Source organism: Cryptomeria japonica, chromosome 8 (assembly GCF_030272615.1).
Source record: "Cryptomeria japonica chromosome 8, Sugi_1.0, whole genome shotgun sequence".
In the NCBI taxonomy this organism is placed as follows: Eukaryota; Viridiplantae; Streptophyta; class Pinopsida; order Cupressales; family Cupressaceae; genus Cryptomeria; species Cryptomeria japonica.
This window is the reverse complement of record NC_081412.1, coordinates 465832011-465976189: the sequence shown is the minus strand read 5'-3', so window position 1 is coordinate 465976189 and position 144179 is coordinate 465832011. Positions and strand designations below refer to the sequence as shown.

The 144179-nt window shown below is 36.0% G+C and overlaps 2 protein-coding genes across 2 annotated transcripts; both read left to right on the top strand.

Moving 5' to 3' along the window:
* Positions 1 to 32188: 32188 nt before the first annotated feature.
* On the top strand, positions 32189 to 129348 carry LOC131034967 (uncharacterized). Its single transcript, XM_057966587.2, has 8 exons — positions 32189 to 32400; positions 68548 to 68655; positions 68759 to 68836; positions 68949 to 69021; positions 115668 to 115807; positions 115924 to 115954; positions 128191 to 128420; positions 128735 to 129348. The coding sequence occupies exons 1-8, from the start codon at positions 32308 to 32310 to the stop codon at positions 128780 to 128782; spliced, it is 801 nt and encodes a 266-aa protein (XP_057822570.1). The 5' UTR covers positions 32189 to 32307; the 3' UTR covers positions 128783 to 129348.
* Positions 129349 to 141000: 11652 nt separating this feature from the next.
* LOC131034970 (uncharacterized) lies at positions 141001 to 142156 on the top strand. Its single transcript, XM_057966590.1, has one exon. It carries the CDS (start codon positions 141411 to 141413, stop codon positions 141837 to 141839), a length of 429 nt encoding a protein of 142 aa, XP_057822573.1. The 5' UTR covers positions 141001 to 141410; the 3' UTR covers positions 141840 to 142156.
* Positions 142157 to 144179: the final 2023 nt, after the last annotated feature.

The following is a 144179-nucleotide window of genomic DNA, read 5'->3' as shown; positions in this document are numbered from 1 at the left end:
TTCACTTTGGTGCAAGTTAAAAAGAATTCAACATTTCCTTTGATGCAAATAAAAGGAATCACATTTTTATTTTGCAAAGGATAAAAGGAACTACAAACAAACCTTTCATTTCTTGCTACAAAGGGATAAAAAGAACATCTCACATTTTCATTTTGCAAGCTAAAAAGAACAAGTCATCTTTCCATTCTTGCAAAAAGTTTCTTGTAGAGTTTTTACAAAGGTTCAAGTCATTGCAATTTTTTGTTTAAATCGAACAATCACACTTTGCTATATTGGTTGAAAAGAACACCATGTTTTGTTGGAGCAACATCTCCAAGTAGCAAATTAGATCACATTGCAATGAAGGGATAAAAAGAACAAACTTGTCTACCCCGCTTGTAAGTGATAGTTATATGCTCTCCCCTTAATTGGGTGATTAAAAAGTTAGACTCACTCTTTGTTTTCTTTTCTTTATTGCAATTAGGATACAACCTTTAGCAAGCCCTCCCTCCCGAGAATCCCATAAGGTCGGTGAGAGGGGAACGACCTAAATGGGGAATGGCTAACGCCAAGTATTCCAACCCACTATAATCAAATATGGATTGTGATGAAAATCACATCCAACGACAGTGTGTATTGATAGCCTTCCCCCAGTATCATTGCGATACGTAAAGCCTTTGTTCTAAAGGTTGGGAAGCCACTTGAGAGAGTTTATATTTGACACGCTGAATGGAGCTTTTATTATAAACCTTAAGCATAGAATCCAAACTAAGTCAATTATCCAAATATTTATAATATCATAGTGCAAGGGTGGGGAAGAATATGCCCCCAAGACACTCACCATACATCTCCCAAGAAAATGATCCAATTGAGAAGCAATTCTCTTTGGTTAAATTTCTGGCAAAAGGTAAAAAAATAGGCGCACCTTAGGGTGTGACAAGTATGTTTGAGCTTAGGGAGTATCATGATGTGGGCTATGATATTATGAATGACCTTTTTGACCTTAGGGGAGTCTGATTGATTTGAATTTCGATTGTTTCAAAAACCTATGAAAAACAAAGGGGATTTGAAAAGATCCTAAAACCATACACATCTCATTGGATTCAATTCAAAAGTTCCCAAGAAAATAAATGTTTATATGCTTGTGGACTTGACATATCTTCTTGTCAAATAAATCAAATGTTTGAAACATGTTACACCCCAACAACAATCTAAACAAACAAAACAAACATTCTTGAAAAAGCCATCAATGCTTCATATTTAGAAATCTCTCAAATACAACAAAAAATCAATTTATCGAAAAACCAAGAAGAAGCAAAGTGAAAAGAAAATCCAAAAGAGAAGAAGCTTCTTATACAAAAACCGTAAACTTTTGTTAAATCATCGCACCTTCCTCCAACTCTATCACGATTTTTATCATAGTTTCACCTATTATTTTGAACTAGAACCCCTCACGTCACAAGCTTTCTTTCAAAGGAGGGCTTTATCATATCATCATAATCACGATCAATGCATTCCTCCATCGTATATTCCACAACCAACAATCACCTATTAGAGTATCTAAGGTTCCATATTTTTTGTTCCACATTTTCATGTCATTCTTCTACTCAAATCATTTCAAACATCAAACTCATAAGTCATTTCCTCTTCCACATTATCTTAAAGCCTTTATTCCCCATTTTCCACTCAAAACATTCCAAATCAATCATCAACACTCATAGTCACTTAGTAGAAGTTCCAATGTTTACACTCATTCCAAAACATCAAAAATCCATTCAACTCTCAAACACCAAAAAGGTTGTGTCCTTAGTTTTTTTGAATTTTTCTCATCACACCAACAACAAATGCCCTCTAGTGTGTCTCTACATCTAGGATGAATCATCCTAAGGGACATTACTAAGCATCTAGATAGGTTAAAACTAGTTCATGAGTCTATCCTCTCATAACTAGGTAGATTGTGCTTGTAACAACACAAACCTTGCTACACCTCATCTCACAATTGTTGAAAACCAAGGAAGCAATCTTAAAAGGACTTTGTTAACATTCAACCCTTAGTGAAAGAGATCACTCATCCACCAAACATCTCAACTCAAATAATCATCAGTATCAAATATTGGAAGATCAACCACCCACTTTTCATTCATTTAATTTCAAAATACAAAATTCAACATGGTTGAGACAAGGTCTCAAAGTCAAAGACGCAAGCAAATTGAAATACATCATGAATAAAAAGGAATAAGAGGATGTTAACCCCTTCCATCATGAAGAATATGTAGGGGAGAAATTTTGGATACTCCCACACAAGAGGAAATTGAATGAGCAACACATGACCCCGGATTTAACAAACTCTTTGACGAGATTCTCAGGGGGAACATTGATGCTCATTTCTTAAGACTTGCTCAAGAAGGAGGAAAACTCCATATAGACTTTCACGTATCACAACTAAGGGACATAACTTAACAAGCCCAACACAGACATCAACAAGAGAGAAACAAGAGGAGGTCAAGGAATACCCACCATTACGATGATAACTGGTATCACCAAGGTAATATTCCCCCTCCTCGCATGGAAATGGATATGTTAAGACAACGAATACAAGACCTACCCCAACAATTAAATTCGGGGAGGGCACAAAAGAGATATTCCATTGAAGATGCATGTCCCTATCCATTTGATAGGAACATGGTCATGCCTCCTTTCCCATGCAATTTGACAAGTACAAAGGAAATGGAGATTGAAGGGACCATGTGACTGAATTTTACTTCACTTTCTTAGAGGTGACGTATGACAAAATGTACTTAATGCACCTTTTCCCCCAAAGTCTAGGAGGATCAGCTATGCAATGGTTTTCACGCTTACCTAGTGGAATCTATGGAATTCGTCACTCATCATGCGCACGACATAGAACTTGATGTATCCATGGTTGATCTATGCAACACTAAACAAACAAATGGGGAGTTATTGTCTACATTCTTGCAAATATGGAAACACCTGTCTAGCAGATGTTCCTTCCCTATTCATGAGGAACAATTAGTGAAAATATTCATTTAAAACTTAAACGAAGAGATGGAATTTTACTTAGAATTCAGATGTTCAAATTCTTTTTAAAGACGTAATAACCCAAGGACTCAAAATACAGAAGCCCTTATCAAGAAGGGACTTGTCAAAATCTATAAAGAAAACAAGGAAGGTCTACAACTAGCGTATAATAGTGACAAACCCAAGTTTTGGTCCAAGAACAAAAACATTGTTAACGATGGTATTGTAGACGCAGGGACTACCAAGATCGCTCACCCAATAGTTAAAATTGCAGGGCAAGTGGATAACCGTAACAACCACATTACCAATCAGAGTAATCCCTAAAACAATCAAGGCAATCAAGCTCCCAACACACAACATGAGGCACCTAAGAATAGGCACTCTACCTACAAACCAAATCAGACATATGATGAATACTAAGAGGGGGGGGTGAATTAGTATACCAAAAAATACTGAACTCAAACACTTAAACAGTTTAGCAGATAACCAGTATGACAGATTTACAAATAAACCGGTTAAGATAAATGCAAACCAAATAGCAAACAAATCATTCACCCACAAGAGCACAATCATCGTAACACAAGAAGTTTTGATGTGGAAACCCAAATGGGAAAAACCACGGTGAGCAGAAACTCACAAGTAACTATCTGCAAAATAGAAACCAAACCAGTTAAGGCCATACAATGTTCTTCACTAGAACAGATCCTGTTACGAATCTAGATTTCTGTTAGGAGATAAGTCCTATTAAAGACTACCTTGTGAGAGGATTTCAGATTCACAGTTGTGAACCACCTTGTTAGAGGATTTACAAAGGCTTTGTTAGGCCTACCCAGTTAAGTGTTTCAGACTTGTCGAAGATGTGAGTAATCAACAAGTGAGTGATCTAGATACTAGCACATTATGCTTGGTTAGATCAATGATAGCTCATTGTTAATGCATTTCAACATTACTTCAGTCTTCAGTATCTCCACACTCTTCTCTTTTGTGATCACACATACAAAACCTCATCAACAACTAAAAACCCTAGACATGATGTCCTTATGAAGGAGTCTGATTTCATGTTAGTCCAATAGGATTACATTACAAGTTCCTAGGTTCAGTGCATCTAGACACATTTGGTAACATGACACAAAATCACCGCCAAAGTGTCGATGGATGATAACCCATCACAAAAATACTAGTTGGTTAATCATCACAGAGTAACACCGGTTCATACATTTTACTGATTGTCGGTTGTCAAAAATGAAGACTGGAAAAATGTTAACTACCGCTTTGTTCCTTCGTACCGCTTGAGATCCTTGAACAGCTTGAGGTCTTCATACCGCTTTGGATCTTCAGTCAGTTTGTGACCGGTAAACATCTTCTGCAAAACACCAATAGTCTAAAGACTATAATACATAATATCGGTTGGAACAAATATCGGTTGAGCATAACTCATACATAAAGAAAGTGATCTGAAAACAAGTGTGTGTCCATCAATGACAATCACAACATCATCAAAATGCCAGCAATCTCCCCCCTTTGGCATCAATGGCAACACTTAGGAAAATTTTGACATCTAAGTGTTTTTACAACAGAACTATGCCATAATCAAAATTACTCCCACTAAGCATATACACTATCCCTTTTGCAGAAATTACAATGTATACTACTCCCTTAAAGAAATAACATGAAAGTATACATAATATGCACCAAAATTTTAGATACTACTCCCCCTTTGCCAACAATGACAAAGTACTGCAAAATAACCCCTGTTTCTCATTAATATTAAAATGGAGTAAATGTTTATGATAATAAGGAATGAAACTTGTCAAAACCCGATTTAAAATCTTGCAAAAAAGTCTTCATGTCTAATGACCATGACTCAAGTAATGAGGCAGCAACCTCACTTTCTGTCTGCATTTGAGATACATGTTCTCCTATGGCATCAATGTACTCATCTCTTGAGTTACCGTTAGGGCTTCCAGATTGAGAAAGCACTTCTGAAGAATTTGCAATCTGGGAAATAAGACCAGTTGAAGCTCCTGCAAATCTCTTGACCGGTTGCTAATTTCTAACTCTATCCGGGCAGACTGAAGCTAATATCGGTGAACTATTTACCCATATGTAGTGAAAGAATCATATGGCGTCTTGAAGTTGCTTATGTATGTATGTAGCTCCGATTGGAGTTTATATTTTTGTGTAAGCACATCATCACAAAATAGACGAGGTTGGCTAATTTTGCTCATCAGTAATTTGCCCTCATCCATAGCATCTCTTATATCCTTCTGTTGTTTCTAAAGTTGAGACCGAAGCTCATTCAGTGTCTTGACCAAGGCAGTGTTGAATGCCTTTTCATGCTTCTTCTTAGCATTTGCTTCAGCAACATCTTTCAGACATTGAACCTGGTCCTCTACAACAATACATTGAAGTTTTAGTTTGGCTAGAGAGGAATCGATATTAGGGAGGTTAGTACCTGGAATCAAACTGGTGAGAGTGTCAATCGCAGTTTGAATAACATCCTGTTCCATTTTCCTCCTCAAAGTTTCCAATATTTCTTGTGCAAGCTTTATGCTTTGCAACAGCTCCGATTCATCTGCAGAATGGAGGTCGATAGGGCTGGTGATGTCAACCAGTTTGGCTTGACCACCGGTTGCCTTTGGAGTCTACGCCTGTTTGGATTTTTTTGTTGCCTTCTTTTCTTCAACTCTTTTCTTTTCCTCTTCTTTCTCCCTTTTCTCCTCTTCGTGTTTTTTCTTCTCTTCCTCCTTCTTTCTTTCTTCTTCTTTTTGCTTCTCCTCTTCTCATTTCCTCTTCTCCTCTTCTCGTTTCCTCTTCTCCTCTTCTTTCTGCTTCTTCTCTTCTTGTTTCCTCTTTTCCTCTTCTTTCCACTTCTCCTCTTCTTGTTTTCTCTTCTCCTCTTCTTGCTTCCTCTTCTCCTCTTCTTTCTTTTTCTCCTCTTCTTTCTCTTCTTTCTCCTTATCAGTCTTTTCTTTGTCCAAGTTTTTCCTTTGCTGTTTTTTCCTTATCAGCCTTTTCCTTCTCTGTGTCTAGAGTGACATCTTCACCATCTAACGCGTCCACATCAATAATGTCAACTTGTTCTGTAGTTGGTTCTCCTTTGCCATCAAATGCCTCATTCGGTTTTTCGGTTTCCGTTTCCTGTTCAGCTTCTCTATTTGCTTGAGCAACTTGATGCATTTTCACAGCGGCTTTCATATGTAAGTGTGTGTCTTTCACCACTTCAGAGGCTTTGCCTTCCAGTAGCAAGAGTCTTCTTCTTCTTATGAAGAAGAGACCTTTGTACCAGTCCATTATTTCAAACAATTCAGAGTTTGAAGCAACAGGGAAGTATTCTGCAAAAATCTTTTCTCTGATCTCCTGTTCTCTCTCGATAGCAATGCACCATTTATTATCTAAAGAATTGTATAAAGAATCAGGTGCCTCAGATCTAATTTTTTATGGTGAACGGTCATAAACACATAAATAATTAATGATTTCCCGCTCTACTTCTTCTTTCTCACTATCGACAAAATCATCAAAATACTCCTTCAAATCACCAAGCAATTTTCTTTTAATATTCTTAATAGTCCTCTGACAATCTGTCATTGGCTTATAAGAAGAGATGTCAATATTTACCAGTGCCGACGATGCAGGTGCATTACCAGTAGTTTTTGCTTTCTTCCTTATTTGCTTGGTCTTCTTAGGCTGCACTTCTGGTTCTGTATCCTCAGACTCTGGTGAGTTGCTTTTTATCTTCCACTTCCTTGCAAAAACTTTAGCAGTAGCAACTTCAAGTTTATTTCTGGCAGGTGACCGCTTGGTCACTTTAGGAAATGTTGAGGTAACTGGTGCCGATATTGTTGGCACTGCCTTTCCCTTTTTCTCTTTAGGATTTTCAACCAGTGTTATCCTCTCTAAGTAGGTGTCGGTTCAATTTTCCTTCACATCTAGAGGTGAGGATAGCAAGGTAGAGGTATACCCGTCTAACATGTCATACATCACCTCATATCCTATAGGTTCTACTTCTTCCTGTCTTGGCTCTACTGCTTCCATTATGCACTCATCTACTTTGATGGTAAAGCAAATGTCCTCTTCATATTTCTTAACAATGTCTGTAGATATCGTCATCCTCTGGCTCATCTTATGCTTGAATTCATCGAAGTATTTATTCAAGACTTTAGGATATCCGATTCCCACTGCTTGGAGACTTTCCCTAATTTGTTTGGTGACCGGTTGGTCAGCAGACCATTGAATATCATCGACTCCCGGGAAATAGCCTTGAAAGTAGAAAAATAGACCTACCAAAAGTTGTCCAAATTTGAATCTTAAGGCACTGTCTTGTTTGATGGACTTCAAGTTTAATAGAAGTTACTTATGCAAACAGGTGCATAGATCAAATGAGGTGTCCTCCTTTATCATTATGTGGGAGACATTCATCACAGTAGCAGGGATAGAGTTTATTGTGCTAGCATAAATACTTTGTACCCAATCACCATGCAAGCATACTTGACCAAATCATCTTTGATGGGATTGACAGTCATTCCCCGTTGGTCGCTTAGAGAACTGACGAGCTTAGTCATTTCAGTCTTGATGACTTTCCTAAGGGCTGGCACCTCACCAATGTTGCAGAAACCGGTGACTACATGAATTGCTTCTGGTGTTATGTCATGCATCCTCTCGAGATACATTTTGTCGCCATGTACTCTGCTCAGGATGATGCGGATGTGTTCTTCAGTGAACTCTTCAAGAAAATAGACAATGTTATGTAGTTTCTTCCTTTCTAGGATGTTGTATTTCTGTTTGATTTTCTTGTCATCCCCACAGGGCAGACCTAGCTAGGAGTGAATCGCTAGGGATCCTAGGTCTCCCAATTTACAGTCAATGTACCCTGAAATATCTTCTTCAATAATGACTCCGACAGGTATTTGGGACAAGGCATTTTATTTCATTTTCCTTTGAATAAATTTAGCTCAGTCCATAGGTACACTAGAGTTGGAGTGCGATGTAAAAGCCATGATTAACAATAATTTCCAGAAATACATTCGCAAATTCAAAATTTAGGGTTTTCCAATGCAACTCACGACACACCACTTTGGCTACTCGGTTACTGCTTAGTGTTCTTCACCGATAGATTGAAAATATCTCCAGATTCTTCTTCAAGATTTGAATTCTCTCTGAATCGCAAGTCGAATTGCTTTTATCGCTCTACTCTTGAAAATTTCTTCACTCATAAATTGATAAGTGAAAATGACTTTGTAAAATTCTTTTTAAATAAATTCTTCACCTACCATGATAAATGCTCCACCGCTAGGGTACAAACCCTAATTTTGCCTTTTACCACTTCAAAATCTTCTGTCGATTAACAGGTAACGTATACCGGTTTAAGGTCTTTACCAATATAAACCAAGGGTTCAAATATTTCACTGATATGCTCTCCCTAAGCTTTTCTAAAGCTCAATTTGTCGGTTCAGAGGCTTCCACACTAGGTGCAGAAACCGATTCATCTTGTGACACTTCTTCAGGTTTCTTTTTCCATGTTTTATTCATTCTTGCTTGAACGGTTTCAACATCAATCTTCCCTTCTAGAGTGATCAGTATATAATCTGATAGGTTCTTTCTCATTTTGCAGGTTCTGGCAGGGTATCCCAGTTTGTTGCAATGATAACATGTCATTCCAGGTGTTCTCCATGGTCCATTGTTCATTCTACCATTCTTTCGTCTGCATGTTGTAGCAGTGTGACCGCCACCATGATAGATCAAACAGATTTCTCTCCAATCGGTTGCCGCTTGATAGCCACCGTCACCTGACTGATGGTCATAAGCATTGTACCGGTTTGGATTTTGGTTCACAATGGGTTTCAGTATAACCCCTTGAGTCCTTGGAGGGTGTCTCCTAGTGTTGTGCACAACAAACCTACATTCAAATGCTCTATGACCAAACTTGTTGCATGCATAACAATTCCATTTAATCTATTGGATCTAGGATTACTGTTTAGAAAATAAGGAAAATTATTGTAGGCCTTATTTCTACACACATTAGTAGTATGTCCTTCCTTGATATAATTAAAGCAAATAGGTTTAAACTTTTGCTTACCTTTATCCTTTGATGTTGGTTGCTTCTTTGATGCTACATCTTTTGTTCTAGAGGTCTCACCTTCCTCATAACCGGAAAAACCAAGTCCAGTGGTATTCTTTACTGGTTTTGCTAATTCAAGCTTTTGCTCTAGCTTAACAGTACTCTGATTGAATTTGGCAAGTATTTCCTTTGACTCAGTGAGTTCCTTGGAAATAATAGCATTGGATTCCTTCAAGGTTGCATTCTCAGAAATATCTATGTTTAGTTCACCTTGCATTTCTTCTTTTTCCACTTTACTCTCTTAGAGATGAGCAGTAAGGGCACTGATTTCTTGCTTCAGCTTGGAGATCTCATGATCTTTGTCTTTTACCATATCTTCAGCTTTCCTTCAGTTCTCAAGCTCTTGACACATTCTAATAGTCAGTCCTTCCAGTTCCCTTCTCAGGTTGGCATTGCATGGATTCATTTTTTTAACTTCTTCAACTAGGGCATCCATGTCTGCTTCATCAGAAGAACTATTTTCAGTAAGCTCCATTAGTTTCTCAGCATGTTCTCTTCTTTTTGCCAGAGAGGCTTTATACTTGACTTTTAGTTCATCATAGGCTTTCTCAGTCTGAGTGAGATGATGAGTAAGTTCCCTCACAGTGTATTCCCCCATATCTCCTTCCAAGTGGTTAGACTTATAGAAAGTTTGGCTCTGATACCAATTGATGAATACTAAGAGGGGGGGGGGGTGAATTAGTATACCAAAAAATACTGAAATCAAACACTTAAATAGTTTAGCAGATAACCAGTATGACATATTTACAAACAAATCGATTAAGATAAATGCAAACCAAATAGAAAACAAAGCATTCACCCACATGAGCACAATCACCACAACACAAGAAGTTTTGATGTGGAAACCCAAATGGGAAAAACCACAGTGAGCAGAAACTCACAGGTAACCATCTGTAGAATAAAAATCAGACCGGTTAAGGTCATACAATGTTCTTCACCAGAACAGATCCTGTTAGGAATCTAGATCTCTGTTAGGAGATAAGTCCTGTTAAAGACTACCTTGTGAGAGGATTTCAGATTCACAGTTGTGAACCACCTTGTTATAGGATTTACAAAGGCTTTGCTAGGCCTACCTGGTCAAGGGTTTCAGACTTGTTGAAGATGTGAGTAATCAACAAGTGAGTGATCTAGATACTAGCACAATATGCTTGGTTAGATCCATGATAGCTCATTGTTAATGCATTTCAACATTATTTCAGTCTTTAATATCTCCACACTCCTACTCTTCACACAGACCTAATCTTCTCTTATGTGATCACACATACAAAACCTTATCAACAACTAAAAACCCTAGACATGATGTGCTTATAAAGGAGTCTGATTTCATGTCGGTCCAATAGGATTACATTACAAGTTCCTATGTTTAGTGTATCTAGACACATTTGGTAACACGACATAAAATCACTGCCAAAGTGTCGGTGGATGATAACTCATCACAGAAATACCGGTTGGTAACTCATCACAGAGTAATATTGGTTCATACATTTTACCGATTGTCGGTTGTCAAAAATGAAGACTGGAAAAATGTTAACTACCGCTTTGTTCCTTCATACCGCTTGAGGTCTTCATACCGCTTTGGATCTTCAGTTAGTTTGTGACCGGTAAACATCTTCTGCAAAAAACCAATAGTTTAAAGACTATAATACATAATACCGATTGGAACAAATTCCGGTTGAGCATAACTCGTACATAAAGAAAGTGATCTCAAAACAAGTGTGTGTCCATCAATGACAATCACAACATTATCAAAATGCCATCAACATATACACCCATGAGAGAATCTCTTGAAAAGATATTATGACAACTTTTATCTTTTGATCTCATCACATTGCCTAAAACATCAAATTAGGAACCACAAGTTAAACCTCCATGGTGGAGGCATAATGAGTATTGTGAGTTTCACAAAGGAAGAGGGTACAAAACAAAAAAATTGCCATCATTTAAAAGACATCATTTAAGACCTCGTTGATCAAGGTGACATAGAAGTCGACGACCACACTGCAAAAACTTCCAATATAGATCATACCATGTTCAAAAAACCACTCCCATCATATGAGAAAGGAGGTCCCTCCCATCAATAGAAGACCCAAGATAACACTGCGAACTATACATGTGCACCATATAACTATATCATCAATAATATTTATGATGTTGATGAACAAGTTGAATCCATTACAATCAAAGGCAAATATCCCACGTGTAACGTTGTTACTTGTTGTAGCAATATTATTGTACAAGGACCACCATCAAAAATGACATATGTGCCCAAACAATATAATCTTGTGGACCAATCGGATAAGATGCCAACACTCATTTCCATACTAGAGATTTTGCGCCCATCGCCATCCAATAAAACCATCTTGGACCAAGCTCTTCGAGAAGCATCAGTTCCATCCAACCTAAACACATATCAATTTTAAGCCATGGTTGGAAATATCAAACCATCACCATGTCTCACTTTTGTTGAGAATGACAAATAATACTGACAATTCTTCTAGAGGGAATCTTGGGCGTGCGGTAGTTGAAGGTATTGGAAGGCATAGATTGGGAAATGTGATATTCATCTTTTCTCTCTAAAAGGGGCATCAAGCTAATAATTTTATGGATGTTTTTTTTTTTCTCTTTGTGTTTGAAAGAGGATATGCTCTTGTATGATGCAAGATTATTTGTGAATTTGATTCTCAAATTGTTATGGATATGTTGAATAAGTAGAGGTTAAAGGATGTTAATTCGCATCTAGTTATGATGGGCAAATAGATTCTTAGTCTGAGGGAATATTTGGATTTAATTTATTTTCATGACGTTCCTTGGGAGTGAAATAAGGCAACTAAATGTTTGACTAAATGGGCTTCTAAGCATCTAGATAGATGAAATATCGAGGAATGGATCAATTTCCCCTGAACTATTCTCAATCTTTTGATAAGATAGTTATGGATGACTGATTGGTTAGTCATTGCCATTTCATGGTCACTTTTGGTCGGTATTTATTGTTTCTCTCTCTTTGTTGGGTCGGTTGACCCTCATTGTTGTTTTGGTCTTTTTGATTTAATGAAAATTTACCCCTTTAAAAAAAAATGTCATAGAAAAGACAAATGGATAACCTACTCAAATATTTCTGGAATTTATATTGGATGGGGTCTCAAGGAAACTCAATCTTTTGTGTGTTACATGATTTTTCTATATCATTCATTGAAGGTGGATCCCTCTTATTAGGTCATAAAACTAACAACAAGGTTGACTGGGATGCTGTGATTGTTTTTATTTCTATATTCTTTGCAAATGGTTGTCGAAATGTATTGTAGAAGATGACACTATGAATATTATTAATGATTTGAAGAAGAAAAAATCCGTATGGAATTCCTAAGGATCCCTTAAGGTATAAATGCATGTTGGATTACTCGCTTAAAATGTTTTTAGGCACTAAATTTTTTTTCTCCTCATTCTTTTCAAGAATTCCTTAGGTGAAGAGGGTATTCTTGATAACAACTCCCCTACTTCCCACACAATGATTTTAATTGAATTCTTAGAATACATTACTGAGCGTTATCCTTTTGAATATGAACATATCAAGGGTAGGATTTAACTTTTGTTGTTGCTCCAAATGACACCTTCATAGAGGACAATGAGTTTGTAGGTATAGCTACTAAGTGGAAAGCCATGGTTTCAATGTGATAATGAATAACAACTATGAAGACAACAATTTAATATTTATCCTTGGATATGGAGACTCATACTAACTTATGTTAGGATATTCATGTGATGATTAAGCATTTATTATTGTATTGGTAGAAATAGATGTTGGGGGTCTAAAATACCTTTAGATTATTGTATCTAGAATAAGGAAAACTGGTATAGGCCATATGGTTTTTGTATTTGGTTTCTTTAAGATTTATATTTGTTCTTCACTCTTTCTTTACACTTGCTACATCCCTTCAAGAGAAATTCACGTAAGTTGTTGTTTGCTTATTTTATGCTTGCTTTTATCATTTTCCTATCATGTTTTTACTTGCTACACCCCTTCAAAGATATTTTATGTAAGATATATCTATTTACTATGATTTTTCTTTTATAGATATGATACAAGAAACTTTATAATATCTCTTTGGGAGCATTGGCTTTCATAGTTATTTTATGATTAAAATGTGATTGAATTTTAACAAAAGATGATCTTGGATGAATGTGATCCATATGAAATTATATATGTCTTCTAATATGTGACCCACCATATCAAAAGGATGAGTCTTTCAAAATGCAGAGATATAGGATTTAGTGCCTAGATTGGAGTGAAGGTTGATCCATGTAGGATTGCAAGCATGAATGAGATGTTTGTAGAGTATTTTAAATAGGAATATAATTTAAAAGCACATTTTTCTTATTAACATGATCTAGTGATATTTCTAAGAGTGATCAACCATCATGTATATCTCCCTTTAAAAAGAATTCAAATCAATGCTAAAAAAGAAAGAACAAAATTAGGTACAAAAGGAATAAAAATAAAAAACTCTAGGAATCTTCAAAACCATCAAGGTAATAAGAATTGGTAGAGAGGATCAAATATTCATAATAATAATAGACACCATGGAGGCAACTAGAACTTCTTGCTTTATCTATAAGGATCTGATCTTTAATTTATAGATTTTTTTAAAATGATAAATAATAAAAAGCCTAATATTGATGCAAGAACATCCAGGGTGTAAGAGGAATCTTGCATCACCCAAAAATATTATTTAATTTTTCAATAAGGGTTAAAAATGGTAGGCTTCCTAATTTTAGTAAGTTCTCGGTTTTGCACAAAAATATTACATAGACCTTTTGAATGGTGAAATGAAGCCAATGGTGAAATAATCATCCCAATATCTTATGGCAGTTGAAAGATGCTCATATTTTTGGAAAATTTCTCTAATACAACTTCAAATGCAGTTTTGAAGGTCTTAGAGGCCTTAGATGAACTTGAAAGTTGACCACTCTATCAATGTAGATATCCTCATAAGCTTTTCAATGATATATGATGATTGAAGATTGTATGACTTGTTTGAAAGTTATGGATCCTAGAAGTTTGACTTCCAAAAATCCAATAAATTTTTTATTTATTGGGACAGTGGTTGGCCAAACTTTTGGCACCAAAAAATGAGGGATTTCACTTTCCACGACATTATAGCGTGATTATACATTCTAGACAAAGAAGGTGAGCATGGGTTACATAACACACTTCCAACAGTTCAAATGGTTGCTCTAGCTTGTATATTGTTGTAATGAGAAAGCCCATGTGCCTGTGGCATGATATTTTTTGAATGGTGTAATTTCATTTCATTGGGATAATAGAAATCAAGTGTTTCCTTTCTTACATCTTCTATATATTTCTCTATTGTTGTGTATTTGGGTTTATAAGTAGGGTACCCTTCAATAAGTGGTATCACATAAGAAGTTATTGACAGTGTAAACAGATTGTTGAAGGTGAGGCAGTTTGCACCAAGACAATGGTTGTGAATCAATGCAAAAGTGAGAAAATGCCTCCACGAAGAAATCACGGTGGAAGAAATATTGTTGTGACAGAAGAGGGTTTTACAACTCTCTAGAGACAAGTTCAGGCATTGCCAAAGGAGTTGCATAGGGGAGTTGATATTAGGGAAAGAGATGAAAGTGAGGATGAATCTAAAGGAGAAAGTCAATTCGGAGAAAAACAAGAAGCGACTAGAGATCTTTATAAGGTTAGGTTTTTAGTGTTGTTTCCAAGATTGGGAAAAGACCAAAGATTGAAGTTTCAACCTTTTTTGGAAATCTTAATTCAGAAGAGTTAGTCTCTTGGATCAATGATATGGAAGAGTATTTTGATTGTGAAGAAGTAGAATATCCTAAGAAGGTTAATTTTTTAAAGACCGAGCTAAAAGGTCATGCCAATATTTAGTGGAAAGAAGTTCAGTTAGAATGAAATAAAAGAGGGGAGTAGAAAATAACAAGATTATGAAGAGAAAATTGAAGATACAATTCATTCTTTGCTATCATGAGCTTGATTTGCTAAAAAATATGTAAGGGTTGAAGTAAGTGGGAAAATCTATCAAGGAATATATAAAAGATTTTTTTGCAAGTCTTGATTAGAACAGGTCATTCTAAGGCCACCGAGGAGAAAGTTGATTGTTACATAAATGGGTGGAAGTCGGGTATTCAAGAAGAATTGATTTTGGTAATAATGTATACCATTGAAGACACGTATCAATTTTCTTTGAAGGTATAACGGAAGTCGAACAGGAGATTTGGGAGCAAGAAAAAATGGAAGAGGTCATGGTGGAAGGACTGGTGGGCAAAGTGAAGATCAAAAGAAGAATGAAGAATCTAGTAGAATTCAATCAAAGGGGAAATTATTTCTACCATCCACATAATCAAAATAATGGAGATAAAAAAGGAAGAGGAGCAAGAAGAGGAGGATTTCATGGAACATGTTTCCTAGTGATTTTTTTAAAATAGTTTATTTGGGAATTTGAAATTGGTGAATCGTAGAATAGAATGGGTTGGCCCATTTGTCCAATTTTTATGATTTTTTAGCCCTACAGAAATGAATTTGTCATCAAATTTTTTGATCAGTCATACATATTTAATGTTTTTCACCAACAACATCTAAACATTTAAAAAAAATATTAGATGTTCTATATGTTGGAGGACTCATTTCGCCAATGACACAATCATGTAGGAGGACCCATTTCACCAATTGAGTTATAACTGAATGTTAATCTTAGATCCATAATAACCTTATCAATTAAAACATATGATTTAATTAGTAGGGGGATTCACCCAATTATACTCTACCGTGTAAAAATCTTGCCTAAATTCACCAAAATTTAATATCCAATTTTAAAATACCACAAAGTTTTTGCCAAATATGGATTCATATAAATACAATCGAAAGTCAATTTTTTTATATATATCTTGTTTGGTTCTAAGAAATCATTTCAAATCATTGACAAGTTGTAGCTACAAGCATTGATGTATAATGGGCTCTTTGAAAACCTATCAATAAGTGAAAAATTGTTTATAGTGTTAAAAGATTATTTATCTCTTAGTCTTTGCCAACAACAATTCATTGTTACAAATTATTTAGTAGGGAGACGTTCAATGCCCAAAGAATCAGGGTCTAGGGATCTATATTCTTATATTTTATCACAATGATTTTTAAGACATTTTTTGTAGCTTCTATTTTGTGAGAAATGTCAAGCAACAAGATTGTTGAAATTGTTGAAAGGAGTCAATAAAAATATAGAAATAGAAATATAATGTCATACTTTCACAATGTTCATAGTCCATTAGATAGAGGTACAACATCAGTAATTACACCATGTATTAATGGAGAACGACATACCTTTGGGAAATATTAAAATGAGTTAATTGACTTGGATGCCAATGCTACATATTATGTTCCGATGGATACCCAAGGTAGCAGTAGCCATAATAAGTGAATTAAGTTGGACAAGAATGTCATGCATGATGTTGTCGACAATGTCTCAGATAATGTTGCTAATAATGTTGTAGATGATTTTAATGTCATAATGAAAGTGTACAATTTGTAGTTGGAGACTTAATAGGGACAAGAAGATGCAGATAAAAATGAACACAATAGAAAAACATATCAGTAAAGTGTATGAAAAAATCATTATAAATGGAAAGGAAAAATTAACGATTAGATGGTTTTTAAAGGAAGAATGTTTTCATGTTAAGCATGAAGATACATATAAACAACATATGCAAATAGAGGATAATATTTGTGAACAAAGAGGTTCAATTGGAGCTCAATTTAAGCATATCATGACATAAACATACAAGGCCAAAATTGTTCAGTTGAGTGTTGTTTTTCACATTTTGAATAAACATTGTCCTATGTTAGACTACCCTGACTATAGTAGTTTATTAAAATTTGTGATTTTTCCTAGATATCCTCAAACACATTGGTTAATAAATAGTGGATGCGAATGGGCATGTTGTCTTATATACAAGAAAAAATAAAAGAGTCACATTCTCTTTAGATGAAGATACAGTGGTAGATAATACTTCTTGGATATGTGTGATTTTGTATATTGTACATAAAAATATCCACCAACATCATCTACTTTGTGTTTTTTAAATGAATGAGAGTTCCACAAAGCAAATTTATTTGAACTAGTTAAGAAATCTTTAAATGAAATTAGCGGTATGGATGACTTAACAATTTCCAAAAAGTTGGTGTATGTTGGAGTTGATGGAGCTACAATGATGCAAGTTCATAGGAACAATATTTACATAAATTTACAAACTACTATTTTACCATATATGAGTGGCACTACATGACCCACTAACTAAACTTAACATTTAAAATTGGCAACAGGTTTGATTCAATTGCTAAAATTGAAAATCTAGTTCGTGAGCTCTACTCATACTTTTACCAAAGTCCCAAACAATTTGCAAAATTTCAAAATTTTGTCAAAGAAACAATTGATGGAAACAAGCTACTTAAGGATGTTCATACTGAATGGATCTCCTTTTGTATACCAGTGCAATGACTTTTCTCGTAATATAAATCCTTGATTGGACCAATGTACAAATAATGGACTGAAAACTTTTCAATTTGGATGTGACTATTTTTACTAGCATTATCAGGAAAATTTCTAGACTTTAGATAGTTATAGATGTGGGAAAACCATTCTCCCGAGTCTATATGAGCACACAAAAGACTATCAAGATTAAGATTGTTAGAGATAACAAGAGAATAGACAATGTGTACCACAAAGTGATATTTATCTTCACTATAGTCAAGGTGTGTAAGGGAGGTTGCACTCACCATTTCATCCATATTATAATTTTCTATCTTGGATGTGCTATCAATAGTATAAGAAGAGAAACAATTAAGGAGAATCAAATCCAAATTCCTATGCTTAGCATTATATGCTCCCATTTGATTCATAATGAGCTCAGAGTCACTGTGAATGCGTATATGTGTAACTTTAGAAGAAAGTGAAACACATAGACCAACAAAAAGGGCTTCATACTTATCGATGCTATTTTTTAAATTAAATTAAAGTCAAAAGGAGAGAGGAACTGGTTTTCCTTTAGGCGAGATCAAAATCACATATGCTCTGAAACTAGTTTAACATCTTGACCCTTCAAAGTACATTTCCCATATAGGTTCATGATTGATTCTAAAGGAATTCTCATCAGAAAATGAATCCAAAGTAGGGAATGACATAGGTGAAGGAACTTCCACCAATTGATCAGTGACAATTTGACCTTTAACTGATATATTAATGACAACTTAAAGATCAAACTTCGAAAGAAATATCATACACTTCGCCAATCTTCTAAAAAGATAAACCCTAAAGAAAAGATGTTTAAGGAGATCATTCTTAATGATCACTTGAGTTTTCACATGAAGAAGATAGTGCCTCAACTTCTGTGTTGCAAAGGCAAGAGCAATACACTAATTTTCCATTGCAGAGTATCAAGTTTCATAATCAACAAGAATATGACTAATATAATAGATTGGCCTTATTGAACCAATACGGTTACCAAAGCATTAGATGAGGCTAAGATATAAAGTAAAAATGGTATATCTTGCATAGATGACGTTAAGATAGAAGGATTGGCCAAGTATCTCTAGATAGAATCGAAATATTTTTAACACTTGTCATCCCATTTGAAGCGCACATGTTTCTTGAAAAGATGTATAAATAGAAGGGTACGATCAACCAATTGGGATACATATCTATAATTTCTTGAATCTTCCTTTGTAAACTATGAAGTTATTATATGTTCTTAGGTGGATGCATGTTAATGATTGCATCGATATTATTTGTATCGACATCAATTCCATGATGAGAGACAATAAATCCTAAAAGTCAGTGTCCACATTGAAGACGCACTTAAGAGGATTCAATCCCGTCTTATAGAGTTGAAGCCTTTCGAAGATAAGATAAATATTCTCAACATGATCTTGATGAGTTGTATATTTCACCATGATTTCAACGACATCATCTTCTGGGAGCTTATGAATAAATTCATGAAAGATGAGAGTCATTGCATGTTGATAGGTTTCTCTAGCATTCTTCAAGCCAAACAACATGACTACATACCAGAAGGTACCCAGAGGGGTCACAAAGGTTGTCTTATACTAATCTTCTAGATTAATGAGGATTGGATTGTAACCTAAGAAGCCATTTGTAAAGGAGAGTAAGGTATGGCCTATGATCGAATCAACAATCATATCAATATTAAGAACTAGAAAACAGTCTTTAAGAGAAGCCTTAAAATCATGAAAATCTATGCAAATGCAAATACAACCATAAGGTTTAATAACAACAATATTCAATATCCAAGTTGAATAGTCAATATGACAGATAAAGCCAAGTTTCAAAATCTTTTCTATCTCAATCTTGACTAATAAAGCCACCCTAGGATTCATCTTATGAATCTCTTTCTTAATAGGCTTGGCATCAAGACATAGAACAATATTGTGATCCACTACAGACTCATCAATATTATGCATATCTTCATATGACCAAACAAATATATCAATGTAATGATATAAGAGGTTAAAGTGTAATTCTTATTCTTTTGAGGAAAGACATTTTCCAATCTTAAATACTTTCTCGAAAGATTTAGGATCCATGATGACATCAATAGTATCCTCCTTAAGGAGAGTACTACAATCTTTGAGATGAGGTAAAAATGTGTTTTCACCATAATAAGATAGAGAATCCTCCTCATTGGTACTCATAACGAATTCACAAAAATATGCTTGAATATTCAAAAAATATGGGAACCAATGTTTGCAGTGATAAGAGGGAAAATCATAATAAACAACCAAGAATTCCTCTAGAGCTTCTTTTGAAGAGAAAACATCTAAGGGAAATTCACTATAATTTGCATTGGTATCAATATGCTCAAGATGAACAAGCTCAAGAGATAGAGGCTCGACAAAGATCATGTTGACATTCAACCATGGATTTGTCATCCAAGATGTGCGATATTTGAGTCGATTATTGTGGTACCGAAGTTCAAGCTCCAAAGGAACTTGAATACCTTTCTCATTGAGTCCACAACCCCTGCCTCCATAGAAATATTTAGAAATTATATCACACCCCAACCTATGGATATAATGTCACTCTCTCTATGGGTTGGGGGATTGGTATAGAAGAGATGATCAACATGATAAGTATCACTTAGATTTATAGATGCACAATAATCATTCTTAGTTGGGGCAAATGAGATTTTGGGAATATTTAGGTGGACAAGGTCTACTCCGTATTCACCAATGTGGGATTCAATTAAATCAAAATTCACCCAATCATCACCTAAATATGCATTTAATTTAGAAGGAGATGAACTAGAAACTAACTAAATGGGGGTAGGCGTGGGAATTTTTTCTTTAGGAGAATCGACCTTTGGGGCTTCTTCTTTGGGAGGATCCCATTTCTTAGGTGATTCTTCTTTAGAGACAAATTTATCTTGAGCTTCCTTTTGAGGGGAGGCCACATAGGCAAATGTTGACGTGTTAGAAGATAATGATGGAATATAGTTTTGGAAGGAAGGTGACACTGAAGACTAACCAACTACTACCATTTGATGTAAGTGCATACCATTAGGGTTAGCCTTGATTGTAACCACCTAATTATTAGCAACTTGAACTTAACTGAACCATGAAGAGTAGATGAAACTGCTCCTAAAGCATATAACCAAGGCCTATCTAATCACATACACTAGGGTTAAAATAGCAATTGGTCCAATCTTTAAAAGAAAAATAATGGTGCTCAAAGTAGTTTTACTAGTGTTATAAGAGCCACAAATAAATAAAAGAGATGCAACGAGAGAGTTCACAACCACCTTGATCTCAGGTAACAAGTCTAGACTACAAACATTGAGTCTTGAGGTAGTATCAATAAGAGTATATCTAATACCAACACCATTAACATGAATAATTATCATTAACAGATCTAATGAATTCCTTGCTTCTAGAGGTACGAGTTCGTATAAATAAGATGTAGCATTTTGTGTATATACACAAATATTATCTATGAATGCATTCACACTTGCAAACCTAGTGGAAGAAAGGCAACAAATTCTTCTGGAGTAGTCTAAAGAAAATTCCATAGTGAAATCTTAGTAGGAGTAACACAAAGTTTCTCAATAAGATCATAGTCGCTGAGTTGCTTGACTATGATTAAATGCAAATAGATAATAAATGCATTTAAAGATTAAAAATTTGAGATTGTATTGCAATACAATAGATACAAGAGATAATAGAGATAGGCGAGTGTTACGCAACATGACCTCTCTCTCTCTCTCTCTCGATTGTAGCATTATCATGCTCAACAAAAGACTTGGTTGCTATGAGATTGTATGTAGATTTCAATAGAGTTTCATTACAAGTGTGAGAGCAAGAGATCCATGAGCATAAGTGTTGCAAAATGAATGAGAAATATGGGTTTTATTTCTTAGAATGACCAAGAGCAGCCATTTCAAATGCATCCAAGTGAAGAGACACACGGCAAAAGAGGCTTGACATATAATATACTCATTTTAATATGTGATCCTTTTAGGACGTTTGCACATTGCACTACTATTCAACCAAATTAATCCAAAAAATGGATTAGGGGCTGCTAACGCTTCACCTTTGAAACCTATGATGTTAGAATTATGAGATTTTGATAATGAATTTTCATTATAAATGCACTGGGCACAATGCAAAAGTGTCATAAATGCACCATATGCAATTTGTGACACTACACTAAGCTAACATAGAAAAATGACATACAATTAACTAATGAGGATGTTAGGAAAATAGGATTAGAAATTACAAAAAATAGTACATTATATATTCTTTGCAAAATTAAAATATCAAGGACTTAAATATGTTATTTAACAAGAATAATATTTTATATGTTACACATGACCCCATTCTTTTGAGTAATGACAAGCCACCAATCTCCTCAAACCTTAGAAAAGCATATTTATTTTCATTTATTTCCTTTAAAAACTAATTTTCATGTTATTTAAGAAGGAAACTAGGGTTTAACATCTTTTTTTTTAATAATTTAGGGTTTGGTGAACATAAGGGAATATGTCATGTGGATTATTGTTTGTGACATAAGGTTTGGAGTTTAACTAGGCTTCATATGCAGGGTTTATAGTGTCTAGGGTTTGTATTTAGCTTATATTTTTGGTTTACATTTTAAGGTATAAGAGGATTTTTGAATTTATATTTCGTACTTAGTTCAAGGGACTTTGGGTCTACCTATAACTTAGGGTTTAAGGCTTGAAATACAAGTTACCTAGTTCCAAGTTTTAATTTGGTATTACCCAACAATTAGTGTTTCAATACTTGGGGTATAGGATAAAATCTAGGTTTTTAACTATAATATATTAGATATAAGATTTAAAATGTTGATGGTAAATAGAAACATGATCAGTATTTAGGATTTGGTGTTAGGGGTTTATGGTTCGAGACCTAAGATTTAGAATTTTGGATTAAGGGTATACAACTCTAAGGGTTTAAGTAACTTACAAAGTAGATTTTGGAAGTTAAGGTGCAATTATAACACCTAAATTTTATATTAGGGTTTGGAGTATAAATATTCTATGGTTTATGATGCGGGGTTTGGAGTTTACATAGGTCTAGTATATGTGATTTAGGATGTCTAGAGTTGTAATTTTAGTTTATTTTGGGTTTAAGAACAATGTGATCGGGGTTTTAGGGTTCAATTTGTATTATCCATGGGTTTAATAATGTTTGAAGATTTTATTTTAAGATGTAGGATTTGGGGTTGTAGGTATAGTTAGGTTTAGGTTTGAAAGGTTAGAAGGTTTGGAATGTACAAAGTTTGTTGTTGATGGTTTAGGGTTTGTTGTATACATATAAATACATGCATGTATATTAGGTTTTGTATTATTTATGTTTAGTGTTTGGTGTTTAGAGTTTAGGTTTTGATATTTATAATACACACAAACACATTTACATATAAATAAACACACGTTTACACACACATGTTGGGATTAGGTTTCATACACATTGGATGTCTTAATATTTAATTTAGTATTATCGGTGTAGTCCCATAGAAAATATGTCCAACTTGTGGTGTCACTCCATGCCATATGTTAGTCATATTATTAAATGCATGCAAGCCAAAAAAAAATGGAGTTATCAAGTAGATCATGTAAATTGATCAAATCATGATTTGTACCAATGGCACATCATAAATCATTTTTGTAATGGAGGACTATGTTTATAATGAAGCACCCAGGTTTGGTGGGTCAAATATTATTTACAAATTACAAATTGTAGGTGGTATATTTAAACATCATGGAAGAGAGTGTTGGAATTTGTACCATGCATTTTGAGTGTTATGTTTGTCCATGACTTTCGCTCATAGTTTCTAAAAACTATTTGTGTTTTCTTGATTGGACTTATATTATGGACTAGATGATTGGGATGAAGACAATATCACTTGTTTTTGTTGGAAGGATAATGTTGAAAGTTCTTTAAATAACATAATTGGTGCTTATACATAGAGGTGGATACTCTAAAGAGTGTATCATGATTATCAAATTATACAAAATCTCCTTTGTTAGTTATTATTCTAGAAAGGGTTTTCCAATAGTATATAATTATGTGTTTCACATGTTGCACTCACTATAATTGTGAATTTTGATAAAATCATATATTTTCTATTTGACACTATTAGGGTTAGTTGTGTAGGTAGTTATCCCAAGATCGAAATGCTTAGAATATAATCATAAAAGGAGAAGAATATCAATATGAAAGACTAACAATAATATATAAAAAGAATGCAATGTACGGACAAGAGAGATTTTGTTCATACAAGAGTAAGAGGTGGGCACAGGGTGTCACACTTTTCATTATGTGGGATGCTCAAAATCAACATGTTTTAATTTGTCAATTATAGGTTAAAAACAACAAAAAATTTAAGGATGATACAAACTAATGAGTTTTGGCATTATCAGTAAAAAACAATAAAAAAATTGAGAATGATACAAACTAATGAGTTGTGGCATTATCAGTTAGGAATAAAGGTGAAAACCATACATAGAATTTTGAAAATCTTAAATTGAACCCTTGTGAAGATGAAAAATCATTCATCCAAAAGAGCTTCATTATATAAGACCATTAATGAAGGTTATGCCAAAAAAATTAACCATATAATAAAATCAACAAACTTCATAGAATCAACACGTAACATTGGAATTACGTGGAGAAAAGCTTTACAAGAAAAATATCCACAAGAAAGAGGCCAAGGTTGTATTAATCTTCAAATACCTGAGATATATATGACATTCCAGTAGCTTTTCTACATACTCCTAAACATCACACACATACACCATCCAAGAACCTTAATATATAGAGTTTTAGAGAAGCCTTATAGGCCCAAAATAGGTGCCCAAATTTGCATCTTGGATTCCCCACACCTTTTTCCATCGGTTTTCCCTCCTTGCAATATGTAAAAACATTCTAATTTCCTCCTTTAATTCTCTTTCGTAGGTGCCGAACTTGGGACGTTCACCAACTATATTTGTATCTATATTATTTTATGTTTTATCACCCCCATTCTAGATTCGCATGAGGGAATTTAAAAAAGGAACAATTAAACGACATTTACCCCTTAACCCCTTCCTTGTGAATGGATCTACGACATACAATTGGGACACTAATGCAATGAGGCGAGATTTACAAGCATGCTCATGATGACATCTTATTGTAACATTTTCTATATAGATTTAGTTTATTTTTAAAAATAAATCTTTCTATCATTTTTTATTTTAATTTTTCTATTGTTTTTTATTGAGTTACATTATTCTATAACACAACTTTTAGTATGTATAAAATAATTATCCTTTAATCACTATCTAATATCTAGTGCGTGAATATTTTTTTTGTAATTTTATCTATTATTGATTTGTGAATTTGTATTAATAAAAACTAGATAGATTTTACATAATACGTTGATTTCAGCATATATTAAAATCAAAATTTTCATATTCATTGAAATGAGGACATCCATATGGAATATAATGCATTTCTTGAGATATTTTTAAAAATGTCTACTACTTTTTCCAAAGTATTAAACAAAGGTAATTGATTTTTTATAACGGAACTAAATTCATTATATAAATTTAAAAAATTATCACATAATACATATTATAATTTTTATAAATTTAATATTAAAGGTTGCATACTTATAAGATTGAATCTCTAAATGACTTCATTTGATTTCCTAAAAGACCAAGCAATTTTTTTCACGATTTTTATATTTACAAAGGAGACTTCATCAAGTTTCTAATCTAAGACTAGGGGCTCTAAGCAAAGAGGTTTGATCTAACCCCCTTTAATAATGCACTTTAGATGGAACCCATCTACGATAAGAACACATTATTTTATAAAAAAATCAAGATGTCTCACAAGTGGGACATGCTATTGTTTAATCAAATCATATATAAAATAAACCACCAAGAGAAGCAAATGTACAACCACTGATATTAGGAAATTGGATCAAATCTGTAGACAACTTCACTAAATTAGAAAAAACATGAATGCCCTAAGTAAACTTAACTATTGAGTAGAAAAATATCATCCATTTTTTCATTTAATTTTTAAGGCATGTGTATTTACATGCTTTGTATTATTAGTTATGCTTTATTAATTTTCAACTAACACATCCATAACTTATATTAAAATATGTTGAGAAAACAAGTACCTTTGTCTTTGTAAATTATCAATGACCTAGCTTGATGACACAGTGAAGGGTTCATATAAGATTATTTAGAAAGCATAACCTTATTGATGTTGTTAGAGGACCTAAGGATGTAGACCAATCTAAACCAATACAATTTGTAATAAAACTTTTACTAGTAAAATTTGAATAGGATTTGATTTGTATCTAAAAAAAATTCAAATTGAATATTAGTATTATACATTTACAATATATACATAAAGTAGTCTAAAATTAGGATGTGAAAGTGCAAGTATGCAACATTATCTCTTAGAAGAATATAATGCATATGATTGTCTATTAGTAATGAAATTAAATCAATGAGACAACATGGAATATAACTCATAATTCACAATCAATTCATTTGAGTCAAAAATTTAGGCAGAAGAAAGGATTTTGAAAGTGAATATTGAAATAAAGAATTATGTTGGGGATTCTTAAATATTTTGGTTCATTTTTTTATAAATAGAGATATATCTTTGGTCTTTACAATGAATAAAATCACACAAGAGAACCATGTTTCTCACTCAAATGATAATAAAACTTGTCACAAATTTCACAATGCAATAGATATATAAATATAAAAGGTCTTCCAATTCATTGTTGTAAATTCTATAAATACAATGAAATATGGAATTTAAATATTTGACCCTATGAACTCAATTTATTTAGGCAACACCATGGATGTCTCTTTGATCGAATTTATTAATTAATTTAAACAGTTAGAATACTAAATTATCTAATAATTTTCGTTAAGCATACATCTAGAATGTTGCATATTCAAATGATGAGAAGATGCCTACATTTAGTAACTAAAAAAATACATAAGGAAGTGTGCTAGTAGCCATCCACCCTAACTTCACACACCTTAATATCCAAAGATCTACATAGGATTTTGATGAATTTTTGGGGTTTTCTTTGTTTGTGACTTAAGAGTGGTCAAAATCATCAAAACCCTATGCTAGTAGCTACCCACAACCTCTTGCATTCAAATTTTGGGTAGCTAGGATGAATGAAAGATTTTAATGACGTCCACGAGACTGATCAGTCTATGGGACCGATGATAGTATTCTTAATTAATCTTCAGATTCTTTTCCCTGTCCAATCTTCTACTATTGATTTTGACTAGGAGGCTAGCAGTCTGATTAATTCTATCTTCTTCAAATAACCGATGCATGTTGTCAACCTTTAATCCATTTTCATACTGAGTGCAGATGTCCTCATAAGTCGCACACTCCATGATGAAGTGCCATTCTGTTTCTGCAACCCCTTTATTGCAGAATATGCAAGTTCTTTCCTCCCATGTTTCTTTAGGTATCTTCCACCTATTGGTCTCACATCTAAGGTGGTGTGACCCAATTCTTAGTTATGCAATTAGCATCTGCGCTTTACCTTTAATAACCCCTAAATATGTTTTTTCACCGTGGTCCTTTGTTGGATTAAACTCTTTGATGTAGTATGTTTTTTTCCGCCCAACGTGCTTTGTCCACATGGTAATACAAAATTATTCAATAACATAACTTTTATTTCACGATTGGTGTTAGGACACTCATGCAAATCAATGTTCCACTTGTTCATCCAATTGTTGTTCTGCTTCATCCAGATTTTCTTCCTTCGATTTAGCAACTCTTCAATAACCATTTTAGGCCAGCGATGCTTATCCATGTTCTCATCTTTCTTTAAATAACATATCAATCGGGTTATAGCCGAGGCTTCCAAAGGAAAAGTACCTGCTTCAACTAACAAAATTTCATACGGGATCATGCTTTTAACTTTGAGATTGCTTGTTATTAAATTCTTCTGGATTCTTTCTAGTTGCCTCCAATTGCAGTTTGACATGCTGCTACCCCATACTTCACAACCATAGAGAAAAAACGATGTGACTACAAGACCAAAAAGGGTTTTCTTGGTTTTCCAATCCCAAAGTTTTTCTTTTCTGCACCTATTTTGAAGTAAGTATGAGGCTTCCCAACCTCCTTGTATCCTTTTTATCCTACAAGTCTCTCAACTGAGCTTGTAGTGAAAGTCGATCCTAAGGTACTTGTATTCTCTCACTATTTCCAATGGGCTGCCTTCAAAAAGAAAGGTAACTTGTTTCTCTTTTCTTTTTAATGAGAAAATCATGATTTTGGTCTTGGATATGTTCACTTGCATCCCAACCTTCTGACAAAAGTCTTCTAAAGCTTTGAAATGTTCTCTTAACCCATGAACCATTTTTGAAATTAGGATAAGATCATCAGCATACAATAGGAGTCTCACCACATAACCTGCCAACTGAACACCCTCACCCTCTGGCTTGCTTAACCAAGCTTCTAACTTGTCAATGTATAGCCCAAAAAGTGTGGGAGATAGAGGACAACCCTATTTAACTCCAATATCGCTGCCAAAACACTCTAACATGCCTTCGCTTATTCTGATTTAAGCTCTAACCTTCTCATATAATCTATGAATTGCAGCTCTATACCCATCCAGTATGTCTAGCTCTTCCATTCAGTGCCATAGTTTATCTCTGGGTACCGTGTCAAAAGCTTTCTTAAAGTCCACAAAACAACAATAAGCTTCCTCACCTTAAGTGTTCTAGATATTTTGTATCAAGTGTCAAAGAGTGATGCAATGATCAATGTTAGAATGTCCTGCCCTGAAACCTTCTTGCCCTTTAGCTCTTTTACCTTCCTTCTCTGCCCAACTGCTAATCCTACATTCTAACATGCTCCCAAAGAGCTTTCCAAAGATAGGATTGACCATAATTGTGCGATAGTTAGAAGGGTTATTGATATCCCCATTTTTAAAGAGAGGGATGAGCACACTAGTTGTCCATTCCCTAGGAAACCTTTTCGAATGATGTTATTGAAAATTCTCTTGATATGAGGGGAAATAATCTTGCTTCCCCATTTTAAGAATTCAACTTGTAACCCATCTATGTCTTGTGCTTTACCACTTGCTAAACTCTTTATGCCTTGGTGAATATCTTTTGTTGTGAAAAGTTTCATTGAAGTGTTAACAACAGGTGGATAGTTTTTCTCAAGAGTGCATTCATAAAGGATCTTGGCATATTCCAACCATTGTGTATTTGTAATGCTATTTTCAGTCTTCTTTTTCTTTTGCTGCAACTCCTTCCAAAAACCCTTGGGATTATGCCTTGCAAGATAAATTAGTTCCTTCCTTCTTTCATGAACATATTTTTCCTTTTTTGATTGCATCAATTTTAAATATTTTTCTTGCGCTCTTTGTCCATTCCACCCTCTTTTAGTGATCTCTTGGTTGCCTTGCAGTCTTCATCATACCACGGATTTGCCGAAAAAGTGTTTGCAACCCTCGTCTTAGATTAAGATCTTTTGCATGACTTTAGAGCCTTGTGAATTAATCCAGGATCAACTAGCTGCTATGAATGTGGGCTCCTATCTTATTGGTCGCCTTAACCTTTCTGATATACTTCAGATTGTGTAATTGTTGCTTAAGATCAACACTAAAGATTTCTTTATTCTTTTGATTTATAAGGATTTTTCCGTTGGAAGGGCCCATCTTTTGCATGCGGTGAACCTGCCCATTGTGTTGACTGCATCGAGAAATGCCTAGTTCAACAAGACGAGGTGAATGATATGATTTCAGCTCAAATGGGCAGTCCCCAATATCAAACTTCAACAATCTAGAAATAAAACTCTATGAGCAAATCACATAGTCTACAACACTTTGGCCATTATAAGTATTGCATGTGATGTCCCCCAATCTCGGCCAATCTTTCATGCCATTACAAATGACCAAGTAAAATAAACTACAAAGGCCAAGTAATTTTGCCCCAAACTGAGACACGCTGCCCTTACCATCTCGAGAGGTTCTTTCCCAATGTTGATCTCTACCTTCTTCTAGTCAAAGAGGATTGTTTTCCCCTCTTTCTTTATTGCCCAATTGAAGGGACTGATTATTAGTTGTCCTTGCATTAAAGTCTCCCATTAGCACTATGTCACCAAATGAACTGAAAATAGAGATATCTTTTATTAGTGATGCATAAGGGTCTTCATTGTCTAAGTTCCTCTTCTTATTAAAATCTGAGTTTTTTGGAGCAAAGTAGCAAGCGACCAATCTGAAAGTCACCCCATTCTCTGTTATTTGTAGCCATATGTATTGTTTATTAGTGTTTTTTTTTTTTCCACTTTTACAATTCCTTGTCACTTCTCATCTATTAGAATTGTAACTCCGCCATGACCTTTACCTGTTTCATTCCCTTTGTTCCAAACCAAAACTTTCTTAAATCCTTCAAAATCTGGAACTTTGCAACCATCATGTTCATGTGTTTATGTGAGAATGATAACATCTTTTCCTTTTGCTATGGGCCCCAACCCAGGTCATCTCCTACACATATATCCTCTGCAATTCCAACTTACGACATGTAAGTAATCCTATGGGGCCCCTAATCCCTATTTCTTGTTTGAAAAATGCTTAGAGATTTGGGCTTTCCCATTCTTCAACCATGTCCACTTTCCCTCATTTCTTGTTGTCTTTACTTTCTCCCATTCAATCCTTTGTTCTTCTTGTTGATCGAAGGTCAAATCATCATCTAAATAAATGTATGTGCCTCTGAGCAAACCTCTGTTTTTTAAAATCATGTTCTTATCCTCTAAATTTCTTAAGGTGACTCTTACATGTCTGTCTCTACCTCCATCTATCTTCTTTCCAATCCTATTTGCTTGTTGGATATACCCCGAGCACTATAGTTTGTCTTTAAGGAAGTCTCTAGTGAGAATATCGGTTCTCTCTTTCTCACCAAACTCCCTTAAATCCTTAATTATAATGTTTGCAGCCTTGCTTTGCTTATCTTTTTCTTCCCTTAGTTGTCTTTTGACTTGGTTTTCAATGATTCCTCTCTGCTCGCTTGCTGGCCCCCTTACCACTTGTGACCATGACTTGGTCTCTTCTATTTGTTCTCTTAGCTGATTTTCTTTTGACTCCAAGTCTGCCAATGTCGATTGGATCACCTTTATTTGCATTACATTTTCTCCTTCTTATATTGTTGGCTTCTTGTTTTCAGTTGAACTAACTTGTGTTTTAGAGTGTTCAAATCCTGCTGACCCCTCTCCATGTTAATATGAAGATTTAGAATTTGTTCTTTTAGTATTTTATTTTCTTTTTCCAACTTGCAATTGGATTTTATCACCATTTTTGCTTTGTTGTTTTCAAATCTCCCCCTGGATTCCAATATTTCGAGTATGTTCTTCAATCTCATGAGTTCTTCTACATACAAATTTGATGACCATATAAGAGGTGTGGATGTGGGGCTATAAAGTTCTTGTGTCACTTTTCCGGTGCCCTTCTTGCTTGTCATGAGCTCTTCTATTTTGTCCACAATCCCCTCTATCTGGTCCACATTTGACTCGAGATCCTCTGTGTCCTCTATCAGCTTCTCTTTTCCTTTATACTCAACTTGGTCAATTAATTCTCCCTTTTGAAACAACTTATTAGCTATCTCTTCGTTACTGGAATTTAACTTTGGTAAAATCACAGTGATTTTTTTTTTGTCTTAGCTGTTGAGTCTGTCTGCGCCTTAAGATCCCCTTATATTGTTTTGCATTTACGAAAATCAGCGTTTCTTCAGTGTTTGTATACTTTGATGCATTTGTTTGAAGGGATCTTATTAACAAAGATCTCCAGAATTCTGTTAAACTATCTTGACTTAGAAGGTTTGACAATACTTTCAGTTGTAAATGAGACTCATTTGTCATTTTGTTGTTCATTATATATTCCATTATTCCCAAATGTTTTAGAAAAATGTTTTAGAAAAATGTTTGTATTTGTCCACTGTGAACCTTATGTACTGCAATCCTGCCCTACCAGATCTAATCCCTGTGATCCTATTGCCTCTATGCCTGTCAGATCCAAATTTCCCTTCATTTTGCCTTGTTTTATTTTCATGTTGTAAAATATTGTGTGGGTTTGGAGTTTTATGCAGGTTTAACCATTTTTGCCTCCATTCGTCAAAGAACAACAAAATGTTGAATGCAAGAGGTTGTGCACACAAAAGTGAAAAAGTAGTCATTTTGAGGTGATATCTAGTACATATTTTCTATTTCCCTCTAATAAATATTTTGACTATTATTTATGCACAAATGTGGGGAAATGTGCAATATGATATTAAGAAAGTTGTACAACTTCTTTAATAGAATTGAGTATACAATTTTTTAATGAACTTTTAATTAATATGTACTGGAAAAACAAATGTGCACCATGAGTACCTATTGTATGATTTTTTTAAAATGAAGCTGGATATACAAATCAATACCTATTGTATGATTTTTTTAAATTGATTTGTTTTTTTTATTATGTTTTTTTTTTCAAAATTGATTTGTTCAACTTTCCTACTGATATAGAGTTCAAAACAGTTCCATAAATGGCGGGCATTCAAATCCATCGACGGAGGGTTTAAGCCGAGCCAAAATGGCGGCAGAAGACGATACATCCATGTGTGTCAAAAATGAGAATGTGGCGACTACGTCTGAGGAGGTGCCACCGCACTTGGATTTTCTCTCGGTATGCATTCTATGAGATTCTTTTATAGACTGCAATTGTTTCTTCAACTTCCGCAAATTCGCGTTCTCTGTGTCAGCTCTAGTTATAAATTATCTAACTCCATTTGGTTCGGGAATCCCATTTCGAGTGAAGAGTGACATGAACTTGATTTTCTTTTTTGATTAACTGCTATGCCCCGATAGTCAGAAGCTCAGAAGCGTTAATATGAAACCTTGAAAATCCTCGATGGCTTTGAATTGAATTCACTTACTAAATGAAGATAATGAGGTTAAAGATTGCGTTTGGAAAGGGGAGGGAAATACATACATAAGGGCTCTCATATTTGCAGGCAATAAGCATTGTGTAAGTAATTTGTGTTTGATAGGTAATTTCAGTTTAGTGCTAACAAATGTTTATTAATCCCTCAGTCTTTGGTCATCCGACAATTCCTACAATTTTGATTATGTTAAGTGCTTTCATAGAAATAACAGTGAATAGTGCCCTTCCGTGATAAATACTAAATTCGAATATTAATTGCAAGGCACGCTAGAAGCTCCACAAAGAACTTACAATCTATGTCATGAACTATCGTACCTAGGATACCTGCAGTTCTTAACAAGATAAAATATGAGAAGACAATAATACTTGGGAAACACTCTTATTTGCTCATAAGTGATAACCTGTAGAACATCAGTAATATTGGACACAATATTTTCATGACCAATGGAAACCGTCTTCAAGCTGTGTCCTAAAGCAGGCATCATTTGACAATCTTCACAACGGGGCATGATTTGTCCGAGACTCGAAAAAAAATGTTTCCACTGACCAGCATTAAAATCAATAAACAATCTACTAATCAATCAATTAGTTTCAGTACAAAGAGTTTTTTATTTTATTTTTTCTATTAATTATAAAGGAGTCACAAAACAGACCAACCGATCAGTTTCTTATAACAATACAAAACTGGATTATATCCGATAGTCTTAGTGCTAAGCCTGTCAATGCATATCAATGACTGTCCTATACGGCAACTACCACAACATTACAAAATTATAGCAAAATTACATCAACTACTCAACATGGGGTAAAAAAACTCAGATCAGCAAGCTGTCCACTGTATCATCAAACCAAGCTGTCCAGCCAAGTGATCCCTCCATCCCTCTCTGAACTTTCCCCCAATTATTGGGAATCACTACAATCTCTGCCACAGGGACATTTGCTGCTGCTCTAACAGGTATTCCTGGAGCTGCTGCCGCAATCTGTACCTCATCAACATGTGCCTTTGCCTCACTTTTCCTCCTTTCTTCTAGATCAGCCAAGAAATTGGAAAGACCAATCTCAAAGGGGGTCCTTTCCACAGTTTGTCTAGTCCAAGAGAACCCATGAGAGACCTCTCAGGTGATAGCCGTGCCATCCTGCAACAGTTTTTCAAATTTGTCCTTTGACAGCCTCAAAGTGACTGTGACCTGCCAAACAACTTCATGGGTTATGAGTCTCCTTAGAGACTCAGTAAGCAATCTTTCCCTGCTACTAAAAACATCATTATTTCTAAACTTCCAAATTAACCAAAGAATTTCAACAGAGAGAACAGACCAAAAGACATTAGTATCCATCTTGAGTTTTGACACATGTCCAACTACAACCTCCCAGCTACTAACAATCAAGTTGACAGAAATGCCAAAAATATTCCAGACGCCTTTAGCAAAGAGACAATTAGAAAAGATGTGTTTCACCGTCTTTGGCAGTCTACAAACAGAGCAAATATTGGGATCTCCATCAGGTTTAAGGATAGGCAACTTATGTAACAGAAGGCACCACAAAAGCATCTCTTTTTAGGTTCCACTGGTCTGCTCCACAAGCTAACAAGAATTTTCTGCCACACAGAGGGGTCAAGAGATACATTCCAGCAGGAATTAAGGTGAGCAAGAATATCTTCAGAGTCAGCAAGCTGTCTATAGATGGTTTTAGTTTTCACACAGGGAAGGGCAGAGCCATCGGGCCATTTAAACATGGTGAATCTATCAGCAGAGTTATCACAAGTTCTAGGGAGGGAGAGAGAGGCACATGCCTCCCTAAGCACAATATATGCCCTCCAATGTGATTGAGGGACATCAAATTTTGCACAAATGTCATTCGATGTGATAAGGTAGCCCTCATTCAAAATATCCATGAATCTAACAATGCCTTTGGCGGCCCAGCTTCTGGCCGAACAACCTTGAAGTAAAGCCAGAGGCTTTCCATGATGCTAAAGGTTCCACCAAATTGACCTTTCACCACAGATCTTATTATCCTTAGTAAAAATGTTGTTGTGAGAGATCAAATGTCTAATAGTTTCTCATGCTTTCCAAATTGATCTAATGACAACAGACCCAATTGGCTTGACTGGGAAACGACTAGCTATCAAATCACTAAATGGTAAGGCCTTCCAAGATGGACTTTGCTTTGTGTTGAGACATGGACCGGCTAGGACTTGAACCTAGGACCTTCCATACGCTGCTGGAGTGCTCTACCACTGAGCTATTGGCCCCTCTTGGACCAGTCCATCGTCGGTCCTGGTGTGTGGCTTATTTCCAACACCAACACCTCTCGTGTGCTTGGGGCTCCTAGCCTAGACCTGGCTCTGATACCATGTTGAGACATGGACCAGCTAGGACTCAAACCTAGGACCTTCCATACGCTGCTGGAGTGCTCTACCACTGAGCTATTGGCCCCTCTTGGACAAGTCCATCATCAGTCCGGGTGTGGCTTATTTCCAACACCAACATTTTGGGACAGACATTGATATGTTCTGCCTTATAAGCACCTTCCATGGTTCATCCCTTGAAGGGCCTTAGAGATCTATTTAATTGCAAGTGATATACCCTGTAGCCTCAAATCTTTTAAGCCAATGCCTGCTTTTTCTTTGCTCATAGTGCACCACCCCCATTTCACTGCATGCTTCTTCTTGTTACCCTTCCCGTCAGACCATAAAAATTCCCTTATCTGCTTTTGAATATAATTAAACTGATAATTACTAAAGAGCCAAGAAGAGGTGCAATAAATATTGTAAGAGGATAAAATCTTTTGACTTACCTGTATTCTCCCTGCCAAAGTTAGGTACTGTCTGTTCCACTTCCTTAATTTCTTATCAACCTTCTCTCTAACCCAATTCCACATCTCTTTAAGATTTGGGTTTATAGCAAAAGGTATGTCTAAGTAACGTACTTGATGATCAGGTCCCCCCCACATTAAGGGGTGCTTACTAAACCACTGAGGGGGTTGGTTTTCCCATCCAAGCATAACGGATTTAGGCAAGGAGATTCTGCTCCTTGATGCCTCACAAAAGATGGCCATTTTCCTCATCAGGGTAGAGAAGTTGTCTTCCTTCAGCTCTACCAAAATGGCTGTATTATTTGTGAACTGAACATTGGAGAGCTCTTCCTGATTAGGCAGTGAAATACCTTTAACCCTAGGAGAAAGGAGGTTATCCCTCAGAAGGTAATACAATGCATCCGCTGCAATAACAAAGATGGAGGGCGCCAGTGGACATCCTTGCCGAATTGACTTGGTAAGGTCAAAACTTTCAGACTTGCATCCATTGACTTCCACTTATGCCTTAGCATCCTCCATCAGTGTCTTCACCATTTTACAGTTTTGATCAGGGAAGCCTAAACTTTCCATCATCATAAAAATGAAGCTCCACTTTATTCTGTCATAGGCTTTCTCAAAGTCTATCAATAGCATAGATGTTTCTTGCTTAGATTCCTTGGCCCAGCTCATTGCCTCCCAACATGTAAGCAAATTCTCTAGTATGTATCTTCCTTTCACAAAGCCCCTTTGGGTGGGATTCACAACCTTAGGAAGGATACCCTCCAACCTCCTAGCCAACAGTTTAGCTAAAATCTTATAAGAGACATTTAGAAGCATAATAGGCCTCTAGTTCTTAATGAGAGTTCTATCCCCTTCTTTAGGAATCAGTTTAATAAGATCACTATTGATCTCACCACCTAGAGATCCCTTTTCAACAGCCTCTGTATATAATACCATCAGGTCTTCACCAATCCATTCCATATTCTTCTTGTAAAATTCCACTGGCATTCCATCCGGACCTGGTGCTTTATCATTACTTAGAGCATGAATAGCTTTTCTAACGTCTTCTACGGTAATTTCCTCACTGAGCCTTTCAACATTCTCCCTGCTGATTCTTTTAGGAATGATGTTTCTAATCTTATCTCTTGCTCTCTTTTTTCCTTTCTTATCATCTTCAGATGTGAACAACTTGCTATAGAACTGCATAAAAGCTTTCTGTATATCTGTCTGGTCAGTGATGTTCCTATTTTCTTCCCAGATACTATCAATTTTCTCTTTTGCTTCCTTGCTTTTAAGAATCTGGAAAAAAAACTTGGAGCCCTTATCACCATGTTCTAGCCAGTTCATTCTGGCTCTTGTCTTGAGGCCTTGAATTCTAATATTTTGAATCTTCCTTAGAGCCTCTTTGACCTGGGTAAGGGCTTCTTTGGCATTTGGGTTAGAGGGGTCATTCTGAATACATTCTTTTGCTCTTATAAGCTTACTATGCATTTCCGCCTCCTCCCTCCTTAGATCCTTGGCCTTTTTTCCCCATTGTCTGAAAGAGCACCCTTCAGCTATTCACATTCTGAATCCACCTATCTCTGGCACTGTGTAATTCCGAATTTCATTTATTAAACTGTCTAATGATACATACTACTTGGGAAACATCTTCATCCATCAACAATCTAGAATTCATGGCAAAAGCCTCCCTATGTCTTATAGGGGTCATAGAGGAATCATGGAAAGAGACCATAGTTTGTATGGGGTGATGGTTTGAAAGGGTGCAAGGGATAACCTTCAACCAACCCCCCTTGCTATTCTTCATGAATTGCAAGACATCTGTGTTCGCACAAAACCTATCAAGTCTGCTATAAATCCTTTTCTGACCTTGTTGATAGTTGCACCTTATAAACCAAGCATCATTAACCTCACTCTTATTTCCAGCCATTGGATCAAACAATCTCAACTTATTAATCATTCTACTCCAAAACAGTTTTTCCTCCTCCTTCCACTCAAATTTCTTGCCACCAACTTTATTTGAGGGGCTCTCTATCATATTGAAGTCACCCCCAATCACCTAAGGAATCTCTTCCAACTGAGCCATCTAGTTCCATAACTCAATCCTATCCTTGTGATCATTAGATGCATGTATTGAACAAATACCAATCTCCTTATCTTTATACTTCAAAATCACCCAAACTGCTTTGTTGCAGGGCGAGCAACCTGTTGTGACGTATTCACACATCGCCCCATTGTAAATGGGGACCCCTACTTTTTGCTTTTTAGGGTTTGCTTTTTAGGTCTTTTAGGTTCTTGTCTATTAGCCTTTGCACTTTGAGAGTTGTGAGAGGGATCATTAAGATAGCAGGCTCTGCTTGAGCTAGGGTGAGTCAGTAGATGGTCCAGGTTAGGGTTTCTTTAAGGCCTTCCTTAGGTCAAGTTTTGCTCTTATTTCTAGGTGTGGCTAGCCTGAGTTTGAGGAAGTCAGTGAAGCTTTGTGAGTGAGTATCATCTTTGGGGGTTTTAGATTGATCCAGTAGGTGAAAGATGAGGTCCTAGGCATAATTTGATGTGAAGTTGACCTATCTATCCTTTGGAGACGCCTTGGACAAGTCTAGACCTGAGGATTTGATGAAAAGGTTAAGAAATTTGAGCAAATCATGAATTTCGCTCCTGACCCTTCCAAAGGGTCCAGAGCGAAATTTCACAAAGGACCTGAGATTTCACCTAAGTCATAGGGTGGTTGAGCAAATTTGCAAAGATATGAAAGGAAATGCATCAAAGGGTTGAGTCTAGGGCGAAGTCAAGTCAAATTCAAGGTAAATTGAGCCAAGAATAGGAATTTCGCTCCTGACCCTTCCAAAGGGTCCAGAGTGAATCCCTCTATAGGGCACTCTACATTGACCAAAACTATGAACTAATCCATGTCTTAGGTATTATTGAAGGCAATTCACTTGTTTGGATGAAGAAATGTGAAAATAAAGTCAGGATTTGAGCCAAAGGGTGAATTTCGCTCCTGACCCTTCCAAAGGGTCTAGAGCAAAATTCATATAAGACCCTATTTTTTCACAAAATCTTGAAGAGAATGCCAATTTGAACTGGATGATGATGGAAGGAGGCCTAACAAGTTGTATCCAAGCCAAGGAAAGGAGAAAGGAAGTGAGAAATGACCCTAAAATGAAAATTTCGCTCCTGAACCTTCCAAAGGGTCAAGAGCGAAATTCACATTTCCTCTATTTTGCTCCTTGTTATGACCAAATTTGTTCACTTCTAAGGCGTGTTGGAAGGGCTTTGATGCATGTTTGTCTTTGAAAAGTGAATTGAGGCGATGGAATAGTGAAAATCAACCCAAGATAGGAACTTCGCTCTCGACCCTTCCAAAGGGTCCAGAGCGAAATCCTCATTTTGACCCTCTATTTTAACTTAAGCATTGAAAAGACCTTGTTTTGAGCTAAGTGGATGGCAAATGGACTTGATTGTGGTGAGGAGAGGTGAGTTTGATCAAATTTGAAGGTAAATTGAATGGAAGAAGTGAGAAATCAACCAAGAATAGGAATTTCACTACTGATCCTTCCAAAGGGTCCAGAGCGAAATCCTTTCAAACTTCTTTTTTTCACCTTGTTTGAGCAGGGCAGAAGGCTAGTTGTGAGATCATCATGGGAGGAGGTTTGAAGATTAAGTCTAGGATTGTGAAATGTTGAAAGAGATGGTCTAATTGAGCAAAATAAAAAAAATTGCCCCTGACCCTTCCAAAGGGTCCAGAGCAAAATTCTTATAGGGCCTGTCCCTGGGGAGGATCCTAAGTGAATTCCATTTTGATGCCTTCTTGTTAATGGTTTAAGGTAAAAAATGCTATGATCGGGATAAATATATCATGTGTACTTAATCACCTTTTGGTTTGTTTTGCAGATGCAAGAAAATCAGGCCAGGACAAGGACGACCTCTTCAAGTCTCATCATCAACAAGGACACTTCAAAGGCATGGAGGAGGACTCAAGGTGCGTCTAAAGCATTGGAAGACTTCAAGTGTTCGAGGAGTTGTAAGCTAGCCTCAAGACCTCATTCTACCACATAAAGAAACCACATGATGACATAGAAGAATGACCTTACCAACACTTCAAGGTGAGGTATACTACCGGAGAAGGAAGACTTGACAGTAAGGAAGCCTCATCAAGCACATGGGAGTAAAGGAGGTACATCATTCATCACATCAAGGACAAAGGAGGATCAACCAAGACACAGACGTTAGACAAGGTGGCATCCCAGTCATCATTCCTCCACCGAGATTGGTCCACCTCAGCATGTCCAGATTCAATGTACCTAATTCATCGGGAACGACACAAACTTCGGTGTACCTACTCCCGCTTCTTATTGGTCCACACTCATTTAATGTAATTTTTTCATTGGTTGAGGTGTTTATTATAACAAACCCTAATCAGGGTTTTCATCTTGTACTCCTAGTCATTGATTCTAAGTCAATCAGAGCCGTCAATTTGTAAAGGGCTCTCTATATAAAGCCCTGGCTCTTCTTTTGTAAAAGTTAATAGTTAGGAGTTAGCAAAAGAGAGATAGTCAATAATTAGTAGCTCAATAGTAGATAGCATTTTAGAGTAGAGTAGAAAGAGAAGGCAAAGATTGTTGCCAAGAGATTGTTGCAAAAGACATGTAAACTTCATTGAAGGAATGGTGAATTCTATGTGTCGATTCTACAATTTGCATGGTCTCTATACTTCTCAAGTTTAATTTCATGTTATTAGATGAATGGAAGAAATTTGTATGATCAATGGTGAAATTTGTATATCCATACTACTAGCGGTTTGTTGATTGCAAACTTGCCTTGCGTAGTCAACTGGAATCATTCAACTTAAGCTTAACTTCAATTATCGCTTCTTCATTGATATGCATCAACCTGACGGTGTCTATGCTTGTAGCGGTGATCTGAACATCATAAAGCTATCCTTAGAAGATCGCACTAACCTTGTGGAGATGATCATAGCATGTTAAAGCAAGACCTAGTTAGAGTTTCATCAAAGGTCATCCATTGCTCCTACATTCTTAGTGTTAGAACTAGATTCCTCCCAACCTTTATACTTTTTTCCCTTATTTAAAAATCAAGGATCAGTAAAGACCCACGTTCCAGTGATATCCAAAGTAAATTAGACGTTAGGTCATCAAATGTAAGTCCCCTTGTGATTCTAGCAAAATATCATACCGCAAGAGCTTATCCACACGTAGAGACCCTACATATCAGGACCTTGGAGTTGCTCCGATTGATCCTTCGACGAGATCTTCAGCAGTCGGGGAAGCTTTGTTCAAGAGAGGATAAGATACCTTGGTATTTTATTCTGTGTTTGGTCGTGTACAAAAGACACATCAACACAACCCCATCTAGATACATGTTTACTCCATTTATTGCTAATCAAAATGGCAGCTCCTCCCTTGCCACAAGTATGTTTAGTGTTAAAGTACTTTGCATCCCTCCGGATACATCTCAAATTAATGTCTAGTGAAAATTGGACCGTCTTTATCTCTTGTAGAAGGAGAATGTCCACATTCTTATACAATCTTAAGAATCTCTTCACAACATATTTTCTGTTTGGGGATTCCAATCCCCTAACATTCCAAGAGACGCAATTCAAATCCATGATTGATTATGGTTCAGTATCCATTGGTGCCCTGAATGTTTTGTAACATTTGGGCAATGTACCTTTAGATACCCTTCTTTCTGCCATGCTAGCAATAGACCCACTGGGTCTTCCTCTCTTTTTCTTAAATTCAAACATTTGTTCTACCCCGAATGGAGTAGAATTATCTTTCTTAGTCCCGTTTTTCTTTTTAGGGCCAACCTTTAGAATTCTTGGCACCATACTTCTTCATGACTTCCTCAATTAAACCTACATCAAAAGTTCCTTTGAAAGGCACAATAGCTCAGCAGACCCCCTTACATTCTTCTGGACACCAATTTTCAATACCATCCCTCTTGTGGTCATCGCTATCCTTATGATCTCCTCTTATAGGGACAAGGTCATAGCCCTGGCTAGAAAGGCTTGAGCCCTTAATAATCTCCTGAATGTGGGTAGGAGAGGGGGGAGTATCAGAAATATCAACTATATTGCAATCATGCTGAGTCTTAATCAACTAAGGAGTACTGTTAATCTTGTTTAGGCTCTCCTTTGACTCATTGTTTAGAGCACTAGGAACCTGCTCTAATTTCCTAGACTTTAACTTAGTCATCCCCCCTCCACTAGACATATCCAGGCTAGTAATGGGGTCAGAGGTTTCCCTATCCAAAATCTTGATCTCATCCTTGATAGGGGAGGTCATATTGACTTGTTTCTCAATCGAATTGGCATTGTCAATCCCTTCATTATTAATATTAAGCGTAGAGCTTATTTGAGTTTCAATTCTTTTCTGGGTATCAGAAATTCTTTTGAATTTTTCAAGAATAATTTGCTATGCATTTAAAATCCTGTGCTTAGGAAAACGGGTCTGGGCCTTAGGCTCCTGCAAATTGGCTTCCAAGACAAAAAGAGGGATGGAGGTTTTAGGGCGATTGGCCTTCTTAACAGCATCATGGAGGTTGTCAAGGTCTTCAATGATGGAAGCCTTAAGGCCACTATCAAAGGTCTTAGGGCTAGACATGACAGGCAATCTTTTAGTAGAGGCGGTGGAAGGTTTAGGATTAGGTTTAGAGGGAGGGACAAGTCCAGGGTTTTATGTAGGTCTAGAGAACCAGAATTGGAAATGCCCTTGCTATGAGGGTTAGGTTTATCAGAGGGTCTAGTTTTCGTGGGAGGCTTAGCAAACTTACTGTTAGATTTGAAGAGGGGGCATTGCTTCCTTATATGTCCCTCTTTTCTGCAAAGAAAACAAGCATTTATGCCACCCAAGAATTCAATAGGGCAGACAACTGAATCCTCATCAAGTTCAATTTTTAGTTCTTTCGGCAAATCAAGCCTAGGTTTAATAGAAACCAGTAATCTTGCATCCTTGTGTGGCGTAAGGGTTGGGGATTCATCCATCCTCAATACATTGCCAATAGGTTACGGGGTCTTAGGGACCCATTTCCACAAAATTGGAGGTATATTTCGAATAGTAATCCATCTAGGGCACGAAAGTGCTAAGATTTCTTCATTATTGGCCTTTGGTGTCCATCCAATGGCCCTAAAGCAGCCATTATTGATGGACCAAATTTCTTTTTTTACAACTTCTTTCTGGCTCTTAGCATCTTTAAAAAAAAATGATAAAAAGGCCTCATTGGATCATTCGACATAATGAAAATTGAAACCCTAGTTTCTTTTAGGCCCAATATGGAAAGCTAATGTACTGAGGGGGGAGTGAATCAGTACTCCAAAACTTTTCTTGAATAATAACTTTACTATTATGCATAAACATAATAGTGTAGTAACATAAAATAAAGTTAAAACAAATAGATAACATTCATACATGATTCACTCCATAACACATATATTTTGGTTACGCAAAAACTCTTGGTTAGAGAGAAAAACTGCGGTGGGGATGGCACCCACAACTTCACTACTGCAATAATAAAGAGTGCTTGGTTAGAGCTACATTTTAGCTATTTCTGATAGCTTACCCTGTTAGGAGTAACAAGATCTGTTAGATCTACCTTGCTAAAGGATTTTACAACATTTATTCTGAATGCTGCATCCGGTTAGAGGCTTTACAATTTATAGACTTGATTAGAGTCTTTTACCCTGTTAAAGGTTTCTCTTTCAACTTCACAATATTACAATAAAATCATTACAAATATCTGCAACTTTACATCTGAAATGTTATAGCAGATTCTATGTGTTCATAATAGATTACCTTGCTTATAACATACCTTGGTAACCCATACAAGAACTCGGTAAACCCTTTTGTTTACTCTGTTCTTCGACTGTTCTCTGAAAACCTTCTCAGTGACCTCTGTGTCTCTGTAACAGTCTTCTTACACACATATATACACCCTTAACTCATGCTGTATAAATAGATCTCTTAAGACGGTGATCTAATTCATTGCTTCGATCTTACAAACATGATTCCTCGAATGAATAACTATACAAAATATTTCATTGGTTAGATTGATCTCAAAATCATACACAATCTTCTGGTGCAATTTCCAATGTAATAACGGTTAGATGTGCCTCGATCTTGTAACACGTTTTCATATGCATGTCCAGGTTCAATGTATCTGGTAACACGTTTCACTCGGTGTATATCAACTCGGTGTGTCATCTTTGCTGCTCAGTAGTCATAAAAAGATACTCGGTAGACGGCTCGGTGTATACTGCGTTCTGTGACTTCTTTCCTCTGTAACCGACTAGACTGTGCATACCGACTTCTCTATGTGTACCGACTGCATGATTCGGTAGTGTTAACCGACTAGAGTATATAGTATGACTTTGAATATAAAAACTAATGGCAATTTGATAAGTAGTAATAATCTCCCCTTTTGACATTAGTTGAGATGTTTGACAAAAACTACTTTCAAAGTCATAACTCAAAAATCTATATACTTTGCAAAATGACTATATTTGATAGTATATACAATAGTCAATGAAATAGTATATTCAGATATACTCCCCTTATCATTATACTGTACATAACTCTGATTTTTGCATGCTCGGTTCTGTGCTTGTGTGCTCTGCTTACTGTTCTTGGATACTCTGCATACTCTGCTTGGTATACTCCCCCTGTATACAATACTCCGAATACTATATCAAAACTGTATCACTAAAAGTCTAAAATTGTATCACTCCCTCAATATATTATATTACTCCCCTTATATAGTATCACTCCCCCTTTTTGACAAACATCAAAAACTTATTTTCCATCTGGGGGCGGTAACTGATCAAAAATAGATTTATACTTTTTCCTGGCGTCGGTGAGTGCAACAGAGAGTGCATCCTTTAAACTTTCCATTAAAGAAGTTTGTGCTTGAATATCAACCAATAGGGATATTAAGCCATCAAGAGTGCTTCCCTCTTGTGTAGTAGATAGGCGTGTAGCTCGGTTAATCTGTTCTTGAATTGATGAAAGATGAGGAAGGAATAATGTTTGGAGTGTCATTATGTCCATCCTGATCTTATGTTCTTCATTTTTTAGTTCCAGTTGTTGAGCCATGAGCTGTTGAAGCTTGGTATAAAAATTTTGAACTGAATTGGGCTCAGGGGTCAACTTATTTGAGAGATCGGTGATCTCTTTCTCAATTGCATCAGTTTTATTCTTGATATCTTTAATGAATATAGAAAATGTACAAAGTTTCTGAAATAAATAAAGAATATGCTTGAGTTGTGGGGACAACTTAGCAATGAATTTGACAAGTTTGACTTTCCCAATAGCTAGAGCTTTTTGTACCTCTTCTATCATTTTTGTAGTAAGCTCCTTGTCTTTTATCTTGCTCAAGTACTCGGATGCATCAACTCCGGATGTTTCTATTTGATTAAGGAGTTCATCCAGTTGAATGTGGATGGCTGCATTGGTTGACACTGTAGCTGTAGGTAGCATATCGGATAGCAGTGTCTTCACCTTTTGAAGTACTTTATTCTTCTTTTGTATGGCCATCTGTTTTTCTTGATCGGCTTTTGCTTTGCATAGTTCACCAAAATCAATGAGTGCTTGCCCCTTTAATTTTGATATATCCACATTGGGCAACACTATTGGTTTAGATAAATCAACTTTGTAACTATGCTTTTTCACCTTCTCTTTACCTTTGGTTGGTTGGACCAAGACAATAGCTTGAGAGGCTTGCTGACCCTCGGTAGGTTGCTCGGTAGAGGCAACACTTTGGTCGGTTCCTGTAGTTGCTGTGGTGTCTTTCGGTCTCTCGGTACTGGGTGTCTCAGCTGCTACATTTTCGGTGGTTGACGGTGCTTTAGAGGTCTTTTCTTGAGTAGTCTCTGCTCCTGTTGTAGACTTGTGACCTTCGGTGCCTTGTGCTGTATCCTGAGGAGCTTCAGTAGAGACAGGTTGAGTGATCGGTGGATAAGGCTGAACTTGTTCTAAAACGGATTCACTAGATACAAGTTTTGCATATGTAGTGCCTTCTATCATCTCCTGCTCCTGTTCCTTTGTATCCATGACATCTTCATCAATTTGAAGAGTGTCAGCAGGGTCTTGCTCGGTAGCGTCAGGACCGTGCTCGGTGACATCAGGATCGTGCTCGGTGACATCAACGATTTCAACTTTAGATTGTTCACCGACATCTTTAGTTTTGAAGATTTCCTGCCATTTTGCTTTTGTCTCATTTTCTACGTCAATATATAGCCCATTCATCAGTTTTAAGGCTCTCTGTTTGACAAGAAATTTTGAATTGTAGGTTGTCAAATCTTCCTTTATTTCTACTACAGACATATCAGGAAATAGATGGACTAGACTTCTTTCTCTGATTTGTTTCTCTGAGTCCATTGCATATTTCCACCTGTTATCAATATGCAAGTAAAGTTAATTTGGAAGTGACTTTACTAGTTCCAATGGAGCTAGCCGAAACTTTAGAAGTGTACAGATGACAGCTTCTTCAATTTGTCTCTTCTCATCATTATTTCTTGTTTCATACTTGACATATCTAAAAGAACCAAATCCACCATATTCTTTTAGATTGGCATAGAAGTTTTCAACACTATGTATATTTACCTTCTTGCTTTTGACAATTTGGAATTTGTTGGCATCTTCAGATTCTGTATCACTAGACTCTTTTGCCAGAATGAGTCTCCGAGTAGATTTCTTGTATGTCTTGGTTACCTTGGGAGCAGTAACACTCTTTTGTTTCTTACTCGGTGATGCAGCTGATGCTCTTGTATTAGGTCTCTTTGTTGGAGGAGTCGGTAGGGCCTTTGAAATGTCCTATTTCTTTCTTTTCAATACTTTACCCTTAGGCAGTTTGGTGCTCAATGTTATTGCTGCCTCTTGAGCTTCTGATTCCTCTTCGGTGATGGCAAGAGTGCCTTTGACAGGTGTGGAGGAAGATTCTTCTCCGAATTTCTCTATTAAAACCTTTATCATCTTTGTTGCTTTTCTTGTAGCCTTGGGTACTACAATGCTCATTTTTACTTTTCCCTTCACCTCTTCATAGGTTCCATACCTCAGCTCGGTAGCATGGCTTGGTAATGTAAGATATGCATCAATTTGCTGTTGTGTGATATCAAAGTCAATCTCGTAACCCATAGGTGGCAAAGATTGAGTTCTTGGTTCCACAACATTCACATAACAGTAATCAGTATCTACCTCAAAGCATATATCATCTTTATATTTCTCCACTAGCTGGGGTGGAATCCGGTACTTGTTGTGCATTTTCTCCTGAAATTTGCTGAAATAATCATCCATTATATCATTGAAATTATCACCTAGCATCTTGATAAAGTCATTAATCTGATGGGTGATTGGTCGGTGTAGCTCCCAAACTACTTTACCGACTGATGGAAAGAATTTCTCAAAGTAGAAAAACATGCATACAAGAAGTGAACCAAACTTTAGTGTATTTGCCGAGTTGTTCTTCTTCGGCTTCCTTATTGTGTTCAGGTTCTCAAACAGGTTCTTCAGTAATACTTCACATAAGTCAATCTTCATTCCCTTTTTCACAATTTTATAAGCTATGTCAACTGTGGCACAAGGTACACTATTTTCCCTTGCAGATTGGAAGAAACAGTAACCGATTCCTCTAATGGCAAACTTAAGTTCTGCATCAGTGACATATTTCAGTTTTAATCGTCTGTAATCTGATTCAACTCCAGTTAAACTGATTAATTCCTTCTGTGATATCATCTTTTGAGCTCGCGCATGATCATAGATAGGATAACCGGTGATCACATGAATGATTTCCTTGGTGATTTTGAATGGTTGCTCTTCTAGCCACATGAAATCATCATGAACTCTGCTCAAAACAAACTTGACCCATTGGGGCTTGAACACACAAGGGTAGGTTAGGGCTTCAGTCAATCCTTTGATTCTGATGTGTTCATACTTGCTATTCAATTTACCATCTGTGCACAATTCATCATAGGTATCTCTTATCTCAACATGACCGAGTTCTTCAACACTGCATTTGGTGAAGAATCTAACATCTGCAACTAACAAGACTTGATTCGGGATGAGTGAAAAGGCGGTTTTGTCATCTGGTCCAGAGGCGACTTTAGGAGTCAAAGTGTATTTCAGTGAGGGCTTCTCTACATTCTTGATAGTAATGGGATCTTGGATCTTGGGCGCCATTGTAGATTTCAGGTAAAAAACTTAGCAAACTATCCTTAGGGTTTGACGGTTTACAAACAGCAGATGCTTCACACTCAGCAGATAATAACAATTTGATAAGATTGGTAAACCAGCTTAACAATGCGATGAGATTTGATGTAAATACCTTGAAATTCGCTTTGAATGAGGTTTGATCGCCTTGATTCGCTCTGCTCTGCTCTTTCGAAAACTTGGTAAGTGTAAATGACCGCGAAAATGCTTTTAAGTACAAAAAATACCTTATCGGGCTCCGTGCGGGTTAGGTAAAAAATATTAAATGCACTCGGTTCACCTTTTAACCAATTTACTCTCTCTTTTTGTTTTAACTGAGTAACCAAATTTCCTTCATTTACCAACTTGACAAGCTTCCTGTATTCACCGACTTGACGAATTTCAAACTTACTAATGCATCTTAACTATGCAGATTTTGAACTTTGTACATAATAGAATAGGAACTATTATGATTTTAACCTTCAGAGAATGCAGTCCCTTCATACCTTTGTTGATTAATTTGGAATAGGTGCACCTAACTCGGTAGGTAAGGTGCTTTCTTTATTTGACACAATTTCCTTCTTTTTCCAAATCATCTTTAATTTTTCTTTTATTTCTTCAGTGTTTACTCTAGGTTGATCTCTGCAATCTACAGCTAAATGTCCAACTTTGTGACAATGAAAACATGCCATACCAGGATTTCTCCATGATTTTCGGTTGTTCATTCCAAACCTTATAAAACAGTTGGCACTTATATGTCCATATCTTCCACAACATTCACACCATATCCTTGTGTTGTAATCCCATGGTACTGCTGCATATTGTCTATAAGGATCTGTGTGAGTTCGGTAACCTCTAGTGTTTGCTCGGTGTGCAGACCACATGTAGTTCTTTTGCTTAAGCCAACACTTCTCAGTACTATGTCCATATCTATTGCAGTTTCTACAAAACCCTTTGTATTTTGCCTTCTGATAGTTGTTAACAGACTTTGTCCTACATTGATTAGATGTGTGACCATATTTATTGCAATTGTAACAATAATCATTGGACTTAGTGATATTCCGTTGCTTACCTTTTCTGATTTGGCATATGTTGGCAGTATGACCTTGATTTCCACGGTAGTAGCAAATAGGCTTCTTTCTTTTGATGTTATTCCTGTTTCTAGCTTGCTTTGATGATTCTCCTCTCTCGGTAGTATGAATTCCTTTCTTGGTATAGTCTTTTCCTTTGTAACCGAGTCCTGCATCTCTGTTGGGTCTTCTTGTATTCAGTTGCTCATCCAACATCTTTGATGCTTCATAACTCTTCTTCAGTGTTTCTTTGGATTTCTTCTCTGTTTCAAGTTCATCAGTCAACCTTGATACTTCAAGTTTCAATGCTTGATTTTCATCATTCTTCAGAATTGCTTCATGATGTGCATAACCTAGTTGATCTGTCATATTTTGTTGAATCCCAGTCAACCTTATGATTTCATCATTTTTATCAGATACTAAGACTTCAAGTTGTTGTTTCTCTCTTTCTAGATCTCTTGCTTTATCCTTAGCTGTCCTTAATGCATCTAGATTTTCAGTCATTTGTGTGCTGAAATGTTCATGTTCTCTTTTCATTGCTTTTAGTTGATCAACCAATGCCTTGTTCTTTTCTTTCAATACCCCAATCATTTCTTCAGTCTCTTCAGATATATTGTTCTTAGATGATGTCTCAATTTGTTCCACTAACTCTTGAGAATCCTGCAAGTCATCAGATAATCTTCCTCTAAATTTCAGAGATTTTTGCATTTGCCTTTGCATGTCTGCAATCACTTGATTAGCATGATCCAGCTCTTCTTGCAGATACACAATCCTCCGAGATTGTTTGTAGCCTTCCATTGATAAGATCTTTCTCTTTAGGTAGTTAAACCCTTTTCCAAGATTCGAGCTCTGATACCAATTGTTAGGCCCAATATGGAAAGCTAATGTATTGAGAGGGGAGGGGTGAATTAGTACTCCAAAACTTTTCTTGAATAATAACTTTACTGTTATGCATATAAATAGAATAGTGCAGTAACATAAAATAAAGTTAAAACAAATAGATAACACTCATACATGATTCACTCCATAACACATATTTTGGTTACGTAGAAACTCTTGGTTAGAGAGAAAAACTGCGGTGGGGATGGCACCCACAACTTCACTACTGCAATAATAAAGAGTGCTCGGTTAGAGCTACATTTTAGCTATTTCTGATAGCTTACCTTGTTAGGAGCAACAAGATCTGTTAGATCTACCTTGCTAAAGGATTTTACAACATTTATTCTGAATGCTGCACCTGGTTAGAGGCTTTACAATTTATAGACTTGATTAGAGTCGTTTACCCTGTTAAAGGTTTCTCTTTCAACTTCACAATATTACAATAAAATCATTACAAATATCTGCAACTTTACATCTGAAATGTTATAGCAGATTCTATGTGTTCAGAATAGATTACCTTGCTTATAGCATACCTTGGTAACCCATATAGTAACTCGGTAAACCCTTCTGTTTACTTTGTTCTTCGATTGTTCTCTGAAAACCTTCTCAGTGACCTCTATGTCTCTGTAACAGTCTTCTTACACACATATATACACCCTTAACTCATGCTGTATAAATAGATCTCTTAAGACGGTGATCTAATTCATTGCTTCGATCTTACAAACATGATTCCTCGAATGAATAACTATACAAAATATTTCATTGGTTAGATTGATCTCAAAATCATACACAATCTTCTGGTGCAATTTCCAATGTAATACCGGTTAGATGTGCCTCGATCTTGTAACACGTTTTCATATGCATGTCCAGGTTCAATGTATCTGGTAACACGTTTCACTCGGTGTATATCAACTCGGTGTGTCATCTTTGCTGCTCGGTAGTCATAAAAAGATACTCGGTAGACGGCTCGGTGTATACTGCATTCTGTGACTGCTTTCCTCTGTAACTGACTAGACTGTGCATACCGACTTCTCTATTTGTACCGACTGCATGATTCGGTAGTGTTAACCGACTAGAGTATATAGTATGACTTTGAATATAAAAACTAATGGCAATTTGATAAGTGGTAACAGTTTCTTGAACCAAATGTTTTGCAACCAATTGTTCATAGAGCTATGAGATGGTAGTTTACTAGCATCAAGTACCACAAGGAAGATAGCTACATCCCTAAGTCTTTCTTTCTTAGTGTTTATCGCTAAGGTCATTTCAAAGTTAGGTCTAATGATGAAAGTAGCATCAGAGAAAGGCTTACTACTTCTTTCTCCATTTTTTGAGGATCCCTCGACAGTCAAGATTTGAGAAGATACGAATCTCGCTCCCTCCAGCAGGCACCAAGCGTCCACCACGATTTCCTTGAAGGACTTTCCACTCTTCTCGACAGAGGTGGGCTTAGTAATAACATTATTTCTTGGGGAAACATCTCCCATATAAAGTGCAAAGGTCTCCAGCAACAACAAAAGGCTCACATTCAATGCGACCTTGTGCATAGGATGGGAGGCCACCTTCGCTCGGGTCGAGTGATTGCTCGCTCGTGTGGAGTCGGCCTTCGCACAGGTAGCAAGGCAAAGTTGCAGAGCCAAATCGGTCTAACTTCTTAATAGTACAAAGAGTTTCCAATCTTGGATGAGTCACAATATTTGTGTTGGGTCCATCTTGGACAAGAAGGTTATGATACCAGAGCTCAGTCCATCTTGGGTAAGGAGGTGAGATATTAGTGCTCCGATCATCTGGAACAAGGATGTTCATTTTGAGCAAGGAAAAGTATTGTAATGCCTCATTTAATTACATGGAATATGCCGAATTTAGATCCCATGTGACGACAAGGAATCACAAGAGCAACTCATCTATTTAATATTAGATCATTTAGCAGAATAGATTTATATCATTAATAGCACTCAACTTAACATAAGTAGTTCAACATTTGATGCATTCTAACAAAGTGCACCATGTCAGATTCAGTCAGATATTCAATATTCAATATATCTGCAAGTTTTGAAAGAATTTGGACAATATTTATTGAGATCCAACACTAAAAAGAAGGCACCCATAAGCACAATTTAATTTAAGTATCTGTCAACTTTCATTTGGTACAATATGCACATATAAAGAAAATACCGGTCCTCAAGACCAAGGTGATCCTAATCTACAAAGACATCACACCATGACGCAGTACACAAGCAACTCAATCTATTGATACCCTTAAAATGATCCAAGGTTGATTTTTTTTTTGCTTATATAGAAGCATACTTATTCACTATATCACGTCCTAATTTAGCAGCCAACTCAAAGACATAATTGGACCACTTGACATCTGATAAGACAGCAATGAACCACATTCTATCTCATGAGATAGGGAATAATTTTACTCCATATTAAAATTGTGTCAATGAATGTCAACACGACACTAATGTAGGAATGATTCATGTGATTACATGGATGCCAAACAGGAAATGTTCCAAATTTTCTCCCTTATAATGACTATTTGGGAGGACTCCTAATTTAAATTGGAGTTCATGAGATTTAATGTTGTGAAGTGCTTTGGTCAAATGTCTGCCACTCGCCTCTCTGAACTAATCCTTTGATAAAGTAATGCTATATCTCTACGTGCTTAGTCATGGCATGGAAAATAGATTCCCAATCATCTAGATTCTTATTATCAGAAAACAAAAGGTGTGGGACTAAATTTTGCCTTTCAAATTGTCAATTTAATTTCTGAACTATATTGCCTTGCATACTATTGTCACCGCTACCTTATTTTCTGACTCCGTTGAAGATAATGAATTTGCAGTTTGTTTCATACTGCACCAAGCAAGTACTGCTGACACCATCTTATTCAGCTGATATACTTTTTCTCATGGGCTTTCAAACACCAAAAAATGCCAGAAAAGTTGTCTCACAAGAAAATATCTTTCAGTTGATAGACTTTTTCCCGTAGGCTTTCAAACTCCAAAAAATGCCATAAAGTTGTCTCACAAGAAAATATTTTTCGGTCACCAGAAATGTCTAACTTCATGGAAAAACTTCTCTTCTTAGTATGGCAAAGCACTTTCAATAGGCATACATCCATGTTCCGTATTGGTGAACCCGCTCCCCCTTTTAATAGTGCAGGTGCTAGCTACATAATTTTAAGTTGACTTTCTAATTGTCAGCACAACCTACTTGAGTCCATATGCAGAGTGGCCTGGAAAAAATCTAACGCCATGTTCTCTAGACTGTTAGTGCATACTGTATACTCCCTTGGAGGCCCTATATGGGCCATATAGGCTATATTGTAGTGTCTCCATTTTGAAATAGGAATTAATAGTAAATAATAATAGACATAAAATAATAAAAATATAATTAAATTTAATTAAGTTAATGAATGGTCAAAGCCATGGAATGAAGAGTTGTGACTCTCTCAAACATGAGATACAAGAGAGAGGAGATCATTTGAAAAGGGATAAGGAGGAGGAATGAAATGAATGAAGCATGGGAATCAAGGAAGTATTAATGGAGGAAGAAAGGAATGAGGAAGTAGATAAGGTTGTGTCTCTTTCAAAGGGCAATAGTTATGAAGGGTTGTACTATTTTTGTAACATGCATTCACTACGCAACTTTAAATAACAACTTTTCAATGAAGTTGAAATAAAACTTGCAACATCTTTCATCTTTTAAAATGCAACAGTGAAACTGAAATCATAAATCTTCTTTTTGAAACAGAGAATTGGAAACTAGGAAGATGTAATCTAGTGCATGTGAAAAACTTCTTCAAATTAACATTTCAAATAAAAGAGTTAAGAAGGGTTTAGAGTTTACAGTTTTCTTGAAATTCATTCTTAGCTTAATTAGCTTTTCCATTGTTTTGGAAGAGGGAAAGTATTTTCAGGGCACTTTTCCGCCTAACCATGGACTTACTAGGCCTCTGTGCCGTTTCCAACTGGAAAGGCCTGACCCTTCACAAGGAGATAACAAGAAGTTGAACTCATACTATCTGAGATTGGTGTTTAACCCAACGCAAACCCTAGTCGGTCGCACACCATAGGCTACTCCTAACTAGTATGACTTCTGATTGGGTTGTAAATCTGGATTAATGAATTGACTAATGGTTACAGTAAGTGGCATCATCTTGGCCAAAGGTTTAAATGTAACTGTATTCATGCTAATGCATGAAGTCAATTTCAACACCCCACTCGGCTGCAACTTGAACTCTTGGGTCTTAATCTTTTGCCAGGAAGATCTAACTCAAGGAAGACCACTTATCTTACAACTTGGTAACCAATTACAACACACTTATGATGCAAGAATTAAGCACAAATAGTAGTTCTCTATTTATTCACACTGGGTGTATTATCTGCCTCTACTTGAGGTTTGAAAGCCTGATTTCTTGATTTAATTTAAAGTATACAGCTTGCTGATTAAAAAGAAAAGGGTGTAACTCTCCTGGTTAATCACCTCATTCTTCTAATTATGTATTAATATCTAAGCATGAAGGAAAGTAGATAGGCAACATTACCATAATTTTCATGTCCGAGATACGCTGTAACTAGCCCCAAGTACAGACGTGCTATCTTTGCTCAAAATTATATATATATATATATATATATATATATATAATTCCACCTCTACCGAGCACGATATAGTCACTGTTGCCTAAGAAGTCTTCTTCATGCTAAGTATATATTTATTCACATATATTTTGTTATAATCATAGAGAACATTTAAGAATCAAACTCCATCTTTTTTCAGGTTAGCCGTTTGTCATGCATTTTAATTTGAGCTTTCTCAAGCTTTTCCTTAATTTGATTGAAAGAACAATTATAACATAATAAGATATCGTCTTTGTAATTTGAGGCCCTTGGCATTTCAAGTGTAGAACTATGTTCTCAAGTTCTTTTACTTCGAACTTTCTTAGATTTTTGAATACATTTTGAGTTATTCATTTAACTAAATTGTTTTCTTTGAAAAGTCACTACAAATCAATGTAGCCCAATACTGGCAGGGTACGGTTTCAGATTATTTTCCTTGTGTTTGCTTAAAGAAGCTACGGTGGCTGTTTAGTCACAAAACATTCCCATTCTTAACTATTATGAGATTCTTTTAAGCGTCATCTTCAACAGTAAAATAATTCTAGCTTAACTCAAGAAGCATAAGTTTTTTCCCTTCAAAATTAAGTAGCAAAGAAAAGAATTACACATAGCCATCCCAAAATGTATTAAATATGACCTGGTTAAGTAATGAAGGTATGAATTTGATGTGCCTTCCTTTGTAAAATTTCCAAACTACGATTCCCTTTCTAAGCTTTTATGAGTAGCTGTGCAGAAGCGCTGCCTGCCAAGGAGTTCTAGCTCACGTTGCAAACACCCATGAGAAATCTCCTTAATGAGAAAGTTCGAGAGTATTTTTCTTTTTTTTCAGAGCAACACTATTTCTTCCAAACGTGATAACCCTTATGGTTTCAAAAAGACTTCTTTAATCTCCCGTAAAATGAAAAATGGTTTTGCCAAATTTCCCTAAATTTCTTGGGAAGCTGTTGATGTGTTTTTTAGGCACTTCAAACATAGATTAAAATACCAAGGTATCTTATCCTCTCTTGAATAATGTCTCTCAAATGCTATGCTTCGCGATCAAATGAGAGAACTCCAAGGTTTCTACTATCAGGTCTTGACTTGTGGATAAGCTCAATGGTTGATGTGATTCTTGGTAATCCAAGGGGACTTAATTTGAATACTTGAATGCTGAACATTTGGATGTTACTGGAACTTAGATTCTAACTACTTGCTTGGATAATAAAAGGACAAAAGAGATAGAGTTTAAGAAGTATATACTTATTCCTAAGAATTTGAGAACAATGAACAACCTTTGGTGAAACTCAACTAAGCCTTGCTTTGACATGAAAAGCAACAACTCTGCAAAGCTTAATGCGATCTTCTAAGGAAAGCAGGTGATATTCAAATCACTATCAACAACAAGGATACCATCAAGGTGATGCATATCAAGGTACGAATAGCAATTGAAGTTAAGCTCATTTAAGGATTCCTGTTGACCACACAAGGCAAACTTACAATCAGCAAATTGCTAGTGGTATGGATAAATGAATTTCACCATTAATCATTCACAATTCCTATCATTTATCTAATCGACATGAAAGCAAATGAATTGAGAAGAAGAGACCAGGGCAACTTGTTGAAATGACACATTAATTCACCATAGCTTCAATGAAATCATATTCTCTTTATAACAAGATTTTGGCAACAATCTTTGCCTTCTCCTAATCGAACTTCTACTTCCTAATTTTCTGGCTACTATCTATCTTCTATTACTCTACTATTGTTAACTTGCTATTGACTTCTTACAATTGAGAAAACTGAGCCTTATATAGATAGCTCTTTACAATGAATGGCTTGGATTGATTCTCAATCAATGGCCGAGATCACATGATAGAAAACCCTAAGTAGGGTTTGTCAAAACAATTCCCTTTGAACAATGAGAAAATTACATTCAGGTTCAATATTGAATGTGAGCCAATGAAATATGAGGGTAGGTAGCTCAACGTTTGTGCCTTCGTAGGATGAGTCAAGTGCATTGCATCTGGACATGCTGACGTGGAGCCTCTTGATTGGTTGAGTGATGACTAGGATGACACCTCAATTTGCACTTGTAGATTTGTATCATCATCATGAATGAGTATTGAGTAATATCTCTTGATACTCAACATTATTCAATTTTCTCAATGTGACGATGATGATCGATCTTCCCTTATTCATGATCTACTCGATGAATGATATGCCCAGTTGGGGTTAACTCCTCAATGTACTGACTTCGATTCTTGGATTCCCGAAGGGAATTCAAGATTGTAAAATATTTCTTCGTCAATTAAGCTGTCTCCTTCATGCTCTTGACTTTGATCTCTACTTTGCATGACTTGAGCTTGATCTTGATGTTGACTTGTCCTTGATTCCTTGCTTAATCACCTGCAAAGAAAACAAAAAGGTGTCAAATTCATAGAATACATATTAACTTCACTTACCTTCCACTTTTATATGTCTAATTTTGTGCTTGTTATAGGTCTGATGCAATGTGAATTCTCACACAATTCTACCCTTATCTGCCTTCAAAATAGATAAAAGCTGCCTTCAATCTTGATCTTAAAACCTTCTTTTGATCAAAATCGCCCTCTTTAAGGGTATTTTGATCAAATGCAATGATTAAAATAGCTATCAAATCGCTGCCGTGTCTCAGATCAAATTTGGAAATTGCTTGATGAATGATGTTTTGAAATGAAATGAATCATCTCCCTTATATAGACGTTGGATGCTAAGGGTTGTGTCCTTCCATTTTATCTCCCTTGGCCAACTTGTTTTGATCAGATAAAATGTTTCATCTCCTCTTTCTGGGTGCCAATCATTACATTAGCCAACTTGTCTTTTGAACTTGCCTTTATTGGTCAGGGATTTCATGTTCGTTTGTAGTGGCGGCCAAATATGATTCGTTTGCACTAAGTTAACTTTGGTGGAAATTTGAGGCTCGTTTGTACTAGACAATCTTGGTGGAAATTTGAGGTTCGTTTGTATAAGACAATCTTGGCGAAGTTTTGAGGTTTGTTTGTATTAGACAATCTTGGCGGAGATTTGAGGTTTGTTTGTATTAGACAATCTTGGCGGAGATTTGAGGTTCGTTTGTAGTAAGCTTGCCTTGGCGGACTTTTGGGGTCCATTTGCACTTTGAAACTTGGGTGGAGATTTATCATTCATTTGCCCTTTGAGGTTTGCAATTTTATTTGTTTGATGAGTTCATCATTATGAACTTGTTTAAGGCAATCGGACTTTGCCTTTTCATTTGTAGTTCGATGTTTGCAATTTCAATTGTATCACAATTTTGTCTTTGTGAAATTCATCAACCCAGTCGGTCATATATCCCTTTCATTTGTAGCACATGACCTTGATCGGCATTTTACTTTTCATTTGTAGTTGACAAACTTGATCGGCATTTTTACCTCCATTTGTAGCAGCAAACTTGAGCAGCTTTTTTGTCTCCATTTGTAGTAGCAAACTTGAGTGGCTTTTTCTTATTCATTTGTATAAACAAATCTGCCTCTCACCATTCATTTGTATTGCATCAAGTCGGTCCTTTTTCTCTCTTTTGCACTTATGTTCAAATTGGCCTTTGAATCCTCAATTGCATTTAATGAATTGTTTGATCAACTTTGGACTGCCTCATCTTATTAAGCCCAATCAGCCTTAATGGCTTCATTTGTAGCAAGTGATAGAATTGTTCAACTTTTGGTCTCCTTTTTGCACTAAGGAAAAATCGGCTGTAGATGTTTCTTATGTATGAGTTGATCAGATCTGATCAAACTTTGATTGTTTTGTTGCAAGTAACTAAATCAGCCTTTTTAGGCTCATTTGCACAAGTTAATTTCGTTGAAAAACTTTTCTTGCATCAAGAATCGGTGATTAGAGCTTCATTTGCAGCAGATGATTGATCAATCAAATATTGCGTGCCTCTCCTTACCAAAACAAATCGGTCTTAAGGGCTTGGTTTGTACACAACACAATTTGATGAACAACCTACTTATCTTCTCTAGCACCAATTCTCTCATTGCCAATTGGTATTTTTGCTCTCACTTGTACTATTTTCACCTTGTCAAATCCAAACTTGAAGTGGCGGCTTTTGGAAGATCATTTGCACAAAGTTGTTTGGTGGAATGAAAATACAGGCCTAATTAGTTGACTATTTTAAACTTCCCGATCCAATTAAGTTCAAGCATAGAAACTCATCTATTTAATTTCTCTAGACTTTCATTAGAAACCTTCAATCTTCCTCAACTTGATACAAAGGAGCTCTCAACTCATTAACCTTCATTCTGGACAGACCACATGCCACTTCAATGCTTGTGACTCAATTCAAATTTCTTGGTATCACTTCTTGTAATGGCCTCAACCGTCAAGTGAGATTCTAGTCTCTTTGATGTTTCAATTAGTGATAAAATTCCAATTGCTGCATTGTGTTCCAAAGAGAAAGCAAAAGAACGGTGTAGGAATTTCTATAGAAGCAAAAACTAGAAAACCCCTATAAATGTTAGGGGACCTTTGACAACAGTGATAAATAGCTATGTCATATCCCTGCCCTAGCTGGCCGACCCATCAGTTTTTAAAAGTGTTTTTAAACACTAATGAACTTGTTTAATATTAACCCATGCCTTCTTTTGGGTGCCAACTTGAAATAATTTAATATTATTTTAAAATTATTTTTCTGTTGGCCGACCTAGGTTCTTTTTTGGTGCCAATTCTGAATAAACAGGTATAAATACAAGTCTGCTGGCTGGGCGAATTTATGAATGAGATTGGCGAATTTTTCGAATTGTTTATGCAGGATGCGCCTCTCTAGTGTGAAGAGGTTGGACAAAAACCTGATTCCTTCAAGTATTTTCCTACTTATGTATTCTAATATCCTAAGACATGATCCATTTTGTTAAGCACACAGTTATATTGAGAAAGGGGGCAGGGGGTTGGAGGGTGGGCGGGGAGGGTGAATCAGTATAACAATCACTTTTCCAAATTTAAGCTTTATTAATCAAATATAGCAACAACTTAAATGCAATGAACAAAAGGACACAATATATATGTGGAAATCCTAAATAGGGAGAAAACCACAGCAATAAAATTGCTTTATATGAACAATAGTTTCTTTACAACTTGTAGAGGCACCAACCCCTCATTCAATTTGCGAGCACCAACTCACTAGAGGCACCAACCCCTCATTCAGTTAAAGGCACCAACCCCTAATTCAATTTTGATCACAAGAGTTACAACTCCTTTATCAATCTGAAATACTTTTCACATAAATCTGCTATATGCCTGATTTCCAATCTGCTACAATGTCTTACAATGTCTTCCTCAAATCTGTCACAAAATGAGCATGACAATCTCTTTTAAGATCTGCACCTCTTCAACTCTGCTGTGAAATGATAATAATTTCTTCACAAGATTCTTTTCACCATTTGCTGTAATGAAGCTTCTTGTACCACCTTTGAGTCTGATATAAATCAGACAAAAATCTACTCTCCGTGTATGCAGCTTTTTCTTCTATATTCTTCAACAAACCCTTATCTCCTCTATTTTCAATCTCTATATATGTATCTTTCTAAGACATGCATTTCCTTTATCAAAGACACGCCTCTTCAATAAATAGACACATCAATCATAAATTGCAACTCTTTATAATATATATACATGTTTTGGTTTAACAACCAAATTACACCACTTTATTAATTGTGTCTTTACACTCATATTAATTGCCCCTTTTGAAGAATAATCACTAATCAAAATCACACCTCTTGATAAATCACTTGCTTGGATGATCAGTTTCTAACAATGATTAGTTTGGTGTCAATCAACTTTAAGTGAATCGGCTTGCACATAATGAATTGTATCTTTATTGAGTTTGCTTCTAATATCAAACTTCTCAGCCAGCATATTAGTTTGTTTGTATATTGATTGTGTCTTTATAATCTTGTCGGCCATTATATTAATTTGACTATTCAGATATGAGGATTGGCTTTTTAAGGCTTTGTTCTTGTTCAGAACAGATTGCCACCTTCTGATTATGAGTCACTCGAACGTGGATGAAGTCGTCCATATTTTCCCAGCATCAAACATTATCTGGATCACTGTCTAAGCCATGCTCAGATTGCGGCATTCATATGTCTTATGCATCAAACATTATCTTGTTCGAAGTCGTTATCAGATTGCTGCATTCATATGTCTTATGCATCGAACATCTTGTTCCAAGTCGTTCTCAGATTGCTGCATTTGTCTTATTCCTTAACTGCTGTCTTCCTTTATCAGCAAACTCTGTCGATCAGTAACCTAGTTGATTAGCATTGTAATGTGTTTTGTGTAATCTGATTGGTATAGTAATGTATTCCACGTTGACTGACATCAATGACAAATTTCAACACATTTTCCCTGCACAAATTTAATATGGTGATCAGTATTCCCTGGGTGTTGCAAACTATTATGATTTTTTGATTTACTGTGAGGGATTTAGTGAGCAACAAGGACGAATTCCAAATCTACTGATGGACAGACCCAGTAACCTAATGCGGCCATCTGAATGAGTTGTTATTGTAAGCGTTGCATTATTCATCAATAAAAAGGGAAGATCAAGTGCATAGTAATAGGGTTTGCTTTCACTCGCTGGTAACCACTATCAGTTTGGAGCCTGCAGAGAACATTGTGAGATGCTGTTATAGGTACTCAGATTTGAGTTTTGTAGAAGTCATAGGAGTACCAAAGACCCAAAATCTAAGTGGCGATATGAATACTTATCAATAGCTAGTTGCCAATAAATAAGTTGTCACCTATGATAAACTGTGTGTATTCATGTTCAGACTATTATCAATTCTGAATAGTTTGCAATAAAGGCGGGTTCTATGATCTGTGGTTTTCATTTTGTTTTGTGTGTAGTTGAGATGGCTGTCAACTAGTTGCTATATATCTGATTGTGGTGTGCAGATTTCGTTCTTAGATTCATTTCACAATATTTAATCAGAAATTCTAAAAGCCCTAGGCTCATCTCAGTGGTATCAAAGCCATTGTCTCCTGCTTACTTGTGAGTGTGTGATGCAGATTCATGAGCTTGAGTGGCAAAGAAATAAGGTATCAGCGAAGGGAGAAGAAGAAAGAGGCTGCCATGGGTGGCAGAGATGAAAGTAACTCACTAGAATTTCTCAAGGAAAGCAAGGAGTTGCAGACAACTGTGAGAGATTCTATGGGTGAGATGGTCCAACTCCTAAGAGGCTTGGATCAGTAGCTGAGTGCTGGTAGGTCTAATCAGAATGTTATCGAAGGAAGTAACTCCGGTATTGACAAGGTTTTGATTGACCCAAACCCAAGGACTTTTAGAGCCAATATTTTGGAAAGAGAAGAGGCAGTACCAGTGGAATAAGAGCAACCTACTCGAGGAGATGAAATGACAAGATATTATGATAAAATATTAAACTCTAAGTGCTGCTATACATCTTGACATGTCTTTTGCAGAGTATTATGAGATGAAAACAAGGAGTGGGCATAGGAGGAGAATGTATGAGGAGCAACCTCTAAAGGATATCTGATATACAAAACTGCTTGGGAAAGATTACAATACCTACCTTTGATGGATCAGGAAGTTGCTTAGCAACAGCATGGTTTCAGAAATTGGACACATACTTCTTGAATACAATGTTTGAAGAAGAGGCAATCAAGTTCGCCAACTTGCATCTAGAGGGGGTAGCTCATGAGTGGTGGTATCATGGCATGGTGACCCAAGGGCATGATTCAATCACTACCTTAGAGGAGTTAAGCCATATGTTGGTGGAAAGGTTCGATAGGAAGGATCCGATTCACTTCAGGGAGCTAGTATAGTTGAGATAAGAGGGCACTGTAAAGTGTAGAGCACTGTGGCAAAATTCCAGAGGCTATTAGTGATGGTCCCAGATGTGATGGAGAGGATGCTCATAGTGCTGGAATATTGTCATTGATGTCAAAGGACAGCGGGGCAGAATGAAAAGGACAGCAGGGTGCCCAAATTAAAAGGATTTTTTTGTATCAAATAAATATATGAAACATGTGTCAGCCCTCCCTTTTGGGCCGACCCATTTATGGGAACACAAAAGATGCATTTAATATTATACTAATGAGGGATGACCCCTTGATGAGGTGCACCCTAAGTTAAGGTGCTTTTCTAATTAAATAAAAATTATTTTCCCTGGCCGGCCTTCCTAGTTTTGGGTGTCCATTTTGGTTAAAATAAATAAAATATTAAATATTTATCATCTGCTGCTGGCCGACCTGTTTGAGGGGGTGCATCTCTTGGTTGAAAAGGTGCTTGATGGTGTATAATTAAGAGATCTATTGGAGATTATTTCATCAAGTTTTTCATTGAATAGCTTTCCCGTTTCAAAATCAGATCTAGAGCAGAAAAAGGTGCAGATTTATGAGTAAAAATCAGACATTAAAAGAACAGATTTACTAGTAAAAATCAGACATACTTGGAGTAGATATAGAGCAGATTTATGTGAAGATTTATGGGCACTTATTGAGGATCATATTGCAGATCTGAGTGGATATATTTCTGCAAATTTGGGAGCAGAGTTTAAGGTAGGTTTTGGTGGAGTTGTGAGCAAATTGTTGAAGGTGATTTAGGGCAGGTCCTAGAAGAGGTCACAAACAAACTATTAAATTGCATTTCGAAGGTTGGTGCCTTCTATTTTGAGAAGATCGGGAGGTAGGTGCCTCTCATTCAAAGAGATTGGTGTATCTTGATGAGTTGGTGCTCAGTGGAGGTGATTGGCGTCTTTTGCGGGTTGGTGCTTACTAAGCTGTAAGAAGATTCAAATATAAGCAATATTTTTTTGTAGTTTTCTCCCGCAAGGGTTTCCACGTAAATTGCGTGTGCATCTTGTGTTCTCTATTGTTAGATCTTACTATTGATTATTTCTCTATGATTGCTAAAGTTTTAATAAGTGAAAAGCTGTATTATATTGGTTCACCACCCTCTCAGTATAAGCGTGTGTGTGTTTCTTCACATAGTTCTTTTTGTAGAGGGCCTATTTGAACCACTCAAGGGTCTGGTAGGGCATTTGATCCGAATTCCTTGCAGGAGGCCATCAAGGGAGCTGTAAACTTGGAGGACTTCGTGGCCAAAAATATATTTTACTCCAAGAATGCCCCACCTATTGAGTATAGGAATCCTCCTTAGAACAATTTCCCTCAAGGCATCCCCTCCAAAACCAAACAAGGTTGAGGAGTCCAAAAGTGAACTTCAAAGGTAAAAATTATGCTTAACTTATAGAGAGCCATGGTAACCAAGTCATAGGTGTTTGGGTAAAGGACAAATACATTACGTAGAGGTACTTTCCAATGAAGATTTTAAGGTAGAAGAGTCTGAATCTGAGATTGTTGCAAATGAGTTTGAACATGAGGACCAAGGAGGAGAGCATCCAAGTGGCACACTTGCAGCACTTTTAGGGCACCTAGATATGACGCTTTCCGTGTTAGAGGAGTTTTGCAAGTGCAGAGGGTGACAATTCTGATTGGGGCACAATATTTTCATTGATGAAAATTAGTGGCTAAGATGAGTTTCAAGACAAAAGACTTTGAAGGGTTCAATGTTGTAGTGGCAAATGGGAGTACCATTCCATGCAACCAAAGGATTCAACAATTAGAGTTAACTATAGGAGGGCACAAGATGTGAGATGATTTCTATGTCATTGGCATTAGCAAAATGGAGTTGGTGTTGGGAGTGCAATGGTTGCACTCACTTGGCAAATATACATAGAGTTGTCAAATTGTGGAGTTGAACTTCAAATCTAATGGGAAAGAGGTAGTTCTTTGTGGCCTTTCCAATGGGGTCCTATGATGGTTTTAGCCAAAAGGATGGAGAATTTGTTTCAGAGAGATCAAATGGCTTGGGTAGTAGAATGCCTAATTATAGATATAGGTGCCTCTGGGATGATGGGTCCTACCATGTTGACATTCGATCCATCTTGGATAAACATAGAAAGGTTTTTGGTGAAATCACTCTTGGTTTATCACTAGATAGGGGCTTTAAGCATGTGATTGAGCTTGAGAAACAAGCAAAATCTGTCATAACTACACCTTATCGGCATTTGAGAAGGTACAAGGAAGAGATTGATACGATAATTAAGGAGCTACTAGACATGGAGCACATACGACCTAGTTCTAGCCCATTTGATTCGTTTGTAGTGTTGGTGAAGACAAAAGATGGTACCATGAGGATGTGCATCGATTATAGAGCCCTCAATATAAAGACAATCAAGAATTGCTACCCCATACCTAGGATCAGTGAGTTGATAGATGAGCTTCATGGTGTGGTGTATTTCTCCAAGATTGACTTATGATTGATGTACCATTAGATAAGGGTTTGAAATGAGGATGTGCACAAAATAGCCTTCAAATGTCACTATGGGCACTATGAGTTCTTGGTCAATCCATTTGGATTGATCAATGTACCTACCACTTTTCAGTCATGTATAAATCTGGTATTCATTTTAAAATAGAGAAAATTTGTGCTAGTGTTCTTTGATGACCAGCACGACATGGGAAGATTATTTGGAGCACATAGATGAGGTGCTTGGCATACTTGAGTAGCATTCGTTCTACGCTAAAGCACCCAAATGTGAGTTTGGTTTGACTAGAATATGATATTTGGGGCAATGCCCAAGGGGTTAGCATGGATGAGGAGAAGACCAAGACAATCCAAGATTGGCCAAGACCAAGGAATATATCACATTTGAGGGGACTTTTGGGCTACCGTAGAAGGTTTGTGAAAGGGTTTCACAGCTTGTAGCTCCATTGACAGATTTGACAAAGAAAGGCGCCTTATCTTAGAGCCCTGCAACATAGAGAGATTTTGACAAGCAAGGTCATGCCTGATTTTAGCTATTCCAAATTTCTCACTTCCTTTTGTTCTAGAGTGTGATGCTTTAGGAGAGGGATTTGGAGCAGTTTTGATGCAAAATAGGCACCACATAGCATTTTTGAGTAGGAAACTCAAGGAGACAAAGAAGAGCTTCTCTATTTATGACAAGGAGATGTTGGCCATCATGCATGCACTAGCCAAATTCAGGCAATACTTGGTTTGTGGGAAGTTTGTGGTCAAAACAGATTATAATAGATGATTTTGATATTGAGTATGTTAAGGTAAAGAACTATGTGGTGGCTAATGCATTCTTTAGGAAACTTTATATTTGCTCTCTGATATATTTGCTGATTGGAAGGCTTCCATAATAGCTGAGTATGCTAAGAACACAATTGCTAATGACATTTTGGATGGAAGGTTCAAGGTAGTTGATGGGCTCATCCTCTGCAAATATCGGATGTATGGTGTACCAGAATTAAAGGTGAAGGAAAGAATTTTGAGGCCATGTCATGACATACCCCTTGTTGGTCATCGATACTACTACAAGACATACATGTAAGGGATCATTTTTCATGAAAGGGGCTTAAAACTGATATGTTGAAGCATGTTAGGGAGTGTATGGTGTGCCAACAAAACAAAACAGATCATGTATTTCTAGGTGGTTTGTTGCAGCTCTTGCTCATTCCAAATCGGAAATGGGAGAGCATCTTCACGGATTTCATTATGGGCCTTCCAAAGGTGCAAAGTAGGGATTGTATCTACGTGGTTGTTGATAGGCTCACTAAATATGCTCATTTCCATGCTATTTCTTTAGAGTACAAGGCTCCACAATTTGTTGATCTGTTCTTTAGAGAAATTTTTAGACTTATGGGCTACCAAAGAACATTGTAAGTGACAAGGACAACGAGTTTATCAGCTTGTTTTGGTGAGAGCTCTTTCGAGTAACGAGCACGAAATCGACCCCTAGCACTAGTTATCATCCTCAAATCGATGGGAATTGGAAATTGTGAACAAATGGAGGAACTATGCTACAGGACAACAAACAACGTGGGTCAAATGGATGCACCTTGGGGAGTATTGCTACAACTCTACTCGCCACATGTCTATAGGTATGACTCCCTGCAAGGCAGTCTATGGTTGTTATGCTGTTTCATTCATGGATTTGATTCAGCGAAGCTTAGACATTGTGAAGGTGCTCAAGGAGAACCTACAACAGTCCCAAAACCAGCAAAAGATGTATCTTAATTGCCACTGAATTGAGAGGGTTTTTGAGGTGAGAGATATGACATTCTTTAAGTTATAGCTCTATAGGTAATTTACCCTTGAGAGAAGTGGTGCTGAGAAGTTGAAGCCAATGATTTTATGGATCCTAGAAGATCATAAAGAGGAATGTGAGGTTGCATATAAGCTAGAGCTTCCAGTTAACAACAGAATTCCTTTTATTTTCCATGTAACATGCTTGAAGAAGGCTCTTGGACAACAGGTCACATCATCATCTGAGCTTCCATCGCTTGATGATGAAGGGAAATTGATTTTGGAACCCAAAGCTATCATTGATGTGAGAGAAAAGAAGTTGAAAAACAAAACCATTTGGGTGTATTTGGTGAAATAGAAGAACCTTCCTCTTGAGGATGCTACCTGTGAAGGAGTGGAGATTTTTGAACACTTGAGCTTGAAGTTGCTTGAGGGCTAGCAACTTGTGGAAGGGAGGATTGTCATATCCTTGCCCTTGTTGGGCTGACCCATCAGTTTCTAAAAAGTGTTTTTAAATACTAATGAACGTGTATAATATTAATGTTTTTATTTTGGGCCAACCCAAACCTTCTTTTGAGCGCCAACTTGGAATAATTTGATATTAATTTTAAAATAATACTTTTTTGTTGGCTTGCTTGGGTTGTTCTTTTTTGATGCCAACTCTAAATAAATAGGTATAAATAGGAGTGTTGGTTGGGCAAATTTATGCATGATTTTGGCAAATGTTTCCAAGTGTGGCGCTTGCAAGACGAAACCCTTGTCAAGTGTTAAGAGGTTGGAGGAAAACCTAATCCCTTCAAGTATTTTCCTACTTATGCATTCTGATTTCCCAAGTGATGATCTATTTTCCTTGTGCAGATTTAATATGGTGATAGCTATTCCCTTGGCGCTGCAAATTGTTCCGATTTTCTGATTTTCTGTGAGGGATCCAGTGAGCAACAAGGATGAATACCAGTTCTGCTAATTGAGGACATAACCAATCACCTAATGCGCCTACGTGAAGGAGTTGTTATTTTGAGTGCTACATTATTCACCAATAGAAAGGGAAGATCCAGTGCATAGCGATAGGGTTTTCTTTCACTAGTCGTAACCACTACTAGATTGGAGCCTGCAGAGACATTGCGATGTTACAGGTACTCAGATCTGAGTTTCCTAGAAGTCATAGGATCGTGAAAGAGACCCCTTGCACCAGGCAACCTGAGATCTATTGGGTGATATATTGAGGGTTTCTCACCTCAATCCATGATCTGAAGACTGTAGCGGAGGCGACTCATAACATATTGGGTAATAGCAATCAGAGATCTCAGATCTCTTCCTCTGGTCGTGACATTCCAAGGATCCTGGCCTACTCAGGTCAAGGGATATCTCACACTCATTATATTGTTGTTACCAACAATAAACTCTGTGTATTCATGCTCAGATAATTATCAATCTTGAATAGATATCAATAGCTGTTGCCAATGAATGAGCTGTCATCTACAGTAAACTCTGTGTATTCATGTTAAGACTATATCAATCTTGAACAGTTTGCAAATAAAGGTGGTTTCAATATTGAGACGGCTGTCAACTACCTGCTATATATATGACTGCTGTGCAGATTTTGTTCTTAGATTCATTTTACCAGACCTAATTAAAAATTCTAAAACCCCAAGGCTTATCTCAAACTAATGGCTTAAGAACACATTAAGAAGTATATATTGACGGAAGCTTTAAAACCTAGTCATCAAATTGGTCTACATTCCTCTAGATTTCAGTTCTTGCATTCATATTGTTTATTATCTGTTCTTTGTTCTTTCCTATCTTGTATTGCAATCTACATAGGAATAATAAATGAGTATGGTGAAGTTTGGCATGTGCTATCAATTTTTTTTGTAAGGGAGATTTTGTCATGATTTTGGTTATTTCTATTGGGCTTTTTTGTGTCTGGCTATGTTAAAATATATTTACTACAAAATATGGCAAAGCATTAAACATGTGTTTGATTAAAATGTAGTGTTTGATTAAATGGAAGACCATTATTGTATTTTGTGTCTGTTTGACATTTGATTTCCACATCTTGTTTAGCTGTAATAAGAGTAAGGGAATATTGTGCTGGGGTTTTTATACTTTCCCTTTATGTATTTTGATAAAGGTCTACTTTCCTTCCTTACACTTTGTAGACATTCCTAATTTTCTATGTTTTTGAGCTTATTCTGTTGAGTAAGCATATACTGTTCTAATGTAATGTTCAACTCCAGCCAGATTTTGATCCATTGGAAGCACTTCAAACTGAGGGACTTCAGCCTCCTAATGCTCGAGTACGACCTCTGGACAATCTAAATAGGTGTCGTCACATTTTGCCACAGGTCTGGTTGATTTTGTAACATAATTTACTTTTTTCATCCATAAAAGCTCTCAAAATTCTAAGCTCGTATTACACAAGCTGAGAAATTAGTGGTTGATTTACAGGAGGTTCCAGAATCAGTAGTTAATATATCTCCCAAGAGCAGATCAGCAGAATCAATTGAAGCTCAGGAACGAGCTAAGGTAGGTTAATGGTGCTGCCATGTGAAGACACTTTTCATGATTACCACATCTATTTATACATAAGGCATGCTTTGATGCCAATTAAATTTCATGTGTGTGATTTGCTACTCAGGCTCGAACTTCCCTTCTCCTTGAAAAAGCAGCAGAAAAGGCTCGCCAAGTTAAGATCTTTGACATGCTTGCAGGTGCATAACATTTTCTTTTCCTTTTTCATGTAAGAATCTTCACCATGGAAATTGACAACTGTAAACCACAGTGCTCAAATTCTATATTTCCATGTTTTGAGTCAGCTTGACTGTGTCTCATGCTAACATTTTTCTTTATTTATTAATGGTGATTTACTTCCCCTTGAGCTTATTCTTGTGAATGACCATGTATCTTATTTGTACTTGCTTAATTTGCATATGAACTTAATTTGCATACGAACTTAAATAGCTTTCTTGAGAATTGCATACTGGTGTTATCCTAGATGGCATTACTGAATAAGGCCATCTACCTGCTGACTATAGAGTCATTCTATTCTAAGAATGTACAATTTGTCTAACTGCCCAGTGATGTAGTTTTCCTTGGTTGGAACACAATTATAGAATTTCAATCTCCTATGTGACAGAAAAACACAGTTGCTTTCGTATGAAAGCGTAAACCCATATTTTAAAGTTCAGACACACTCTATTGATTATTAAGTCATTTTATAAATGGTTAGCTCATTCTTAGGAATGTTCTATTTTGTTTTACCGAAATAAGGCAATTGAGCTCCCTAACTTTTGATGATCTTGTTTTTCATGTGTTTCATTAATTACTAAGATTTGACATGGACATCAAAATTCAAAATTATGACTAGTGCAGATTCTTTACATTCTATGCAGTGAATTTGAATATAAAAACACACAAGTACCGGTATAGATTGGACCTGGGTAAATTTCTGTTAGTATATCTTATCATTTACAAATGTATAAAGTTAAACATAAATGATGTCTACATATACAATAGATAATATCTACCAAGTGAATAGTAAATGGATATTCACAGATGGATGAATATGCACAGAGGTAAGGACACAATCTCATCAGTGCATCCAATGATAATTGAGATGGTAAGGGAATAATGTAGTGACTATGGTTTCTATGTAAACTCCTAAGTTTCACATGTATTTTGTAAATTGTGCAAACACTGCAAGTGATAGTGAAGTGTTTGTGTGGAGCATTTGGATTTATATCATTTTGGATATAGTTAAGTATTTGATCATTTATATTTCATTTTCCAATTGTAGCTGATCAGAGCTACATCATAACTAATCAAATACTTGTATATATTGATTTGTGTATCTCCTTTAAAGTCCATTAGAAGTTCTGGCTTGCCTTGCTCATTCATATTCATTTTTTTGATATAGATAAAGAGTGTTATCAGGAAAAAGGATTGAGTCCCACAATTACATCAAGAGACTTTAGCACAATTACAATATTTGCAATCAAGAAATAAAATTACCTAACTAAAAAGCAGGCTTAAATAAAGTATGCATGCAATTTTTCAATTTTTGCAATGCATGCCATTTACATAGTTGCTTTAAGATTTTCCAATCTTTTTAATGTCTATGCATACTTTTTAATATGCATTCCAGTAACTCCTTGCATGGATGATGCTTTTCTGTGAATACAAACACTTTCCCAGCATTTTGCAGAAAATCAACTTGATTGCATTCTTCAAATGTAGGCTTGCATTTTTTGCTATTTCCATGGACTTATTCAAATAGAGGTTGAGAAATATTTGCTGTGTTGGTCATAGTCCCCTTCTGTATTCTAACACACATGCTGCCTCTCCCTCTTTTTTCTTTCCAGTGTCTGCATATTTCTTTGTGCTAGTAGCATTATTCTGCTAGCTTTTTCTACGTTTCACTTTGATTAGATTCCTCGTTCTCCATTATTTGATCCTAACTGACTTTTTGATTACTGTGTTTTCCTTCCTCTTGATGTTGCCTTTTCTTGATCACATCCCTTTCATGCCCTATAGCTTCCTGTAGTTAATTTTATAAATCATCTTGGAGCCAAACCCAGCAATCACTGCCTTTTTCTCATCCATGATCCCTTCTTCATTGTATTTGGGTTTTTGGATCAGATTCATCTGTCTCTCTCTTTTGCTTCCTTCTCTTTTCCTCCGTTATTGGCTAGATTAGCTTTCCTTGATGTTTTCTTCCTTTTTTCTTCCTCAATTTTTTTTTTTTAGGTTCTACAAATCTCACATTGTCCACATGGAGATCTTCCTTCATATTTTGAGTGTCTAGGAATTGTACTTGCGAACATTTTTGTATTAGATGATCATACTCATGACTACCTTGACATTTAAAGCGTACACAACCTTGACATTTAATGAGTACACACTTTTAATCAAATGTTTGTAATTAAAGTAGTTCTCTTCTTTAAAGTGATGCTTTTAGTAAGTAGATTTGTCAGGTCCAATTCCACATAGATCCTTGCATAATTTGTGAATCCTTTACCATGACGTGGTTTGGATGTATCAATAGCCTTATTAATTGCATTGGCAATGTATTCATCAATATGATTTGACAAGAATTCTCAGGGCAAAGCATACCTTCTAATTGATACATAACCTGTAACTAGAAAAAACAATAAGCCTTAACTCTAAATCTAAAGGGAGAGCCCATCAAGGCCCTCCAATCTAAAAACTAATAATATGCTAGTCCATCTTCTTTTATTCATGCCAAAAGTGGAAGAAAGGAAGGGGAAATCCCTTGCAGATTCTGAAAAATGTCATTTAACATAAAAAGAAATAATAAAAAAAGGTGCATGAGTTATCGTCCTTGTGTCCTTGAAGGATCAATTTGGGCTTGGTGGTGGGTGCTGCCCCTTAACCCCACCCTATATTGTGATTGCCTCTAGACCCCACAAATTTCCTGCCTCTCATTGCCAACCAGGGTTGCTCTCCCCAGACACCCACAAGGGTTTTAAAAAACAAAAATAAAAAAATGTTTACAGCTGTACCGTATTAAATTTTGAGCAGTTGAATTCCCTTTATCATTTGGTTTGCCAAGTCAATTTCAATTTTCAATTTCAAGTAATGTGAGTATGGTTACAGTCAAATGATTTATAAATTAGATATAATGATGTTAGTGAAGATGCTTTGATTTTTGACATACACACATTGACATTGCAACCTGTTTGGACCTCTTTTTCAAGCACTAGTATCTAGTGAATCGCTTACCTGTGAACACATTGGAGCTCCTAACTGATGATACAAAATGGTCCATTCAAAAGTTGGATGGCTTTGGTATATCTACTTTTATCTATTTGATGAATAATGCTACAGCATAGTACTCTTTAATGATTTATTAATGATGAATGGCAACAAGTTTTATCATATTTGAAAACAGCAAGGGCAGAAACAGTGTTTGGAGTTTTCTCAGATTGTTTACAACATGTTTAACATTGAGACATTGGATAATGCAAAATATGACCCTACATGGTTAACATTGAGACATTGGACAATGCAAAATATGACTCTACATTGTTGACATTGGACAATTCAAAATATGATCCTACAAAATCTAAATAGTTGAGTCTTGGTTAATGATACAAATTCAACTCAAGCTAGGGTGAAGACCATAGTTACAAGACTCGGACTCGGCTTGGACTCGGCCAGCTGATTTTTGACTTGGACTTGGACTCGGCGCTTAGACTCGGTGAAGACTCGACAAAGACTCGACAAATTGAAAAACCCAAGAAATTCAATTTTTTTGAGGATTTAAAACCTGTTTTATGCATCCTTTAATAAATAAATATTAAAGACACAATAATCTCATTAAATAGAAGCACATACACAAGTTTACATTGATCACATAAGTATAAATGCAAATTTTAGGCTTGCGTTGAAAGAAATAAGTAAACTAAATAACACATTAGAAATAGAAATAGTGTCAAATGTCTTCAAAATTCATGGAATATGAAATCCATGTCATCAAAAGTTCAAAACATATATCAAATTCAACATAAAAGCTAGAGCCTAGAAGTCTAAGGCTTAGAGGAGCTACTATCAGTGATCACTGATCACTCGACCCTGCAATTGTCCTACGTGGGCACCTAAGATAGGTCCTGGAACGTTCTGTAGCCATGATCTTTGCCTGTGTTTGAGGCTCAAGCTCAGGCTCAGTGCCATCCACATCCTCATCCACATCATCCTCGGTCTCAGGGTCCTCCAATGGGTCTCCTCGTGCTCTAGCCTCCTCCTCTGCCATCGCTACTGCCTCTGCCTCGCGATCCACTTGATCAACTCATTCTAAGTCTTCATCACTGAAGACAGGATCATCAAGCCCAGTGTTCCACTCTGCTTGTGGATCAACCTCCTCTAAAGTGATAGGAGATGTGTTAGTGCCCAAGGTCTGTCTGTGATGGAGGCGAAGGTTGTAACGAACAAACACAAGATCATTCAACTTTTGCACTGCCAACCTATTGTGCTTTTTGGAGTGAATATGCTTGAACGTGCTCCAATTGTGCTCACATTCTGAAGCACTACATGGCTGGCTCAAGATACGAACTGCAATCTTCTGTAGATTTGGCATCTTATTACCAAACATCTCCCACCATGCATCTGAAACGAAAAATAACAAAAATCATTTCTATTCTATAACTTTGAGTTTATGATAATGGTAATAGAATCATAAAATTAGATAGAAAAGTTTAAGATTTAAATTTTAAACTATGCCTTGATTAGATTTTTACCTGGCATCATTTGTGTTTGGTTTTGCTTTCATATGTCTCGTGAGAAGTCTCCTTGTGCATTCCTAAACATCTCTATCTCATAGATTACGTGTGCTCCAATTGATGAATCAAGTGACATTCGCTCTACAACTTCGTAGAGCCCACTCAACACCCCGTCATCAGCCTTGAAATCCAGACGAAATTGGAATGCCGGATTGGTAGTAGGCAACTGCATGTATAGGCCTATGAAGCAGATTGTGCCATCGTCGATCAATGATGTCCCATATGGGACCATACTTAGCCTGATTCCCTGAATAAATGGATCTAATGGCCTCCTTCACCCTGTCCATGCCCTCATAAATGTAGCCCATCGCGGGCTTCTCTCCATCAGCAACTCGTAGGAGAACAACAAGAGGCTCTATGAACTGTGATTAGAAGTTGAAAGTTGGAACATTAAGTTTTAAGTTTTAAGTGTTACATAAACAAGTGTGAATAAATTATAAAAATAAGGAAATGAAATGGAAATGGGAACAAAAATGCAAAATATAATAGTTAATTACCTGCACAATCTCCTTGGTCGGCTGCCAAACGCTGTGCTCTTCAAAAACCCGATTAGCCATCTCAATCCCTGCAGTGGTCTTTGCATATGATGATGCCGTCCACTCCTTACTTACAAACATGCGTTTCAATCCGGCCTTGGACTGAAGCAAGGATTGCAACGTGATAAAATTTGTTGCAAATCTGGTAATTCCTAGACAAGACAACTCTTTCTTATTTGTGAAATTTCTCATAAAGTTGAGGATCCAGGCATGATTATATATGTATTTACAAATATTCCTTCCTGTCTCTACACATGTTTTAATCCATGGAATTTTACCAAGATCCTCCAAAATGAGGTCAATGCAATGAGCAGCACAAGGGGTCCAAAACATGGGGTGCCTCTCCATAAGAAGTTTACTTACAACAACATAATTTGCTACATTATCCGTCACTATTTGCATCACATTCTCCTCACCCACATCCTCCAACATTTCCTCCAACACCCCATAGAGATAATCAACATTTTTTGTATTCTCTGAAGCATCAATTGACTTCAAGAACATTGTGCTACCTAAGAAAGAAAAAAAAAGAGATTTAGTAAAATAAAAATTAAAAAACTTAGTCACTAAATCAATGATAAATATACTTTACAAAATACAAAGTACAATTACCTGTTAAGGAGACAAGAAAATTCAACAGTGTTCTATTTCTTCTGTCGGTCCAACCATCAGTGATGATGGTGCAACCCTTCCTCCTCCATATGCTCGGCAGTTTTGGCTTTAACATCAACCACCTTTTGATTCAAAATAGGGCCTTTTATTTCTTCATCATTAGGGGCTTTGATCCCTTGACCACAACCAGTAATGGCATCTACCATAATTTGCCAATATGGAGACATAAAACAAATTAAATAAATGGAATAAGTATTTACTAATAACTATTAAGTTTTACTTGTAACTTAAAAAATTAAAACAATCAATGTGGCATACTCTTAAATTCTCAATTTCTTAAAAGCAAAAAAATTAAGACATAGAAATCAAAATACTAATGAATACCTCGCTGCAAGAAATGGAACGTTGTTGTGGAACCAAAAGTCTCCAATTGCCATTTTTGTAGCATCATGCTTCTCCTCATTCCAACCCATGCTCTCAAGCGATGGTTGGGCACCTGGAGTCATGCGTGGAACAATAAGTGAGTTTAATGTGGATTTATTTTATGAATGCGAGACCCAATGCTCACAGTCGTGCTACCACTACTTCCAGATCCAGCAAATGGAGGCCGAGGATTTGAAGAAGCCTCTCCACCAATGGTTGCTATTTCTTCCATTTGCTTCCTTTTTAATTATTTTTTCTCTTCAAATTCCTCTAATTGACCTTGCACTTCACATATAGCCTCAGGGGGTGCTTTTTTGCATGGTTTTGCATCATGGCATTCTATTTGTGCAATGTGATATTTCAGCTGGTTAATACCTCCCCCATTATATTTTGTTTTGCAATAAATATATGTTACTCCTCATTTTTTTGAACTAGGGATGCCTTGTTTCCAAGCGTTATCCTTTCTAATTGGGGCTGCCTTTGGGGCACCACTTCCACTAGGTTGAGATATTATGTTGCAATATATTATAAATGAAAATAATCAGCATAATGTCTCTTATTCTAAATAAGTTAAAACTTAAAAAAAAATAATAGAAAGAAAAAACAAAACTACGGTTTCAACTTTCATATTTTTTCCATCAATATAAAATAAAACAAAATCAAAACAAATGCACAAAAAAAATGGAAATAGGAAAGTAAGAAAATAAAAAAATAACAAAAAAATGTAACTTAACTCTTTAAATTTGCTAGAAACCTCTTCCAAATTCTTCTTTAACACCTTTAAATGCTTGAATGCAAACTACTAACTTGCACAAACAATCAACAATTGCAATCTTCTCTTCAATCTATTGCTGGTATGCTCTTCAATGCCTCTATTTTTTTGTTCAAAACCCTCTTTTTCTCTCCTCCTCACGTTTGCAAACAAGAAAAATGACTTTTTAGGGTAAGAGAGGAAATATATTGACCTTTTATTTCACTTTAAACAATGAGCTTTTCAATATTTTTTTTGTTTTCTTACATGTGCTGTCGCGGCAGAGTCTGGGGCTCAGGAAACGCCAAGTCTGTCAAGTCTGCCAGACTCGCAAATCTGCACAGACCCGGCCAGAGTCCAGGGTCGGCTGGCCTCGGCAGACCTGGCCCACCTCGGGACTCGTTGGAGTCTGGGCCAGACTCTGCGAGTCCTGTAACTATGGTGAAGACATTAAAGATTCTCAAATTCTTTTGATTTTTATTATTTTCTTGACGCCTACTCCCCCAAAACTTTTCGTGATTATGGTTTTGGTATCAGTGGTATATGTATGTGCTTGGAATAGTATTTGTGTTGGATTATGTACTTAAAATTAAAAAAGTGCATTTACCACTATATCGATACCTTTATCACAAGGATGTTTTGGTTACAGATTCGAAGAAAGCAGATCACTTGAAAAGGAAAGCAAAGGTAAAAATGGCAAATTGTCCGAAAGATCCAAAAAAACATAGGCGATATTCACTGCAAACATTAGTTATTCTCAGAATTGCTTATTACTTGCAAACTGCTTCCTCACAAAACCAAGTGATAAACTAAGTACACGAAGCTTTATATCTATTCAAAACATAAATAGACAGATCACATTTTTACATTTGCCCTTTGCCCTGGAGTGTGAAAGATTTCACAAAAGTAGTCCTGAAGAAACAAAGACAATATATAACTTAAGCAGCAAGCTTACTAGAAATATAATAAATTTGCATTATTAAGGATGAATGATAAGATTATATTAAGCATCACCATTTAGAATTCATGTGCTGAGACCCATATTGTTGTGACATCTGATCCATTTATTACCTAGCAACTTGCTTTTCAATTCAATTTGTTATCTGTTCAGCAGTAGGACCTTCAAACTGTCACTTGTGTTTAAACAGTGGGAAGCCATCCTCCAAGGGATCTGATAATCTGAATTATTTTTTCAATTCGGGGAACAATACCAAAATAATTGGTGGTATTGTAAACACACAATAATCCATGTGAAAGCTTCATTTTTTTCAATATATGAAAAATCCATACAACTTAGGCAAATGAGAGATTTATGCCCTTAAATTCATGCAACTTGGGCAAAATCGTAATAGAGATGTATGCCCTTAAATCCATCCAATTTGGGCAAACTCGTGGGAGAGATGTATGCCAAGTCCATACAATTTGAGCAATTTTGTGGGAGAGATGTATGCTTGCGTGTCTCCATTTATGAGAGTTGATACAAATTGGCAAACTCAACAGACAAGATATATGTCACAACTTGATAAACTCGTCCTAAGAGATGTATGCCTATCACTCCGTCTATTGGATTTGAATTGAGCTTATTTATAAAGTTTCAAAGAAGCTGAAAGGTCACCACATTCATGTCCTCATTAGAAGTTGAATGACCATCCAAAATCGAAACGTCATTACAATTGATTGAAGATAAAATTGATTAAAATATCTCATTTAATTGGATACCCTGACTTATTTCTGATCGTTCCTCCCCCCTTGACAGGCAATGTGCCCCATTGCATCTGCTGGAAATTGATTGAAGATAAAATTGATTAAAATATCTCATTTAATTGGATACCCTGACTTATTTCTGATCGTTCCTCCCCCCTTGACAGGCAATGTGCCCCATTGCATCTGCTGGAAATTATTCTTATTATCTACCTTCTTGTTGATGTTGTACTTGAGCAGTGGTTGATGATGCTTGAGCTAAATTGGTAAAATGGAATAGTATTGCAGCAGAAGTTCTGATTCAATTTCCATAAAATTCATTTTCTATATGCAAAAATTAACAGATACCCACCACATTTTTTTATGCTGCCATCAAAACCCAGGAAGCATTTTTCTTAACATGTAGAATGTGTTTGTGATACAAAATCAAACTTCAATTTGTAGAAAATTAGTCACATCATGTTGCTTTGACAGCCATTTTGCACAATCTGCTTACCATATGCAAATACTAATGGATACCCAGATATTTTTCCATTGTCACAAACAAAACCCAAAAACCTTTTTCTTGTTTGATATGTAGAGACTATAAATCTAATGCAAAAAATAAAATGCCTCCAACAGAAACGGCTACAAAACACAACTAATAATAAGCCCAGCATCTTCTCAATAACAACAATAAATTATCAAAATAGGAAAATGAACTCCGATCCCACTCTGATGCCACTGATCTGAATTATTTTGTCAATTTTGGGGACAATACTGAAAGAAGAATTGGTGGTATTGTAGACACAATAATCCATGTGAAAGCTTCATTTTATTCAATTTATGAAAAATCCATACAACTTGGGCAAACTCATAATAGAGATGTATGCCCTTAAACATCCAGTTTGGCCAAACTCGTGGGAGAGATGTATGCCTGGGTCCACACAAGTTGAGCAATCTCGTGGGACTCCATTTATGAGAGCTGGTACAAATTGGCAAACTCGACAGACGAGATGTATATCACAACTTGACAAACTTGTCCTAAGAGATGTATGCCTATCACTCTATCTATTGGATTTGAATTGAGCTTATTTATAAACTTTCAAAGAAGCTGAAAAGTCACTACATTCATGCCCTCATCAGAAGTTGAATAGACAATCCAAAATTGAAAGGTCATTACAATTGATTGAAGATAAAACTGATTAAAATATCTCATTCAATTGGATACCCTGACATATTTCTGATCATCTGATCTGACAAACATGTAATCTCCTACTGCAAAACGATGCGTGCTGAAATGCTGATCAAAGCGTCGTTTCATACTGTTTTGACATTCGCTTGATATACATACTATTTTTACATTTGTCATCAATCAATCGACATTTTCCACAAGTACTTTATCGAAATCCTAGTTATCATTGAAAGTATTTTGACTCTTCTCAAAATAAAATTGTGTTTACCAAATTGCCAAAGACACACATGGATTCATGACTGTAAGAGTTTCACTCTGAAGTCATATCAGAATTGGGTGCTTCTTAAGATTAATTGGGATGGATTCATCCTGATTTCAGAAATGAATATATAAGCCTTTGCAACATTTTAGATTGCCATGTATCTTTGTAATGTCCCCTACCTGATCTATTTCAACATATTAAAATTGATTCATATTCTTCAATTAGTTATTAACAAGTGCTTATCTATTTTCTTCATTAGATGATTAATATCATTATTAATATAGATATCAAACCCAGTTACTACTTCAGTTTTAAGGGAGAAGGGTTTACGTATGTTACCAAAGCGCTTAGAGACCAACTACAATAGGTTCCCTCAAAGTTTGCAGATCCAAGCCCTTACCTATCTTGGGTCTATACCCTCAAAGCTTATGGGTCGCTAATCCCCACCCTATCTTGGGACTTAACCTATTGCTTGGATTTAGACTGCCCCTGTTTGGAACATCTCATCCCCATCTTCTTAAATACTGACAGTAATAACATGATTTAGACTATAAGTACACTAACTTCTCATGTATTATAAATATATATGAAATTAAGTATGACTGTCATACATATTGCAGTTTATAACAATATTATTACTAGATTCTGCATAACAACTTTATCAGGCTTCATTTACTAAGCATACATATTAAGCACATCCCCATGCATACCACCAAGAACACAAATGTTACTGCCTGTAACTTGATAACAATTCTGATCTGATCTGATCAATGGTGATGTCACTAGATGCTTTTGATTCCTTCCCTTTATATCTCTCAATTTGAGGGAGAGGTCACACCTCTTCATCATGTATTCCCTTTGGCAAGAGACATACCCTTTCACCATTAGCACCCTTTGAAAGAGTGCAACTCTTCATTATTTCTACCCTTTGAAAGGGACACAGCCTTTCATAATCAGATCTGCACTTATTATTTAAATGAGATCTGCACTTCTCATTTCCAAACTATCCCCCCCCTCTCAAATGAGGTTTTCTTCTCCCGTTTATATCTCATTGTTGAGGGAGTCACAACTTTTCCTTTCATGTCTTTTGACTTTTCATTAACTTAATTAATTTTTAATTAATCATATTTTATTATATTATTTTATATTTTAATTTAATTTTTAATGTTTTAATTTTATTATTAAATTCAATTTCAAAGTGGGGACATCTTGTGACGTATTCACACATCGCCCCATTGCAAATGGGGACCCCTACTTTTTTGCTTTCTGGGGATTGTTTTTAGGTCTTTTAGGGTTTTGTCTATTAGCCTTTGCATGCTAAGTGTTGCCAGAAGGATCACTAGCATGGCAGGCTCTGCTTGAGCCAGGGGGAGTCAGCATGTGCTCCAGGTTAGGGTTCTTTGAAAGTCTCCCTTAGGCCTAGTCTTGCTCTTGTTGCTAATAGTGTCTTGTTTGAGTTTCAGGAGGTCAATAAAGCTTGGTGAGTGAATATCATCCTTGAAGATTTGAGTTAGGTCAAATTGGTGAGTGATGAAGTCTGGAATGTCATCCTGATCTTCGAATGTCTTGAAATTTGGGTAAGTCTGGAATGTCATCCTGATCCTGAAATTTGACTAAGTGTGGAAAATTGAAGAATCCTCCAAAAACTAGATTTTGTAGTATAACTCATGGAGGTCCAAAACCACTCTCAAACATCCTGACAGTATATATGGAATATAACTTAAAGTATAAGTTTCTTATACTTAAATGTTATATTCCATATATGAATCCTGACGGAGAGACCAAAATGTCAAATTTCGCTCTTGACCCTTCCAAAGGGTCCAGAGCGAATTCCTCTATAGGACATTCTACTTTGATCCAAACTTAGAACTAACTCATTCCTAGGCATTGTTGAGGGCAAAACATGTATTTGAAGTGAAGAAATATGAAAATGAAGTCAGGATTTGAGTATAAGGAGTAATTTCTCTCCTGACCCTTCCAAAGGGTCCAGAGCGAAACTCATAAGAGACCCTTTTTTTTCTTCACAAAGCCTTGAAGTGAATGCTAAGTTGGGTTGGAGGATGATCAGGAGAGGCTTAATGAGTTATATCCAAGCCAAAGAAGGGAGAAAAAAAGTGAAAATGAAGCTAGAATGGGAATTTCACTCTTGACCCTTCCAAAGGGTCCAGAGCGAAATTCACTTTTCCTCTATTTTGCTCTTTGATATGGCTAAGTTTTGGATTTTTGAGGCATGATTGAGGAGGCTTGGATGCATATTTGCCTTGGAGAGGAGGTTTGAGGCGATGAAATGATGGAAATCAACCTAGAAGGAGAATTTCGCTCTTGAACCTTCCAAAGGGTACAGAGCGAAATCCTCCATTTGACCTTCTTTTTTGCCTTAGGCCCTAGGTTAGCCTTGTCTGGAGCTAGTTTGATGGTGGATTGCCTTGATTAGGGTGGAAGGAAGTTGAATTGATTACGTTTGAGGAAGAATTGGAGGAATGAAGTAGAAAATCAAGCCAAGAATGAGGATTTCGCTCCTGACCCTTCCAAAGGGTCCAGAGCGAAAATACCCATAACTCTCATTTTCTTCCTTGTTTTGGCCAAGTGTTGGTTTCTAAGGCATGTGGGAAGGTGAATTGGTATGTTCTTGCCCTGGGAGGTGATTGAAGGCATTAAAAGATGAAGATTTTGTCTAAAGGATGAATTTCGCTCCTGACCCTTCCTAAGGGTCTAGAGTAAAATTCTTTATAAACCTCATTTGCTCCCTTGCTTAGGCTACAAACCTTGTTCCTTGGGTGGAGAGTGATGTATTCTTGCCTTCCAGAGAAGATTGGAGTTGAAGAGATGAAGAGTCAAGCCTAGAGTAGGAATTTCGCTCCTGACCCTTCCAAAGGGTCCAAAGCGAAATTCCACAAAACCACTCTTTTCTCCCAGTTTTGTGCCAAGTCAAGTGTGGGTCAGGGTGAGATAGGATTGGATATGTCCTTAGGAATGACGTTGAGTTGCTAGTGATCAATAAATTTGAAGGAATTGAGCAAAAACTAGGATTTCGCTCCTGACCCTTCCAAAGGGTCTAGAGCGAAATTCTTAAGATCACCTATTTCCCTTGCAAATCAGGTCAAACTTTTGGTTTTTATGGCTTAGGGAAGAATGGAGCAACGTTTCCTTGACCTTTGAGGTGAGTTGAAGTGAGAGACATGATACAATTTGTCCTAAAATGCAAATTTCGCTCCTGACCCTTCCAAAGGGTCCAGAGCGAAATTCCAAGAAGACACCCATTTCTTCCTTGTTCAGACCAAGATCTTAGTCCCTTGGGCGTATTTGGAAGTAAATCAACATGTTTTTGCCTTAGGAAGTGAATGAGGGTGAAGGGAATGAAGAATCAAGCCTAAATCTTGAATTTCGCTCTTGACCCTTCCAAAGGGTCTAGAGCGAAATTCTTGCGAACACCTATTTTTTCCTTGGAGAAGGTCAAATCCTTGGTTTTTATGGTGTGGATGGAAGTGAGATGATGTGTCCTTGCCTTTTGAGGTGGATTGGGGTTGAAAAAATGAAGAAATGTGCTCAAAACTAGAATTCCGCTTCTGACCCTTCCAAAGGGTCCATAGCGAAATTCCTAAAATCCACGTTTTCCTTCCATTTTTGTGTCAACCTAAGTGTGGATCAAGGTAGATTGAGCTTGGAAGGATCCCTAGGCATGCCTTGGAATGGATTGTGGCCACCAATGGCCAATATTTCGAGCTAGGACAAGGATTTCGCTCCTCACCCTTCCAAAGGGTCCATGGCGAAATCCTAAATAGGTCCTGTCCCTGGCCATGATTCTTAGTGAAATTCTCCTTTCTAGCCATTTTGAGGGTCAAGCAAGTTTTGTCATGTTGAGAGAGGGATTAAAAAATGGAAGTCCAGGTATGAAAAGTGAAAAGAGTAGACTTAGGTGAACGAAAACAAGCAAGTCAAGAATTTCACCTAATTTGCTCATGATGAAGGTCAAGAGATGGATTCCTAGGCCTTGGTGGAGGGAAGACTAGTGTATTCTTGCCTTGGAAGACATTTTGGAGTGGAGAAGTGATAGAACTTGAGCCTAAACAGGAATTTCGCTCCTAACCCTTCCAGAGGGTCCAGAGCGAAATTCCCAAGTAGTCTATAATATTTTGCGTAGGTCCTTGAGCAAAACGTATTCCTTGGCAATTTTGGAGGTGAATGACTTGATCTTGGTGAAGTAATGTTGAAAATGAGGTCTGATTGAGCAACTTTGTCAAAATTCGCTCTTGACCCTTCCAAAGGGTCTAGAGCGAAATTTTTATAGGGCCTGTCCCTGGAGAGGATATTGAACGAAATTCCATTTTGATGTCTTCTCATTAATGATTTAAGGTGGAAAATGCTATGTTGAAATGAATATGTCATATGTGCTTAATCATCCTTTGGTTTATTTTGGAGATGGGAGGAGACCAAGCTAGGACAAGGACGACCTCTTCCAGTCCATCATCATCAAGGATGTTCCACATGCAGAAAGGGAGGACTCAAGGTGCTTTGAAGCGTTGGAAGACTAGGGGTGTTCAAGGAGTTCAAGTTAGCCTCAAGACCTCATTCTACCACATGATGACGAAGAAAGGCTTTGCCAGCACTTCAGGGTGAGATATGCTACTGGAGAAGGAAGACTTGACAATAAGGAAGCCTCATCAAGCAAAGGAAGTACATTGTTCATCACATCAAAGACAGAAAAGGATCAACCAAGTCACAAGCGTTAGACAAGGTGTCATCCCAGTCATCATTCCTTCGGTCGGATTGGTCCACCTCAACATGACCAGATTCAATGTACCTAATTTATCAGAGGTGGCACAAACTTCGGTGTACCTACCCTTGCTTCCTATTGGTCCTCGCTCCAGGAATGTAATTTTCTAATTGGCTAAGGAAGTTTGTTGTAACAAACCCTAATTAGGGTTTCTATCTTGTAATCCTAGCCATTGGTTCTAAGTCAATCGGAGCCGTCTGTTTGTAAAGGGTTCTCTATATAAAGCCCTGGCTCCTCATTTGTAAAGGTTAATAGTGGGTGAATAGTGAGCTAATAGTGAATAGTCAGAGAGTAGGAAATAGTTAGAGTAGAGTAGAAAGAGAAGGCAAAGATTGTTGCCAAGATATTGTTGCAAAAGACTTGTAAATTTCATTGAAGAAATGGTGAATTCTATGGGTCGATTCAACAATTTGCATGGTCTCTATACTTCTCAAATTTGATTTCATGTTATTAGGTGAATGGAAGAAATTTGTATGATCAATGGTGAAATTCGTATATCCATACTACTAGTGGTTTGTTGATTATAGACTTGCCTTGCTTAGTCAACTGTAATCATTCAACTTAAGCTTAACTTCAATTAGCGCTTCTTCATTGATATGCATTAACCTGACGGTGTCCATGCTTGTAGCGGTGATCTAAACATCATAAAGCTTTCCTCAGAAGATCGCACTAATCTTGTGGAGATGATCCTAGGATGTCAAAGCAAGACTTAGTTAGAATTTAATCAAAGGTCGTTCATTGCTCTTACGTTCTTAGTTTTAGGATTAGATCCTCTCCAACCCTTGTCATTTTTTCCTTTTTTAAATCAAGAACTAGTAAAATCTCACGGTCCAGTGATATCCAAAGCAAATCAGACGCTCAGGCAGTTGAATGTAAGTCCCCTTGTGATTCCAGCAAAATCACATCGTACCGCAAAAAGCCTATCCACACGTAGGGAACCTACATATTAGAACCTTGGAGTTACTCCGACTGATCCTTTGGCGAGATCTTTAGCAGTTGGGAAACTTTGTTCAAGAGAGGATAAGGTACCTTTAGGTATTTTATTCTGTGTTTGGTCGTGTACAAAAGACACATCAACAGGTCTATTAGGGATGATATATTGAATGTTATACTTTTAAGTTTTAGAGGTGACATTCATTTGGAATACACCCTTGAACAGTATAAATATCCATCTTATGTGTACTGTAGATTGCATACTTATCTCTTTTATATGATATATTATATATTGAATCTTGATTCTTTATTGATTTCACAAGATCCCCTTTTTTGTATGGAATTCCTTTTTTGGGAAATATTTCAGAAATTGCCAGGAGATACTTTAGGGTGCCTCGTTTCCTTCTGTATGTGTTATCAACATGAAAGGCCTATGTCAATCCTGAAGACACATATTCTGGTTTCAAGGGTACTAGATTGAGTTCTTTTGCAGTGATGATAAACTTGAAAGGTGGAGTATCCAACTCTGCAAAACAGCCATAATCAGATCTATGGAGTAAGCAAAACACAAAAAAGAATTGAGTTCAAGTGACCAAAGAAAGCTAGTTGGGTGAGTGGTTATTTGAGTTCTTTGTTTGGAAGTCCATGACAAGAGGAATTTTATGCTTTGATACCAATTGTTGAGATGGAGCAAAATAGGATGAGGTGTATCTTCTAGTCATAAGAGAACATTAGCTATATATGGCCACCTATGTTACAATTACTAATGCACAAAAGAACAAACATAATAATAATGGATACAAACAAAAATAAAAATAATAATGGTTCTACTACACCAATTGTTTCTCGAAGCAGTATTGTAAAAAGTTGCCTACAAGCCATTGTCTTCTTGGTTCAAGCCCATCACAGGTTTGTAATTCATTGTGTTGTTCTGAAGTTTAAATTCTTCAGTTCTGGTCCATTTGTCTATTCCAATGCTGACCATCATGTTTCAATTTTGAGGTGCTTCTCAGGATTCAATGATATATGCTGAAAGAGTTAGATCAAGATTGTTTCCTTTCAGAGGATCTTCAAATATGTGATAGTGGGAATATGCAATAGGAAGCTTGTAATCATTTCCTTGTTGGTCATAGTGGGATTGTGATGTCCAAGACAGAGGTGATAGATATATTTTTTGAGTTGGTTGAAATGCCTTATGGCTGGGTTGTGTACAAGTAAATGTAATGTGAAAGTCTGATCTTTGATTTTTGGATTCTTGTTATTCCTTGTTGCAAGTTGTAATTTGAATTTGGTTGATAATTTCTAGGTGATCGTCACTTCAAATCTGCCTTTTAGAGCAGTAGTGTTGTGTGAAGTGCTGTTAGGATTGAGCCTTTCGTTGGGCACTTGACCCTTGTTTGAATCAAGTGGAATCAAAGCTGGTTAAACTCACTAGGTTGCTAAAGTGTCTGAAGGAGTTATGCTTGGAAAGCTTTGACAATTTTATTTCAGGTGTGAGGATCTTGTGATTGTAGAGAGTTTAAGTGGAACACATAGATCATAGAGGAAGACCAAGAGGTTAGAGAAATGTTGATATAATAAAAATACTAAGAGCAATGGTGGCTAGTGTGAAGTAAGAGAGGCAATATAGAAAAGAGTTGTGCATGTTGAAGTCATGAATGAAGATGAAGAAGAAGCAATAGGTCAAGAAGGGGAAATGGAAGACCACATGACTGAACCGTTCTTGAAGGCTATGTCACACGTAAGAAAGAAACTGCGGATGGATACTTCATGTTACAATGGGAGCCTAAGCTTTGAGGAGCTGATTGCTTGTATTTTAGAAATGGAAAGATATTTTGATTTCGAGTCAATAAAAGACTTGAAGAGGATAAAATTTGTTAGTACTTAGTTGAAAAGTCATGCATCCTTATGATGTAATCATGTGTAGATGGATAGAAAAAATAGAAAAGGCAAAGATCCACTCATAGGATTGAATAGTTGCAAACTTGAAGGCAAAATTGAAAATTCTCACCAGCAAACTACCAGCTAGGTTATTTAAAGCACATACAAAATTTGAAACAAAGAGAGATAATGGTCAAAGTTTACATGGAGGAATTCTACAAGCTAAACGTTTGAGTTGGTCATGTAGAAAAAAATGAAGATCAAAATACAAGGTACATCATTGGACATCGAACATCAATCCAAGATGAGATGAACATGGTCTTGGTGAGGATAGTAGAGTTCAATCAATATGAAGTTGGCAACAATGTCACACAACTATTGTGGGGGGAGAGCGAAGGGGATATTATTGTGGAGGAAGAGGTAGGGGATTCTCTTGTTATAGATGTGAAGAGATTGGTCATAGAGCCTTTGAATTCCTGCAATTGTCATAGGACAACCCTAGAAGAAGTGTTTAGGAATCATATTGCTCAAGTAGACAAAAAAAATATTGCTTCACTTGACAACATGAAGGAACCTAATAATGGTGAGGTTCTTATGTTTAACAGATTGTTGTTGAAGCCAAAAGAGGAGAGGGGGCTATTTCAAAGGAGTCTTTTCAAAATGGTATGCAAATTTGGAAGAAAATGCTACAAAATCATTAATGATGGCAAAAACACATAATTTAGTGGAAAAAACAAAGAGGATCAAGCATCTGAATCCATACAAAGTCTCACGGTCATAGAGGGAGCATCAACTCATGATTAACAAACAATGTTTGGTCAACTTCTAGATTGGTGCTTATAAAGATAAAATTTTGTGCAATGTTATGCCTATGGATGCTTGCCATGTTTTGTGGAGAAAGCCATGGCAGTTTGATTAAGAGGTTGTACATGATAGAAGGAAGAATACTTATACTGTTATGAAGGTTGGGAGCAAGTTTATTTTATGTTTTGATAAAATAAAATGATTAGGTAGGAAACAATTCCGTAGTATGCTTGAACTTTGGACAATAGTTTTTTAGAAAAAGTACCACAAGAGGGAGCAATGGTTAAGACAAATGAAGCTCCATAGAAGGTGGTGAATTTGTTGGAGAGACATGTTGAACATTTTTTCAAGTTGTCAAAAGGGTGTAGGTAGAAGAAAGCAAGTGGTGGGCATATTCAAGAATGCTTCAAGAAGGTAACGAAAGATTTAGAAGAATTCCAAAGGTTAGAAGCAACATACTTTTGGGTTGGAGAATTGGTCTTTGCTTAAGAATAAAAGGAAAAGACAATTTTGGGATCATGTAATGTCTTGAAAAGGTTCGCAACAAAAGACTATGAGATTGAGTTACTAGAAGAAATAGATATCTCGTCGATCTTCAACAAGGTAGATTTGCATCCTTACTGCAAGGGACAATCAAGCACAATAGTGGATGAAGATTCAAGTTTGCAAGAAAAAGGAGATGAGATAGAAATGTTGGCACATTCCTAATGGAGTAAGATGACAAAGGGTGAATGTCTAACAAAGTGGACAAAGTAGACAAAGAGCCATTCTAGATCAGAAACAAGCATGTGATCTCAATTGCAAAATTCACAAAATGTTCAGGAAACATTTTTCATTTACTTGATGTATTTGATGCAAGAGCATTCGGGTTTACACACAATCTTGCATCACCCAAAAATAATGATCATTCAAATTTGGCCTTTATTTCAATTGTTTTGTGTTCTTAGTTTCATTTTGTCTTTTGGTGGATCTATTCTATCTTACATGTGTGTTTTAGGTTTTAGAGCTATGTTGGAGTCAAGGTTGGCTCCTTTACCTCACACAGCATTCCATTTCAAACACACTTGAATTGTTACTAGGGCTCCATGGTAGGCATTTCATCCTATCTATTGGGTGATCCTAGGTAGGTTGTGAGTTACCTTCAACACCTTTACGTTGAGCAATTTAATGAGTCATGGGAAATATTCCTCTTATAGTCTTTGATAGAGCCTATTAAAGGTTGAGCAACAATTACCTTCTTGCTGGACATTTTTAACTGTTGTTTTGATAACACTTTTATGATTGGGCATTTCCCATTGGGGTGTGGGAACTCATCTTTTGATTGTCGGTTCTTTTTGGTTGTCACACTGCTGTCAAGTGTTGGGTTTTACCTGGTTCCTTCCTCTGATCGCAACTGTCACTCACTGTCATAGTAGTTACAAATTTGGCTGTTATAACTTCTTGGCAGTTGTTGTCACTCACAATCACAACCATTACACTCCTTAGAATTGCTTACATGCCCCCACTTGAGCCTTAGACACAAGAAAGAACTTATATTGCAATGCTTGATAAGTAGGAAATGGCAGGGCATGAGGTGACATAATAGGTAATAGGAAGTTGCGGGAGTAGGAAGCTAGGAATCATTTCCTTCCTGGTCATCGTGGGACTGTGATGTCCAAGATATTGGAAAAATTTCGTAGTTGGCTGAAATGCCTATACAAGTAAGTTGTAATGTGAAGGTTGTAGTTAGTGTGCAATGTTTATTATTATGTTCCGATAATATTGGTTATCCGACTATGTATTACTTGTTTGTTGGCTTCAAGTAGTTATAAGTGTTGATTGGTTGACGGTTGTGTTCCTCTTGGCAATTGTTGGGTCTTCAAAATAGATTATGTATTGCCAAGGAAAGAAGTATGATTGAGTCAGATCGACTTTGATCCTTAGCTAACCATCTTTGGCGTTCTTCTGTAATAATTTCATATGCGAATAAAGATATATTTTACTCCTATATTTGGCATGCATTGTCATCTCTTTTATTATTCATGTATTAATTTTATCCGATAGAGCAGTAAACATTTGGCACTGTTGCCTTAAAAGAAATTGGGTCAAAACTGATTGCTTCATGTTGAAGATATTATAGCTACAGTTGGATTCATCTGACCAACCTAGCTAATCCAAATGTCTAATTGGCCTATCGGCCTTAGCCATTTGGCTATTTTACTTGTTCCAGTTAATTATGATTCATATTTTAACTTGCAGATCAATTGTGATTACCGATTGCCATGTCATGTTTACTATAGACATATGTTTCCGATTATCAACTTACATTGCATAATCGATGTTTGGTTATGATCGGTTAATATCATATTTGTTATCACATTGATTTATAATCGATTTGTTATCGTATTGATTAAATCAATTATACATAACCAATTATAATTGAATCGGTTTGAATGTAAACCTGATTACAATTATAAATCGGTTTGAATGTAAACCTGATTACAATTATGAATCGGTTTGTATCCCATTGCCATCAGGACTCTTGGTGTAGAGTCATGACTTCTTAGGAAGTCATCTGGTATCATATATCAGTATGATACAAATTCCTTTGGAACGGAATAAGATCATATTAGTGAGAAGTCAATAATATACATACAGCAATACAATAAGGATCCAATATAACAGCAGTTCGTGAAGAGAGCAATAAGTAATAAGAGGTGGATATATACAGCAGCAAATAATCATTAAGATCGAATTACGTATTCACCCTGCAGATCGGATTACACCTATATATTGTGGCAATTGATATACAGCAGTCTTTGACATATGCACACATTAGTTTGTGATACTCACTTACAGTGAATTCAATATACCTTCGGCAGATTGGATTTCCACCGTGCATAGTTTGAATTGACATCAACTTGAGATTAAATTTCAAATAAAATTTAAATTACCTACCTATTATAATCTGATCAAAGTTTAACATGGTATCAGAGCAGGCTTAAGGAAAGATCAGATCAGATTTATAGAAGCAAGGTTATCTTCTACTATTGTCTTCAAGTTCGACTACTTCTATCAACGTCAAGATGGTGAATGGAATTAGAGTTGAAGACAGAGTTGAGGGAGTGTCAAACTTTGTGTCTTGGAAGTTTAGAATTATGCTTGCCTTGGGGGAAAATGAATTAGACGAATTCGTGAAGAAAGCCATACCAGAACCAATCGAAGCGGATGAGAAGCTTCAATGGAAGAGAAAGAACCATAAAGCAATGAAGATGTTGGTTGACCCGGTGAAAGATCACATCATGCCAATTATCTCCAAGTTGGAGACAGCATATGACATGTTCAAAGCATTAGAGCAGATGCATGAGATAAACAACACAAACTAAGCTCTTGCACTAAAGCAACAACTTCACCATGTCAAAATGACAAAAGGGGAATCCATCACCTCATACTTAATGAGAATTACAGAATTGAGAGATCAACTCTCTATTATTGGACACACTATAGAGAGCAAAGAGTTAACCATGTTGGCACTCAATGGTCTCCCTTCTTCATGGGAGTCATTTATTGAAGGGATAAGCGCAAGATCAAAACTTCCTAAGGTTGATCGATTAAAGACAGACTGCATTCAAGAAGAGTCAAGATTGGTTACAAGAGGCATTGGTCAAAGTTCTACAAATGAAGATATTCATGTTCTTGCCTCACACTCCTCAAAGAAGAAGGGTAAGAAAGGACACTACAAAAGGAAGAAAGATAAGGAGTCAAATGGTGCTCCTACATTCAAAAGAAGGAAGGATATTTCTAAAATCCAATGCTTTAGATGTGACAAATATGGTCACTATGCAATGAAATGTCCAACTAGGACTATGCCTCAAACTTCCATTGTGGATGTTGGTGAGACTCTTACACAAAAGGATTCAGATGGATTCATATTCTATTCAGCCCTTTCAAGTAATGTGCCTTCTGACCACAATACTTGGATAATTGACAGTGGGGCATTTCGCCACATTATCGGGTTTAGAGAACATCAAAATGACTCGGTGGAGAGAACTTCAAATGAACAAGTGACCATTGGAGACGATACTAGCTACTCCGTGAAAGGAGTTGGGACCTCCTCTCTTCACCCAAATTCAGGCATTTCCTTGCAATTGAATGATGTACTATTTGTCCCGGGAATTAAGCAAAGTCTTGTTTTCATATCAGCCTTGGAAGACAAAGGATATCAAATTGCATTCATAGATGGCAAAGTTCTTGCATGGCCAAAGAAATCAAACATCAAGACAACTCAAGTCATTGGAGTTCGCCATGGATGCCTTTATAGACTTTGTACTCTTCCTCCTCAAGCCTTACTTCACAACTCATCAAGTACTTGTGAGATTTGGCATAGAAGATTGGGTCACCTTCACTTTCATGCACTACCTACAATGGAGAAATGGTTACAAGCCTTCCTAAACTCAACTAGGAGAATGAAAGAACTTGCAAAGGTTGCGCATTGGGTAAGAACACTAAAGGTACATTTCATAGTAGTGAAAGTAGATCCAAATGTATTTTAGAGTTCATTCATTCAGTTTTATGTGGTCCTATGTCTGTTGCTTCCTTGAGTGGTTTCTTGTATTATGTTATTTTTATTGATGACTACTCTAGGAAGACTTGGATCTGTTTTTTGAAAAGTAAAGAATTTGATGAAGTACTTATGAGATTTAAGGAATTCAAAGCTCTACTAGAAAACATATCAGGGAAGAGGATCAAAATATTGAGATCCGATAATGGAGGAGAATATACCTTCGGTAACTTCCGTAATTTTTGTAGTGAAGCTGGGATTAAGAGGGAGTTTTGTGTTCCCTATAATCCTCAACAAAATGGTGTAGCAGAAATGAAGAATAGATCTATTGTGGAAGCAGCTAAAGCCATGATCCATGATTAAAATCTTCAAACTTCTTTTTGGGCTGAGGCTTCTAGAACTGCTGTCTATGTTCAAAATAGATGCCCTCAGCGCATTTTGGAGAATAAGACACTCGAAGAGGCATTCACAGGGGTGAAGCCGGATGTAAGTCATGTAAGGATCTTTGGTTGTCTAGTATACATACATATAGCCAAAGATAAAAGGACAAAGTTGGAGCCTTTTGGCAAGAAGGGAATATTTGTAGGCTATAGTGAAACATCAAAAGCCTACAAAATCTACATTCTAGGGCAGAAATTGATTGAGTTGAGTAGGGATGTGACATTCGAAGAGGATGTTGCATTCAGAAAATCCAAGGGCATCCATGAGATGGACAGTGAAGATCAAGAGCCTCCTCTAATTATGGAAGAAGACCATACTCCTGAGATTCAAAAGGAGACTCACGAACTTGAAGAAGATTATGATCCAAATGTGCCCTTGAATCCTACTGATGGGCCTACTGACATTGTGATTGGTAAGAAAAGACCTCTTTGGGCAAGGAAAATGATGCAAGAGGCTGAAGGTTTTGCAGCCCCAAGAGGAACATTTGGAGGAAGTAAGAGACCTCATAAGTTCTCTAGCTATGTTGCATTGATGAGTCAAATCATTGATTCAGAACCTTCTAGTGTTGAGGAAGCCACTAGTCAACAAGTTTGGAAAGATGCTATGGCAGAAGAGTATCAATCAATTCTAAAGAATGATGTTTGGGACATTGTACGTAGACCAGAAGGAAAATCTGTTGTTTCTTCTAAATGGCTCTTTAAGATCAAACATGTTGCTGATGGTAGTATTGAAAAATACAAGGCCAAGTTTGTGGCTAGAGGATTCTCTCAAAAGGACGGAATTGACTATGAGGAAACCTTTGCTCTAGTTGCCTGATACACTTCAGTCAAAACTATTATAGCTATTGCAACATCTAAAGGATGGAAGATTCATCAAATGGATGTAAAGACAACTTTTCTAAATGGTATAATCGAGGAAGAAGTGTGTATTGAACAACCTGAAGGATTTGTGGTACATGGGAAGGAATCTCATGTCTCCAAGCTGAAGAAGGCATTGTATGGCCTCAAGCAAGCTCCACGTGCTTGGTACGAAAGGATTGATCGTTACCTAATGGGCTTGGGTTTCTCCAAGAATGATGTAGATTCAAACTTGTATTTCAAGGTAATTAATGGGGAAGCATTAATTCTAATTCTTTATGTTGATGACTTACTTATCACTGGAGAAGATCATTTTATTATCAAATGCAAGGAGTTAGCTTCTGAATTTGAAATGAAGGATCTTGGTTTATTGCACTACTTCCTTGGGTTAGAAGTTTGGCAGAAATCTGATGGTATCATTCTGAGTCAAGGGAAGTACACCATAGACATTCTAAAGAGATTTGGTATGATGGATTGTAAATCCATGGCCACACCTATGGAGACCAACTTGTATAAGTTAAGAGAAGCTGCAGCTGTTTCGATTTGGTGGATTCTACACTATACAAACAGATGATTGGGTCTTTAATGTACCTAGTCAATACTAGACCAAATATTTGCTATGCAGTAAGTGCACTTAGCCAATTCATGTGTGAACCAAAGCAAATACATCTAGTTGTAGCAAAACATATTCTGAGATACTTGCGAGGCATAGTTGGATATGGCCTGAGATATGCTTCTGATATGAACTTGAAGCTGCATGGATATAATGATTCCGATTGGGCACGATGTGTCATTGATTGGAATAGCACCTCTGGTTGTTTCAATTTGGGTTCAACTATGATTTCTTGGTGCAGCAGGGAACAGTCTTTAGTAGCATTGAGCTCCATAGAAGCCGAGAATATTGCAGCATGTGTGGGAGCATGAGAAGTAGTGTGGCTTCAAAAGCTTCTTGTATGATTGTTTGGACAGTCCTTAGAACCTACAATTATCCATTGTGATAATCAAAGTTGTGTAAAGCTTTTTGTCAATCTTGTATTTCATGACAGAACGAAGCATGTGGAGATCAAGTATCACTATGCTAGAGACATGGTGGAAAGGAATGCTATTTAGTTAAGATACATTAGTACTGATGAGAAAACAACATACATTCTCACCAAGCCTCTCCCCAAAGTAAAGTTTGTGTACTTTCGAGGTAAACTTGGTATGGTGGAGAATGAAGCCCTAGTTGAGATTGAGTCTCAGCTTGATTGATTTGTTTATATTTGTTTATATATATACTAATGTATTCTTATCTTCAAAAGATGTTTAAAGTGTAAACTCTTGTTAATGCTTTTCTCCTTGAGAGAGACTTGAGGTGTAAGCCCTTATCTCCACCCTCTGATATGGTTCATGGTGGATGTCATGTGTGTGACGCCATGACAACACCACATGAGAGAATCTGTGGTGATTTTTTCTTGTACTAGTGTGTTTACCTTCTGGATGAGCCATGGTGAATATCGTTGTGAGGTGACGATCTCACAATGATGAACACTTGTGCATCTTACCATCATTGTGAGGTGACGATCTCACAATAATGGTTGATATCTCGTGAGGTGATATCTATGGATATGCCATAATGGTGGATATCATGTGAGGTGATATCTATGGATAACCATAATGGTGGATATTACATGAGGAGATATCTATGGTGGATATCGTGTGAGGTGATATCCGTGGATAAGCCATAATGGTTGATATCGCATTGAGGTGATATCTTTCCTTTCCACATATGGATGTAGCCATTGTGGACAATCATCACAATGAGGTGATGTAACTTATAAAGGTTAAGAAGGATTCCTCCCTAGCTAAGACGGAGTGTTGAAGATATTATAGCTACGGTCGGATTCATCTGACCAACCTAGCCAATCCAAATGTCTAATTGGCCTATCGGCCTTAGACATTTGATTATTCACTTTACTTGTTCTAGTTAATTATGATTCGTATTTTAACTTGCAGATCAATTGTGATTTTTGATTGCCATGTCATGTTTACTATAGACGTATGTATCCGATTATCAACTTACATTACATAATCGATGTTTGGTTATGATCGGTTAATATCATATTTGTTATCACATTGATTTATAATCGATTTGTTATTAATTGATTTGTTATCGTATTGATTGAATCGATTATACATAACCGATTATAATTGAATCCGTTTGAATGTAAACCCTATTACAATTATGAATTGGTTTGTATCACATTGCCATTAGGTTTCTTGTTGTAGAGTCCTGATTTCTTAGGAAGTCATCTGGTATCATATATCAGTATGATACAAATTCCTTTGGAACAGAATAAGATCATATTAGTGAGAAGTCAATAATATACATAGAGCAATACAATAAGGATTCAATATAACAACAGTTCATGAAGAGAGCAATAAGTAATAAGAGGTGGATATATACAGCAGTAAATGATCATTACGATCGAATTATGTATTCACCCTGCAGATCAGATTACACCTATATATCGTGGCAATTGATATACAACAGTCTGTGACATATACACACATTAGTTTGTGATACTCACTTACAGTGAATTAATATACCTTCTGCAGATTGGATTTGCACCGTGCATAGTTTGAATTGACATCAATTGAGATTAAAGTTCAAATAAAATTTAAATTAACTACCTATTATAATCTAATCAAAATTTAACACTTCATGCCCTTAGATGCCAATAAAGGCGAGAAGAGGCCACAAGGTGGTCAAGACCGTAAGTTTAACTTTAGACAATCGCTAGGGATCATTGAGCAAGGGAATTGTTGTTACCTTTTTCACACATCGCCCCATTGCAAATGGGGATCCTACCTTTTTCCCGCTTTCTAGGGTTTTTGTTAGTATCCCGTGGCCTTCTGCTTCAGTTTTGCTTAGTTTTGTCAAGTTTTGAACGGTTTGATTCCTAAGGATTGAAAGTCAGTTTTTGCAAACCAAGTGATAACAGAGTCTAGACACCGTCAAAGTGCCTAGAAATGCCAAAGGACGAAGTGATGGTATGGTGAAAGAATAAGTATCCGGTAGATTATTGAGAAGGGGGGGGGGGTGAATTAGTAAACTGAAAAACTGATACAAACTTCCCAATCTCAAACTCTAACTCACGAAGTTAACTTTCATTGTGAAGATCAATACTCATAAGAATACTCAACATCAACTGGTTAACTGTTATAACAACTTAACAGTAAACAACTTCAATCTTGTAAACATCAAAATGCTTAATCATATATCAACACACTTCATCTCTCAATGCTTCCAGTTATCATGCCTTATTAGAATAGTTAAGTAGTCAATCAAATCAACAAATAAGATCATAACCACAAAAACATTCACCAAATAACACAAATATTTATACGTGGAAAACCCAAATAGGTAAAAACCACGGTGAGATGAGACTCACAAGATAGCTATCTGAACTCTTCTGAAGTTTGCCCTGTTAGGAGCCAACCCTGTTAAAGCTTTTACAATAAGTCCTGTTAAGAATTGATCCTATTAGGAATCACCTAGTTAAGGGATTTACAAAATGCATTGATGAAAAGCAAATACCTTGTTAGGAGTAAGCTCGGTAGAGGATTTGAGAATACAAGCTAATGGACCACCTTGTTGGAGGATTTAAGAAGTAACCAAGCTTGTTAGAGCTTATCCAGTTAAGGGTTTCAGTTCTGCTGTAATTGTTAGAAAACAACAGGTTTTCTTGATTTGTCTGAATAGCACTACATTTGCTTGATCAGATCCTTTTAAGCTTCAATCTGCCTTTACACAAACTGCAGATCGATTCTCCGGTTAGGCAACCACACACTCAACTGATTTCAGCCAACACTTTGCCAACACTAAACAAAACAACTTCATCGACCTTAAATACAAATCAATTAGGTCGGTAACACAACAAAAAACCTAATTCTCTCATAAAGATTACAAACAAATCGGTTCAAGTGTGACCGTTGGATTTACATAGCAATCTATACACATTCTTCAAGAAAATTTCAACCGCTCCATGATCACCGCTTCATCAGACTTTGTAACTCATCACGCGCTATGCATTAGATGCAATCCACTTTGCTCATTCCCTAGACAATCAAACAAACACGCTAAAACAATTTGAACTTATCCTCATACAATGATCACACGTGTCTCTATCATTACCGCTCATCATTAAATCTTAAACCAACAAACTTGATCGGTTAGGGTTTAACAAAAACAACTGGTAGGGTTTACCGGTTACATTGCATAGAAAGGGTTTAACCTTATACACTAGTTTACCGGTTCAACTCACAAACTTACATACCGGTTTACAACATCTTCCTCAAAGCTCTTCCTACTGGTTACTAGACAATATCAATAACAACAACAATATCAGCAATATCATAAATACCATTACCGGTTCAATTGACATCAATGACAACATAACATATCATTAATGCAATCTTCATGCAATGCCAACAATCTCTCCCTTTGGCTTTGATGGCAATACAAATATCAACACCTCTGATTGCTACTGTGATTGGTGAATAGGAATCCTGGTTTACATTACGAAGTATTCACCATGCTCTGTTTGTCTTCAGCCTGTCGCTTGCCAATCACATAATTCTTCTCCTAATCACATAATTCTTCTCCCCCTTTGACAATAATGCCAAATTGAAAGTAAAACATTGAATTGCAAATTTTCACTGTGTATCAACAACATACTACAACTTGATGCTCCCCCTTTGGAATACATGCACTTCTTCATCAATCCTTCTAAGATTTTGCAAGTGATTCAGGGACTGATGCAATCAACATCATTCTCAACTAACTTCATGAAGAGGGACAACCCCCAACTGACTTGTAAGATACTCAAAAGTGGTCTTAGGCAGAGGTTTGGTAAAGATATCTGCAAGCTACTCCTTGGTAGAAACATGCTCTAAGATAACATTTTCACTTTGAACTTTTTCCCTCAAAAAGTGATACTTCAATTCAATGTGCTTGGTGCGAGCGTGCAAAACATGATTCGTAGAAATATTTATGGCACTTGTATTATTACATAAAATCTTTATAGGTTATGAGATTTTCATCTTAAAACCTTCCAAAATGTGCCTTATCCAAATAGCCTGTGTGCAATTCGTATAAGCTGCAACATACTCAGCTTCAACAGTAGATTGTGAAGTACAACTCTGCTTTTTACTACTCCATGAAGCAGGCCTTCCTCCTAGAAAGAATGCTCCATCGGTAGTACTTTTCCGATCATCAATATTTCCTGCTCAATCAGCATCTGTGTATGCCTTCAAATCAAAGTTTCCTCCATATGGATACCATAATCCATAGTCAACTGTACCTTTCAGATGCCTAAAAATTCTCTTGGTTGCTATCAGATGTGCTTCCTTTGGATTCTTCTGAAATCTAGCAACTATAGCAACCACATGGGCAATATCTGGTCTGTTGTGAACAACATAGTGTAATTTGCCAATCATTGACCTGTATTCCTTTTCATCAACAGACTTAGATTCATCTTCCTTGGATAACTTACAACCTGTAACCATTGGTGTTCCAACTGGTTTACAGTCACTCATGCCAAAAGTCTTCAAAATCTCTTTCACATACTTACATTGAGTAATGAAAATACCATTTTTTGATTTGTTGTATCTGCAAGCCTATGAAATTTTTTATTTCCCCTAAAGACATTTCAAACTCATTTTTCATTTCAGCTGCAAAATTGTTGCTCATGACATCATTACCTCCAAAAATAATATCATCAACAAATACCTCACTGACCAGTATTTCATCTCCTTCAAACTTGAGATAAATATTACTATCATCACTGGTTCATGCAAAGACTATCTTCATCAGATGTGTATGAAGCCGTTCATACCATGCTCTGGGTGCTTGCTTTAATCCATACAAAGCTTTGTGCAATCTGCATACCATGTCTTTCTCATCAATCAATGCATAACCATCTGACTGCTCTATGTATACCTCTTCTTCCAATATCCCATTCAAAAATGTAGACTTAAGATCCATCTGGTATACCTTGAACTTCTTATGGGCTGCAAATGCAAGTAAAGTTCTGACACCTTCCAGTCTTGCTACTGGTGCAAAAGTTTCGCCATAACCTTCTCCTTCTTCTTGAGCATAACCCTTGCAAATTAATCTTGCCTTGTTGCGAACTACAACACCATCTTCATTTAACTTGTTTCTAAATACCCATTTAGTACCTATAACATTCTTATTTACCAGTCTGGGTACCATGGTCCAAGTGTTGTTCTTCTCAATTTGATCCTATTCCTCCTCCCTAGCTTTAACCCAATAATCATCACCAAATGCCTCCTTAGCATTTCTAGGTTCAATGGTGGAGATCATGCAAGAGTTCTCTCTTATTCTCCTTCTAGTTAGTACTCCAACATCCTTATCCCCAATAATCTGCTCAGGACTGTGGTTCAGTCTCACATACCTAGGAATAACATGATCATTCTCTTCAGGTTCAACTTCTTCATTATCATCTTCTTCTGAATTTATTTGTTCTGGTTGAACAAGTACATCAGAATTTGCTTTATCGGTTTTTGATTTAACAGTTTAAGGTTCCAAAAGCAAAAGGCAAGGATCTTCATCCTTTTTCTCTGAGCTGGTTCCTTTTGAGACTTCAGGATGTTCATCTACTCGAACATCAACACTCTCAACAATTCTCTGCGTCCGGTTGTTGAAGCATTTATAGGCCTTACTCTTGGTGGAATAGCCAAGAAATATGCCTTCATCACTCTTGGCTTCAAACTTGCGTATGTAATCACCTCTTTTAATAAAACACTTGCTACCAAATATCTTAAAATAGCTAACATCCGGTGATCTTCCATACCAATATTCATAAGGGGTCTTGTCCTTACCTCTTTTCACCAGAACTCGGTTCATTGTGTAGACAGCTGTACTTACAGCTTCTTTCCAAAATGTTTTCGCTACATCTCCTTGTATCAACATTGTCCTAGCAACTTCAACCACTGACTGGTTGTTCCTCTCTGCTATACCATTCTGCTGCGGTGTCCTTGGTGCAGAAAGCTGCCGTTTGATACCGTTCTCATCACAGTACTTAGTGAATTCCTTAGAAGTAAATTCACCTCCTTGATCTGTTCTCAGACATTTTATCTTTTTGCTACTCTCTTTCTCAGCTGAGGCTCTGAATGCCTTGAATTTACCAAAAGCTTCATTCTTATCCTTCAAGAATGTGACCCACATCATCCTTGAACAATCATCGGTGAAGATCATGAAATATCTATCACCTTGAATGCTTCTTGTTCTTATTGGTCCACATAGATCTGTATGAACCAAATCTAACAAGTGCTCTGCTGAGAAGGACTTGCTCTTGAAAGTTGAAGAAGTCATCTTTCCTAACTGACATTCTTTGCAAAGAGCATTAACCGGTTTGTCTAGCTGAGGCAGACCTCTTACTGTCTTGGACTTGCTCACTTTAACAATGTTATCAAAGTTTATATGACAAAATCTCCTATGCCAAAGCCAACTATCATCTATCTTTGCAATCAAACAATTGCTAACTTTAGGATTAAGATGAAATAGATTATCTCTGGTTTGTTTCCCGATTGCAATCAATTCACCTTTGTTGTCAAAGATTTTGCACATACCATTTCTAAACTCCAGTGGGTATCCTTTGTCATAAAGTTGTGCCACACTCAGAAGATTGTGCTTTAGGCCTTCAACCCAATAGACATCGTCAGCACTGCTCTTCCCATTAAGAGAAATAACTCGCTTACCTTTAACCATACAGGGTGAATCATTGCCAAATCTGACAACACCGCCATTAAATTCCTTCAAGGAAAGAAATTTGCTCTGATCACCAGTCATATGATGTGAACAACCACTATCAATGATCCAATCATTAGAGTTATCCATCCTGAACACTAGTGCCTTTTGATTTGATATCTCTTCCTTAATAGCTACAAACACAATATCTTCACTAGCATCATCATCAGATTCTTCATCAGTGATACCACTGTCAACTGCTATAAGACAATCTCTCTTGCCTTTGCCCTTATACTTCTTGAATTTGTCTCTCTTGTATTCATTTTCACCATTAGGACAGTTAGCTGCTATATGACCAATCTTGTTGCATGCAAAGCATTTTAAAGGTAGTTTACCTCTATATTTACCAATGCCTCTAGGCAGTCGCTTTGCCAACAATGCTTCAAGTTCCACTAGGTTGTCTTCATCATCAACATCTCTATTGGATCTAGATTCATAACCATGACAAGTATCTCTACTTTTTCTCACAGATGAGTTAGAGACAGAAGCTCTGAATGCAGATTTTGATTTCTGTACACTACCACCATAGCCGTTTAATTCAAAAGCAGTAAGTTTGGCAATGATAGAGTCAAGAGTTACCTTAGTTTTGTCAATGGACTTCAGCCCCCGAATAGCTGCAACTCGAATAGCATAGACCGGTAGTAGGGTTCTCAGTACCTTTCTGATCACTGTGGCATCTTCCACTTTCCCTCCTACACTCTTTATTTCACCATCTCTTTTATCCTTTGACCATACTGCTGGATATTCTCACCTTTAGACATTCTCATGTCATCAAACTTTCCTCTTACGCTCTCCTCTTTAGCAATCTTAATATGTTCATCATTGCTATAAATCTCTTCAAGTTTTTTCCATACTTCATATGCAGTTTCAAGACCATGAACATCTACATATTCAGAATCAGACAGGGAACTGATAATAGCCTCCAATGCTTGATGAGTTTCTTGCTGTTCTTTCTTCTGATCACCAGTCAGGGTTCCAATAGGTGTAACATACAGAGTTTCTACATGATCCCAATACTGACTTCCTTGACTCTTACTGTAAATCTTCATTCTGTCGCTCCATATCCTATAGTTATCTTTGTTGAACTTCGGACCTTCCTTCTTCATCATGATCTACAAGATCTTTTTCTCAAGCTGTTAGGCTTTTAGATTTAAGAGGACCTGAGATGCTCTGATACCAATTGATGGTATGATGAAAGAATAAGTATCCGATAGATTATTGAGAGGGGGGGGGGGGAATCAGTCAACTGAAAAACTGATACAAACTTCCCAATCTCAAACTCAAACTCACAAAGTAAACTTTCTCTGTCAAGATCAATACTTATAAGAATACTCAACATCAACTGGTTAATTGTTATAACAACTTAGCAGTAAACAACTTCAATCTTGTAAACATCAAAATGCTTAATCATATATCAACACACTTATCTCTCAATGCTTCTAGTTATCATGCCTTATCAGAATAAAAAGTAGTCAATCAAATCAACAAATAAGATCGTAACCACAAAAACATTCACCACATGACACAAATATTTATATGTGGAAAACCCAAATAGGTAAAAACCACGGTGAGATGAGACTCACAAGATAGCTATCTGAACTCTTCTGAAGTTCGCCCTGTTAGGAGCCAAGCCTATTAAAGCTTTTACAATAAGTCCTGTTAAGAACTGATCCTGTTAGGAATCACCCGGTTAAGGGATTTACAAAATGCCTTGATGAAAAGCAAATACCCTGTTAGGAGTAACCTCGGTAGAGGATTTGAGAATCCGAGCTAATGGACCACCTTGTTAGAGGATTTAAGAAGTAACCAAGCTTGTTAGAGCTTACCCGGTTAAGGGATTTCAGTTCTATTGTAATTGTTAGAAAACAACAGGTTTTCTTGATCTGTCTGAATAGCACTGCATTTGCTTGATCAGATCCTTTTAAGCTTCAATCTGCCTTTACACAAACTGCAGATCCATTCTCCGGTTAGGCAACCACACACTCAACTGATTTCAGCCAACACTTTGCCAACACTAAACAAAACAACTTCATCGACCTTAAATACAAATCAATTAGGTCGGTGACACAACAAAAACCTAATTTTCTCATAGAGATTACAAACAAATCGGTTCAAGTGTGACTGTTGGATTTACATAGCAATCTATACACATTCTTCAAGAAAATTCCAATCGCTCCATGATCACCGCTTCATCAGACTTTGTAACTCATCATGCGCTATGCATTAGAGGCAATCCACTTTTCCCATTCCCTAGACAATCAAACAAACACGCCAAAACAATCTGAACTTATCCTCATACAATGATCACACGTGTCACTATCATTATCGCTCATCATTAGATCTTAAACCAACAAACTTGATCGGTTAGGGTTTAACAAAAACAATTTGTAGGGTTTACTGGTTACATTGCATAGAAAGGGTTTAACCTTATACACCGGTTTACCAGTTCAACTCACAAACTTACATACCGGTTTACAACATCTTCCTCAAAGCTCTCCCTATCGGTTACAAGACAATATCAATAACAACAACAATATCAACAATGTCATAAATACCATTACCGGTTCAATTGACATCAATGACAACATAACATATCATTAATGCAATCTTCATGCAAACTGCCCAGAAATGCCAAAGTACGAAGAACGCAATTGATTTGAACGAATTTGGAAAACTTTCTATTTTTGGAAAGTCTTCTTTTTTGCTTTTTTCCTATTTTTTAGGAAGTTTCGTTTTTGACATTTTTTAGCTTGATCCCCGGGATGGCTATTTTTATAAAGTTTTCCCTATTTTTTAGGGATGTTTGCTTTTTGCTTTTTCAGAGTGGGGACCTAGGGTTTACACTAGTACCATCGACTTGCATCGATCGTGATCAAAGATTTTCAAGTAAGCTAAGTTCATATATTTTAGGGGTGATGACGCTTCAGAAGGGTTACCTGAGCATGGATTTGAAATATCACATTAATCTGGCTAAAATTGAATAAGTTATTGAATTTTAAAGTTTTCCGAATATGTCTCTAAGTCTGGCTAATGGTGTTGTCATAGGAACTCAAAAAGTCCGCCCTCAAGGTACAAAAGCCTGGTCATGGTCATCTCAAAGTCCGCCCTGCTTTGCAAGCAGCAACTCCTAAGTAAGACGAAGTCTGCCCAAGTAAGTGTTATGAACTCCAAAAAGTCCGCCCTAAGGTAGGAAGCAAGTAAAAAGTGCATAAGTCTCACAAAATCTGCCTAAGGAGATGGTTAGTGGTGTGAGAAAGTCCGCCCTCCTACAAAGACCAAGTGCATAAGGCAAGGAAAGTCCGCCTCATGATGGAGAACAAGACTCACAAAGTCCGCCATGTGCAAGAGGGAGAGAAGCCATTCAAGTCCACCCTTGGTCAAGGAATATGGTGCATAAGAGGAACAAAGTCCGCCTTGAAGGTGATGGCAATAGAGATGAACAAAGTCCGCCCTCCTTGGTTCTTGGAGTTAAGAAAGTCCGCCTAACTTGCATAAAGTTCCTAAACATCATAAAGTCCACCTTCATGGAGCTCAAGATCAGTAAAGTCCGCCCTCCAAAGTTTGCCCAAGCAATGTGGCATGAAGCTGATGAAGTCCACTCTCCAAGGTTTCTAAAACCTTCTCAAAGTCCTTCTTTGGAAGTATTAATGAAGATGATTGTGTGGTGCCACAAATTCTCTAAACTCCACCCTAAAAGATGAACAAGTGTGGTGTCATGAGTTGGTTGAATTCCGCCCCACTGATGAAAGATCAAACAAACTCCAAAGTATGCCTTTAAAATGATCAGATCATGGTAAGATCAGTTTTGAAGATGAGATGTTAAGCTGAAGAGGAGTTCAAGTTCAAGATCAAATGATCAGATTTTGGTTAAGTATGAATGAATATGAAGTATGGTACCTTGTCTTGTTCCACCAATCTTCTAAAGTCTGCCCTATGCTGGAGTGTAGTGCCTTGTTTGGTTCCCCAACTTGAAATAAGTCCGCCCAAGTAAGATATTTGCTAAAATGGAAGACAAGAAGATGATGTCAGCAGAATCTATCATCGAAGTTTGAACTGAGTGTGGATTTGGAAAGTTTTGAAAAGAAGAACATGGAAGATTGAGTTCGATTTGCAAACTAAAGACAAAATTAGAAACATTCTCTGCAGATTCAAAAGACTAGGGAAGGATTAGGAACAAGTTATGAAGAGATTTTCTGAGTTTCTAATTATAAAATCGAACCCTCATACAAATATTTCATTCACTCTCTCATTTTTACACATGAGGTTCGAATTTCTTGAGCAAGTTGAGAGCAATTGAGAGATGTTTTCTGCAGGTAAAGAACATTTTGAGAGACATTTTAAGAGTTTTGCAGGTTGAAAGAAGATTTTAAGGGTGATTCCAAGTATAAGTTTGAGATTTTGAACCATTTACCACAAGTTTACATGCAGATTGAAGGAGATTCTTGACTGTTTTGAAGAGCAAATTCACATATTTTTGAGATTCTGAAGGTGACGGGTATTCAAGGAAGATTTATTGAGTTTTCAACCTGGTTTTCAAATTTTGGATGTAGTTTTTAGGGACTTAGTCTGATTTTCACACATTTTCCAAGATTTGAATCTGATTTCAAGATTCATTTCACAGATTTTGGGACTAAGTTGTTCATTTTTAGAATAATCAAGGACAAATTTCACTCCCAAACTTTCAAATCAGAATGAGTTTTCAAGGGTTTCTAAAATTCCTAAGTGTTCGCAGCTTGTTGAAAGCTAAAAGTGTTGAGGAAGTGGAGAATCAGAGCACGCTTTGCCATCAAACCTTCAAAGTTTACGCCCAAAATGAGGATTCTAATTTATTTTCTTTTGGTTTTGCAGGTTTTGGATGATGGCTGAACGTGATGAATGTCTGAACAACGAAACTTTTGATCATATCAATTCATATTTGTGAGGAGTTATCCATAACTTTTTACCCTCCTCCCGTGCAACATAAATTGGCAGTTGAAGGCGGGGATATCACAGAAAACACAAATGGAGTTTCAGGCCAAATTAAGAGTTGAAAACAGGTCCACAAGCGAGGTTCGTCTGAGCATAAAGATGGCCAAAATTTGGCTAAGTGTGGGAAGAGGTATTATGACGAAGGCCTAGAGGAATTCTTCTCCAAATTCAAGGCACTTGAAAGAATCTCAAGGCATCAAGAAAGAAAAATTCTTAGACTTGGTGAAAATATTCAAAAGAATTTCCAACTTGAAGGATTTCATCTTCTGAAGAATTAAAGTCAAGCTCCCAATCAGAACCAGATGGTGACAAGAAGAATCAAATTTCCGTACTTACACAATTTCTTGACACAAATTGGAGAATTCAAGGAAGATATCCAACACGCTGAAGTGGCGCCTCATCATCTTCCAACCAATTAGATTATTCCAAGTCAGCATGTCCAGGTTCAATGAACCTGACTTATCCAAAAGCTTCTAGGAGGGCACACTTCACAATGCAACAACCTTCTATTTTCATTGATGGTTCATATTTAGCAAGAAAGACAAGTGCCCCCAAATATAATTTTCTCATTGGCCGAAGGGTAGTTAGTTTTGGGAAACCCTAAATAGGGTTTGTAGTTTATCTGGCCTCTTGATCACTGTTTGATCTTGGTCGTTCATTATTTTCTAGAAAACTATATAAGGCTACCTCCTCTCATTTGGAGAGTGTGAGGTTGTTGATATATTGTTGCGTGACGGTCATTTTTCAAATAATACATTGCATGTGCGCTTTCTCTTAAGGCTTTGTAATCTCTGTTATTTGAGTGATTAGCATGGTTTCAATTTCCTCAACACATTAAGTAGAAGTTAATTTAGATTTTCTTTCAAAGTTGTTAGAATTGAATGAAGGATTTGATGAGTATTAAGTAACGGTGTATCTCTGCTCATACTTTTGGAGAATGGATGATTTCCATTTCACTATGCAAAGTTATTATGATCCTATCCCCTGTGTATGCCAAAACTTCGATCATAAGCACAACCCATTGAAGATTGCACCCGCTTTGTGTAGTTGTCCTTAGTGTGGTGAAGCAAAGTGCGGTTTCTCGAGAACACCTAGTTAATACCGTCTCCAAAATTTGTATGTTTAGATCAGCTTTCTTAACTCTATCCCCTTTTTCCCTTTTTTTTTGAAAAGAGAGCCTGAAACTGATAAATCTATCTAAGTCCAGAAGCTTGAAAGAAGCTTGTAAACGTAAGTCCCCCTTGAGATTTTCAGAATACACTACACAAGTAGCTATCCCACTAAAGTTGCTTGTTCGCATATACAGACCTTGGAATCAGTAGTGATTTTTCAGGGAGGATAGAATACCTTCGGGTATCTTATTATAATGTTTGGTAGATGATAAAACAGACACCAACAGGAACAAAGGAGGAGATTACAAGAAACATTTGAGGAAAATACAACTGACGATTCCCGAGTTGAAGCTCTTTCTGAGAATGCAGTCAAGTTGAATAGTCAACATAACCTTCTCTATACAAGGAAAGTTCGTAAATGAAGTCATATTTTTCACAAAATTGTATTAGATTAGCATTTGGGGCATTGAAAGGTTGTTGATGAAAGGAGAAGAAGTAGAGCCAAGGGTACATACAACAAAATCTGAAAGTGAAACAAGTGTGTGAAGGGCTGGAGCCAAGGGGAGAGTTGAGGATTCCTACGTGGCCAAGGCAAGAGAACCACCAAAATCTCCGAGTCAAAAGTCCCTAACAAGGAGATTCCAGGTGCTAGGTTTGTATCAAAATAAAATCATTGTAAGCCCTAGTGGTGAAAAGCAATAGTTGCCCAATTTTATAGGCAATGGATTGGAGGATCCCATTAGACATTGTAAGACTTGTGAAACAATTTGGACAACGAATGGGCAAGATGATAAAGCAATTTGGCTACAGTCTTTTCCAGCCACCTTGTGTGGTGTAGCAATTGACTGGTATATAGAAATGGACTAAGCCTCCATAAGTACATGAGAGAGATTAAAGAAGGCCTTTGAAAAATAGTTAAAAATACTTTGTGATGATAATGAAATAGTAGCAGAAATTTACAATACAATACAATTCAAGGTAAGCACGAAAACACACAAGCTTATATTTGTAGACTTAAAGAATTATTGGTAAAATTGGAAATATAATTGGTTGATGGTTTTAAAAGTGGCAGTTCATTGAAAGTCTGGTTTCGTCATTAAGAAGAAAGATAAAGGTAGAACCACTCTTGTCTTATTTTGAAGTCCACAATTTGGCAATGAACATAGAAAGTGGAGATGAAATGTCCTCACGTAGTAAAAGAAAAATAGAGGAAAATGGAAGCTTGGATGACGACAGTGACCATGAGTTGGGAATATTACAAGTACTATGGTAACAATGACGACATTGACAATGAATGATAGAAGAATTGAAGGTGGAGAAACAAACAAATAAAGAAACTAACCAACTATGGTGTACTGAGTATAAAATTGAAGGGCACACAAAAAGTAATTGTCCTAGAAAGATGTTTTGTGAGATTTGCCAAGTTATGTGTCATTCAATAAAGGAGTGTCCATACAATTTGAAGACTAGGAGTACACAAGTATACTTCTTTGTAGGAGAGCAATTCACTCCATCAAAGCAACATAATACATCTCCAAATGGTTATCACAATCAAAGCGGAGGTCAAAAAAAAATACAGTATGACCCCAAAAGACGTTCGATCATACAATGTAGCATATGGGGACATTTTGCTAGAGATTGCCAGGAAAAGTAGGAAAAAACGCAATTAGTGTGAAAATGGTGTGGACTTGGAGACCATGAAGACACTAGATGTCCAAAGCAAAAGGCTAGCATCAACCTAACTGATGTTGATAGGCAAAATGAAGTATTGGCCATTCCTTGTTCCCAAGCAAATAAGGCTATTTACTCAAACCCATGTACATAAAAAGAAAGGCTTCATGAAGCAATGGCCGAAGTGGAGAATGCTATGGATAATGAACACTTGAATGTGGTATGCGTTGTCATCTCTATTATTAACTCATGTATTTATTTTACCCGATAGAGCAGTAAATGAAGGTCTGATCTTTACTTTCTGAATGATTGTTATTACTTGCTACAAGTAGTAATTTCAATTTGGTGTGCAATTTCTAGGTGATTTCACTTCCATTCTGCCTTTTGTAGCAACATTGTTGTGTGTAGTGCTGCTAGTATTGGCTGCCTTCCACTGGGCACTTGACCCTTATTTCCATCAAAACAACGGGGATGAAGAAGAGCTCGAGGAAGAGGTTGCACAAGGGTTGAAACACTTCCACGAAGGCCATAGTTACCAAGGAGAATGTGATGTTGGCAATGCCATTTCCCATGGAGAATGTGTTTGTGTGGCTTGTTGGGTGGGTTGATCATGTTCCTAGTAATGTATGTTGAGGTTGGGCAACAACTCGAGTTGGAGCTGCTCAAGGGCACATAGTTGGTTGACAAACATTGATTATTTTTACAATGTCCTGCTTTTAACCTCCCCCCTTTTCAATAATATTAAAACCTTAATTATAATTAAAACGTTTAGCCCTATAAACTTAAAAAATAATGTTCATGGTGAAATACATCTTTTTAACAAACAATAAATTCATTTAGTGAAAGTTTAAATATAAAAATATGTATATTTTATTTATTACTAAGTTACCGGTTTAGGTTCGGATTCGGGTACAGATTCGCGGATTCGGCAAAAAAAAAAATCTTGGGTACGGGTACGGGTACGGGTTTGTCCGTACATATATATATATATTTTAATTATATATATATATACCCATATATTATATATATGTTCAATATATACAATCCATACAAAAATAAAATATACAATGTGACTTTCCATACATAAATGATAAATCCATAATTATTAATTGCCAATGCCAATAAATATTCATATATCGCAAATGTAATCAGTAAACTAATAACTAAAGTCTAATATCATATTCATAATTTGCAAAAAAGATAATATTCAACTTTCAAGTCTTTTTTAAAAAGTCATAAAGGGGCGTATTAGAGTTTTATTATTAAAAAACTATTTTAAAAAGTCTTTTTTTATTGTTTTTTATTGTTTGACCCGTGGCCCTGTTTTTTGTAAACCACGGGCCTGGGTTCACGCGGGTCCCCCTGGGTTCGTCTTAGGTTCCACTCGGGTCCTTCCCAGGTGGCTCGGTTCCCTGTGGGTCCTGCGACCCGGCCACCTGGGAAGGACTCGGGAGGAACCCAAGGAGAACCCGAGGAGAACCAGGACCGGGCAAGAACCAGAACCCGAACCTAGGCCAAAAGGGGAAGAACCGGTAACTTAGATTTATTAAGGAAAGGCCTTAAATGGTTTACCATTTAAATATAGACACTTTGAGGATATAATAGAAGTTTGGATTGAATGAAGGTTAAGTGTATATATTTGTGTGATTTTTATATGTTATTTGCAAGGATGAACCAAAATGAACCCAACCCCAATTTTTTTTTTCTCCATATTTGCTTATTGAACCCCCTGAATCTAAAATCAAACCCAAATTGGCAACGTAGATTTTCTTGTATATGTAATTTTTTTTTCATCTGCTAGCAATCCATTTTTTGCATTCTTTATATCTTCAGGACTTGTTATATGTAGTCATTAATGATCCGTAATTTTTCTTTAGTAACAAAGCTTTATGAATGTTCTTGTGTTTTGTTTAAAGATATTGAACTCTATCTTTGCAAGAAACATTATAAAAACAACTGTCCTTAATACCAGCTATAATTCAATAACCCAAATAAGTGTTAATCTTAAAAAAATCTGATTTTAAAATATCTTCGGCCTAATCAGCCACGGTTTACAACAATGTTCAATGATTTTTTAGGGTTTAAATGACAACAAAATCCGTAAAAAAATCACCTGAGAAATGCATTTATTGCCCACCAGCCTGTCGCAAACCCTAATCCTGTGAAATTGATATTTAATTGGGGTTTTTTGTTGATTTATAGCATAGTAACGAGTTTTGGCTCTCGGAATGTGGTTCACCATCAAAGATTCCAAATTTCATCAGGTTGTTGAGAGTTAAATTGTAGGTAGGTGACCTTGAATGGATGTATATTTCTAATAGATGTTAAAGACATTAAAATAGAGAACCGTTATTTGGTATGCTTCTACATCTGATGTTAAGGACAGTAACATGGAATGGTTAAGAGATGTGTTGTATTTTTCTAAGTAGTCCACACTATTGTCATTTGCCTTAGGGTCATAGCAATGCTTTCCATGTATATAAATTCAAAGACACAATTTAGTGGGAAATGGTAGACAATATCATATATATATATATTAAGTAAGGCTTCTATTTTATTTTTTTAACATATCTGAACCTAATAAGAGTACTTGCCAAAAGTAAATATAGAAAGCCAAACTAAACTGAAATGAAACTCTATTGGCTATATCAACCTAAAGAGGTTTGATTTCTTGGAATTCTTGTGATCTTGACTATTCAAAAGAATTTTAACGTTTCAGTTGTCAACAATAATATCAAGGTGGCTGTTTAAACTTTAGACTATCAAGGTTAGTTTGGGACAAATTTACTTTTCAAACGCTAACAAAGTGTGATAATTTCGAGCTTCAATTTTCCTCTGGCCATCAAGTTTAAATGACAATTACTTTTCAGATTCTAAAGAAGTGTGATAATTTGGAGCTTCAATTTGACACTTGCCATCAAGTTTTAATGACAAGTGAGTAGGGTAGTGACAAATTGTATAATCAAGTGGGAAGTAGAAGTATATACATAATAGTATATAGACATTGTGGAACCGGAAGCAAAATGGTTCCTATCAAAAAGATAAAAGTCAGTGTGTAGTGCTGAAAAATAAACTGTAGCAATATTTTATATCAAAATGAAGGATTTTTTTTGGTAACATTAAACTTCCTATATATTCTGCAGGCTTAATGCTTGTTAATTGGTAAAACACACTGCTTAAATGCATGCCCTGTATTTGTTAGGGAACTATATTCCATTTAGGGTCATCATATAGATGGGCATTCAAAAGGCTTGCAAGGAGTACAATAGTAGTACATGAATGCTTTAGACATATATAGCATAGAATTCCATGCATGTTATAGTTATTAGGCAAATGAATGCATACCTTTAGAGAAGTCATGCCCTAGTCTTGTGAGGATATCTTAATACCTCTCGAAGCAGGCCTCATATATTTTCTCTTTAACAATCCAGATAGATTTCAGCACCATCAAATTGAAATTGAATGTTCCCCGTGCTTTGATTCATTGAAATTTGTACTTATATGTAATGTCCCCTCTTCTCTAGTTGCTATCCAGATGCATAAATTCACCTGTCACCCATCTCCACAGGTGAAGTTCAGTGTTTGGAGATGATTGGTTAGCCAAAGAGGACCCATATTTAGTCATTTTCTTGCTCTGGTGAGCTTTATAATGTAACTTTATAACTTTTTCTAAAAATAGAAAAAAGTTAATTTATTAAACAACTTATAAACATCACCTTGCACAATTGCCTAGGTGATAAATTTATTTAAAAAGGTGGTCAATTATTCATGAGGAAGCAACCCTCAAGGTGGGCATAGCATTAGGAGGGGAAAAGATTCCATTGGAATCTTTAAAAGATGCCAAGAGAGAGGTTGAATTTAGGGCAAAGGCATAAAAGAGACTTGTACGTGCATTTTTTCTCATCGTGTTTTATGATTTTTGGGGAAAACATCTTCTTTGCAGGTCTGCAATGTACATTGCAGGTTTCTGGTGTGGATTTGGAGACGAAGGCCTCCATTTTTGGGTGGAAGGACGAAAACCCTTTCACATTCTATCAATTTGGAGTGCTGGGAATGCATTTATTTGGCCAATAAGGGTCATAATCAGAGGTTTATTGACAGCTAAAGCATTATTTCAATCTAATATTCAGATCTGGGCAGAATTGAGAAGTGTTGGACTGAAATTTGAGCCATTTTGGAGCCAGCCGTACCATCCCAGCTAGGCTGTACCATTGCATCTTACCTGGGGTTCAATAAAAAATAAAATAATTGGTTCACAGCTGGTTTTTTTGTACAAAAATTATTGTCAGCAGTAGGGATTGGTAATTAAATCATTTCTTCAGGTTTATCTCAGCATTGGAGAGAGATATGAGCGAATCAGTGGGGAAATTTGATCAATTTCAGTGAAGTCTCCTGGGGGCCTGAGGGATTTAGCATCAGCTTCATCCATTTGCAAGAATTGTTTTTGATAATTATTGTTGGAACAAATAAACCTCATCGGAGGCCTGGATTTGCTTTGGACATCATTATTTTGCAAAATATCAATAAAAACCTTCATTCCAGGTTAGGTGTGGGGCTTCCTGGTATGCCATTTATTTATCCTTCTTGGTAGAGAATCTGTCAAAGATTTGTTTTTATATTTGCTGTTATTAAATTCAGAATTCTGGAATTATATTTCAGTCATTTATTTTCTTGTATTCCGCATTCAAAATTCATTCAAAGTCGAAAAACACAAAAAAATAAGAAAAGCATCAAAAAAACCAAAACAAAACCAACCAAACCCCATCACTGGTCAAAGGAAAAAAAAATGTAAAACAAAATCAGCAGTTTGATTAAGATTTCAGTTTGGAATCTTCATTATAATCACTCAAATTATCAACTCAAAATCCGTTAATGTTTTTATCTCCATCATCCACTTATACGCAAAATCAAGAAAAAATTACTTGAATAATAATAGATAAAATTATGGCTCAAATTGTTGCTCTCTTTGTTTGTACTAGCAAGTCTTTATTATTTAATGGAAAAATATTTAACACTCCCTTTACTTTTGCAAGTCTACTAAAATAGCTATCAATGAGAACATCTCAATAGTATTTATGGTCTTTTGAGATGTAAAATTCTGTTCAAAAGCATTTTCTATTACTCTATCTTGAGCTATTTGATTCAAAACCTTTTAAGTTGAACTTTGCAATTGCTTCCTTTGTCAAATTATTTTCCTTTCACACTCTTAATATAGTTCTCTTTCATACTATTCTAGAAATCGCAAGTACTGTTAAATCACAAATATGAACCAGTAGATTCCTGTTTTGTAATCTATGATGTCTACTCAGCAAAAGAAAACTGTCTTCAGCCTAAGGATTTTGAGATCATGGAGGCCAACCTGGATAGTCATGAGGTTGAATGACTTAGGAGAGGCTCTGAACTAGGAGCTTCATTATCAGGACTTGCAGCCGTCTTGCATAAATCTATTTGTAGTAGCAGGAGTCATTGGTTATGTTTGATTTTTTGAAACTTTGTACTTAGTTTATAGGTTGACTTTACAAACTATATTATAATTGAAATTTTGTCAACTGTAACCATCTAGTTGTTATTTATGCATTATGAAGTATGCTTTGTTTAATGCAATGCAATCAGCAATATGAATATAAACAACAAAATCGTATTTTCTACAATTCATGGGTTAAACTATCTATTTTATTTGCTCTCTATATCTCTGTGCTGTGGAAATGCCCTTAAGTTTTTTGAAAATGTAGTTTTTGTCTTTTTTTCTACAATTTTTACACATTTTTTTTAAATTCCAATTTTTTCAATAATCTTATACTTTTGGTTTGCCAATTTTTTCCTGAAACGATTTTTGCTGCTATGCAATAACCTACTGTATCCTTTACTCTCTGTTTGGTCAAGTTAGCAATGATTCATTGACAATCAGCGCAAACCTCTGACCGAGCTTCTATGTTATGAACTGAAGACCAATTGTGAAAATTGTTTTATGATTTTAGGATAATTACTCTTTTCTGTGATATGCCTTTCAATTCTAACATAATAACACATTCCTTTTTGCTTAGATGTCAATCTGTTATTTATTTCATAAATCAAATTCTGCATCTGTTCTTTTTACCAGTCCAGCTTTTTTCATTCTCATGAAAGATGCTGAAAGCCTGGAAGTTTTACTTTCACTTTGGATGAGGGATGATGTCTGAGATTATTTACCTCAACATAGGGCTTCTGTTTCTGAATTTGGATAATGGACAGTAGAATTTTGAAAATTTCTATTCAATTTCCATCACTTTTTATGGCTTTTTGAGGATTCTCTACTTGGTTGGCATTTGGGCTCCTATCCAAGAAACCAAAAACAAGGGATTGTCTTGAAAATTTTCAAATTAGTCATTCCGTACGACCATGAACCGGCTAAGCAAGACACCCCTGCCTGGGGATACCATCATAGGACACATGTTGTACCAAACAAAAGCAAAATATAGCATACATCTGTTATCTGAGTTCTGCAACAACCTAGTCTATAACTGAAAAAGCTTAATAGTTAATTTCACAGAATTCAAGCATAAGTTTGATGCTAAACAGAACAATGTAATTATGCAGCAACATAAAAGAGAAAGAATTACACCTTTGAGCTTGCGGCAACCTAGTCTCTTATCCGTTTCAATTGTTTTTGAGCATTAAAATTATTGCAGGAATTCATTTTCTTCACATTAATAAGCCTTCATTTGTCCAGTATTCTTTTTGCATCATCTCAGTGTATGTTGACAGTTGAATTGTGCTCTGTAAGTGTGCTATGTTATTAATCGTTTTGATGTTATGCTATTCTACAGAAAAGGCTAAAGGTCCGTTAAGTTTTCTGTCTGTCTGCTATAACGAAAAAGGCCGTGTTCAAGTTTGGACCCGACACACTCATGGAATAAGAGGAAACTTGATTGGATTTTTGCATGCATTTGACCGTCATATGAACATGGTACATCATTATAACTCATTTTTGAAGTCACTAAATAAAACATAGAGAAAACTCTTATGAACATGGTACATCATTATATTCTTATTCTTCTGATAAATAATTCTATAGTTTTACAGATTTTGCAAGATGTGGAAGAGGTATATACAGGTCAGTTATCACCTGTAACCAAATTTTGTCTTATGGATTTTTAACATTTGATGTCTTTAATTTCAAATGTTAGTCAATGAATTACCAGTACAAATTGTCCAGTTTTAATATTAATTTTTGTTTTTTGATATGGTAAGGTATACATTGGGACCAGATACATACATCAATCCACTAACAATAAGGACTGCAATGCCAAGGCTAAATCCATACAATCCAAAAGGCTACCATTAAAGATTCACAGCCTACAATAAGACACAAGGGGCACTACAATTGCTAAAAACCAAAATGCTAACTACACACAAACATGAGGCCAGTCTAAAATCAATGGGGCCATATCAGCTGTTTAAACTGATGCACTCACCATCACTTGTGCACCAACGTCTCCATCACCTCCAGCCCTTGCTTGAAGGCTGCTTCCAGCACCACCACGTACCTGCACTTTCCTACACACATTCTCCTCCTGGTATCTAAACTTTTTCAGGGAAAACCTCAAATTTTCTAACTACCTTGCCCAGCTCACTATTAGAGAGTGATAGGATGGAATATGGACAAGGAAGTTCAGCTATGCTCCCTGGGGACATGTCCCTTGCCAAATTTGACTGTTCCTGAGGGGATGTTTTGGGGACAGGTAGGATATACCCACACCCCATCCCTGAATTTGCAGAAAAACAGGAAACATTCCAAGTATTTTTTTTTTAAGGAAATGCCTAGGTAGTTAGCTGTCCTTGGGACACCTAGCCATCCCTTATGGCCCAGGCATGTTTTCAGTCACTTTTTTGATTCCATACAACTGGGACGAATTATCAATCTTCAGCTTTAAATGTAAATATATATATCTCATTTTTCATATGAACACACGTCAAAAGATAATTTTTAGGATGCTAATTTTATAGTCCTTACCTTATTGATGCTGTTACAGGCTGTATGGTACTGTTAGGATATAAAATCCCTTTAATCAGATTTAGTAGCAGGACTGTTGTAGCTGTATGATGGCCTTTTCCCAACATAGTATTTTTAATATTTATAAGATAGAGTTAAGCCCTAGAAGGTACTTTTAATGTTATTGATCAGTCCGTACAGGTGATATCATATTCCTGTATGATACATCTGGGTAATGGAAGCCCTCACTTCTCGTGGTAGAGGGTTAGCTGTAGGTTCAGTCCAGCTATACTAATTTTCTACAGCAGCAAATAAATCAGCAATAAATGATCATATATGTAGGAAATAAATGAGTAATTTTAACATCGAATTTAAATAAATACCTTTTTATTTAATATTAATAGATTTTAGGGACAGTTTAAGAGGGAAAATTAAAAAATATACTAAAAAAGATATCTTCGAAATGTTCATGTCATCAGTCTGTACACTTGCTGTCGACTTTACATTGACAGATTTTAGGGCCAGTTAAGATGGAAAAATACACATCAAAAGATAACATGTGGATGCTTATGTCATCAGTCTGTACACCTGCTATTGTAGGTCTGTAAAATACAGCCTGGAGAGGGAAAACCTTACTTTGTTCAAGTTTGGTGTCAGGACTGTTGCAGCTATATGAGGGTTTTTTACTGACAAAGTGTTCATGTAAGGGAGAATAAAGCACTAGATGGCATTATTCATGTTAATGATATTGTCAGTCTATGCATCTGATATCACATCCATTTACATAATAACTAGAGCAAAGTAATCATTACCTTTTCATGCTGAAGGTTGATGGTTCATCCCAGCCATATGGAGTCAAAATTGCAGTGTTCCAAGATGCTGATTAGGGAGAGCTGCATATTTTCTATGTTTTTGCCATTTTGTAGTTGAAACCTGCAAGCCTTAGGGTGTTTTGTTGTAGTTGTTATATAATATATATGCACAGTGAAAATGAAAGCAATTTAATTTTGTTAATTCAAGTCTAATGTTATGTATTAAGGTTCTATAATGTCTACAATGAATGCCTTATCAAGATTATCATATGAATATTTGTGATTACCTTATATTTTAAAATTTGCCTCCCCAAAAACTCGAAAAATCCATCCTTGAAACATGTTGCCCTATCCGCTGCTGTCCCTGTCCTGGAAATTTGGGGGAGCATAGAGTTCCAGTTTTCCATTCTGTAATGCCCCCACTTTGAAATAGAATTTAATTATAAATAATAATAATAAAATTAAAATATAAATAATGAAATTAAAATATAAAAGAATATAATGAAAATTCAATTAAGTTAATGAATGGTCAAAAGACATGAAATGAAAAGTTGTGACTGTAGAACACAGGTTTACTACTGAGAGGAGGGGGAGGGTGTTGGTGAATCAGTAGTAAAGCAACAAACTTTTTCTTCTTATCACCTTATTAACAGTTTTATATGAAAGCACCAAACTGAAAGATATAAAAATGCAACACACAACTGAATCAGTGCACAAGAAGATACATGAAAACCCAAGATGGGAAAACCACGGCGAGAAATGCTGCTAGGATCTACCGTCCTAATCCAGCTTCACAATTGAAATGATTTACAAACATTTAGGGCACCAACCCAAGGAATCACCAAATCCCTTCTCTATTGAGCACCAACTCAATCATCTTAGAGCACCAATTCTAGAATCAATAGATCTAACTGCCACTTTCGGATCAAATATACAAGTACACTTTTACACCCTGAAACATCAATGTGTTCTTTGAATAATCTGAAAATATAAGCACACTGAAAACCAGAAAATGATTTGTATATCAAATATCTTTGAGTATTTGCAAGATAATTTTCAGCAAAAGATATTGAATGTCTCTGTATATTTGCAAGGTTATATTCTGAAAATAGTAATAAAAAATCTCTGTATGTCTGCAAGACAAACTCAGAAAAAGAATAAAGATCTGAAAATTGTTCCAAACTCCAGTGACCCTGTCTCAACATACTCAAAATAGATGTCAATCTGCAATTTATTACTCTATGACTGTCATAAATAAGAACTCATAACAATTCTGAGTCAATAAGTAAAGAAATAATTCAAAATCATATCGTGATTCAGTCTCACCAACAAGTCTGCAGAATGTATAAGTGTTCTATGAACTATATTATTCTCATTTGTGCTCTTTGTTTCAGACTTTTCAATTCATATTTCTTCCTTACAACATGTCACAGGCAATCACTAAAAATCCTCAGGAGAACACGTATTCTCTTCTCTCAAACGTATCATAGGTAATCACAAAAAAATCATTTCAAAACTGTTTGCTCAATCCGTCTTAAAACAATGTCCATCCTTATTGATGGTTGTGGATTAGTTAAAGACAGTTTGTAACCGCTTAAATGGTTATGCCAAACTATTCTCTAATCGTGCCTTTGTCCAAAAAGATAAATTTTTTTTTTCGGTTCCAGCGAACTTAAAAGAATTTAAAAACAGTTGGCAACCAATCTATTGATTAGTTGGAGATGACAACTAATCCAAATACTTTATCAAAGAAAAATATATCTCACAACCAACCATAAGATTTCGATTTTGTATGAAGAGGACACGATAGCACATAGTAACATTCTGAACCAGATCAGAATTCTTCTCTAAAAAGAACATAACGTCTACTGAACTTGATTGCAGAAAAACCTTCAAAAAAGAAAGGAGGATACGTGCAGACATTCATGAGTTTTCAGATTACTTGAACAAATATTACGTATGTGGAACAAATTGAAAGTCCAAGAGCAGTCATTCATGTGCCTTCAGAATAGATACAAAACATTCATAACAAATCTGAAGTTATGAGAACAAGATCAATCATTATGAGGTTTATAAGTGTCCACAAACCATCATTCATTGGGAAATGGATTTGCTAACATTTGACATCAATGCCAAACTGATTTGTTAACAGTGACTCCTTCAAACATCAGATATAAAAGGGAGAAGAGAACCTCATTTGAGGGGGGATAATTTGGGAATCAGAAGTGCAGATCTGATTGTGAAAGGTTGTGTCCTTTTGAAAGGGCAGAAATACTAAAGAGTTGTACTCTTTCAAAGGGTGCTAATGGTGAAAGGGTGTGTCTCTTACTAAAGGGCATATATGATGAAGAGGTGTGACCTCTCCCTCACATGGAGAGACATAAAGGAAAGGAATCAAAAACATCCAGTGATAATCACCATTGATCAGATCAGATCAGATCTGTTATTAAGTACAGGCAGTAACATCTTTGTTCTTGGTGGTATGCGTGAGGATGTGCTGAATGTGTATGCTTAATATATGAAGCTTGATAATGTTCTTATGCAGAATTTGGTAGGAATATTAATATAGACTGCAATATGTATGACAGTAATACTTAATTTCATATACATTCATAGTACATGAAAGACCATTATATATATAGCCCAGCCCTTAGTCTTCCGCTAATGCCTACGTAGGGATAGGGGGTTTGTGTAGGGAAAGGTGGAGTAATTCAGTCACTAGATGGGTAAATTCCAAGATGGGTAAGGACATATTTTTGAAGCCTTGAGGGAGAGTTCCAAGATGGGTGTAAACATATGTTCCTAAGAAACCTTGAGGGAGCCCCGCTCGTAGACTGTTTCCAAGCGTCCTAGCTTAGTAAGTCCACCATCTTCTGTTAGGGTTAGGGAAGAGGTGAGGGAGAACCCTAAATTTTATTAGTTATTTATTGCATTATATATACTTCTATTATCAATAACCTAATTTAAGGCATAATGATGTTAAATGATGTATGCAACTATTGGGAAATAGGTAGCATTCTAATAGGGGACATCACACATTCTTATGTGTGATCATTAGGGACTTAATTACTAAAGACAGATCTTCGCAATAATTGACCAGCTGCTCTGCTGGAACACGGTGTAGGTTTTATCATGAAGTGCTCGGATTCACTCAAGAAAGGGTTGTGCTACCCAAGAAAACCTTACATTACTAGGATAATACCACCATCATCACTTCCTAAAAAGCAAAATCAGAAGTGTTTGAAGAATTTCAGAAGTTCGAGTCATTAGTAGAAAAAGTGTCAAGATGTGCAATCATGACTCTTAGGTCTGATAATGGGGGTGAATTCTGTTTCAACAAATTCACAGATTTCTGTACTAAACACGACATTAAATGCCAATTCACAACATCCTGTACCTATGTTACCATGAGTTTCCGGGATGGGGAGAGTAGGGGATGGGGGGATGCATTTCCAAGTCCCTATTCTTCAGATCATTTTTGGAGACAGCTAGGGGATAACAAAGGGGACAACTACATAAAAATAGGGAATTTCAAAAATATATATGGAAGTTTTAAATATTCATATGATAACATTGATAAAACATTCATATATACATTATAGAACCTTGTATTAACATTTGTGTCAAATTGAGAGTTCAAATAAGAGTCAAAGTCAAACAAATTAGCAAATGTGACAATGTCTAAACTTAATTCAAATTGCTTTCATTGTTCATTGTCTATATGCATATGATATTAAAAAATAGTATACAAGTTACAAACTATCATACTTGCTATAAGATTGTTAATGGAACATAACATATCACACTGAGTTTGCTTATGCACCTAAAACTGATTTTTTAACAAATGAAGCAAAATACTCTTCCTTTAGTTGAAGCCTGTTACCTCCTGAACTTTGATGTCATAAGATGAACTACCATGATAGGGTACATAGAGCTTTTCAATGATATATATTTTGGAAAACCAGTGTGTTCCCAAGAAGTTTTGGGCGGAGGCAATTTACATTGTAGTATATCTTCTGAATAGTTCTTTGACACATGCAGTGAAGGAGAAGACCCTAGAGGAAGCATGGTCTGGGAGGAAACCAAGAGTGAGCCATCTTAAGGTTTTTGGTTCTATTGCCTATGTCTAGATTCCAAATACCAAGAGAACCAAACTTGACTCCAAGAGTCAGAAGTTAATGTTCATAAGATAAAATGACAATCATAAAGCCTACAAGTTGATTGATGTGGACATTGATCGTTTGACAATCAATAGGGATGTGGTGCTTGATGAAGAAGTTGGGGCTTTTCAACTTGCTTCTGACATCATGAGTTATAATTATCGGCCTCTAAAGGCTAATGATTCAGGTGTCTAGCTTCCATCAGCTACAACTAAATGGGGGGACTCTGATGATTCTGAACATGTGGAATCTCCTAGACAGGCACTAGTACCTATGCCAAAAGAGTTTCTTCAAGAGAACTTGGATTAGCATCCAGATGATATGATACCAGGCAGCCAAGTCATGATGGCCAGCTGATTTGGATGGATGAATTTCTTCAAAGAGACCTAAGTGGTGGGAAAAACTCATTGGTGATGTTTGGGATGATGAAATGATTGAAGGCAAATCATCCAGAGGGAAGAGCAGGTAGAACATATCATCCAAAGGGAAGAACAGGCAGAACGTAGCTAACTTTACTCTAATGGCTAACATTCAGAGTGTTTATGAACCCCAGGATTTCGCAGAGATCAAATTTAAACCTGAATGGGAAAATGCCACGGAAGTTGAACATCGAAGTCTTATGAAGAATGAGTCTTGGGTTCTTTCAGATCTTCCATCACAGAAGGAACCCATTGGCTAACAAGTGTACAAAGTCAAGTACAAGTTTGATGGTTTACTTGACAAATAACTCTTCTTTAAGGAGACTTTTGTGTTGAATTTTGATGATTAGAGATGTAAGCAATCAGATATGTTAATTGGGTGCACACACACATATTGTCTATTCATTGATTATATGTGTTCATCAATTCAATTATATATATGTTGGTGGTGTCCCTTCACTAGGGGTCACCTTTTGGCCCAATAATTATATTATGTTATTATATAACATAATTATATTATTATATTATTGTATCATAGTAATATAATATAATCTTCAATAATATAAGATAATTATAATTATATTATTATATTATTATATTATATAACCTCAATAATAATAATAATATAATTATTATGACATAATAATTATATTATCACAAATATTATCCCAATATAATAATTATAATGCCTATCAATATAATTATTATATCACAATAATTATCACAATTAATAATATTATATTATCAATATAATCACAAGCTTTGTGTTATTTAAGTAGGCTCGTGGATTCCAACCACAGCTACAATAAAATCAACACTCCCTCTTAGCTAGAGAGGAATCCTACTTGACATCTTCAATAAGTAATAACACCTTATAGTAAACACAATAGCTCCATTTATTGTGTGAGAGAAAGATATCACCTCACTGTGATATCAGAGGTTATGGCATATCCACAGATATCACGTCACATGATATCCACCATAACCACATAATGTAATATCCACCATTATGGCTTGTCCACGGATATCACGTCTCACGATATCCACCATTATGGCATTTAAGGATATTACTTCATGGCATGTCCATGGATATTACGTCACATAATATCCACCATGAATATCTCTTTATGTAATATCAACCATCATGGATTATCCACGGATATCATGTCTCATGATATCCACCATCAGCAAATATTACTTCAAGAGATATCAACCATCATGACATATCCACATATATCACGTCTCATGATATCCATCATGATGGTAAAATCAATATTGTAAGATCGTCACCTTACAATAAAGATCACATATACAAGTGTTCATCATTGAGAGATCGTCACCTCCCAATGATGTTCACAGGGGCCCATCAAGCACTGAACCAATGAAGTCATGGAGTCACACACATGACGATAATCATGAACCATATCAGATTATACATTAAACATCTTAGGGAATATATTAGTACTATTGAAAACAAATCAATATTGCCGAGACTCAATCTCAACTAGGGCTACATTTTCTACCATACCTTGCTTACCTCAAAAGTATGCAAACTTTATTCTAGAGAGAGGCTTGGTGAGGGTATCTGTAGTTTGTTCATCTGTACTGATATATCTCAATTGAATAACATACCTTTCCGCTTGATCTCTGCATGCCTTGACCTTTCATGAAATACAAGGTTGGAGTTTGCATCACTCTTGGTGAATCCCAAGCTCACCAAGTATCCATCCATCCAGGGATATCACATGGAACTCTATCTCGTAAATCATAGATTCTTCTAACTGTTACAATTTCCTGATCACTAGAGAGACCATCTAGACATGGTCCACTCCCTCTGAACCAATATGACCAAGATCCTTGGAAGTTAACTGAAGCAGACCCTCTAGCTGCTCCCTCTGAAGCTCCAAGTACTTTCATCAACCTCCTGACCTCCTCATCCAAGGTTGCCTCTGTTGGTTTGTCAGACTCCCTCCGAATCTCCAAGTATTTGCATCAACCTTCAGATCTCGTCCAAGGTTGCCGCTGTTGGTATCATATTTGTAGTGGCCTTGTAGTCCATGATAGTTGCAGCTGATGCAAGGACATTCACAGAACTTGATTCCTTTTTGTAGGCCTTGTGCTTAGAACCAACAACAAAAGCTAATGTATCATTACTGTCAGTTGCATTTGCATCGGCTACATTCACAGTTTCTCCTTTATTTGAAGTGGAAATAGTATTCAAATCCATTCCTAATAGGATACTATTCTGTCGATTAAATTACCATCCTTTGCAACTGTGACTTCTGCACTTCTTCTGTTATGCTTGTCATTGTCTACAAGGGCACTAGATGTGACAACAACATCTATAGGACCCGACACCGGTGGACTGCCAATTATCGCACCAAAAGGAAGGGGTCCAAAGAAGATCACTCATGAATTAATGAGCCTGAACATATCGGAAGAGAGATAGCCACGTTCACTAGCGATGAAGAAGCCAACATGATGTTTAATAGAATACATGATCACCATCAATATATTTATGTGTATGCGAGCCTCCAATAACTTCTGTAGGTTTAGGCTAAACAAGAAAGTCAATAGTGAATCCACCACAAAGCACTATCGCCTCTTGCACAGATCTTCAATTGATGGCATTGAAGGACGATCATCAAACCATACAATTGAAAGATATCATGTGCTGATTATAGTGCATACAAGCCACACAACAAGTCGACTCAAGAAGATTGCAGATTTGAAGCCCACTGTTACACAACACTTATTTTCTCTTACAATCTAAGAAGCTTTCATTTTCTTGCCAAGGAATTATAGGATAAATTTGGGCATCTTCTAATAGAGTAGAATAAAACATCAGCAGACAACTACACCCTTCAACTTTAATATGTGGATTGGCGGATAGCCGCTTCTGACATAGGCGTTGATCAACTCTATGAAACGACAGACATACACCGTCTTGGAATTGCAGTCACAAGATCTCAATGAACCTGACTGTAGCTCTGCCATGTAAGAAGCAAATATAAATAGTTTTCTGGCCTCCTCTGCAATACAATCGATATCCACTTATGCCATATGAATATTATTTGTCATTAATGATTCCTTTGCCTTGCAACAATCAATATCCACTATGATCGCTGCATACGAGGGACAATGATATCCACAACTGCTTCTAAATTCCCTTCTTAATAGAGTCGTCGTTTTTGGTTTAGCACTAATTTCTTGGTCAATTCTCATATCTGTAACCATATCGCTGTCACTGTATGTTTATTCACTGACCTGCTATTGTCATCTATCTTTGACTACCATATTCATGAAGACTTGCCCAAAATAAAAGTCACGGAGGCTACGTTAAACTCCCAATCTTTAACAGATACATCCTTTGCGTCAGAAAACAAGGCAATGACGACATTCCTTGATGAGCTCAGCCCAGGTGAATACAAGTGCTATTCATCTGTTATCGGAATATATGCATCATCACGACACCAATAGGAAGTATCGATCGATAACAGAGTCCCAGATGGAATGAATATGGAAGCGACTTCCTTTTCTTCTCTAAACACCCCCAATAAATGTAGCGATGCCAGTAATGGGAGAGATGAGCCATCTCTGTGAATATATTACAAATGCGAAGGCAACAACAATAATGGAGAACCTCCAAAATTTGTAAACTCTCATTCATGAATGAAATAACCCATATCCATACTAATAATGAAACTTACAAATGTCCCCAACAAGATCATTAACTCTGTCTGATATCGGGTCATCCTTCTAGGATACTGGGTTGCTTGGCCATGTGGTGTTTCGTCCAGGCATGGTCAAGATTTCTGAGCTTTTTTCGTTCTCCAGTGTGCCTTCAGACACTTCGCCCATCCATGATGCTCACATCTATTGCCAGCTTTCTTCCGATGCTATGAAGGAAACTTACATCTCTGATCAAATTTCGGAACCTCGCTCTGATACCATGTTGAATTTTGATGATCAGAGATGTAAGCAATCAGATGTGTTAATTGGGTGCACACACACATATTGTCTATTCATTGATTATATGTGTTCATCAATTGAATTATATATATGTTGGTGGTGTCCCTTCACTAGGGGTCACCACTTTTGGCCCAATAATTATATTATGTTATTATATAACATAATTATATTATTATATTATTGTATCATAGTAATATAATATAATCTTCAATAATATAAGATAATTATAATTATATTATTATATTATATAACCTCAATAATAATAATAATAATATAATTATTATGTCATAATAATTATATTATCACAAATATTATCCCAATATAATAATTATAATGCCTATCAATATAATTATTATATCACAATAATTATCACAATTAATAATATTATATTCTCAATATGATCACAAGCTTTGTGTTATTTAAGTAGGCCTGTGGATTCTGACCACAGCTACAATAAAATCAACATTTTGCTCCTTTATTAATATCGAATATCATGGTAATCGTTTGCCGTGTCAATACTTTTTGTAATAAAATCAACATAACCAAGCAAGTGGAAAAGCCCAAAGAAAATTGAAGCTCCAATGCTAATATTATTGTCTTATGTTGACCTTCTTTACCTCTTAATTGGTCTATTGTATGTTAATTACGTATCTGGTACTGAATTCTTTGTAAACCTTGCCTTCAACAAATGCCTATACCGCGTGCAATCTGCTAGTAGAGCAGCTTTCTAATTAATATCTTTTTTCAATAGCTTTGCATGTATATTATATATTTCTTAATTACTCAACCTTTAGCTAAATGTCTTTCAAGTTTCCCCAGTAGGCTATATTGCCTGCAGCACACGTTCTTTATTATGCTTGACTTCTAGCCTAATAGGAACATGCTACATCAACTCTGAGGATACGTTATCATGATCATTACAATATCATAACAGCGTTCCTTGTCTGATTGTTGAGAAACTTTAGGCTGCATGTTTTGTGCTTAGAAATCTGTCAGACTCCAGGGTGGTTCTAGTGGGTTGGAAGTTGGTGATTTCCCTCGACTAAAATATCTATTGCCAGAGCAATGTGGTGGTCCATACTGTATGTAAGACAGTGAGAGTACTTCATTTCTTTTTAGAAAAGTGCATCATTTGCCTTATCACTTTGGAAATTTGTGGTTCCACCTTTAGTTTGCTTTGTCCAAAACAAATAGTTTTATGGATTTTTTTTAACACCGCGTATGATTTAATGATAACTGACAACATATTAGTCAACTCGTAACTCTAAACCACAACAATTGAAGTAAATTTAAGGCCATTCTATAGTATAAAAGCACAGATAAAGCATTTAAGGAGTCTTCGGTTTAAAATTGCAACAAAAATCTGGCATAAATATTAGAAGCAACATTTCTTAAACTGAAGAAATACAATAAAATAAGGGCCAAAAATGGCTAGAAATATTTTTTGAAGGTAAACCTTGAACCTTCTGCAGTAGTTAATTCTTTCTAGCCAAACTCTAGTAGCTTAGTTGGTAGGTTTGCATGCTAATGGGAAGTTGACCCACTTTTAATTAATTGTATTTGATATAAGGTAGAGAAGACATATTTCTTGTTAATTTCCAAACGAATCTTCATTTCCATTTTCACCCAATTAAGACTTAGTACCCTGAGGTTGGTTTTTGCATTTTACTGCTTATATTGGTAGCAAGACTTGCAATTATTTTGGATAGTTATTTGCAGAAGGGTGCAATGTGGTATTAGCTCTGCATTATAGTCATGAGATTCACAGCAGAAGTGGGATTAAATAGTCATTTTGAGAATGAAATTGTCAATCAGTAAAGTAATACACGACTATTAGAAATCACATAGGTTGCCAAAGTCTGTTATAGGTTTTTAATATATACTTTCCATCTTGTGAATAGAAGAGTTTTCCATTGATTACATTGGTTCTTGGGTCAAACTTAAGTGGATGATATCATGAGGGTAGTTGATATGAACATGTTTTAAAATGACAGTTCGGCGACATGTACCTCGACTTGTGAACAAACGAGGTCGTCGATCAAAAATTCCAAAAGATGAGTCCAACAATGAATGTTCTTCTGGTGTGGTTGAGAATTCAGATTTGGTTACAATTAATGCGGAAGGTAATGAAAATTCAAGCAAAGCAATAGATGAGATCACTGAAGGATTGAAAGAGCTTCGTCTATTCCCAAAGTTGGAGCATAGGCGTCGACATGTTGGTCAGGTAATATTTCCTTTCTTTATTTCCTTTTTGCCGCTTTACACTATTACATTTCTTCATACCTTTGCATATTTCTTTTTGGGCATTAGCTTGGAGATTCCATAGTTATACACTTATACTTCTCAGAGGATTCAGGCTATGCATTCAGTGGTTCTTTGACCACGTTTTGGTCATATGTGGATGTTCAATTGTCAATATAATCTCCTACGTTCTATGTTAAGGCATTCTTTTTGTATTAGCTTGGTTCAGTTGAAGTATAATCTCTGGGCTTGAAAAAAATATTGAGCTACATTTAATGTCTAGGAACTACTTTGCAGGTTTTCTTGAGGGGTGACAGTGTTGTAATGGTAAGACGCATCCAATAGCATATCAACTGTATGGAAGATTAAAAAGTTCTGAGTTTTCTTGATCCATGAAATTATTTTTGCTTAAAATTGGTTAGGTTTTCTAGATTTCTACATCTCCATCTTCCTTTAAATTACCGTTAGAGTGCATGCCATGTTATTGTGATTATATGTCGAAATTATCTCATTTGGCTTATTGTAAAATTGTTTTTCCTTACACATATATAGATAAATAATTTTCAAAGGATTGCTATGCCGTGTAAATTTTCATAGAAAGGGATAGAAATCATCAGATGCCAGATCAAATATTTATGGTAGGCTACAGCTCCAATTAACAAAAGTTGAGACTAAATCCATTGGTAATTTGTTTTAAGGATTTTTATCTGCTATGGGCCAAGCATTAAGGCTACGCTGTAAAATATTTCTTCTCTTTTCTGACATTAACTATAACTTTAAGCACCTTTAAATAAACTCATTTGGAGTTTCAAGAGCCCAGAATAATTCATCTTGTTGGACAGGAGTGCATTGTTCTACTCAATTTCACGGAATATGATTCAATTTATTATTCACTCTGAATTTGGGAATAATTTTTGCTGTTGTGTACCAAACACTATGGTGGGATATTCAATAGATTTTAAGCTGTGTTTGCAATCATATTCTATTTTATATGTGAAAGATAAAAGTTTACTTCCTAATCTTGTAAGAGTGAATCTAATTTCTATTTAATTATTATATCAAACAAACCAGATTTCTTACGATATTTAGAAAATGATGAACATTTAGTCTTGATTTGAATATACTCAATCATTAGTGTTGGGAACAAAAATTTAAATGAACTGTGCTATGGAAATTAATTGATAATTAAGTTTGAAAAAAATATTTGTATTGAAAATGGAAGGCAAAAATGGACTTAGGAGAGCTGTAGAAGCATTTTTGGAGATCTTGGTGCTATTGGACACAAATTTGTTTTTGGTGGTATTGGACACATTTGTTTTTGGTGGTATTGGACACATTTGTTTTTGGTGGTAGTCATGTCTGAAGATTGGTCATTTCTGTCTATGTTTGGTGCTTGTGTTTGGGTGTATCGTACGCATTGCCACAACTACAAATGCTATGTAACTTTTAGGATTTTTTCGTTTATTTTTTCAAAGCCCTTGTGTTTGTGCAAATCTCTAACGTAATGATCAGATAACTTTGAAGGAAGAAAACATTGGTTAATGCTAAGAGAAAGTGGTAACCCTAAGTGGTATAGGATTCTAAATAGAGGGGTGTGTGCAACTGATATGGATGAGAGATTAGGAGATGGAATGATCACAATGATATATAATGAGAAATGCTAAAGTGGAAGTTAAAAGATTCATACCTAAAACAAAGAATGGGGAAATGATTTTTGAAACAATTGTTTTATGACATCAATGGTAGGTAAATTCAAATGGGAAAATGGAAAGGAGAGAATAATGGGAGTATGGTGGAAAGGTTCAGTTATGGCCAAAGGGGAGATTTAAAACACACTTTATTGAAGATCTAGTGGAGCACCTTTGATTTTGCAAGATCACAACACAAGTTTTAGTATGAAGATAGAAGAAGTATAAGTAGAATCAAGTTAGTGTGTGAATTGTCCGGACCTTCAAAATGAAGGTGATACTAAGTTTTTAGAAGGATCCTGACCAAGCAACTATCATAAAATGTAGTAAGAATAAGGGATGTAATGGTCATTCAAGTCAAAAATCAAATTTGAATATGGATGAGTGCTCAAGGGTGTTAGTATTTTACAAATCACTTTTCCTTTTTTAAGGGGTAGGTAGAAGACAAAATAAAGTTGTGTTACATATCAATAATAGGTATTTTGGCTTGAGAATGGGTAAAATGATACCTAAATATAATCATGGGAATGGATACCAACATGAGAAAAATGGTATACATAAGTAATTTAGCAGGCATGAAATATATAAAATGATAAAAGTGGGAAAGGCGGGAGGAGGTTGGATCACGGTATTTGCATGTGTAAGTGAATTAAAATTAAAAAACTTGTGGGAGGGTTTGAGAGTAGGTAGCAAGAAAGAACGCATAAAGCATAGTTGCGTAAGGTAGAAGAGAAAATGAGGAAGAGGGAAAAAGAGATATCATATGCCTAGGAGATCATTATGAGAAAATGTGTAGAGTAGAGAGAGCATGTGATGCACGATAGAAAGTATATGAGAATGATGTATAGGTTAAGTAAATTTAAAAATAAGAGAAGGAAATTGGAGAATAAATTTGCAACAAAAATAAAAAGGTAATGGTATGTGAATTAGGAAGACAAATGGAAGACTAATTAATAAAGCTTAGATTCAAAAACAAGCATTAAGAAGTGAACCTTAGCATTAAGAAGTGAACCTTGGCATTGAAGGCGTGAAGGCATAAGAGGTAAATATTATAGAAATGCGTTTAAACAAGAGAGAATGAAGGGATATGTGGAAGTGGAGTTTGTCCTAATAAGATGATAATATTACGATTACCATGTAAGATCTTCATCCTTCACCTTCATAGAATATCAAATGGACAAATGAATAAATGGGAAGTAATACATGTGAATCAACAAATAGTTGTTAGTGTGTTTATATGCTGTGAGGTAAAGTGTCTTATCAGAAACTAGGGATCGAAAGAATAAGAATAATAAAAATATTTCACAAATAAAGTGATAATTATTTGTGTATATTAGAGGGGCACCAAGCATAGTGAGAATTGAATGGAACTAGCTATTGGAATGGAGTGTGAGGGAAAGGAGCATGCATGAATTAAATTTTGTTTTTTACATAAAAGGGAGTCCATTTTATAAGTTAAAATTTAAACATCAATTTTTTTTTTAATAATGGATAAGTATAGATTTGGGTGAAAAGAGAAAAATGTAAGTCATTTTATTTTGCAAGTTAAGATTGAGAAGAGTGGAGAGAAACATGCCAACAAGATGAATGCACAAGGGTATTTGTATATAATAGGTATCAAGATCATGTTGTTGCTACGGAGGAACACTCAAAGATGAGTGCCGAGATCCTAGTCATGTTTTTGATGAAATTTTAAGTGTTTAAGGAATTTATTTCAAATTTAGTGCATAAGCTGGGTGCTAATTGTGTGGGAGGAACCATGTAAGTGGTAAGTACTAAAATCCTAGTCTTAAAATTATGGAGATTTTTTTTTTCTTCTAATTTTTATGAGGGAGAGGGGGGAGGGGGTGATGACATGATTTGGAAACTAGTGCTTGGTTGTGGTGCTAGTGCTCAAGGTGAGTGCTTATGCCCAAAGTGGGTGTTAGTGGCCTCCCATGTAGTAACTTTAAATATTTGAAAATTAATTTGAATTTTAGGAAAATATATGATATTTTAGAGATTTATGATTGATTCCTATTTAACATTTTGGAGATATTAAAATTTGAAAATTGTTGATTTTGATTATATCTTGTTTTCTTTTGTAGGTGATGTGTATGACCTAGTAGATATTGGAGTGAGATTGCATAATATGGTTTTAAAATCATTGTGGGTTAGGGGCGATTGATAAGGATAAGGCCTTATTAATGAGAGTGGGATCAAGACATGTGTTGAGTTGCTAGAAATGAAGTAGCCCAACAAGATGTTGAGAATGATAGTAGAGAGATGGGATTTCAACACACGTGTCTTCATACTATTTATAGGGGAGATGATCCTCATGCTAGAGGATGTGGCAGATTTTGAGATTACCTCTTTAGTATATAGTTGAAGTGCCTACGAGATATGTCAAGTTGAGAATTGTGTCAAGTCTACTCTTGGTGTGTGTTGTGAGTCATTAAAGCTTGCAGAGAGGAGCATAGATGGTGGGAAGCATAATATCTACCTTTAAGATTTTATGTTAGGAGATGCACCATGAGAGCGTAAGATGATGATCTCTCTTATAGCTTCATCAATAGTCATAGATATGAGTAATGTGGTGATTCATAGAGGTCTAGTGCACCTCATAGAGGTGATGGAGGTAAAGGTTGTGATGTATTCCTAGGGTTGGTGCATTTTAATGCATCTATATAATGACATTCAATGATTTGTTTGGGGAGAGGGCTAATGTATCAAATGAAACTTCTTATAATAGGATTGCGCATTTGAGCACATTTCCATCATGAGGTTATAGGGACAAACAAGTACGCTACTTAAGGAATAACATTTACATACAGGTGGGGGATATCATGTTGAGGTAGAGTGGTGTAAGGCAATTGGTTTGTGAGTATTAACAATATTTAGAGGTCCAATAGAAACATATAGGGTGAATTGTGGATTTTGTATGTTTCTAGAGGATTGGGAGGGCTTGTTAGTACAAAGAGTGGCATGGTTTGTTCTTGGAGTAATTTTATTATTAGTGTTCAAGACACTAGTTTAAGGTAGTGCATTTGATATTGGTGGTAGTGCATTTGGTACCCTTTGTGCCCACTATGATGTTGTGAGTAATGTGCACCTTGGGAGGGAGAGGTGTGGATACCATTCTTCAAATAGTTAGAGATAAATGCCAATGAGAAGGATAAGGTAATGGAAGCAAAGGATGTAAATGATGTAAGTGTAATTGATGAGTGGTGTCAATAGTGGGATATGCGACAACTAACATTGTTATTGCTAATGGTGAAAATAAAGATTTGAGAGAGATTAAGTAGATATAAATGGGTTACTGGGACGCAGTTAGGATGAAGAGGTTATTGCAAATAACAATATGCATAACTCAAAGGTTAGATGGGATATGCTTGAGGTAGTATGCATGGGAGGATAGGACACCCTTGTGGAAGGAAAGGAGGTTATGTTTAGAAGGATGAGAAAGTTGTTATAGATATAGAGTTGCTTTGAGTCATCTTTGATCTTGAGTCGTTGTGAGATTGAAATATGAATCACAAAAACTTCTATTGATTATTATTTATGTGTGATCTTTAGAATAGAAGACACATAAGAATTGTTGTGGTGTAACTTGTATATAAGAGTGGAAAATACTCATCATTCATTTGTTGACATAAATTGTGCATAACAATACTAAGATAGGAAATCTCCTAATGATGCTTGGGTTTCTACTTTGGCTAGATTAGATTCTTTGGTGACAATGAAAGAATCTTTTGTTGCCACTAAGGATGCTTCTTTGATTCATGCTGCTGTGATACCGAATGCTGTTGTCCCCTCTATTGAAAACGGGTTGCTGCCTCTTAGCTTGTCGGTTTCTTCGTACGTTGTTACAACTTTTGTCCCTCCTGTTAGTGGCGATCCTGTGTCCGCGACGGTGGTACCTGTTACCTTGCCAAGTGCTTGAAAGGGTGCTGGCACAACTTCTGCTGGTTGTGTCTCTTTGCTCGCGACAGTTGTTGCTCCCTCTTCTGGTACCATTTTTTTCACTCTGAAAAGATCGGTGCCAGGTCCTTCGGATTGGTCTTTTGCGACAGCTAAAGTTGAAGATGGTTGGATTACTATTAAGGGAAAGCATTCAAAGACGTCCAAGCCCTCTTTTGATATGATTCTTCGTTCCCACAAGGCCAAATGAGAGCCTTGTAGTGGGTTGTTTGGGCCGGTTTTACTGGCCCTGCTGTCTTTTGGGGCAGTTCTTGTCTTTGTTTTTGGTTGTTCTATCTAGCTGGGCTTTCAAAGCTTTATCTTTCTTTTAATCTTATGTAAAGGGTTTCGGGGCCCGTTCAAAACCCGTTTTCACTTAATCAAAAACAATCCTAAGATGAGGATTGATGAGGGAGTGTGGTCCTTGACGGAGGTTGACGAATTTTCTAGATGGCTTGAGCAACATAAAGGTATTTGGAGGACACTTTGATACAACATGAGTAGAGTGGAAGGGTTTGGAAGGATGGTATGGTAGAGTCCTTACAAGGGGGAGAGAAATGCTCATATATGACTAGCCATGAGCATTTAATAATTGACTCTATCCATGAACTTGTTGAGTAGTAGGGTGGAGAGAGTTGTGGCAAGGAGGGATGAGTTGTAGAGAGAGATTAACTATAGGAGATATAGGAGATGAGGGCCAAGCATTAGATATGTTTTTTGATATTTATCGAATTGACATGTGATATTACTTCAAAATTTTGCTTTACTATCTTATCTCTCCATTGATCAATTTCATATAGGAAGCTCTATTTTTAGTTTCCATAGATCATATACCCAAACCCATTTAGTTTATCAGTTTTTAAATGATATGTGGTTTTTGTTCCTTGTTTAATCATACTCAAATTTGTAAAACAACTAAACAAAATGCTTCCAGTGTAACCATATAAAATCCACAACCCCACAAGAAAGGCATCCCATTCTAAAATTAAGTTATAATTCCAATATCAAATGTTAAGAATACAATAAATAGATATGATAAAAGCATAAATGAATAGTGCTCAAATTTGATTAGTAAATATGATAAAACTATCAATCTTTGTTAGTAAAAGCAAGTTGGTGATGAAACTATGATATTTGTGGGGATGTAGCCATAAACTTGAGTGAATGAATCAAGAAAACTAATTAATAATAAAATAGAAGAATACTAAAGTGCAATAGGACTAGGGTTTTATCCATAGAGATATAAAAGAGAATTTTTACAAGCTAGGATGACTAAAATTGTAAGGATCTTATTAGAAAAAAGGAACACTCCAACATATTTTATACCAAATACTAAAATATCAAGGTAAACAACACAATAGAGATATTAACCATGCAGTGATTTATTCCATGAAAGTGACTAAAACAATAAATTTTACTAATGAAATAATTAAGTAAGCAAAAATTGACAAACTCATAAAATTCAAACCATATAGACTCTAAATTTACATGGAGAAAACCTTTTGAGAAGAAAACAACACCACCTAAAGATACTTGAGCTTGTTTTATTCTAAATAATGTAGTACAACACGTAATCCACTTATCCCTTTCATAGTATTTTGAAAGCATAAGAGTACCTAGGAAAGAAGCTTACAATCCATTATACCATGTCTTCTATATTAAAACTAGCAATTGCACCTTAGTGTGCAATGTGTACGCCGAATAGTTATGGAAGGTCAATTTAAATAAAAAATTGGCCTATTTTTTGCATGCATTTGTGTAATGCATGAGACAAATTGGTAGGTCATATAACAAAAGTCTCAAGTAGATAAGTGATAGCTTCAAATCAATTATACATCTACTTGCATGGATCTAAACATGATTGAAATGAAACATTTCAATTGATAACATTATCAAGCTGCATTACCAATAGGATCATGTTATGTTTGCAATAAGGAGAGAGGGGGATAGTGAGAGATATAGAGGGGTAACGATATAGAGATAGAGGAACATAGAGATGGAGATTGAGATTGAAATGGAGAAGGAGATGAATATGGACATGAGATGGAGAGAGAAAGAGAGAGAGGAGAGGGATAGATACAGATGGAAGAGATAAATATATAGAGGGAGAGATAGAAATATAAAGATAGATATAGGAAGTGATATATAGAGAAAGGGAGAGATATAAGGGTAGATAGAGATGGAGAGATAATGAAATATAGATAGAAGGAGAGATGGAATAAAGAAATGGAGAGATAGAGCTAGAGCGACAAATAGATATAGTGGGATAGGAGGATAGATAGAAAGAGAGAGATTGTGATATAGAGTGATAAAGAGTTAGAGATAGAGATAGAGAGATAGATATGAGATAGGAAGGGAGATGGTGAGAGATAGAGATATGACATTTAAATCTCGGAAGTATACGAGAATATGTGTGTAAAGATGCATGGACCAATTTATAACTAACACATCAACAAAGATGTTGACATAGGTTGACACCTAGTATGGTGGGTATACCTTTGATAAATCTTTGGATCAATGGTAATAATTTTAATAGAATAATAAACTATTTCTAATCAATGTGTATAACCTCATTAAATGACAAAACATAAAACATGATCTATATAATTATTTTAAAAATTTAAAAAATGATTATAAATGCATTAATAAAATAATGTATATCCTTGATTTATTTATTCACCTTTCAAAAATTAATTCATAAAAATAAAATTCTATGACTAAAATAATAAATAGAAGTGTAACGATCTCTATAAAGAAAAGAATAGATTTAAGTTAAAACTACTTTTTGTATGTTTTTAGACATTAAAACATCCACTTGTCAAAAAAAAAAATTAAAGAAAAGCCAAAAAAACAGTTGAAAATGGCAACCAAATTTTTTAGAAGACATGGCATCACATTTTTTCTATAATTTCATCAAAAGAACAAAAAACTTGCTAAAAATATGTTTAAAGGAAGAAAATTTGCTAACAAATTGAAGCATACAAGGAAAGTACATTACACTTCAAAGAAATATGTACTTGAAACAAAAAGTGGATTTCCAAATGCTTCATTTGTAACACAAAAACATGGACTACGAAATGGTAGGAAGATTTACAAAATGGAAAAACCAATTGCTCCAAATTATTATTATGGTTCCATTGCATCGCTTGTCATATGTGGATTGTCCCATTAGGTTAGAATATGTTTGCCCAACATAAAAAAAATGTTTTTCTCATGTTGCATGGCATTTTCACCTAGACTTGTAGAGTCCATGGAAAAATATTTGTATTTTGTCTTAGCATATTCCATGTACCACAAGCATTACTAACCAATAGTCTATCGATGGGTCCTCAAAATTCTATTTGATCATGGATGTGTAACTTAACATCCAATGTTTATTTTCTTCACATGTTTTGCTATTTGAATATCAATAGCATATGTGGATAGCTTTCGGATAAAAGCTAAACTTAATATTATCAATTATTATTAAATTAACCATAAGCATAATAAATCTAAAAAATATAAACTTATAGATTTAATAAAATATTTTTTGAATTTTATATTAAAATTACTAAACTTAAATCTTAGCTTTTATATTAAAAAAATAAAATAAAATTTTAAAAATTTAATATTAATTAAATTTGTAGAAAAATTAATACATAATTTTAAATTGAGATAAAACATTTTTAATTTTATTTAAATTAAACTATTTAAAAAAAATAAATTTGATCTAATTTAATTTGGAGTGCTATTATTTAGATGCTAAGTGAATCTTTCCTAAATGCCAAATAACTAAATTTACTTTCTGCTCGGTTTCCAAAATGTTGAGGCTTCTACCAAAAGTAAATTTCACTTTATCTACACTAGAAGATTGTTGTATTAAGTAAAGCTAATACTGGTGAGAAAGGGAGAGATCCATGAACGCATGGAAGATGCCTATTCGAATGGACCGTTCAGAAGGTTGTAATCGACTATTGCTTGACTATGTCTTAATCATAATATGAGTTGATATTGTTTAATTAATCAAACTCCCTCTTTTGAGATGGATTGCTCAATGCCTTCAATGATTCTTCCTTGGCTAGCGATCTATTACTCTTTACTAATATCGATAAATACCTTGCACAAATAGAATGAAGAATGTGTCGGACTTCACGTTTTTAAAACTATTGAAAGTCAAATCAAATCAAATTAAATGCAACCTGTATAGTATTGCATGTTCACCGACAGTAGAAGTAGTCGTACTCGTACTCCATATATTTGTACAAGATTTTCTGCACCGGAAGCGGTGATGGCCGAGAAAGGGTGAAGTGGTGTGCGATATTTTTTCCACGGAAACAGGTGAGGAAGTAGTAAAACAACGAAAAATCGCGAGTAAATACAATCAGACAAGTAGCCTCCCACGTGCTTACAAGTAAATGGTAGATCATTTTTTCACAAGTAGGAAATGTATTTGCATAGGAAACTGTGGGAAGCGTACGAAATTGTATGGGGAATTAAGCCCTTACAATGTATTCGTAGTCCTGTCATTTATTTACACGTACAACTAGTGAAAAAATCTAACGGACAAAATTGTTTGAATCGTCTTGCATGTTGTATTGAGGAGGTTGAACCGTCGATAAAAAAAATTAGATCGTCCATTTCATTGTAGGAGACGCCTTCGGCGTAAAAATCAAAAAACAAAAAACTATAAAGTAGTATCCAAATACATGAATCAAAACTACGAGTCATGGGAAAAAATCAACACCCTTGTAGTCATGGTCAAACATTTTGGAATAATATGCAACACTTCTTACGCCTCTTACACATCTTACACACCTCTTACATGTCATAGATTTTGTCAGAATGGTCAAATTGACCAAAATCCTAGTTCCAGACACTTGATGAGGGCATTCAATGTTTGTTTCATAGCCACTAAATTGAGATGATGCTTTGTAACTCCTAATTTTGACCATTTTAATATAATCGAGCCTTATTTAATATATTTTTACACAATATCCCAAGTATCTTAGAAAATATATATAAATAAATGATGCCCCCTCCTATACACGGCCATTCAATTTTGCCCACTCAAACATGTTTGAAGACCATAGATTATTTATATTTATATAATCAAACATAATTAATCAGGACTTAAGATTACAAGGTGTGTGACGACCCTTATCCTAACATATTGAACAATGAAATTTCCTTAATGATGTCAATCCTTGCAAAGAGTAGGAAAAATATGGAGGACATATGCCTTCGGAAAAATACTAAAATCTAAGTACAAGGAAAATACAATAGTGGCATCTACTACGTGTTTTGATAACGAAAATAACTATCTATTGTGCCTTTTTTTTCCTTTTGTATTGTTGTATGTTGCTATTTATTCTATTCTTATGTATTCATCCAATTATATTTTGAATACGAAAAGGGACAAGGATACAAACTATGGTAAATTGATAGATGTTTGAACAAAAAATAACAACTTTTGAATATTGAGGACATGACCATGCACAATTCTATCCAAGAAACAATATTGTAGAAATGATAACATCGAAGATAATTATACAATGAAAAGTGAAATGAAATTAACATAATCTAATAATAAGAAATGAAATCGATTTTTTCATATAGGAGAAGGGTACTAGGAGTTGCCCACCCTGACTTTGTGCATCCTAAACTCTTAAACGGTACATCAATTTTTAACATTTTTTTTGGGTTTCTTCATATATGACTTAAGAGCTTATAGCAATTGTTTCGACTTCTAGGTAATTACGACAAATGCAAGATGATTTGTTATGCACAAGGTAAACAAGTGGTCATTTTGAAGTGACATCCAATACACATTCTCTACTATTGTGTTAACGATAAAATTGATCCAATACATATCCTCTAATAAATGTTTTAACCAATATCTATGAATGAATGCTTGAGTAATAATGTGCAATGGTTGGTATACAAGTGTGCAACTATTGGTACATGTGAAATTTTTTAGCAATTTTTTTTTGATGTTGTATTTTTTCATCCACAAAGTCGTTTTAGCTAATTGATATGGGAGCAAAAGCCTTACATTAAAGCGTCTTAAGCTAAGAGCCAAACTCACCTAGGGTACGATCCCGACCTCAACCCTTATGGTGTTGGAGCGTTGCACTTGGTAAGGCTTGATCCCTAGTGGGCTCATTAAGAACATTTCAACTTCACCAATAGACCAAGGACCCATTGGCTTAGTGAACTTTTACTTACCATGTATTAATGAATGATGGATGACTAGGGAAGAGCACTAGTAGTCGTAATAGTTCTAATAACCGTTCATTCCTTGTGCACTCAACCCCAGAATAACTAACTTTAAAGAAACCCAAAAGACGATAACTAAAAGCCCATTAATAAATTTCACATGTACCAATAGTTGCCTACTTTTTAGCATTTTTGGACCATAATTGACCCATTTGTGCACAACTATTGGGGCATTTGTGCATAAGTATTGACAGTTTTAAGTGCATGATTATTGTAACATCTTTAAGTAGGTATTGAGCGGAATTATGAAATGGGTACTTTTTGACCCTTGCACACATAATGGATCCCACAACGTGCGTCGTCACTAACCAGAAGCCAAAACAATAGCTATAAACAATTAAGTCGTATACAAAACAACAACAAAAAAAAGTCGAAATCCAATGTGTTGTTTAAGATCTCTCGATGCACAAACTTAACTATAACTATAACTACTACAAACTTAACTATAACGACTACTGATACGCCTCCTCTACTAAATATTTTCCCCTACTATGCAAAGCAAACTCCAAATAATTACAACAAGTCATAATCATTTTCATTAATCATTAAACAAAAGAAAGTGCTAAACAGGCACTTTTCCTCTCCCCAATTAAATAAACTTATAGGTGAATGGGATGGCGTGTTGTCTTTGGTGGGTTAGAAGCTTCCTTAGTTGAAGATGCAAAGGAAGGAAGGTTCCCGCTCATTGAGAAGTTTGTCTAGTGGTTGGGATCAGATTTCTCGACTCCCAATGCGTTACGCACCACTGTAGTCGAAAATGGCGTCATCAGATGAGCCATTTTCATATACTTCCCGAATATCTTTATCATTTTCTGCCATGCGCGCACCTTGTTAAAGATGGACGTACATATGCTTGTGCGCTTGCCCAGCCTGGCCCCTCGCACGCCTTCCTTACTTTTATATCTCCACGGTTGTAAATTATTCCATTTCCCCCCCTTTTAATAATCACTCTGCGACGCGGATTTGGTTTGAAGAGCAGGTCGGTCAAAGGAAGTAACGCGCCCTTTATTACCCTTCACGCCAGATTTGTTTTCTTCTCAGAGTTAAATTGGCAAGTGGGTCTGTGGAATTTGACAGGAATTTGGGAAAAAATGTCTAAAAATTTCATCTTGTTTGACAAGACTGCTTATTCTGCAAGGATTGTCTTGTTGGTTGACGGTGGGCATAAATTGTTTGAGGATGAAGCAGAAGCAATTTCAGTGGGCGTCAAGGCCTTGGAGAAGGCTAAGCTTTCAAGAGCCCTTTCAATGCCTGTGTTGGAGGAGTTTTGCTGGGCTTCATCCCCTGAATCTTCTCTGTCAATGGTGCATGAAGATGGGGGGGAAATTGAGGGTTTGCTTGATTCAGAGCAGGGGTTTTCTGGAACAGGGGAACCTCCAAGGCAGAGAGTTGCAGATAATTTGAAGAGGCTCAGAGAGATGGTTGGTGGAGGAGAGGTTATGGATGTGGCCCAACTGTTTCAAGAAACTATAAGCTGTGTAAAGAGATTGCAGATTGAGGTCCTCACTGAATTCAAATAGATTTGGGGATTTTTGCCATGTTTTTTTTTTTGCTGGTTTTACAGGACCCTCTGCAAATCTCTGTATATTTTGAAGTTTTCTGGATAATGGGCGCATATAGACTGTATTTTTGAATTAAACGTCTGTTTAGTTCTTGCCTCTGCTGTTCTTACAAATGGTTTGCTTTCATGTACAATTTTACAGTATGGAGGCGGTTTTGATTCACTGGGTAATTGCTGAATTATGGATTTGGGATTTCAGTTACTGCTGAATTCACCAAATAAATTGTATGCTGTCTGTTTTGATAGATCAATAGAGTTAAAAATGAAAAAATGAAATAGTGTGCACTAACAAGTTTGTCTAATTTTATTATGGGACTATTTTTATTCAATTTTTTTATAAAATATTATGGAAGCAAAGTTTTTGGTTCAATTTGATTATTTAAGTATTAGTTGGTTCAATAGTCAATGATAATTTTGGAAGTAATATGATAAGATTTTGACTTCAAACTATTTGTTTTTAATAATGAGATGGTTTCAATAATATTTATGTTATTTCTTTATTTAAACATTAATTGATTCAATAGTCAAACATTCAGTGACAGTTTTGGAAGTAGTAAAATAATATTTGAATTTGGAATCATTTGTTCTGAAAAAGATAATTGTATCAATCATCCTATTACCTCTCTACTCAACACATTCAAAACTCAAACAATCAATGAGAAAGAATTTTGTAAGTGGTAAAAAAAGATTTGAAATTAGTATTATTTGTTCTCAAAAGATTATTCTAGTGATCTTCTAAATCAGTTAAATAGGCAAACAATTGGTGACAATTTTGAAAGTGGTAAAAAGAGATTTGAACCTTGAACCATTTGCTTCCAAGAAGATAGATCCATTTTTGGAACCAATGACACTATTGCAAATTGGTAAAATAAAATTTGGGTTTTGGAATACATGCTCCTAAGAAAACAACTTTTACAATCCTCTTATTACTTCATTCACGCACAAAAGTAATAAATAAGTTTAATATTATTGTGGGACTATTTTCTATTCAAATTTTTATATATAGTATTATAGAAGTTAAGTTTTTGGATGTGATTATTTAAGTATTAATTGGTTTAAAAGTCAATGATGATTTTTTAAATAATAAAATAAGGTTTGAATTTGGAAGCACTTGTTTTCAGTAAGACAGATTTAACAATTCTTATGTTATCTCTTTATTTAAACATTAATTGATTCAATAGTCAAACACGCAATGACAATTTTGGAGGTAGTAAAATAATATTTGAATTTGGACCACTTTTTCTTAATAAGACAAATATAGCAATCTTCCTATTAACTTTCTACTTAAATACTAATTGGTTCAACAATCAAAGAAGAATGGACATAAAAAAAGAACTTGAAAATTATTAGGGGCTTCAACTTGGTCCCTTAGATTGTTGGCCTCGTGGACGTTATTAAAAGTCCTTCAATTCAAATCAACAATCAATGGAAAATTTAAATAGTAAAATGAGATTTGGTTTTGAATCACTTGTGCTCAAGAAAAAAACTAGCAAATCTTCTATTACTTCGTTGACATGCAAAAGTAATAAGTAGTTGCCTTATTTTTAAAGTATTTTTTTAACTGTTCTACCAAACATTATGTGTAGACGTATAAATATGACCATCTAGTTAAATAAATATTTGATATTTATTTAAACCACATCCCTCTATTAATTAAATCTTATTTAATTAATTCATCCATTTTCGTCTATTTGATTAAATGAATTATTCAATTTATTTAATTGAATTCATCTAACCACTTTCTAACCTTTAATTAAATAAATCACTTTATTTAATTAAATCCCCTTTCCCCTTTAATTAATTAAAAACCCTCTTCAATTTAAATAAAATAAATTTATTTAAATATCTTCAAATTTGCAAGTTGCATCCATTTCATTGAAATAAAACATTTTATTTTAATTAAAATCCTAATATTTCCCACTTGCATTCTCCTAACAAATCCACTTGCACGCCTAAACCCTCTTCTAGATTCTTCTAATCCTCCTAATTAGCACAAGCCATCCCTTAAACATTTGCACATTTATTAAGAGAAGTCACTTTTCAAAAATGCCTCAAAGTCTTCAGAATGCATTAAAGGCTTTATGTCCTCAAGAAGTTAACCTTCAAAGTCTTCCAAACCATTAATGGTTAACTCAACCTCACCACATGATTAGAGACTTTCTCTTTAACTCAATCCTCATCTAACCCAAGGGTCTCATCAAGCACTCATTGCTTTGACCCTAGTTATCCCATTTAACCATTGCACAAGAGTTTACCCTTTGGGTAAAAGTTTTATCCACTGGTTAATCCTAATTAACCC

Coding starts and splice junctions, on each gene's coding strand:
- LOC131034967 (XM_057966587.2), top strand. CDS start 32,308: ATGGCGGCAGAAGACGATACATCCATGTGTGTCAAAAATGAGAATGTG. Junction 32,401..68,547: donor CGCACTTGGATTTTCTCTCG/GTATGCATTCTA, acceptor GTTCAACTCCAG/CCAGATTTTGATCCATTGGA. Junction 115,808..115,923: donor TTGACCGTCATATGAACATG/GTACATCATTAT, acceptor ATAGTTTTACAG/ATTTTGCAAGATGTGGAAGA.
- LOC131034970 (XM_057966590.1), top strand. CDS start 141,411: ATGTCTAAAAATTTCATCTTGTTTGACAAGACTGCTTATTCTGCAAGG.